This window comes from Thunnus maccoyii, chromosome 13 (genome assembly GCF_910596095.1).
Source record: "Thunnus maccoyii chromosome 13, fThuMac1.1, whole genome shotgun sequence".
Taxonomy (NCBI): Eukaryota; Metazoa; Chordata; class Actinopteri; order Scombriformes; family Scombridae; genus Thunnus; species Thunnus maccoyii.
Genome location: NC_056545.1, coordinates 23,343,684 through 23,487,862, shown reverse-complemented (window position 1 = coordinate 23,487,862; position 144,179 = coordinate 23,343,684). Strand labels below are relative to the sequence as shown.

Sequence of the window (144,179 nt, the reverse complement as noted above, 5' to 3'; positions counted from 1 at the left end):
CTCCAGAGGATGATGTGTAATAACTTTGATCATCTGACTTTTCATCTAGCATCATTTGGTCAAATTCTGATTGGTCCATTATTTTGGTTTGTGACCAAATACCAATTATACTCTGTGATTAGTGATGATTAGAAAATGTTTGCATGCTAACATGCTAAACCAACATAGTGACTATGGTAAACATTATACCTGCTTAACATCAACATACTAGCATTACCATTGTAAGCATGTTAGCACACTGATGTGAGCAGTTATCTGATTTTTTTTTTAAAAAAAAGACATTTTGCCATAGATGATCTCCCCAAAGCTCACACATCCAGTCCAAATCTACCTGGATACCATACATCCGTTAATTCTATATCTATATCTATATCTATATTTGATTTGATTTGATTTATTATCATTTATTGATAGGGACTGTGTGTTGTTTAAAACATTAAAGATGCACTGCACCGGAGCTAGCTCGAAGCTAATTTGCATCCGTAGTCCCCTGCAATCAAAACATACAACAGCACAATGACAAACAGTACAAAGCCAAAAACAAAACAAACAAACAAACAAAAAAAAAATGACCCAGAACACACCGTACAAAATACAAAGCTACACACAACAGCACATCACATACACCCACAATGTCAATTAGGAATTAATAATGTAAACTAGACTCAGTGGTCACACAGCTGATTGGCCTTTAGTAGATTTTTTAATTTTGGCCTTGATCTATCTATATTTATATCTTATCATTATCATCAGGGTATGTTTATTTGCTGAAGCATTACCATATTGCACTATTTCATGACAGGCTATCATGACATCATACCAATGTGTCTGTAGTGGGGAAACCCCTCTATACTGTAGCTGTGGGGAGTTAGTTCATTTGCTGCACTGATTTGATTACCAGTTAATAAATTGGGTTATAGTATCTAAACTATATCTATTACTTCACATTTCTGCAATTATGGCTCCCAGGCTACATGAGCAATTACTGTCTTTAGTTTTAACTGAACTGTACATCAATGGAGTGTGGGAGTAAACCCACAGAGGTTCAACTTGTTTAATTTGGCGCACTCTATTTAAATTGGATTACTTTGCAATAAAAATAAAAAATAAATTCCTCTAAATATTATTTACTTATACTTATTATATTATTTTCCTCAAGCAGATATATCAACTGTGTACACACATGATCATTAAAAACATCTGACATGCTAATAATTTTGAGTACATTTTCTAATTCAGTTTTCTAAGGTCTCATATCACTATTTCATCAAATCAAGCTTGCTCAGGATGGCTTCTTGATCCATTCATTACCTGCAAATGCATTCAGGGAAGTGCGTCCTTCCTGAGGGCACACAATGTATGTGGAAGGACACAGTTCTCTGCAAAATAAAGTTTAATGGAGGTATCAAGTTGCTGTACTTTGCACTCTCATATGCAGTCTGACATTTGCAAGAACGGCACACTCCTTTGGTGTTCTGATGATGCAATCCTTGTGTGATTAAATCTCTTTGAAGTCTAAATAAAATGTTTATATGTGTGGGTGTGATGTCTGCTCTTACCACCTGTTATTTTGTATAGCCTTCACTTTGTAGACCATAAACTCTTCAACCCATTGCCATAAATTCATATAACCATCTCAGATAAACAAAGTTAAATGTGTGTTGTAACTAAACTCATTAGGCACGTACTTAATGTGAAGCACCTGCCAAAAACTCAAAAAAAACGAGTGACAAGTGTGAGATGACCACAAGCTCCAGCCGCACGGAAACTGTGCTTTAATTATTCCAAACAAACGTGGAATTCCTTCTGGCATGGGTGATAATAGGAGGTGGAAGAGCAAACAACTGAGAATGCTGTGTGGATGACACTAATGAGCGACAGGCAAGGGGACACAGAGAGGTGTATGACAGGGCGTTGACAGTAGCAGGTTGAAATGGTGGTGGAGAGGAGGCAATACCTGGGGACTGTTCAACACAAAGCACAATGACCTACATTCTGAGATCTGTGCTAACACCTCCCCATAGAGACCTGACCTCCTGCAAGGAGATGGCTTACAATCTGGCCCTGTGTCATAAATAAAGCCTTTCTTTATTACATCTATTCAGGTGTGAAACAATTCACTGGCTCCACTGGTACAATCAAAATACTGGCTTGTGATTCAAATCAGACAGAACCTCGCAAAAAAACAGGCTGTTTGCACTGTTAATTGTGACAGCTATAGTAGACACCTGAACCCTTTAGACAGCAGGAAGTGCATTCCAATGAGCATAAGAAGAAGAAATGGTACAAAACCAAATCAAGTCCTCTTCTTCTGAATAATGGAGAGAGCTGGAGGCAGTAGAAACGTGGCCCTTTCTCTCCGGGGCAAGAGTCCTTCGCATGAAAGCAGAGAAAAGCCACACACACACACACACACACACACACACAACCCTTTAACCCTCTCATTAGTGTAATCCTGCATGAGAAGAGTAAATTGTCATGAATAAATCCACTTAGAAGCCAGTGAATGAAAGACTTTCACTGTGGTTGCATTACCATTTCAATAAGCGTGCCACGCTGCAAAACGTTGGCAGTGTTTGACAGAGTAATTGGGAACATTAACGAGTAGATAAAATATGGTTAGCGGAGGGAAGCCTGTATGTAAGTGTGTATGTGTGAGTGTGTCAATTAATTTTTTGCCCAGACAAAAAACATATTTCTAGATTTTTCCACTAATAAGGCCAATGAATCCCCCCTGAAGGAATGAAATTGGTGAGAAAGACTTTGTGGGCTTTGTTTGACAAAACAAAAGAATTGTGAAGCAGACAGCAGTCAGACCTTGAGACAAATATATTCAAGTGTACTGGCCCATAGAAACCTTTGTTTGAGCAGTATGACCTCGGTGATGGTGTTAGGAAAATGTCCCTGGGCTAGATTGAGTTCTAAATAAGCACCTTACTTGAACTGTACACAAAAAGCAAGAGAGGGGCGAACTTCAGAGCATGTGCAATTACACACTGCATACAGAGCATAAATCTGATGCTTAGTGGGCTGCTCTTTGTTTAAAGCAAGTCATATTAAATGAGTATCTACCCAAATTCCTACCTGGCCTTTGTTTGTGAAAGAAGACGAAGTGGGTAGAGATTGAAATAATAAAGAGCAAAACCCAGGAGAGATGCTCCAAGGGAGGAGTGCACCCGGGTCACAAAGAGAGGCGATGGAGAGGAGGAGGAGGATGAGGAAGAATAGGTGGTGGGGAGGGCGATGTATTGTAACAAAGAGAAAAGTGAGCGAGACAAAGACATACAAGCATGGGTAGGAATAGAGAAACAGACACAAAGACACTGCAGCGTACAGTGAATGCAGCATCGAATGAGACGGCAGTCACTGCAGTGTATTTGTTTTATGGCGAGGCGGGTGCCAAAATAGGCAAAGTTATGGCCTAACAAACAAACACATGCACGCACACAAATCACACACAGTACAGTACACACACTCACAGTTACAGCTATGTTTCGCATCATAATGTACCCTCAGGTGCCCCAGTCCTTTCCCTGTCATCAATCTGAGAGACAACTCAGGGCCCAAGAGAGAAAGAGGCTTTGGGCAGGTATGCATTGCTCTCCAGAGTGACAGAAAAAAAAAAGATAATATAAATCAGACAGATACCAGACAGAATCATGGGCTGTTTTCACACAAATATTTGAGACTGTGGCATTATATTCCAAGCTATATTACACTGATTGACAGGCATACATTGTGCAGTGAGATACAAACCATAACACAACAATACTTTTATTCAACGAGGGAAAATAACATTATCGTGACGGGGAAAGGTGCTGACAGTGCAGGTGCAGATAGCACAGTCACATGATTCCAAGGCGCTGCATTTGACATCATCCTATATATTATTTCGTCATAGCTGATGGATATGTGAAGAGATGCAGAATAGAGGTAGAAAAAAAAATCATGAATGAGTGCATTGTGTCAGATGTTTAATGCTGATAATGATGAGTGCAAACAAGGTGATGTAGTCAACAGAGCACCACATTACCACTATTCAGATCATATAAAACAACCAAGGTTTTCCAGCATCCTCTCTTTTTTTTCTATTTCCCATAATTTATTCCCCCCCAAGATGGCTTCTAGAAACAAATTTTGAGCTTGGTGCAAACATACATCATCACCATTGGAAACCGATCCACAAATGCAACATTTTAGTTGTTGTATGTTACAGTCTAAAAACAGTAGTCTTTGACACAACCTCTTCCAGTCATAAAGAGGCTAGAGACGGGTGATTTAGGGTAGGAACGGGAAGAGAAATCGAGTATAACGACAAGCTTGTTTGGTTTGGACCGAGCTGCACCGGGGAGGAATGAATGGGGAGAGAAATGAATAAGGGGTGAAAGATGAAACTTTAATGATCCCTCTGGGGAAATTGGGTCATTGCAGCAGCACAGGGAAGGGTACAGATAAGAACAGAACAAATGCAAGCTGTTGTAGATAATAGAAGTAATTAAAACAAGATAAACATACTAAAGATTACTCCACAGAGAGAGAGAGAGAGAGAGAGAGCCATTTTAACACATTTATATATTAAATGTATGTGCAGAATGCCAAATTAATGAAAATGTCAGCTGGGAGAACTTAGCGGATAAAAACCCATGTGCAAATGTCCGTTGTGAGATGCTTAAATTATCAAAATTTGCAGATGGAGCAAACATTGCAGTAGAAGGGAAGAAGAGAGTGAAGACAGATTGAGCAGAGGAGGAAGGGAGTTTGTGCTGAAGCAGTCCCCCAGCCCCTTTAATTGGTAGGAAACAAGAGGTCTCTGAATAAACACCCGCCACAAGAGAGAGCCTGGCTCATTTTTCCTCTCCTCCTCGTGCTATCCTTCTTTTCTCTTGAGTAGTTTAACTGAAGCTAACTCCAAGTCATACTCCCCTCAGAGCTCTTCCTCCTCCTCCCTCTCTGCACTTCCCCTTCACTCGTCACTGGCCCCAGCTGTCTGTCCTCCGTCCCCTCCTGTGTATCTGTCTGTTGCTGGGACGACAAACTAAACACCATCTCAAGATTTCCAAATATAACAACAAACTGCTCTCAGAAGCTATGATCCCCCAACTCTGCACTTACCACTCTCCATCTCTGTATCTCTCTGTTTTTTGTTTTTTTTCCTCTCTCTCTCTCTGTCTCTCTCTCACTGCTGGCCCGCCGTCTTCCCCTCATCTCTGCTTTTTGGTCTTCTCCCTAATTATCTCACGGAGGACGAGGTAGCCCCTACCATCCCCCACACCTCTCTACAGCCCCGCTACTGAGAGCCCCTGATGAACAATTTGACGTTTCTCTAGCCTTCTCTTTCTCTCGTCCTCAAATTGATTATTGTACAGAAAGCACAGCTAAAAGAGCAGCCCACTGGGTAATTTGTCTTTCTGACGAAAGGAGTCAATGAATAGGTATGGGGGGAGGGAATAGCAGAAGGCTCAAAATGATATGCAAAGGAAGAAAGAAAAACGTGATTATACGAAAAAATGGATGGTGGATGCTTCGGCCGTCTTATTTCTGATAGCTCATTCTGTTTGATGTTGTGGTCAGAGGCACAATTGAGGAGAGCGGACATTTGCATGTCAGCTTAATATGCATATAACATAAGATGCAGCTGGAAAAGTGAGCAAAGTGAGATAAGTACATCCCCAAGAAGCATCTGTAATTACATGAAGCACGGCGGAAAATAACGTTAATACAACGAGACACAGCCCTGTCATCCTCTCTCTCCATCCCCTCTGTGTTATTCTGTAAATCCCTATCACAAACACTGCTGCAGCCCTGTGGCTACAAACATTCATCTGTCAGTGTTTGATTTCACGTAAATATGACTGACTGATGTGCTGTTGGATGATGCCAGCCTCCAGGTGTTTTCAATCTCCTTGACAATGACACTCCCATTGGTTTGGCGTGCCAGACTCCAGTGATGACAGGGATGGAGGGTATCATTTGGGCACCACAGGAAAGATCACTAAGTATGTGTATAGACACCCTGCCTTATCATTAGTATGAGGAATGTCATGAATAAGCTCTGCTGAAATATAAGCAGTTATCCTGACTCAATCTTCTGCTACATTTGATGACTCACCTGGCTGGATGTGAGTAAATTAACAGACCAAGACGAGGTCAAATAGTGTGTGTCATCGACAATTTTGGTTGAGGCAAGTGCACACCTGAATAATTTTTTTGACAATTACTGTAATGAGATGTTGAAAGTTCTAGCTTTCTTATATATGTTCCATCATGCAGCTTTGATTCTCCACCAGTGCAAAGTAAGCTGAATCAGCCCCCCGCCAACTCTCTTCTCATCTCTGCCGTCTTTTCCTGCATATACTGTACGCCCTCATCACTCTTCATTCTCCCTTGTGCTTTCCTGTCTTCCAACTTCAATCTCTGCTTACTCTCATCTCCTTTGTTTCCTCCAAGCTATCTCACCATCTCTCAAGGCTTTGCTCCTCCCTATATTCTTTTCTTCTCTGCTGCTTCAAGCCCGCTCTAAAGTCTTTCAGCAACGCTAGATTTCTCTCACTGATTTTTAGGCCCAAGCTTCCCTCTTTTTTCTCTCCCAGTCCTGTTGTGCATTCTCTTCCCCAATCCGCCCCCCCCCCCTCCAAACCCTCCTAATGGATCCCATGTCAGCAGAATACCAGAGTAAACCACACAACTGCACTGCGGCTTCGTGTCTGTCTCTGCCTCGATGTCTCTCTCTTCTATGTATAAAAAAGTGTGTGAAAAAAAAAGAATAGAAAAACTGCTGGCTGAGCATTACAGTTCAGTTAAAAAGCTGAGTCTAACATTTAAAATACATGACACTACAGGTGCACTCTCTGTTGTATGGTGACCAACACACATTTGTCAATTAAAGTGATGACCTGTGAGATTTTACTTTTGTTAATTCTTTTATTTGATGAAATCTTTAACTCATATTTGATGACAAGGGGTCAGTGCGGCACCGTCTTTGTTGGGCTTAATATTGCTGAAGTTTGAGTTTTCTTTGTGTAGCCATGGAAGCTATCGCTAAACATGATAATTATCCAGTTCTTCTATGTTCCAAAGAAACTGCTGTTGCTTCTGGTAAACTCAGCACTTGCTGTGCATGAGAGGATTTTCCCTCATTTTGTGCCACAATTTGTATTCCCTGAGGAAATTATAGGGGGAATATGCTTAATAAACAACCCTGTCTCCTTGAAATTAAATTTATATACCACATATTTGCAAAAAAAAAGAAGTTTTTTTTAGAAATGTAGTGCTGCCCAGATTATTTTTAAATCAACATAATAAAGAAACTACTACTACTAATCAATGTAATCTGGTAAATCACAAAATCTTGGTACTGAATATATGGGCAAAGTATTCAGTGACATCTTTCATTCATTTTTCTACAGTATCCACTACTACAATACAATATCTGCTTGTTGTGACTAACTTTATGGTTATGTTTAGGCAACTCAAAGCATTCGGTTAAGGTTAGGGAAAGATTGTGGTCTGGGTCAAATACTGAAAAAGTCAGCGATGACTTGAAGCACTTGACGAGACATGTTTACTTTATTAACATTTAACCAAAACCACAATCCTTTCCTAACCTTAACCAAAGTGCTTTTGCTGCCTAAACCTAACCTCACGCAGGAATCTACTCAGGATTTTTAAATTAGACAGCAATGTCGGTGCCACTTCCTATGTACTTGTGTCCCTAATGTGACACAAAAATCTGCGACATTCTGAGCCACAAAAGGCTACAGCATTTTCAAAAATAAAGGATGCACTTAGATGACTGGCTTGTCTCACTTATGATTGATTAGGCATTTTAGTGTATGATTTTCAATGAGCTGCTTTTATCCTTTTAAAGGCTGAAATACATGTTGTGTATGAAAAACCATTACACCCTGCCAAACCATTTTTATTTTATCAACAATGTGCTCTCATCTTTGACTGCACTGGAAAAAAAAAATGCTAATTATGATTTACATCAATTACATCAAATGCAATTTCACAGTTTTTCTCTTTCATGATGGTTATCCTGGCAAGCGTCATGCGGCTTTTCATTACAGCAACAAACTCAACCGGCGATAAGTTTTTGCAAAAGGTGTGAACGTAAACAGCGAGAAGTTAAACGGAGGCACAGCTCTTTGCCTTGCTGCCTTTCCTTTGGTGGAGGAGTGAGCCAGTAGTAGTGTGTGCAGGAGGCTACAGGCTCACAGGGACAAGTGTGATAGACGATCCGATAAGGGACTGGCAGGGACAAACTGTCACGTCTCTGCTGGGCTCGGCACTCCACAGGTACACGGCATCACAGGCGAGCCCTGGCAGTGACAAATGGACCCAATTTCCATTTATTTATCTATCTGTTGTGTGGACCACAGAACACATGCAGGTCTGCCCCCCATAAATCTTTATCCTGTTAACACAACACCAATATACCAACACATTAGCCCTCCCAAGCAGCACAGACTAATCAAGCATGTTGTTACACAATGCGTAAAGAACATCAACATGTTGGCTGTGAAATTACTGGCAAACACACATCAAGCGGACAATTATAAAATCACTGCAGACAAGTGACCTCACTCATGCACATGTGAGCATAGAAATAATGTAAAATAACATTGCCCACTAAACAATTCTGGAGAGCAAAATGGAAGGAATGTACTCAGAAAATAAATCTGGGGCTAAAGCCACCTCACTTATAACACAATAATAAGTTTCTGCTCTAGAGATGGAAGGGGCTGGAGGAAAGCCAGAGGGAATGATGGGGTCAGGGGCGAGGGAAGGCACACATTTATACTGTTTAGATTTGATAAGGCAAGGAAATTGCTGAGAGAGGCACCCACTTCTAGAGAGACAAGCAGCCTGCCAGTCCGTCTCAGTGACTCCAGCAGGTTTGGCTCAGTGAGGAGGCCTCGCATGACACGCTGTCCCCTGCTGACGAAAGCTCGCCTCTTACAAAGACATCTGCATCAGCCAAATCAGTACTGTCCCATCTATAAACACTAGACTAGAATTAATAATTATCTCTCTGCAAGCCAGCTCACTTCCTCTCACTATTGTACACAAACAAGCTCCTTTTACAGCCTCAATCACACACCGCCTTCTCTCTCACTGACACATAAACACGCACGCACATAAACTCTCCCTGCTGGTTTTGTCATATTACCTGACAGAACACCAACAGATTTTTTGCTCAGTGCCAAGCAGCCAGTGGTGTGAATGGTTGAGCCGCTGGATTTAATTAGCGCTGCGCCCATATGGATTAGCAAACAGACAGGCAGGCACACGCACAACTAGAAAGTATGTCACATTCCCACCTGATCAGCTCTTAACATTGCCCTTGGTGGCATGCATACATGGATGCACACATGAATACACACACCAGAGGGAAAGGAGGGGTGGGGGTGTGGGGGGGGGGGCGGTGGAGGGGGGACTTCATAATCAGGTGATTCGTAATCAGGTGATTTCTTTGCCGTAAATTTAATTGGTTTTAGCAGCAGTGCAAAGAAAACGTTAAGGTTCGCTTGCTGCACCATGTGTACAAAGACAGCTGCTCTGACGGGAAGGAGGTGGGAGGGAGTAAACTGAACATATTGCTAAATAGATTATTTTAAAAAACAGAAAGGTTGATAAACAACATACTGTCATGCTGGCAACACTGAGATGTAGTCTTTTTGTGTCACCTATAATGATTCTGTCCCACCACCCTCTTTTATACTATTATACTACTATTTATACTATTACTAAGACACAACATAATACAAAATAAATGACATTAGCAAATATCTGTTGTGAGTTAGGATTCTATTTGAGCTATCAGATGACAGATGTTTTTTTATCTTGTTTTACTATGATTTGAGCTAAGATAATTCTTTGATATGCTTTTAGTATAACTACTAGCTTACATGCTCTCATGTAGCAACTATTTGGCTCATAGATTTAAAAAACACAAGAACACTTATGTCAGCGCAAAGAGAAAAAAAATCAATTGGACTACATTCAAATGTAACTGTACTAAAGCTACGCTTTGCAACTCATCTTGCGCTGCTGACCATTGATCTACTGAAATATTGACAATTTTTCAATGATTCAGTGCTTTTTTGTTCCAAGGGTATCTTACCGAAATTAATGAGGAGAAACATATCCATTGATCTTCACCAGACCGACGAGGCTCTGGTTTTTGTTCAAGTGATTTCCTCCACTAAGGTGTCTGTTTGTCATCTTAACACCGGCCCAGAAGTCAAATAACACACTCCTTCCACAATGAGTTTCACTGATTGATTGTACCATGTCATTTTCATCAATCCAACAATACCCTTAGTGCATCAGCCTGAGAAAATAGCTGTAATAGGGTAATATGGTGTGGTTATTCTTTACTCTTACCAGGGCCACTTAAACTAAAATATGGTATTTAGTTTCAGCTGTATAAATAGTGAATAATACATAGCAATATATGCTACGTAATGGTGGTTAAGGCATTTTGTGCAGCTAAGCTCTGTATGAATAATAGCGTAATCCGCTGCAATTATGGATAGATAGCTTATAATTAGCTCACTGTAATCCCTCCAGCTGTCTCTCTCTTAGTAGACTCAGCACTGTCTGGATCCAAATAGGAAGAAATGAGAAAGAGGGCAGTTAGGGATAGGGATAACCTTTTCTTAGAAGATATTTCTGGCATTGTGGAATCAAATGAAATGTTGTCCTTCACAGTGTGTGGACACAGAGTTTCTTTTATGTCTCTATAGGCTCCATAGAGAGAAAAAGGATGTGTAGAGAAGAGACTCAGGGCCGAGTTGAGGGCAGTGTTAATTATCATTTCTGCTTCAGCCTGTAGTGCTACCATCTCCACCTCCCACACAACAGACACTGAATTCCAGATCATATCAAGGTTTTCTGTCTAGCCATGGTTGACTTCCACTTTCTTAATTTTACGTCATTGTCTTATATCGCAGCATGTGTCCAAATTAATTGGTTTGTTGTGGGATGCACTGTTTTATTCCGCTCTGCTTGATATACATATGCAACTGCTTGGGGGTTTGAATGAATAGCAGGAGGTGAACATACCTTTGCAGTAGTCTTACGGTTATTTACAAGGCAAAGAACGGTAAGATTTACTAGTACTGAAACCCTTGATTAGACCCAGTAGGTGTCTATGCTGAAGCTAGCCCATGTTTAATAGCCTCCGTTGAAGCGTACTGACTAACATGCATGGGCTGTTAAAGTCCCGGTGTTTGTGAGCTTGTCGTTCTGTTCAGTAACCAAATGGGAGCGACAGGGAGGGCTATTAAACATGGCAGACTGTGTATACTGTAAACAACGTACAGCACATACCCCACTGTGTGTTCATGGGAGTGTGAAGCTTCCTGTACTTCTCTCTACCAGAAGCAATTTGGTTCATCTAGCTGTGCTGTTGCTCCTCAGAACACACAGCGAGGAGGCATTCATATCCACTATGGTTGGTTTTTCCCAAGACATGTAGAAGGTTTAAATTGTAGACGCAGTGGTGCAAGAGGAGAATATATCTGACTTCAGCAAGCACCTTTATCTGTTTTTTTCTCTTTATTTTGTTGTCATTAAAGAGTGAGTTCACCCAAATGAAACTACTTTATAGTAAAAGCACAGTTCCTTTGCAAACTGAACACTGTTTCTGGAAATAGATAAATTCTTTTCATTTAACTTTTCAATGATAAACATTCACCTCCATTACATTTGGGTTGAGGCAGAAGAATATATATTAAAAGCTGGTGTAATGAAACGAAAATGATCTGCATGAGTAGATACCTCTAGAAATAAGTGAAGAAATACATTGTTTGTAGTTTTCAGTGTATTAAACATTTAAGTACTATGATATCTCCTGGAGAAACAACATTCAATTAGCTCCAACTAGGAGGGTTTGAGAACAGTGCAGTCAAAGGGCTAATCAAACAGATAGGATTTCATTCGTATCTGCGAGTAAGCAGTGGATATTCTCATCCTCTGCCCTCTCCCCTATTTCTCCCTTTGCATCCCTTCCCACTATCCAACACTCCCTCCATCCCCCATGGCAATGCGAGGCGGGCAACAGTATCCGCTCTATTACAGAACCTCTAGAGATATCTGCCTTCTCAGCATGAAGTGGAGCTAGACGGTGAAACACATACGCACACGTATGTGCACACACACACACACAACCACACACACGCACACACACACACACACACGGAGGATACCGCAGGTCTGTGATAATCAATGCCAACAGAGCAGCAGCAGATAGAGAGGCAGACCCAAGGCCAAGTTCTACTCAAACAAGCAAAACTGAGAAAGAAAATACACTAAGGAGGGAAGAGGGAATATGAGTGGCCTGACCCAAAACATTAACAATTCTTTTGTCTGTGTACAGTACATTTCATATGAATTCTTTCGATTTTATAGTTTATTTATTTGCACAGAGGCTTATTAAAATGATAACGCATGCAGAAAGTGAAAAGGCACTCTGCATTTGAGATAAATAAAAATCAAAAAGGTGAGAAAAAAATAAGATGACAAAACTGCAGGTGAATATAATAAAATGTGCTTTAAAAACAAATGCATGAAAAGAATGTATGAAAAAAACGAAAACCTCTAATTAAATCTGATATGATGTCTCAGTTTCTGCCACTGACATGTTTTTGCCAGTTTTTTTCTTAAAGGTACACATACTGAAAAGAAAATGCATGCCAACAAAAACAACACATAGCTTCGTCATACTCTATTTATAAATGGTACTTTATGTGAGTGAGAGAGAATAGGTGAGAGCGAGAATCAGACTGACAGCGCTCCTACATCACACTCTCTGTCTCCGCACATGCTGTCAAATAACCTCAAGGAAAAACTGACAAGACGCGCAGGTGTCCGATGGCTATTAGTGTAAAAACTTCCTCATCTGTCAGTGACGGGAACCAGTTAGTGAACCAGCTGTCAATTAAACAACCACTCATCTTTAGAAGCTTCTCACACTTACAGTACAGAGTGGAGGAAAAAGATATGTGTGTGTGTGTGTGTGTGTCTGTCTGTGGTGGGTGGATGTGTTGTTTTATTGCCTGTCGACTTTTTGGTGCAAGGCCTTTATAGCGAGACATTTCTTGTGGCATATATGTCGTACACACATTTGGTAGAAGGCCATGAGAAAAGGGTTTGTACCAAAACGTCAGCAGGCAATAAAACAGGCAGCAGAGGTGAATGTTATGTGCAGGAATCTTCACTTGTTTTCCATGGGTGTCTTATTGGGAATTTAGAAGCTTTTTTTTGCAGCTTTGACAAATCCTGACCAACAATCACTGACATTAACACTCAGAAACATACATGCACCCTAAAAAGCATGCAAGCTTACTACTGCAAAAAGAAAATGACTTGTGTATATTTAAAATCATGTTGTGGGACCTTTGTGCAAGGATACAAAGATAACATTTGTTGAGGTTATTGCACTACTTAAAAAGCCCACGGTATCAAATTGGATGTGGGAGATTTGCAGGAATCCCAGTATACCCGATCAATCCAATTATCAATCCAGCTATGAATCCTGGCTCGCTTCACTATCTCCAGATGAATTCAGTAAACCTTTAATTAGCCAGTTCTGCTTGGAGGCCACTGGGATAACATATAGGAATGGAGCCTGGAAAAGTTCATCCTTTTTATCAGCCTGTGAATCTTTCATGAGAAGATGCAAAAGCAGCCAGGTCCAGTTAGCTTACAGTCAATAAACTAGTCAGATGAAAAGCAGACTCAAGTGTGCAGGATGAGATCTGAAAGAATATACTGTACATCTCAACGAAATACTAAAAATATCAATGATATTCAACATCAGCTCACCTTTTCTCCATTGGCACTTGGTCATAAAATACTACAGTAGATAGCACTATCGCTCTTCCTTCCAATTAACTATAAGGCTGTAAGGACATGCTGGAGGATGCAATGAAAAAAAGGAACTATTTGGTGCCACAAAGAAGACAACTTAATGGAATATCTAAATATACTTGTGTTGTTATGCTTAAAGGCAAACCACAGTGGCACCGTGCAGCAGAAGCAATTTGTAGGAAAGCATACCTGTCATTCATCTGCTACTATACATAATGTGGCTCTAGAAAAAGGTGGTGCCATCAAGTGAATAAAGCTGCTTTTCCTCTTGTAAGTTTTGAACAGATACTGATATTTTAGCTGTATGTCATTATTTTACCGTATGCTATTATAAAAACATGATTTCCTTACAAAATCTTCCTCATCTTTATAAGTCTGGTTGCACATCTCTTTAGTCTCCATGTGCATTTGTAAATGCTAAAAAAATTTGATCATGAATTTGATTCATGATCAATAGAAATCAATAGGTGGCATTCTGTAAGAGAGGCGTTTATACAGTCTTGTGACCAAAGAGACAATGAGAGGAAAGTGATTCTTGGTTATATGAGCCAATTTTGATTTTTGCTATGTGGAAATGCTAACAAAATAAATTTATTTTATACTCAAGCAAGCAGAAGAATGTAAGTGGTCAGGCAGGAAGTTCCATTCACATAGTAACAGGTGGCATTTGTCTCATTTTCCATACAATACTTGGACTGACACACATACATTCTGGTGGCAGCCCACTTGCTGGCAGGTTGTCAAACAACCATATCAGCTGTTCATCCCTCTGACCTCAGAGACATGGGGCAGAACTGCCATGATCACAATCCCAAGACACAATCGGAGTGCCATCAGCACAACGTCATCAGAGCAGGGAGGCAGTACTGAAAGTCACACATGGCATTTAATGTCCTCACAGAGGTAAATTAGATAACTAGAAAAAAGCGGCTCAATTACTATGCACAGTATGTGTCAGCTTAGTTCCCTGCCATTCTTAACAATGAATACATATCAGAACAACATTAGTCTGATATGAGAGCTGAAAAAAACAACTTTAATTGTTCATGTTGTAGATGCTGCACATTTTTCACTGTGACATTAAAACCTAAACCTTCTTGGATTGTTTTCCTAGAAACACAAGATATTACATTAAACCAAAAAATTAATCTCAGCAGCATAATGGCATATTTTTCATGCATGATTGTGATAAATTACCAGTAGATTGCTGTTATGAAAATGAGTTGAAGCCTGACGTGCTTTGCATAACCTGTATTAACGATATGGGCGGGCAAGAGACACAGATTTATGTCCTGAATGTAGCATGAAAAATATAAAGACAACACATCTTCGGGTATAGGTGCATTAACTGGTTTTTCATGTATGTGTGTGGAGGGGCACTAATATGTGTGTAAATGAATAAGAAGTCCCAGTGCTATGGGCTATATCGCTCTGAAGATCCTTTTAATTATCTCCAGTCCCTCTTCAGTGTCTCCTGGTTTTCCTCTACCTCTCAGCTTCATCCTCTCCTTCAACTCCTGGTGCCTCATCTCATGCTGTCTGTATTTGTGCTCCTTTGTTATGTCTCTCCAATAGCCTTGGGAAGTCTGGGAGAAAGAGTAAAGGGAGTTTTCCTTCGAGAATGATCATAAATTGAGATTGGGCAAACACAGAGGAGGGTTTTATTGGTAGAAGGAGTTTTGAATAATGAAATATTCTATCTTTTAATATTTTATGGCATTTTAAGATAAATATTCTTTAATATATTTGAAGGAAAGAATGGAATGGAAAGGATACCTGTAAACATCTATTGTTGCTTGCAGATACTTGTACTAGATTGCAGTAGTTGATTGAACAGGGCTCTCATTCATTTTGTTGTTTCTATCTCTCGTAATAAAACTGAGACCTTGAAAATTGGCCTTGATGACAGAGAAAAAAGGAATTTAGTTTGTGGGTGTGGAAGGAGGCTGCCAGCTAAGCAAACACAGAGATTGTGAGTACGAATTATCACTACATCCACACATAGCAACACAATTAATTGGAAAAATAATGAAATTGCCTATTTGAATTCTGCAATGTCAACATCACAAGAGGCTGTTGATGTTGAAGAGATAAAAGGTAGAAAAAGCACTGCCCCTTGAAGTGGCAGCGTAGTGCTACAATTTATTAAATCATTTTAAGTACTGCAAAAATGAATCTAACTTAAACTATTTTAGCATCTTCCACACATGTTACATTATTAACATTAAAATAAAAAGCAACACTACCTTTTAAAGGTAATATAGTGTCAAAAAAAAATCTGACAGACACACACATGTTTTACAGTCTGCCTCTAAATAGTATACACCTTACACAGATAGACACACACAAACATACATACACTTTGTATACTGTGTGTATGACAATGTTATAATGGGGAACACATCACTGGTCATCAAAGCTTTCAATAAGTAGCTTTGGCAAATCAGCCACAACAGAGGCTCCATCACAAACCTGTCTGCACATTCCAAAGTATTCCCAATGGAGAGAGATGAAGCGATGCTCCAGAAGGAGGAGGGGGAGGAGGAGGGGGGAAAATGGCAGAAAATAGGGGATGCAGAACTGACAGCCAGGCAGGCACAGGAATGGCTGTGGTGCTTTGGAACTGTTCATCTCATTATTCAGCTTTCCATTGAGGAACCACTCCTCTCTCTCTCTCACTCGTCGTCCCATATTTTGCTGCATGTTATAAATCACCACATCTGCAGCCCATTAGTGAAGATACCAGCATCTTTGGTTTTGGTGGGTAAGCAGTAGGAGCTATACTGCATAAACAGCCTATTACTCTGCTGCTACACTAGCAAGTGCTAGAATCTCTGATTTCAAGTGTCTGTCACTGCTTCTCTGCACTGTCATTTCTGTGAAGTATTAAGTGAAGTGCAGTATCTCTCAGATTGCCCGACAATGTCTCTAAACATTTTCTAAGTTGCCCCTTTTCAGCAGCAACTTTATTTAGTATGGTGAGCTCAAATGCTTAGGTTTATAATGCAATATTTTATAAATATTATGTTCTCATCATATCATTTTACATAATAGTATTTCATTTCATGGAGATGATATTTAGCCTGATGTCTTAGATAAACCAAATGAAGTTGCTCACAAAATTGTAACTAAGCAAACCCATAATGATAAAATACAGTGTATGTATTAACTTCCTGACAGTAAAAGTACCTGAATACAACTTTACGCTAGCTTGTTGTGCTACATATCACAACCTCCTGACTTTGTACTGAAGTTCTTTGAGAAATTTACGATGTAACACAAAGTCAAGAAGTTGTGATATGTAGCACGACAAGCTGGCGAAGCACTATAAATGGTGTGTTCCCTGCCTCCGCAGTGATGTCTGCATTACACAGAAATACTCTCTGGATACTGAAAACTTCACCTTAATCTTCATGGTGAGGGAACATGACACCCCGCAGCGGTGTGGCTCATTGATGTGCTTTTAATAGTTTTTGGACAACAACGGAGGTCTATGGCACAGAGGAATAAGATATATCAGGCTTTGGATACACACACGATACTAGTACGATCAGTTCATTATTAGTTTGGCTCTGCACATGAGATTCATTGACAATAAGAAAAATATAGAAAATCACTCCTTTAAATCATCATCTTAGTTCAATTGTGCAATCAGTTAATTTATGTTTTATTTATTGATTCTGAACTAGCATTTTTTGGTAATGGATTTTTTCAAAAGACAATTTGGGTTCAAATCTGTATATCAGTATAAAAGCTGCTCCGTGTCTGTGCAGTGGATACAGCAGTAAGAGCAAGCAAGGCCTTTAAGATTATTGGCATTATTTTTAAGCAAAGAGTAAATGGTAATGAAAAATATGTTTGTCTATATTGGTTTAAAACTTTGTAAAGCATTTAGTAAACACTGAGTTGAATTTCCCTGCAATTTGGCTGTCTGGCCTCCAGAATATTTGATTATGCTAAAAGCTAAGTGCTTGCCTGTACTTGATCACCAAAGAATTTTGATTAGCTTAATGATAGTCCAAAAAGTTTGAATTTTAATCATAGACACCAACAATCATCAAACCACAATTACGCAGTGCACATCTGAGAGAGTGTTCATTATTCACTGTCACTCCCTGAAGGGACTGTCAGAGTTGCACTGAGCTTAATTATTTTTAAATGAAATTACAGTTAACTTTTACCGGGTGATGTGATACCACACGAAGCAGAGACAGTAAAAAACTTTAGCGACTGAAAACTGACACAAGGTCAAAATGAAAAAGCAACACAACCTTTGACCCTCAGGGGAAGATAACATTAACTCTAAGCACAGATACGACCAGTGGATGCTGTTGACTGTGGTGGTATGGAGTGACAGATAGAGGATGGATAAGGCTAATATCTCAGCAAATGCACAACCATCCCTCTTCTCTCCATGACAGCAGGATTACTCAACCATGCTGTAAGCCTTTAATACTTCCACACTGACAAATTCAGAAGCAAAATAGTGGGTACACTTGACATGTGCTTACCATAGCACAGTTTATGTCAGTACCGGGTTTGCTGCAAGTTATGACTTGATGATTGGTTTTCACTGTTTATTAATTTCAGTTGTTAGAAACACCTCCGCGGCTAAACACATGATTGCCGGTAATTTGGCCCTCCAGGAAGCTTCTCTTGCCATGTTACAAATCAGCAACTGGAGTGAATAAAAGGCATATGACTTTAGAGTAACCTGACACAGCAAGCATCTAGTCTTATTGGAAATGGATAAAATCTAGTTGCATTACAGCTCTGAGGCTGCAGGGAAATGCAACCAGCTCTGAGCGGGAAAGGGGAGAAAAGATTTAGTGTCGGGAGAAATGGGCTGAGCCGAACAGAGTCTCCCCTGCAACAATCAGAGCTGAATATTTTAACCGCAACAAAATGATAGCCAACATGAATTGGATGTAGAAGAAATGGAGGGATATCCAAAGCATAATGCTTAATGTAGCTCACATATGAGCACACAGGAGCATACTATTCACAAAAGTCTATCCTCCACAGACGGATTTGTTGATTTAACTCTCCCAGGCTGCTATTTTCCTCCTGTGGCCCGTCTGTCTCTCCTCGTCAGCAACTTATTCTCCAAAGATAAGCACAAAAAGAGAAGAGGGGGGAAAAAACATGCACACATACATATGACAAGGCCAATAAAGAAGGCTTCACATGTGTGTAATGTAGAGGAACCATTAACAGCCCTGAAAATTCACGATGCCTCCCAGCTTATTAAAAACAAACAAAAAAAACATCTGCTGAATCTAGGTTTATGTCTGATAAACCTAGATTCAGCAGATGTTTTTTTTGTTTGTTTTTTTTTGTTTTCTTGTGTTTTGTGTGCTTGACGAGGCAACAGCACATCTCTATTGCAAAATGAAACCTCCTTTTGCCAGAGAAAGAAGAAAAAATATTAAGGGGGCTATTATTATTATGGTGTAATTCAATTATCTGACATATAATGCAGATTTGAAGGTCAGTCCTTTCTTTCTTGTGAAAGCAGCAACTGTAGTTTAATTTGACATACATATACAGGACAATGCCGACAGGACAATGTACACACAGACACACACAAAAGGAACGGCTTCACATTTTGATAATATTGCCACACACCCAGGAGCCATATGGTCTTTGTCAGAATCTCTTGAGTACTTCCCCTCTCCTCTCCCTTCACCACGCTGCTGCAAGCCAAACAAACTCTTTCCCTACGTCCTGACACTCTGGCGCAAATCTGGCTCTTGGAAAAGCTGAGCCAAGGGGAATATAGCGACTAAAATTGTTTAGACAATACTTGCAGTGCACTCGCCCCAGTCTCCAGACTGTAAACACAAACCAGCTGTCCCCGGAGTGTGATACTTATTCACTGACTGATCTAACCATGGGCCAACTGGGAGAGAGGGGAGCGGAAAACAGGATGAAGAACAAGAGGCTAGCACGGCGTTCACAGACTGTCACAGACAATTGGAAATAAACACTGATATCTGACTTTGTGGCTATGGGTGAAGAGCATTTACAATGTGTCAGTGTTTGTCTATCAAACAATATCACTCCTCGTCCATATGGAGAGAAAATGACAACTTTCCTGAAACATACCGCTCTACTACCACTTAGGATCTTTTCTGCGTTTATCCAGAGTGACTACAGACAGGATGTTGTCAGCAACAGTGACAGCTATTTGAAGTGAGGAGCCATTAGTTAATGGATAGGGGCAGGCAGAGAGGGAACCTGACCTCTGAGAATCTGCCTCTCTCTTCGCTGCCTCGTACGTCTCCTGCACCCGCTTTTTTCCAGCATAAGATTACAATCAAAGAGGAGCGGACAGGGAGACGGACCAGGGGTCCCACCTCAAGCTGTCAATCTCACAGTCTGACTGAGCTACACATATCCCATGATCCACTTCAGAGAGCATGGTGTTACTGTGAACATGTCTGTCATGTTAATGCAGTCATTTAATTACCACAAGCCATCATATGTCTTCCACTAGCTTTCCCTTTTCAAGATATGAAAAGAAAAGAAAACTGCATATATTTAGGCTGTTCAAATATAAACACTGTATTAGGAATGCAATGATTATAGATTCTGGTGGTACAATTGTAGTCTGAGGAAAAATCATGGTTTCACAATTATGATGAATTAATTTATTTCACAACACTATGGATGGATTAAATCACATGAGCATGTTTTGTTTTGAAGAGGGGGCATAAGACACAAACTTCACCAAGGATTCTGCAACAGTGGGTTGAACTGCAGCAGTACCAGAGGTAGTCTTAGGCTAAAAGTGAATAAGAAAAAATGAAAATAAATAATCCATACTAAAATAAACTTTGATTGAACATTGCAGTAATAACTTAAGTGATTTCTAATATTTAAAATATAGTGTTTTTAATCATTATTATTAATAAAGGTTAAGATTAAGTTAATTGATCCCCTAGGGGAAAATATTACAAATGTAGGTAATAAACTGGAGTGTTTTTTTTATCATCAACTGTCATCCATGCCTATTTTTTAAATTCATTCTTAATAATCTATTTAAATAATTAAACTAATTTTATTTTATGGTATTATGCTGGAAGTCTACAAGATCCTAATGTTACATTAGTCTTTTACACGTGGCATATCTACCTACCATACCTAGCGTTTACTGAACACATAAGGGAGGAAGCAACAGGATGTAAATAATCACATTGAAGCCCTTGAGGGGATTACATGCCGCTTTGGTGAGCATTCATTTATAAAAGATGCAATGCTCCATTTCCTGCTTTGTTGCCGTTGGTTTATGTTGCATTGAAAGCCCAACTCTTAACTCACCACTACTTCATCGGTTGTATATTCCCCACCAACTCAATGTTTCATTAAGTAACTTGCCACTAAAGTAATGTTTTTTTTAGTCATAACTTGGTGTACTACCTTCACTTGAGCGTGTATAGCTGGATGGTGATCTGGAAGATGCTGCATTGAGTTTGGCAAGTTTTACAAATTGGAGATCCGTCTTCTTGAACACCCCCCTGGGCCATCCTTTATGTAGCCAAAATACTCCCACACTGACGATTTAAGACGGTTTTTTTTTTCGGTGGATTCCAGACTTCAATGTTGAGTCCCTCAGCAATTGCCAGAACACTTCATGTCTCTTTTAGCTAATGTAGCCCCCCTCAAACATAAACAAGGTTGCTCTCGTGACAACATGTGTAACTTTGCGTACCTGAATTTGTTGCAGCACAGCATTTTAACCTCTTCCACTCTCGCCCCCCTACATTTTTGGCGGGGTTGGGGGATGTTTAGGGGGAGATAGCAGGTCAACAGTAAATGCCACATAGAACTGGTATACATCATCAGAAAGCTGGGAGCCTGAAGATTAATTTGAGATGCAGTTCAGTACTGTGTGTCAAGTTTTTCTGGTAATAAATCTGTAATGAACACTGTGTTTTGGTTAGGTGCCTATTCAAATTTTGAAAGTTTAGAGTGTATAAGGGCTTAGGACATTATGATGGAAGCATATGATGGCCATTCACATGCTCAGTTATGTCTCATTAGTTGTTCCAGCAATTTTTGGGTTAATACCATTTGTTACACAGATTTGGTGCAAAATTTAACCATTTTTGACTGCTCAAAATTTGATAAAAGTGGTCCAAAATCCCTCCAGAATACCATATTAAGACACCAAGACCTTGAGTAACACCATAGAAAAATTCATGCTGTGATTTGGTATGGAAAGCCATACATCCTCTGAATGCCCTCAGTCTCTAGTTTGTGGTTGTAAAGTTTCATGAAGCTGTGATTATCCTAGAAGCCCAATAGGTAATTTTATACAGTGAGGTCAAGTTTCAAAAACTGGTCTCACTACGATGAAATGGCTATTATGATGAGTAAACATCATCACACATGAATACAGCTGGGCCCATTAAATCCACAAGAGTCTCAGCTTTCCAGTTATACCCAATTTATGCAATTCCAAGACTGTTCAGGGACCCTAGTATGCAGAAATATTCAAATACACCATTTTTAGAATAGGTGAAAATAAAGGTGTGAAGGCGAGACTCGTGGGTAACCATAGAACTCATTTTCATTCAGACATCTTGAGGTGAGAGGTCAAGGGGCCCTTTTGAAAATGGCCATGCCAGGTTTTCCCTCGCCAAAATTTAGCCTAACTTTGGAGCGTTATTTCGCCCCCTTCCCAACAAGCTAGCACAGGCCCCCTACAGCCTCTGAAAGACAGTAACGTCACCCACAGACGCTGGCGTCCTCGGGGAGTGGAAAGGATTAAGCTGGTACACCAAGTTTGTTTTGAACTTCTGCCTGTAGTCAGCCAGTTGCACCTATGGACATTTTTTTTAACACAACTGTCTAGTTTTGTTTAAACACTCTGAGCTTTTACGGTTACAAAACTGTGACGTTTTAAAGAGCAGTTAATAGTGAAATCAGTTAATCGCTGCATCCCTACACTGTACGGAGAATTATGTTTTATATCATTTATTTTAGAAGCAGAGATATTTACTGTACGTGATGATGCACAAAGACCGAGTTGGCTGTTCACATAAGCATTTAAGTTAGCCAGCTGGTTGGAGGGAGGGTGTGTGAGATGAGCAAAAAAAGCCTTTTACCAAGATAGAGACTTTTTGTAAAAGCTTCATTCATTCTTCTTCTTCTTCTTCTTCTTCTGCTATTGAATTTGCCTGAAATTATGTAGACAAATACTTAATGTTATGAGTGATATGTTACTGGAAGATACCAGTATGTTGCTATATTTTGAATTGAATTGAAGTTTGACATCCAGCTGTGTCTTTTAATTCAATCTAGGATGGGCCAAATGAATTGTCATGATGTGGAAATAAAAAAATAACCAATGAATACATAGACAGAGGACTCAGACGGGACATTTCTGCCTATCTCTCCATACTTTCACATGCATGAGGAGTGGTGTGGCTGCATGGTTGTCTTTCCCTATGGCTCATTACTACACTGCAGTGTTGTGGCTTAACCTTCATCTCAGCCACAAGCCGAGTTTTCCTCTCGCAAATGGCAGTGTCCAATTAGTTTAAGAATACCATTTATTCCTCTCTCTTACTGAACCTAAAAACAGGTCTACTATCCAATAACCTTTAGAGTACACAGGCTGTGACTTTGCCTTCACCTCAATAAAGCGCTTCATGATTGAATCAAGTGGCTGAGGTCAATAGGACATATGTTCATTTCCCAGGGTCCTCTAGGGTCCCTGCAGGCAGAAAAAAAATATGCTGAGTGTCTTCTGTGACATTTATAGGATAGGAACTAAGTTATATGTCTTTTTTTTTCCTTTTTTTTCATTTAATCTCTTTCGCTTTCAGAAAGGGCTCCACTGGCATGTGTGCGTGTGTGCACGTGTATGTGTGCGTGTTGTGTGTGCTGACACAGTATTTCAACCCTGCGGTCACGCTTCAGGCACCAGCACATACTACATCTGTCACTGTCTCTACCACGTCACCTCAATTTTCTGCAAACAAGTTTCACTTCTGTGCCTTGAAGGACAGACACTTCTTCGTCTCTCTCTCCTCTGCTTATGCCTGCTCCGTCAGTCCTTTCCTGCTTCCATCACTTTACATCTGTCAGCCTCTAACACTGTCTTTTGTCAGCCGTCTGCCCACTTTTCATCATCTCTCCCTTACTTCACTTAAATCATAGCGGCGTTAGAAAAAAATTATAATACAGTAAATTCATTTAGAATTGAGTTGAGGCCTTTATAGGTAATTAATTTCCCACTGTAGCTTTCATATTTACTCTCTCTAAAATGGATCAAATGAGTGATGCTCTGCAGGATTCTTGTCAATATGCAGCAGTGTCTTCCCTAAGTCTTCCTAAGTAGTCAAGTCCATGAACTCATCATATTATACAAAGTGACAAGATATTCATGACAGCTAATCAATTAAATGAACTGTGACTACTTAATGTTTATTTATATGGACAGGTGAGGACAGGACTTCAGTTCATCCTCTGCACTACAATATAAAAAATAGTTTTGTTTTTGTGACTCGTTGTTTGTTGATCCATTTGTGTGGTTTCTGTTTTTTGTGAGTGGCATTGTGGGGCTACAGACAACAGTTGTGCAACCTTGTGTTGTAAAATGGTAACAAAAAAGATCTTGAATCTTGAATAGAATATTCATTGACTAGACCAAGGCAACATTTAGTGATGGTTTCTTAATAAACTCAACTAAATCCTTATTCTTCTATATTATTGCTGTTATTAATCATATAATAATTGGTGTATTTAGCATATTCATTTATAATGCATAGGATTTTGGATCATTATTGATTTAGCAATTCTTCTAAGAAATTCAGAGGACCGTGTATCTTTAATATATTGACTTTTCCAGATCTTGAGTAAAAACCTTGTTTTTGCATTTTTGGCAAAGGGTTCAATAGCCCAAGACAACCTCTTGTCAGTCTTTAGAGTAGCTTGTAATCCTTTAGTTTGAATATGAAAATATGAAACTCAAAACTGGACTAACATCAATGTATAACATTGATGTTGGGGATTCAATATGTAGCTGTGTCACTGATTTCTGAGCAGAAAAATGACTGAAGGATATATATATATATATATCATGGCCAATTTTAATGTAATGAATCACAAGATGCTGTGTTTGGTAGAAAAATGAATACAAACCTCATAATTTATGATGCATATGAGCTTAAGATAGCATGTTATGATACAGTTACATTGTAATAATAGTAATATGTTCATGGAATATAGCGCATGATGTTACCTTAATTGTATGGCAATTTAGTCTCAATTCAAACTTTTCATACTGGAAAAGATTGCCATCCATGACTCTGCTCTGTTACAACATTATTGCCGGAGTGATCTCTGAGTGACAAACATTCAATATGTGAATGATGATGTTAACGTGATGATACTATGTGTGTGTGTGTGTGTGTGTGTGTGTGAGTAGTGTGTGTGCATTCATGTGCACAGGCTGCATAGCAAAGCAAATTATTCAAAAACAGTAGCTGGTAACTCATGAGAGCTTCACAATTTTCACATTGTCTGTCTTAAAACAACAGTCAGGTGCCCATATGAACACTGAACGAGGTTTTCCTCGCTGTAATCATTCCTTGTTTATAGTCGCTATTAAAATATCCCCCACAAATGCACTTTCAATGTAAGGGATAGCGGCCAAAATCCACAGTCTGTTGCAAAGTACAGTAACAAAAAGAGGGACTTAAAAGACTAAAAAGACTGTAACGTTGAAAGATCTACTTAATTTGACTAATTTGCATGGCTGAAGGTTCATATTAGGTTCAGATAAGCTTTTAAATGCATTTTTGCACAGAGGGACTGTGGATTTTGGCCCCCATCACTACATTGTAAATGCTTTATGAAGGGATCTTCTAATGGTCAGTATGAACAGGAGGAATGATTATGGCAAGAAAAACCTATTTCAATGGTCATTTGGAAACCTGACTATTGTTTTAAGACAGACTTGAAAAACTTTGAACCCGTCCTTTAAAGTCCCCCTATTTAGCATTTGGTTGTATACTTCTTACAAATGCTAATTAGAGGGACTTTGAGTAAAGTTTGACCCAGTAGCTTACTGTATATCACAACACAGAGTGACAACAATTTGTGGTCTCAAAAACCAGTCACCCTTTTGAATTCTGTTTCCTTTACAACTTGTCAAAGCAATCTTCAAGCTATTTAAACACTGTACAAAATAGATGACAAATTATCGGACAAGTCTGTCTATTGACAGAGTAAGGTCAATCCTCCTTTTAACACTCCACAGCTTCGCAGCCCCCTCTAAAACTCCCTAACTCAGCAGCATTTGCCAAAGGGGGTTCTGTTTTACTATCCAGCCTCAGGGTGATCCATGAATCTGTGTGACCTCTGAGGGTTGAGGTAGGGAGACATAACTCATCCAGGCAGCTTCAACAAGTCCTCGCTGTGTTCCTGCTCGACCTTAAAAACCTGGCAGTAAATTTAGTGAACTCCAAGTAATAAACTCTGCCCCTAGAGGGCTTAGCTTCTCAGGGTAGGAGTGCTGATCTAGCATTACCATGATACCGTTTGACCATCTCTTTCATTATAATTCAAAAGGTGAAACAGATACTAGAGGGGTATTATTATTTTAAAACCTTTGCGAAATATCTGCCCAGGAGACCGAGCTTGGGCAGGGCTCTGCAAGCTGACACAGCTGAGCTGAAGAATCGAAACTAAAGGATGTGAAACTATGCAGTATGAGGGTATTGCTGCTTATCACCAACACTTTCTTCTTTCAGTGCATTATTCATTCTTGTTATTTTCCAGACTGACTCCAGCGTTTTTTGGACTTGCAGAACCTGTGCTCCATAGGGATTCACAGACCATCTGCACTTACCCTATTCTGATGGTCGTAAGCCCTGACCTTTTGCTCTCTGCCCTCTGCCTGCTTCTCCACAGGCTTCATTCCATCACTCTAGCTAATGTATACACACACACACACACACACACACACACACACACATTTGGCTGCTGCATGCAACCTGGCAGATTCCAGCCTGAGACATACTGCAGTGAAAGGCTGTTTAACTGGCAACACCACACACTTGACACTTGCAACTCTACGATTCAGCGAGTCGACAGTGTCACCTGTTAGGAACACACTCACCCTTTGTTTAAACCTGGGGACTAAAGCAGACACACAGCTGCTGTTTGTCTGACAGGTGTGTCACATAGTGAATTTCCATCTGTCCCTAAACCATAAAAATGACCTTTAAGCCATAATTGGAAGGAAAGTAACAAAATGAAACAGGCTTTTCAATTTAAATATTGTGTTTCATGTATAATTAGATCAATTGGAGTACAAAGCATCAAAACACTCTATGCAAAGGAAATATAACAAAGACTGTGATGCATTATAGTAAAAATGAAAGTATTTCCACCTTAGTAAAAGTAGTTTTTTATGCAGGAAATGATCTAAAGGTTAGCCTGCTATTTATTTTCTTTAAAGATAGATAATAAAACACCTGTTATCATCATACCTAACGCAAAATGAGAGATTAGGAAATAATTTATGATATTTAAAAGAGCTCAGATAATAAATACCCAGATATGTGGATAAAACGACTTGGTATAAGAGATAACTTATTTGTTGTTATTTGATAACTTATCGTTTGTTCTTGGTCAAAGGTTAACAGATCTGGCAGACTTCTGTCATTATGTTTGATTGTGGCCGCTTTTATGTTAGGTGCATTTCCTGATTAATATTAATCATAAACCTTGCTGGGGTAATGTGTGTTGCGTTATTTTTAACAGGATTTTCTGAACAGCTGTAACTTACTTGCTACTTCCAGGGATGCGTTGTGACTGATCGCCTGACCCAGATAGTTTCGGGCCACACACACATAGCTGCCGTCGTCGGGCTTGCTCCGTCGTCCATGGACGATGCGCAGAAAGAAAAGGGACCCGCTGGGCAGCAGCATACGGTGGGAACGGGGGTTGTCACGGTCCGTCTCAACACGCTCCCCATCTTTGTACCATTCCACTGTGGGGGTTGGACGGCCCTCTGCCTTACAGTTGAGAGTGGCTGGTTCCCCCTTGGACACAATGAGGTCAGAAGGGTGCTCCACAATGCGGGGAGGGAAGTCTTCCTGCCGCAGACGAGACCCTAGAGGGGAAAACGAATGAAAAGGTGATGAAAGGGGAAGAAATTAGTTCTATGTATACACTTTACTGCCAAATTAGCAATATAATACTTACTGTAAATGTCAGTGGAATTCAAAAAACACAAAGAGCCATAATGAAATTACCAAATAATCCTTCCTTGCAATAAAGAGTAGTACTAATCAAAACAGCATCTGTTCTGAGGGAATTAGACAAGGCACATTATTATTATTGTTCAAGTGCTGTGTATTAACAATAATCCATGACAATATAATTACTGTCATTTTAATTAAAATGTTTTGCTTTTTTGAGCAGTTGGAACCCCATGAGGCATTGTAAATTACTAAACAATGCTGACATGTGAATTCCTCAGGATGTAATATCTTTTGAAAAGATGTCTAGCCTTAAAACATGTATTTGCACAGAAATATATACAGCTTTTGAGAAAAGCTTTGAAGCTGGATTATGAAAGGATTATAGTGTTATCTGTGACTCCAGTAACACAACATTACACAACACAACTGTTCATTTCACTTATTTAAATATTCAATATTGGTCAATTTTATTGGAGAAATGTCTGCTTCTAGCAGTACAGGAAAATCAGCAGATTCCAAGTGTATTACAGTATGAATGTTTTGATATTCTCAGCAAAAGAGAAAGGATGCCCATCCTCAACATGAGCCATCACTCTCTCCCTCCACCCTACTGCAATAGCATGCCTGTATATCAAGTTGTGTGTGTGTGTGTCTCTGTGTGTACATCCACTTATGCTACATGTTCACCATTTGGAGCAAATTTCACCACAGCCTCTGAAATCGTTAAACCAGCCATAGAAATACAAATCAATACCTTCAACCATACCCACACTAACAACCACAAAATCACCTTGAGTTCCCGGTACACTGTTGAGATGTCAATCATACTGGTCTTCTCAAAGAAACTGTGTAACAGTGACTCCTTGTGAGGCAGAGGACACAGCAAACCTCCCTAATGAGATCCAGGTACACACCTCCAATGCCTCTGTACATCTTACATTCCCTCCAACTCTTTCCAACCCCCCAGCAAGCACACACACCAGCCCTACCTCCAACCCCGTCCACACACAGACCCACACATGTTCTCTTCTCCTCCTTCCAGTATTGTTTGAATCTGATGTGGACTCTGCAAAACAGCTACATGTGTTATTGTTTTAGTCTAGATGAGATTTTAAATCACCTTTTATTCAAGAGCAAAATGCATAAGCAGTTGTGTTAAAACTGCAAGACGTAATACAGAGGGAGAATGGAGATGGAGAAGATGAAGGAAATGTGGCTTTAATGTCAGTCATGCAACCACTGTTTACCTGTTTTATTGCTGTGGGAACACTTTCCTGTTCTTTCATGCTGGTACAAACACCAGCTTATACAGCCTTCAGCAGGTCACGCTTTAATGTACCAATGGCCCTGTAAAGCAGATAATCACTACCGTGCTAGAGAGTGATGAGCTCCTATACTCCCGCTGCAACCAATAAATCCCACACAGACAAGCGTTTACTCAGAAAGATAACACCTCACACATTGTGAAATGGGTGAGAATTTGATCCACTGGGTGATGTGGTAGATTATTTGTGTGTTTGCACAAATCTGAATTTACTGTATTTTCCAAAAGCTTCAAAATGAAAATGTGATATTATCTAAGAGGTAGAGTACAACCCCCTACATCACACAAGAAGTCAGGAACACTAGGCATTTGATAAGGGTGCAAGCTTATCATTAAAAACTTTAAGATATGCTGACATATGCAAGTTTTTGAACCATAAAACTTGGATGGCAGCAGTCTGACTAATCCGTCCTCAATGCGTCTTGGGTGCGTTTACTCCTGTATTTACAGCTGTCCACTTGTGATCGGATAACCCAAGACGGATGTTAATACCAGGTGTAAACAGGGCCTAAATGGAAGTGGACTGCTGAGATAAGGCTTCCCAATGCCAACTACTACAGTCTATTTTTTATTTTGCTTGTTTGTTTTTTGCCATTTGCCTCATTTCTCTTATTTTTACTCTTAAAAGCTGTCAAAAGGTCATGATGATGCAGTGCGAGAGCGTTGACTGTATACCTTGTGCCTAAAAGGCAGACTAATGGACATTGGGGTATTTTCACATCCAGAATAGATGACAATCTTAAAATGACCTTATTTCAAAAGCCCCTCACTGGAGGACAATGCCACAACAGGTGCAAAAGTGTCCCCACCTCTCCACAGCAATGCCAGCACAAATTTGAAAGGGATTTAATGGATGATAAGCTGTCAGGAGAGGCAAGGGACATCAACTTATATAGTGCTGAAACTACTCTCCTCCTCAAGGCACTCCCCTTAAATTTATTGCCCATATCTCCATTAAGCCCTTTGAAGTAAGAATCCTTAAGATGGCTCTTAATTGCAAATATGATTAAAAATTCAGCATCTCTCAAATCAAACAGAATTTTCAACTTGTTAATGGGTACTATATCCCCATCCTTCATAATCTGCCCCAATTGACTTATACCTTCACACTGCCGTGTAGTGTTTGTCGTACAAAAGGAAGGTAATTACACACCTAAAAATGCTCCTCAGTAACAGTTTGTCACCTCCAGAACCTTTTTTTTAACAAGAGCACCAGAGTGTACTTTCTTTTCACAGATACTATGCAATGTAGCTTGAATGACACTTGGTTGGGGGTGACCAAATTTCAATCAGTCAGGCAACAATTTTGGAAATGCACACATCATTATCAGGCCTTTTTGTAAAGTTAAAGATTGGTTCACTCAAATTACAAAAACACAGAGACTTCTGCTTCTACCCCAATGCAGCGGAGGTGAAAAGAATTTTAATCAAAACAAGATGAGGAGTCTACAGCCATGCTATCAGCCTCACTTTTGCACTAGAGGAAAAGTCAGGGGATCCCTAAAGTAAGTAGGATTCATCCTCTGAATCCTATTCAAAGGCTGTTGAGCTATTTTTCTTTTTTCCTTTTGTAATTTAGGTGATCTGATTTTTCAGCAGCACAGTCTGAGAGGGCAACAGCACAGAGACAGTTGGTCACCTGCAGCAAGACAAATTGTGCTCCCCTAACTTGCAAAAGAAAAAAATGTTACCTGAATGAACAGGGTATCACTTGTCATATTTGAAGCTGAAAGAGTTCTGAAATTAAATAAGTAATTAAATAAGAAATTAAACTAATCTTGTAATTTAAAAAAAACACCCCAAAAAAGATAGAAACACAGGTAAAACCATCCATATAGCTGTGGTCAAAAATTGTAAATATTTAATCTAAGTACGATTTTATGCATTGTCTAGACATTTAAACCTATAACAGAACAAAATAAAAAGGGTGTCCACTGTGGCCTTTGGTCCTTGTTTACAGCACACATGCTGCTTTCCTTGTTCTTAATTGTGTTGGGCTGATGCCTAAGGGTCCAAGCAGCTCCCTAAGCTCCCTGGCATTACGGAAAGGCAATATCAGCCCGCCACAAGTGGGCCCCCAGAAGACCAGGCTTTATCTGCAAAGGGCCAGCAGCCAGCACACAATCAGTATGCAAAAACATGCACAGGGATGCACAATGGAGTACATACATACACACCAAAGGTCATTTGTAGCACCTGTGCTCCTACAAATATGTTTTTTCTGTCAGTCATCCCTGAGGGAGCTCTGTTGTCTTGTGAAGATCTAGGGAGAAAAAGGGAATGAAGAGCAACAAATACAAGAGAGAAAGGAGCCTGTCTATGTAGTTTTGCCTCAGTCAGTGAGAAGTAGAAAGCCATAATAAGTTGGAATAATGAACTAGGTATTTTATATTTTATTCGAGTAGGTTTGGTGAATATGCAAGGCAGAAAAGAGGACATGAGAGGATAAATTATAGGAGGAAAGTAGGCTGAAAAGAAGAGATGATAAAGGGGGAAGGCAAGGGCTTTAAAACAACAAATCATGAGCACTGAGATCATAATAACACAATGTGACAAATATGAATGTAATTTACTGCAACATTGGTGGTCTTGGATCGACCCACCCCAGTGTAATTTGCAGTACAATACTGTATGTATTTAGACAGCATGAAAGGAGCCTACTATGACTGTTTGGATCCAAACCAAAGAAATATACAGAGAAAATATCAAATATCACAATCAAATTAGCTTGCTGCACTGAGGTCCCTCTAGCTGTCAGCTCAGTATGAAAAATTACCTTCAGACAGGCTGAATGACACATAGGCACACACACACACACTGACGCACCAACTCAGACTCAAACTTAAACTCAAAACCCTCCAAACTCACTTTAAAGAATGTGCAAAATTGTCGGTGCGGTTTTCCCAAACAAGCAATTACAAGAAAAGCAGCGGATGACATTTATTAATGCAGAACGCTGTAGACTTAGTGCCACCCTTTGGTGCTGCTGACAGATGTGAGACGCAGTCAGCTTGATCAGTGACTCTGACACCAAAGGTACCAGAGCCATAGTTGTGGAAATGGTAAATCTACACCTGGGGTACTGTGGGATTACCTGTGCTCAAGTGCCAGCGCCACTCTGGAAGAGTAGCAGTCAGGCACAGCTAATAAAGCCAGGCAGATTTTGTGGGAGACTTAAGAGTGTGCAGTAAATGGAACAGCTACTGTATGTCTTGTTAAGGCAATCACTTTGTCTCAGTCTGTAAAAGACATTTAGTTTCTTTTTTGTGAGCCATGGGCTAGACCGTGGATCAAAGTCCACACTTTTAATGGTGAGACAGAGATTTCCAGAGGCTTCCAAGTTCACAGCACCGCTCTTGTAAGTCAAATGACACCACATGTTTGAACAGACGACTATCCAAGGCCAGCTCAACAAGCTAGATAGAACAAAATGAAATGTTACAATAGAAAGATTTAGAGACTAAAAGAGCATTTGAGAGACAGACATGACAAAAGACCACCATGGGACCAAAGAGTACAGCAGGGCAACTTAACCAAACTAAATAAACACTGAGGTTGTTTTATTTTTAGTCAGTTCAGAAAAATGCCATTTTAAGTCAGACTGGTCAGCAAGTGTCAGAGTGGTGATTGATGTTACGACTTTTCTACATGACGTACAGTGAAAGTCTCAATTACACAAAAATAGTGGATTAAGTATGAATTGTAGCTGAATGAATCATGCCTCTGAATAAGAAATGAGTGCTGTCAGCATTTCCATCCTAAAATATACTTCACAGACCCAGACTAGACAGCCGTCTAACTCTCTGACACTTAACTCACAGAAGCAAAGTATAACTGTGATAAGTGGATGATATTATGCAAGTGTTTGCTGTGCATCACTGCACCACCTTTGGTATTTCAAGCACATCTGATTATACAGAAATGTCAGCAAAACATTCAACAAATCCTCTCTTCTAAGGCCAAGTTCTGACTAATGTGGATTCAGTGCTACATCAAAGGGGCTATAAGACAGGCCAGGGACCTGTTTTATAAAACTCTGCAGGCTCTACAGTAAAAGCTCACATGCACACAAAGAAGAAATTGTGAAAACTTTCCATATGTTCACCTAAAACTAATTTTCTCCTTATTGAAGCATAACGAGCAAGAAATTATGAGCATACATGAGCTCACATCTTTCCCTGTTAACTTTACCAATTATCCATAAATGATTATTATGAATGTCTGCTATAGACATTAATATCAATCGGCCTGCCGTTTAACAATGTGATAGGAAAAAGGAATATTTCAGACCAGCTCAAAAATAAAGTCTTTTGTTGCTATGAAGGTTAAAAATAGATGTGTTAGACTGTTTGGTGGTCATTATGGTTTTAACGGGGCTACTGAAACACATCTTCTAAATTCATGTATAGGAAATCTTCACCATGTCTTTCAAAATTCGGATATTTGACTGATATACCTCACAACAGATTATTTGTTTCTACATCAACTAAAATAATTAGACATTTATATGCCTATTTGCTTTCTTGCCAGAAAGTTAGCTTAGCTTAGCTGCCCCCATTCAAGTCAGAACCCCCTGTAAAAAAAAACACAGCTTTGTTTTGGGGATTAAATAACCAAGATAACCTGTTGGTTAGTTTGCTTTCGAGGTCCTGGTAGGAGTATTTTTTACCTTTGGACCAAACAAGGCTAGCTGTTCCAGTCTTCATGCTAAGCTACGCTAACTTCACATTTAACAGACAAACATGAGAGTGGTATCAATCTTCTTGTATTAAATGACAAGAGTTAATAACTCCTCACAAGAAAGCAAATAAATGTACTTCCCCAAAATGTCAAACTACTTGTGTTGCTCATCTCTTGGAGACGTACACACACACTCATTCATTTGTAAAGTAAAACACAGGGAACCAATAAATGCCAGACATTCTTTCTCAGGCTGTATAAACTACAATTAAGTGGAACAGTTGAACACTGTCATTCACTCAAGTATGTGGTGGAAGGAATGTGAGTGCGTTTCTATGCCTGTGTGTGGCCAGGACAAGGTGTCTGTAACCACACTCTCTTTTACATTAAGTGCTGATACATTTGATCTCCTTAATTGCATTTGTGAAGTTAATTAGATGGAAGTTATTAAAAACTTTGCTTATAATATTATAAATCAGTGTTTCTTCCATCTACCACCCTTCCAACAACACAATGTACAATGAAGCACCCCCCCAGAGAGGAGAGTCAAGGTCACGGACATGATAACACCTCCCAGCACCCAGATGTTCAGGGCATGATATGAGCTGAGTGGGGATGTAAGCATGAGGAATCTGCTTGCAAGATTAACACAACGCAGGCTTAAGAAATCATATTACAAGATGCAGACAATGATTTTTCATTATCTGTTAATCTGTCATTTATTTTTCTAATTAATCAATTAATCTTTTAGTCTTTAAAATGTCAGAAAATAGTGAAAAATCCCCTTTACAATTTCACAGAGCGTCTTCAAATAACTTGTTTTGTCCCAGCAAAAAGCAGAAAATCCTCACATTTTGAGAAACTGTAATAACATATTTTTCCTTAAAAAAAAGACACTTAATCAATAGACAATCAAAATTATTGGCAATCTTTTTCTTTCGATTAAATGATTAATAAATCAATAGAAAGAATATCAAACTGTCTCTGCATCTACATCTGAAAAGGTCCTTATGTTTACATCAAATTACTTTATGAAGCCCCTTATGATTTTCTACAGTGTCATAATACAATTTTATGAAAAAAATCTACTTTGGGGTACCATCTGTTAAATGCTTATGGTAACAAGCAATGAAGTCCTCAGGACAGAATCAAACCAGGACATTGCTGGTAAACAATAAACATCTGAGCCAACTAGGTCACCAGGACATTTTTAACTGGAGAATAAATCCATCAGGCTGTCTATGACACACAGGCAGTGGTTTGTTTTTTCAAGTCAAAACCACACATTGTGTAATGGAGGGCACAATACATATTGCTACTTTCAATTAATATTCCTGAAATTTGGAATAATCTGATAATAATTTTTTGGGCTCAGTTCAGACATTAAACTGAATTGCTGGTCAAGTACACACGGCATATTTTCAGGAATGCCAGTACTGTTTAATTATAATCCCTTATGTCAAATACTGTCAGCATTTATGTTTCACTTTTCATATACTGACAAGCTGAGGTGTGTGATAGTGAGGAGCTTACCTCGTGTATTCGTGGTGATAAACACCTTATGAGCACCGCTGCCTGGAAAGGCCAGCAGCCCATCTGAAAGGCTTATCCTCACTCCATTAAATGTTCAGTGGAAAGCAAAGTGGCTGTACAGACCATTGATTATCATTCAGGCAGAGCTTAAAAGTCAAACTTCCAGTGAATAGGGCAGTCACTGAAGTTGCACAGAGGTAGTTTATTATTATGAAAGAAAAAAATCCACTTTTGGTTAATCTTACATACTAGTTTGATATAGTCATTATTTGTGATGATGAAATATGTGATTTACTGTTTTACATGCCTAATCTTCTCATCGGTAAAAAGTTTCAATGTTGTCTTTAATATAATCAGTTAAATAGAATGCATGTTTGACCATCTGTAGCTTATTGTGTTTCTTTCATCTCCTCTGAGGATTGTAAGTCAAAAAAATGTTATTTAAATTGTACTTTGCTAAACTAACTGAATTAATACATTAATATTGCATTAGCTTCATGCTGTGTCATTGCATGTCAAAAGTGCATGTCTGCATGACCTACATTTGTTTTCGGTCTTAATTGCGCCCCTGGTAGTGGCAGCCCAGATGTGAACTGACTGTCATACTGTGAAGGGAGAGAGACTTTGCCCAGAGCACCAAACCCATCATAAAACTGAAGCCCTCTCACAGGACACTCTGGTGGCTGAGGACTCACTTCATAAATGAGTGCATGCAAACACAGAAACATACATGTACTGTAAATATGCAATGGACAATATCACAGTATAAACACACGCTCTCAACCACTCTTAAATACCATCTCTGTGATGAAGAGCCTGCATAAATGGACACAGCCCTGGATGTTTTTGAACTGTATTGAAACTGAAACCAAACATAGCTTTAACTTATAACTTATTATACGTCAAAGAGGACATTAATAGACATTAATAAGAGGGTATATTCAGCCTGAGGGGATTATAGGTCAGTACTGTGTAGATTCATCGACATTTTCATGGCTTTGTAAGAACCTGCAATAAGGCCAAGTGTAGGAGAGTATCGGCAAATACCCGCTTTCTACACCTGGTAGTGTATACCCATCTAGTTGGATTACATCTGACTTTAAAGGAATAGTTCCACATTTTGGGAAACACACTCTCCATTAAGTATAAAGCAAGAGCCAGAAGATGATTAGCTTAGCTTAGCTCTGTCCAACATTTTAAAACAATATCTAGCCAGCAGCTCACAAAATAACATGTAATATCTTGTTTATTTAATTTATTATTTATTTGTTTTTTTCACAAACAGAAACGTGAAAAAACAAGTTGTAATTTTACAGGGAGTTAAGTGTCATAATTATTTCTTGGTCCTGGAGTCTTGTCATCCACTGCCAGGGAACAGAAAGAAACTCCAGGAAGTCACTGCAATGCAACATAGTTAGGGCCAATAAAATGTTACCCAAACAAGATAACAACCGATATATAATGTGTTAATTAGTCAGCTTAAGGGTGCCGGTCGGTGATTTTTTTTCAACTTTGGAAAGAACATATTAACTTTTTCCCATGTGCTAATCTAAACTAATCTTGGTTTCTCTTTCAAAATTAGAGCATAGCATATCACACTTTCTTGTGATACGAATGTCCCGCTATCTGAGCTGCCTGCCACCTGTTTGACTTGAGTGCTTCTCGGTACAATGTGTGCACAAATACTTTATGCAGAATAAAGAACATTTTACTAAAGCTTAATACAAATACATCTCTGTCCACATCTGAGTTAGTCGCTACACCCTCTACTTCTGTTGGTGTCTAACTGTGTTACCTCGCAGTCAAGCCTATTGGATTCTGATGTGGCATGGCATGTTACTCTTGTTACTTCTTTTTTCACAAAGTAACAATGTGACTTGTTGTTTCTAAAAACAGTTTTAAATCTTGAGGCAGCGGTCTGACTGTTTCAAACACAGCAATGGGTATCTGACGCACTGGCAGCAGCCAAGCCAAGAAACCAAATGCAAATCTTATCAAAACACAGCTGCTGCTGCCCCATTGTTACGTTCATAAAAACACAGTTCTCATTTTAAACATTAGATCTTGCTGCAATTGCTATGAAAAATCTACATTTGATAGACATTTATCTGCATATGTATACATGCATACCATGCGTATGTATAGATCTTTTTTTATTATTATTATTATTCCAATGCAATCTGCTAGTTGAGTTGGACAGTGGCCAAAAGATTATGGAAAGAACCAAACAAACGGGAGTCTTCCCCATTCCAAAGGTTTGTGTCTTAAAATGATGATGGGAACATTTCAGTCACATGAATCACTAAATTAATACATAAAGCTCAGAGTTTCATTAACAATGGAGTGTAGACAAGGAAAAAGATTACCCTCCAAACCCCATTCTTATATTGTATTTTTCAGACATCAGTCTATTACCTGTAGGAAGAAGCAATACTACAAGCAGCAATAAATCACTACAGTGGGAAAAGCCAAGATGTCAGAGTTCAGTGAGGATGAGAACCAGCTTCTGGAACTCCATAATATCCTAACCTCTTTTTTCACTGCAAACCTGCTCGTGTCAATCACCTCCACTGGGCAAATCTTCTGTGTTCTTGACAAATTGCTTTTCATTTCCATGTTTGTCATGAAGGATTGAAGTCTTAATCGAAAGACTTCTTAAATCCTTTCTTTCTATGAAAAGTTTAAATCTCAAGCTTTGATAAGCTTTTGCAAGAGATTTTACAAAGGTGATTGAAACTGCTCATCTGGGTATTCATTTGAGAATTTATCTGTATGAACAGCTTTTTATTTGGCACTGTTTGTAGTCCTGCTGTTGATCACAAATGCTGGCACAGGGCTGCTTGTTGACTTAAGGTATATGGTTAAGGTCCAGCTTTCCAGCTTGGTTTGCTATATGGATTGAGCTTGAAGGTCAAAAAGAGCTGTGGCCATCATTTGCTTTTTTATTGTGACAAAAATGCTTCAAGTGGTGTTTCTGAGGTAAATTGTTGTTCTAATAAATTGTTGTAAGAGTGCAAACCTTTGCTTTCAATTTGAAAATCTCTGCAACAGCTGATGATCTGCTAATTAAGAGAGAGGTTCCATTTGTCTGTTAAATGTAACTGAAATGGTCAAAAAAAAAAAGAGAGAAAAAGCTGAGGGCAACCAATTCTCATAAATATCACTGCCAAATCAACACTGTTTTGGAATAAAACAGCTTTAAAACTCTGGCTACAGGACACACTTGATAACAATCTTGCAGCAATAAAGCAACTGTTTGAAGTGAGCAAAACAGTGCAGGTATTTTGGTTGATTGGAAGTAAAGCTTAAGTCTGCTCTTTTAGTTCTTATTGCAGTGGAAAATCACAGGCTACGGAAACAACATGTCTCAGAGATTAATGACTGTCTGAAGTTTCCTTTTATCTCTATGTGTTCACATAGACATTCTGAACATGAGTTAATTACTGTATTTCAAAACACAACCAAAGACTGTATCTGTAAAGACCACACGGCTCTGTGTTCCCCTCTTTCGAACACCTTGACATTATCCCTGTCCGCACTTTCTTTCCATCTTCCTCTCTCACTAACCTGAGGCATTTCATTGGCTCTCTTGCCACTCAGCAACCCCTAGTTATATGGACTTCCAAAAGAAGGCCTTCGGCTACACTGTAACCCTGCACGGCAGGAGAGAAAATGGATTGTAAGAAAGTACAGCTCGCATGCACCATCTTTTTTTGACCATATAAGTTTCAATCTTACTTACACAAACTCTGGAGCTGAATTAGCAGATATAACATTTGGAGACTGTTGATGAATGTGGGGAAAAAATAAGATCCATGCTTCCTTGAGAACTGTCAGTGAGAAATCAGAAGTAGCAGGAAGGAAAAGTAATAAAAGAACTGTGATACTGTAGATGAAATACTGTCAAGATGCTTGGAATATTGCAGTGGTGGCAATTACAGTTTCAAAGACAATGGTATAACCTAACCCAGTTACATACTGCATAACTTCTCAGCTCTTACAACATTTTATGTATTTGTCGGAGACTGTTCATCCCTGTATCAAATCAGCTTTGGAAGCCATGTATAAACCAAACAGATAAACACAGACTAAAGTTATGTGTTTTCTGACAACATATTTCATTCATATTGTGTGCAACATCATTCCTTCCTACATAGTACAAATATCTCCCACTGGATCACCCACCAGCTAATGAGACTGTATGTCAAAAGGCTCCAGATGCTTAGAGAGACTGCATTCCAACGTCAACCTCTGGTTACATTAGGTATGCCCTCTCTCCCTCATCATTCACTGAAGGCTCACTACTTCTTACTGGGATCTGATGAGCCAAGTTAAGGAATGGGTTTGATTTACATGTGTTCTGATCCGTTTTAATATTAGAACAAATGTCATAAAATCAAACCCCCAACTACTCAGTTTAATGCTTAAAAAATGATTCATAATCAATTATTTTGACAGCCAATTGAACTGAACACATTAGTAATTTCCCATGACATGGCCCCATTGGCTCTTGGAGTTGACCCCATGCATCTGTCATTATGCCAGTGTCAGGAAATACCCAGCCTGATGAGTAGTCCCGCTTAACTTCCACTTCTTCCAAGATATGTTTGGAGGATATTCACATTTTTTTCCATAAGAGGACACCATTTGGAATCTTTCAAGAAACTGAGTAAGGGAAATCTCTCCTCTCAATCTGTTTACAACACATTGTCCATACTGCCTTACATCCATTTACAATACACTACATCAAACTCACCATTTATATTTAGAAGCCTGCAAATTTACTCACAGCCCTAGTTCCATTTTTTTATTGAGGAGTATAACAAGCTGTCAAGTCTGTGACATATCCAAAACTATAACACAACCTTAAGCATTTAGCATTACACTAATTATGTAGTAGTCCCGTTAATTACTGATTTATCAATTAATTATCTAATACCGCAATACTGCACTCACATTCCTGCCTTATTACAGGTTCAGATAAAGGCATCACAGCTGGATGGTTGTAAATCCAACCATTACCAAAACTTTAGTGCCATCAGCCTCAGTGATTACTCCTGCTTATCTGGGAATCCCATTCTAAAGCAATACAAATGCCAGCTAAGAATAGATCTGCTAATTAAGGCAATTTATGCATGTTTTGGGCTCTTCAGTGAGAGATGCTCTAGTGGGAAAATAGTTCTTTATGCTACAGTCTTCACATAGAGGGCTTTGAACCCTGTCAGTGAGACATGAGACGAATGAAGGAGAGAGATGAGAAGGATTGAGGAAATGGCGGAGGGATAATGCGCACTACTGATGTGTTCCATCACAATACTGAGCCATTCTTTTTTTTTTTTTAGCTAATCTTAGGTTTAATAGTCAGCCTAATTGATGATATGTGTGTTTTTGTGTGAGAATACATCTCTGGCTGTATCTGAGCATGAAAGTGAAATACTGTGAAAGATAGAAAGCATATTTATCTATTGATTATTAGCTGCCTGACTGGAGAGGAGACAGTTCACACAGATGTAACCTCAAGAAGCATCTGAGGTGATACTATTACCATGACCTTTAAAGCTGTCCTTTCAAAATATGAATTCACCCAATTACTTTTAAACCAAAAATCCCTGAGGAATACCATACAGTATCATTCTGAAAGAAACCACTGTACCATTTCAGTCATTGATGGACAAGTTATAGGGTCACATGGGTACAACTCTTTGCTTTTGCACAGTTTTTGAGAAAGAAACAATCTGCCAGTGTCAGCCCATCTCAGTGAAAGGAGGAAACAAGCTGGATTCACAGATCAACCACACATTGCAGGTGTGGGTTGTCTTTACAATTACTTATAAAGCCTCAAGACTGTGAAAGAGTAGATTTATCTACAGAAGTAATTATCCAGAGTGCCTCAGCACACAGCCATAGCTGGACACTGACCTCAGGAAAGGAAGCTTAGAGCAAAAGAGTAAAAACAGCCCGGAGAAAACCACAAACCCAAGGGAATTTCTTGGCTTAGAAGCTAGTTTATCTAGATGATGGTGCTGGTGGTGGGGGGGCATTGAGGGCAGCACCTCAAAGTGACAGTAAAAAATTAAATAAATCAACTTAAGATGACAATAATTAGACACAACCACATTTTTATCTGTCTAATTACCACATTTGATTAGTACAAACTGTGCATGGTTGATTTAATACATTACTGATGCAGTGAGGATGCAGTAAAACTTGTTTGTGTGTTTAATATTTAAATTAAATGCTTGATACATGCTTTTATACTTGAACTGCTATATCACTGCTTGATACAGTCAAGTTGTTTTTTTTTTTTTTATTTCTATATTATTTTTTTCAGTTCATGCTTGAGTTGCCATTGCACCTAATGAAGACACTACTGTGTCTTAATATGAGATTGTCAGTCAACACAATTGAATAGCTGACTGACAGATGAACTATGCTATGATTCTTTTTCACAGAAATGCGTGATAGGAAAGGCTGAAGGTATAGTAGGAGTGTGGGAGGATCCCCCAGGCGAGGAACCTGCTACTTTTGTAGGGCAGGCAGATAGTAATCGATCCTCCTCAAAATGAGGAGTTATGTGGCTATGTATGTCTTGGAATGTGTCCATACGTATGTGCATGTCTGTGTGAAGGTGCAATGACCTATGAACTTCAGGCCCACAGGCACTTGTTAAAGCTCTTGCTAGCTTCAGTCCCACAGGCCTGGCAACTGTGCTCTGTCTCACAGCACCACAGGAAACAAGAGAGTAAACAAGGGAAGCAATCATGAATCACAGCTTTCAGCACACAATCCGAAACACACATTAAAGACAAGCTTACGCTAACACCATTACATATGTATTTATGCACATTCACTCAGAACCAAACAATTGCAGCAACATCTGTGGGGGTTTGAGAGACAACAGACAGTCTCAGTAATTCAGTCTCAACAGTTCCTGGTGGACAGAGTTCTCAAGAGTATTTTTCAGCTAATAACAACCTGAAAAACACCAGTGTCAAACAACGTGAATTTATCATGAGCTCATACATTCTATATGGGCTGACTCTGTGGATGCTCTATATGTCAATAGACAAATAATTCAAGGATAGAGGTGTTCATTCAGACTTCTTTTTTTTTTAAATACTGACACATAAAAACAGCATATGAAGTCCAGACATAAACCTCAAATCAGGTTTGATGGATTCCAATGATGGGTGAGAAAAATATTAATAGCTTAAAAACATTAAAGTCACTTAGAGCTGAAAAAGCAATTTGCTAACTGTGCCAACAAAGAATGAAAGAATAGATGTTAAATTAGCAAGCACCAGCACACCTTTCTTTGAAACCCGAGTAATTTCAGCAAATTCTCAGTCAGGTTGAATGAAGCAGACAGGAGCTGCATTGTGAATACATTTTTTCTTATTCTACTGCTACCCCACACATTTCCAACAAATAAACAACATTAGTGGAGATGCTCTCCAACCAAACTGGTCTCCAGTGAAGCTTGTTAGTCACATTATTTCTAAGGAACAACAGAGGGAATCTGAAAGTTCCATCCAACCAACAAAGGAAGCCTCGTTGGTATAAAAATATGTCCTATCAGCCCCATCATCCATAGCGAAGAAGTTCTCATTAGTTGTGAGCGTCAGCTCATCACTGTCACCATCACAAAGACTGCAGGGAGTCTTGTTAGCTTAGGGGACGACACGGCAAACCAGCTTCTCCCAATCAGGCCATCATTACTTACTGTAAGGTCCAGTATTCTGTGTCGTGTAGTATTTTGGATCACAACAGTCAACCACTTGCAGCCATGAGTGTCAGTCACCAAAGCAGCATGAGTAAGTACACCTGAACTCTGACCTGTATACAACTAACTCCAGCGGGCCAGCCAGATGTCTCAGTCAAACTGTTCCCTGTGGAGTTGCTGCACACACCAGTGATGGAATTAGGCTGTGTTCTGCTGGTCTCTAAGCCCCTCTTGTACTTACTTCTCTGCTGGCAACACATGGATGAGATGATCTCAAACTAAAATAAGCCTCAGAGGACCTCCGTTATTTATTGCTAAAGTTATTAACCTAGCTATTGGCTTAGTTGCAGTTATTACTAAAATATGAACAAAACGGAGTTTGACAGCACAGTTGTGAGACAACCATCATAAAAAAGAAATACAGGATGCAGGCTATTCTTTTATTTTCCCCCGGTTCCTTTTTTAGACAGTGTTTACAGACCATCAAACAAAACAGGTAGAATGGCGAGGCAAGTCACAGCATCACTCTGGGGATGCATAATTAAGATCTGTGTGATGAAAGGGACAAAGCCATCTCGACGTGAGCATATGCTTTTAATGGCAACCATTTAGATTATTATGTATCATGCTATTACTGTTGGCAGATTTATTATGCGGAGATTAAACTCTCAAATAGGCGGAGTTCCAGGTTCCCCCTCTCTGTACAATTAAGTCACTCAACAAACAATTTTAAGAGCTCAAGGCTTTAATGATGGACCATTGTATGCTTTTTATGCTACAGTACAGAATACCAGACAAGGGAGTGATTTGGTATATATCAAACACCTGTAATCATTTTGATTGCAATTTATTAAGCAAGGATCATTTTCAAGGACAGGCGTGTAAGCCTGGCAGCTCTCCCAGCTATGTCGTATACAGATTTCTAAAATCCCTGTAATCTATGGTGGGATATGGATGTGATAAACACACATGCACTCACAGGTTCACACAAGGGGCATTGCTATGTAAATTTACTGTACACCTTATCACATCCTCTGACTCACAAGGTCTGCGACACATTTTTTGGCAAAAACCTGCAGTGCGCTGGGCCAATCAGTGAGAATTTGTCAGAAGTCTGTCAGTGAGCATTTGTCAGAGGTCTGGTCCACTGCACTGGTCCTTTAGCCAAAAGAAGAGTCTCAAGAGAAATGTATCTACTCTACCAGTTTACCAAAGAACACTGTAGAGAGAAAAAGCTCCCAGTGTTGAAGAGCACTGAATACTTATTCCATACTGGAAACCCAGATACTTAGTTTCATGTCAGGGCTAGTGAATAAAGCCATAGCAATTAAGCAATAAAAATATTTTATTGGACTTTGAAGTATATGTTGCTAGCTTGCTATTTGCAGTTTCAGAAAAGTTGTGATGAAGGGGTGCTTCCGGTGCAAATTTGACTGCAAATGAACATATTCACATTATGTAGAAGGATCAGAGACCGTTCTTTAAAAGTACCATATGCAACAGGACAACACCTCTGACTGAAACACAAACCTCCTAGAGTACTCATAAAATGCTCTGGACTGGGTGGTTGATCTAAGTTTGTCAGTTTGGAAATTTATAGAAACGAACTGGAAAATTGGTGTCATACACATTTTTGTGCTCTTGATGTGGATAGTTAAGCCTTCGTATGTTTCCTCTTTTGAGTCACCACTGAAATTTAAGAAAAGAGTTGAAGGCTGTAAAACTGTACCACTGCTGCTATAGTCAGAGGAGCTAGACAGAACATTCAGTGCATTATCTTTGGTTTGGAAAGTGTGAGGAATGAGGTTGTGTTTAACCCACATGTACTCTGAAGTTGGCACATTACTTCAGCCATCATAGGAGCAAAAAGCTTGGAAAAATAAAGCCATCACTCAGTGTCAAAAAAGCTCTAGTGTTGAAAACATATTGTTACTGCTATGTTACTGACAGCTGTCTTTGTCTTACAGACAGAACAAGACGGGCGCCAGTAGGGAATTTGAAGGACTTTTGAAAAACATTTGTGATTTCTTGTGTATCTTTCCCTGTAGTTTCAAGAATATTTGTATGATTTTTTTTTTAAATTACAGATGAATATTATGACAAAAAATATAATTTTGTATGTTTTGTTTGTTTCCTACTTCAGGTTCAGGCTAAAATCTTCTCAGTAGTTTAACCCTAGTTTTGCTGAAATTAGTTTTACTTCTTCATAGTTCCCTATTTTTCTTAAATGCTTTATTTGCTTTTCTTCTGATCTTATTAAAACCCAATATGTAAGAAAGTATTGGTCTAATTCCCTGTTAAGAACAAACTGCTGCCTATATTACTGAAAACAAAAATTAAAAACAACATTATAAAACAGTATTACATTAGAGTTAAAATATATATATATATATATATATATATATGTATGTGTGTGTGTGTGTGTGTGTGTGTGTGTGTGTGTGTGTGTGTGTGTATATATATATATACACACATATACATATACATACATATATATACATATACATACATATATATATATATATATATATATATATATATATATATGAGAGAGATTTAGTCATTATTCTCTATTTGGTGTGCTGTTGTCCCTTGTATTTAGCCTCAGCCCTCAAACCTCTAACAATCATCACTGCAGACCAGCCCATTCTCAACAGCAGGTGCATATGTAAAAATATTGTTATTTAATAATATGTGGACTGAAACTTCGCAATCTGTACAACGTATTAATCTATGTGACTGTAGCTGTTGCCCTATTTTACCTATTTTATCATAGTGTACCTACACCTGTGAGGTCTGCTGCTTGACTGGAACAATATCAGCTGCGTATGTGATAAAGCCTAAAGGAAAGTGTTTGTGAGCCAATAAATCCTGGATAGAAAGTATGTTGTCAGCACTCCAACAAAAACTTTTCATGTGAACCTCAACCACCACCTGCAATATCAGTGTTATATCAATGTTATCCTGGAGTTCATTTTCCTGGAATGAACCTTGACCCTTCAGCAGAGAGATAGCACTTATATGGCTGGCACACTCCATTTCTAATCCAAAGGTTTTCTTTCTGGCTCAGTCTCAGATTTCACCCAGTAAACATGTTTTGGGACAGTAGCTCTGATTTCCACACAACATAATTGTCCTACTGGAGTGTATTCTGGACTTGGCACAATGAAAAATTAAGTTAAATATAAAGGAAACAAAAATAAATGCATCTGAATCTCTTAACTTCTCAAATAAATACATTAATTTATATAAATGTTTCTTCAATTTTAACCTTGAGACTAGATGTCTGGTGACAGAATTATCCAGTATTGAATCGACTATGCAGCAACTATGACATTGTCAGAGCAGAGAGCCTTATTTCCACCCAGTGGAAATAATACATCCTCACTGGTCTGACTGGTGCAAAGGGACTGTTCAAGTGGAGTCTCTCTGTTCCTCATTAACCTGCAGCTCATGTGATGTATGCACTCACTGAGGACTGAGGATGATAGTGGATGTCCTACTTTGACTCCTCACATGCATTTGGACATGCCCTTGATCCTATCCTATGCATAAAACAACATGATCTCACATAAACCTTATTATGGCAATTAACTTTCCACTGGTGTGATAAGAGCTGCTTAAGAAGCTGTGTTTCATTGGACTGTATCAGGGGGTACAGATAGATGGGTCACTTTCAGCAAGGAGGCAGCACACAGCATGGGTCAGGGGCCACATACTGATACTGCTGGCTACACAGAGAGAGGGTGACCAGAATACCCGCAGGGTACCGTGACAGATCAAACTTAGCATATTCATCATCTCCTCTCGTTTCTCTTTCTATTCTATATCTTTTTTTTTTAATTAATCTTTCTACATACACAGGCAACACATTTCCAAACATAAGAAAAACTGTATTGACAATAAACACGCCAGCCAACTCATACCTGAACAAATGTGTAGAAATGCCAGTAGACAGTATATTCCCGTGAAACAGGCAGGCATCATTCAAGAGCAGCTGGAAACGGTGTAAATCCACACTTAGAATGCGCTTTGTGTTGTCTATTTCATCTAAATCACAACTTCTGCTGCAAAGCCGCTAATGAGGATGGTGGATGAGTTGCTGAACTCCGCAATAATACAGATAATAATGTTCAGAGCAGCTCCTCAGAGGGTGGTTTTCTATTTAATCAAAGTTCAGATCAGTCGGAGGCATCGTTGCGGTCGAGAAGTAATACACTCAACACTATTTGGATTTTCTCCACTCCAGGCGAACTCCTCACTTCCAAATGCTGATAACTTCGCGGAATTCATCGGTGATCAGATTCACTATTAGATCCACTTAAAAAGAAGCTTTCCGCGGCTGAATAAAGCACAAGAATCCAAAAGAGCAGAAGCGTCCGGTTCCAGTCACTTTAATGGTTTAAATGCGTACTTTCCCCCTCTTTCACTCCGGTTTCGTGGGACTGGCGCTGGTTGGATGAGGCGCCGTGCGTCTCTGCGCTCAGCGCTGGTTTGGTTTTCCTACTCAGGCAGAGGCTTTTCTGTTGTACAGACGAGATTCCTGTGAGTCAGGCACCATTTAACCGCACAAGGATACATTCACAACACGAAGCTCCACTAACGTTTGCATTAAGCTCGCCTATTATGAAAAAGGTCCAGGCTACAGCAGCCAAGTAAATGTTAGAGAATATAAAACATACTGCAAACTATGAGATGTGGATGTTATAGTTGTAATATCCAACAGATTTAATATAGTAGACAATGTGCCACAATATTAAGTACCACAAATGTAAGTCGAGCTGTTTCTTATTAAATTGCAATAGAATATGAATCCAATTGGCTGCACAAATTAAACGCTTTGTTCAAAGTGTTCATCATTATCAAATAGGTTAAGATTGGCCTTTATGAACTGCTTAATTCCCAAACGAAAATGTATTTAACATTTAAAGTGTGTCTGCCGTTAAAAGTGAGCATAATGTGATCTTGATGTATGATTTATACTATTTTTATCTTCTTATCAAGATAGAGGGGCGTGCACTTTCACTGTATCTCTATAAAAGCCTAAAGGGAGCAGCCCAGGCTGCACATATAGGAAAAGGGTATTCTTAATGAGCCAGTATAATGTGCCTTCATCCAGACTGGGCAGCAGCAGCACTGTGCTTTATTCGATGACAACAATCGATCACGTTTTCACCCTCTGACCTCTCAATATACCACTGGGAAATTAGATGACATTTTAAGTGCATTAGAAATGTAATGCCTATTATGTCTTGATATCAAATATGTTGAAGTAATCACATAGCCTGAGTGATACTCTACTTAAATAAAATAAATTTTGAACTGCGAAGGATTAATGTACTTTAAACGTTATAGTTAAATTGTTGACCTAGTGAACGTCAGAAATATCCTTTTTAGGTCAGCACTCCATCTGCTGGCTGCAGAGCTGTAACACAGTCTGGTGTGAAGGCAATGGTCCTGAGTAAAGGAAAAGCTCATTGTGTAAAGCTTTATTTGTCATTTTGTATTGCCTACCTTACAGTACAGCACTGGATTTTTCCCAGCAACTTGTTCATGACACTGCCTGTTGTACATGATACATGTCTTCGTCTACGGCTGTTACAAATTATGGTTAAAATTCTGTTTTGCATCCTAATTCTGTCCACTTCCACACCGAGTACCTTGTCCTCAGTGAAACAAGCAGTCAGATGCTAATATGTCAAGTATATGCATAATTTTTAAAAGAAACTCAGCCCTCACGCCTCAAATCCTTTAATTGCCCATTGTGAATCATTGGTGGCTCTGCTGAATGGTGCCAGCCCTCGAAACCAAGCCATCACAATTGGCAAACAACCAATAAAATATGGGAATTATAGTCTCATTAGGAGCATGTTTCTGCTTTTATACAAAATCAGCTCTATTTTTTTAATTGAAAAACACCTTTGCCTTCTCGCATTTCCCATATGCAGTTCAATGTTTGCAGGAAAAGAAATGCACTGAAATATGTGTACAGTTGTCTTTTCCCAATTACTCAGTCATAATGCTTTGCTGTGCATTGCTATTGTGTTTCTTTTTCCCTGAGACAATCAACAAGGGTCCCTGTTCACACTATTATATCTCTTCCGAATAAATATTACCCCTACTATATGACTCTCTAACAGCCCAGTTGGCTGAGACTGAATGACTGCAACAGTAATAGAGGACAACATGGTCATATAATAACTGCATAATTAGTCTCATTTCATAACATTGATAGAATAAGCTAACTAGCACAAATAACGAGAGGATAGAGATTTACCAGTAGACCTATTGCTTTTTGCATGTGTGTTTTCAACAACAGGTGCAGTGCACACAGCTAAATGCAGGGTTTGTGAATTATATCAAACATTTCGCAATTGGTCACATTCCAAAGCATCTCCTACACCAATATTTCCAGGGAACAGATGGTGAAAAATGGACACAAAGACTTGCATGTTTTCATGGCAACACAGCACATAAATGGCAAGGATTTGAAGGAAACCTTGCCAAGTGCTGAGACCTATTTTTATTTATTTCTTTCACTTCAAAATAGCTGTGTGGTTGGGTCTGAGCCAGGGAAGAAAATAGCTCCAAAAAGCACAAACCTAAATCCAAAATATATTTATGAAGGAATAAATAATTTGGAATCTCCGAAGAGAAACAAACTTGGGCCATTGTCCCTGACTACCGGTGACTGTTCTGTCCAGCCGTACTGAAATGATGTGTCCGTACCTGATATGTGGAGTTAAATGCAGATTTTTATAACTTGGGCAAGTAGGTTGTATGGAATGTGTGGCCGTATCCATGATGGCTGTGTATGTAACACATCACTGCCATTAACTGCTTTCAATACATTATAGTTTTCCCCATTCTAGCTTCTATTTTTCATGTTGATTCTCCACCCTCCCCTTTTCCTATTATCTGTGACAGCTCTTTGGCTCTTTCATTTACCTCCACTCGTTTATATCTTTACCTATTTGTCAGCGCCACTCACTGCACATCACTACAGTTGCTCAGGGTCATACAAAGTGTTGAAGCAAAATGAAAGACAGCCTTTGCATTCAACATCCACATCCCAGTTGGAAAAGCTGATGCAATACCTCTTCTCTTTCTCAATCTCCCTCCAAATTGACAAACTCGCAGCAACCCGGATGGTCTTATCAGTCGTTAAGACTGTTAGACGACCTTTCAATTACTCACAATGTCACTGTTATATTTTTTTCCCACTGGGCCGCAAAGATTTTATGTATGAAAAAAAAAAAGCTTCTTATCTTGAGAGAGGACACAGACAGATCAAAAATCCCTCTTTCAACCATTAGCTCCACATAAACTACATCAAATAGAAGCCAGTAAAAGCTCCAATTTAGATTCCATAAAAGAAAAAAAAACATCCTCACAGTGCCCATTAGAGATAAAAGACAGAAAACATAATTATTTTGGCCTCTCATTTTCTTCTTCCTGTCACTTAAATTTGCTCCAGGTGTCAGAAGAACTTCAGCATATAAGTAGTATTTTGTCATCTACCAACACCATGGAGGCTACAGAGACAGAAGAACTCTTAAACGTTTTACTTTGTTCTATCCTAGTACATCCCATGTCAGAGACCTCACCATAAAATGTCAAAGCAAACGGAGAGGGGATTGAACTATGTTGGCTTTAGACACAGTACTTGAGGTCTGCAGCTGTTGAACTGGCATTAAGTGGTATTACAGTCTTTGTCAGCAAAAGGAAACATAGTCCTCTTCCTGGGAATTGGGTTCACCACTCTATCTTTCAAAGGACAAATACAGAATCAGCACAACCTGAAGCACCACTTTACTCACTGACGGCTTTGTCGAGGCTTATTTCAGACATTTCTTTAAAAGCATTTTATCAGATCGAATGGAAACCGAAACTAGGCTGCTTAGGAACAGAACAAATAACAGATCTGTTATTTTTGATGAATGACAAAACTAGAAGAAAAATAACAAGAGAAGAAATAGCATATTCTGCTGTAAGAAACATAAAGAGGGGGCAGGATAATACCTACTGCTGGATTAACACCAGCACAGACTGCAGTGGCAACAACATGGTGCATGACAAGAGACTGAAGAATGGCAGGGATATGTTGTGTAGACAGCTATAGGCAGTAAGCCCTAAACTTCATTAACACAGCATAGCTCTTCATTGGTTTGTTAAAGGACAGAATGATTACTGTTACTTATCGAGTGAATTTGCACAAATCGCATTTAGCACATGGACCGTACCTTTGTATCCAAGGCTGTTGTCTTGTTCTGTTGCAGGCTCAGATGCAGGTGTTTGAGTGATGACCTCACGGTTCCCTCTGTGTTTATCTGTGTCTGTTTGTATTGGAAACACAACAGTGTGTAGCACAATTAAAAGAGCATTACACATTTGGTTAACTTGTCCATATGCAACATAAACGCATTTCTTATGTGGCCTAAGTTTAAACATGAACAATAATCTAAATGAATAAATCTCACTGATGGATGAATGATGTGGAAAGTTTAAAGGAGTAGTCATGCTGAAGAAAGGGGGAACTGGGGTATTATTCAGTTTGATTTAAATGATGACTCATCAAGTTGGAGTTAGTTTGTGATTGTTTTATAAATACATGAAGGTTCAGAGATATTTCCCTTGCCACTAAGATGAATACAATTTGCTCTGGAAGCACATTTTTGTAATGCCAACACTGTGAGGTGTAAACAAATTTAATCAAGCAGTCACAGAAAGGTGAGGAGTATGATTGCTTTCATGTCTTAGTCACAGGAGGAACACGATCTCTGTGTAAGCAGAAAATGAATCTAACGCAACACACTTTTGAAAATACAGAAAGCTAATGGAAAATTAGCTGAGCAGCCAATAAACCTTTTGCACTTAAGATTACTGAGAATTAAAATTGTTAGTCATTAAATTATTAACACAATCTGAAATATGTGTACTATGCGCCATTACATTACATGCACCAACCATGATATTGTGTGCCAAAGAGTCAAAAGCACCCCTGGGTGCTAGGCTGTTATATGGCTTATATTCATGGATATTTTTCTTTTAAAAAAATACACCACTAGAGGGTGCCACCACTTCATCATGTCACTGGAGTTAAAGCCAAAGAAGTAGCTATTTAATAACCTATGACAAAAAGTTAATAATTTGACTTAAAATCAACCAAAACCTGAATGAACTAAACAAAACTGCATGAAATAAATAATAATATTGCGACATTATTATACATGGCATGATATTACTGACATGTTATAAAGCTGGCCATGGCACTGTATGTTGTTAATCATCTTATTAAGTGAAGCATTAAACCTCTCATGAACAACTACTGAATCTTTTTCTCCTCTCAAATAATTACATTCTGCCTGTGGCAATTACACCTGGTCTTTATGCATACTGTATCTCATCATCACAGATATGACTGAAACAATTAGATCTGTTTTATTTGAAATAAATGCAGGTAGAGGAAAAACAAGCACAAAAGAAGAGTTTGCACACAAAGACCAGTATGAAGGCAGAGCTGAAAACTTGACATGGAAACTCAAAGAATAGAAGTAAAAGAACATTCAGATTGATTGTAGTGTGAAAACCCTCCCTCAGCATTACTCTGGGTATTTCATGAACATTTTCAATCAAATCAAGATTTTTCAATCAAAGAAAGAAAACAATTATACTTTACATACTGAGTTCTGTGTCTTAATGTTTTCAGCCACAAGAGGTCAGTATAACTACACTCAGGAGGTGCTGAAGTTGTGCCATTAAGACAGTTTAGTATTGGTAAAGAGGTTTATTTTTTCATATTTCTCTCATCCACTCAGACCCAAAGCTTGCACCTTGAAAGATAAGTCTCATACCTTGTGTTCAGGTAAGCAGAGTTGGATGACCAACTCTCTCATATATACTCATATATTCCCATAAGTATAGTGCCCACCAGCATTTTGATTAACCTGCAGTGTGCAAACTGCTCTTATACGTGGACATCAAAATGGGCTTTGGGGGTTCATGGTTGTCGCTTCTAAAGTACATTTGCAAAACATGTTTCATAGTGAATAACCCCAATGAAATATTACAACTCATAGTCATGGAAACAGTCTTATCATAAGAGAACAATAAACTAATACTTTGACTTAGTTACAACACATGAAGTACAACAGAGAAGTTAAAGAATAAGCACTCGTGATGTTGCTATGTCATGTATGTCGGTTCATCGAAGAGTTTCTGACCTGATGAAATGTCCATGGTGTGGCCATGCTGCAGCTGGTTGACACAGAGCAGGCTAATGAGAAGAAATGTCATAGATGCCAGCATGGCTCCTGGTGGCCCAGCTTGCCTTTAAGAAGGCCCTAATAAACCTAGAACCAAAAGACAGGTCAAACTATATCAATTATTAGGACATTACATGTAGTTGAAAAATGCGAGCTGACTTTGAGACATGCTGCAAGAATAAAGAATAACAATACACTGTGCTCCAAAGTTAGTCAGACAGCAACACATTTTGCTTTTCATTTTCAGGCTTCATGCTTCAAAGTTGGTGCAAGATTTTGCACTTTACATATCAGTATATCTGCCATTAAGCCCTTGTTGTAAATAAGTAAGGAAGAAAAAACAACAGTAAGGAAGAAAAACAACAGTATTACATTACACTGTTATTACAATATTACCAGCATAATAAAGTCCTAGAATGATTAACCATTTTGTGTTTTGAGGAGTTTTAGGGCCTACAATTCCTCTCACATATTAAAATCAAACAAACTCCTTGTCCACCAACTACCCTGCTGGCGAGCACTATGCACAGCTATACTCCTGTGTGAAATTCCACCAAAGAGAGGAAAGACAGACAGATGGACTTTCCTCTGAAACCCTCCCAGCATGTAGCCAAACTCTGAGTCTCTCGGTTTCAGTCTGACCGAATCCACACATAGCAAGGGGAATGCAGATTACTATGCTTTAGTGTTGCTTTTCCACCCATATCCCAACTCACTGGTGAGCCCCTACAGTTCATCTCAAATATGTTCTGCTCTCTATATGCTTTGTACAAAACTATGTGTGTGTGTGTACATTTTATCTTCAACTGCATCAAAATGTGTTGTGTTCATACATAATCCAAGTCAAACATCCATACAAACATGCTCACATTTACCTGCTGAAAATTCCAAAATCAACAATCCCCCCAAATAAATACACACCTTCACACATGTCAAAAAAAACACACACCCTTACTCTCAAGTGGGAATGGTGATGAGACACAGTGACAGTGCCAGGCGAGAGAAATGGGATGTCAGTTCTACTGATCAGCCATCTGTGGTACAAACAGCTTTGCAACCCATCCTAGCTGTCTGATGGACAGCCAGATTCCTGGGATGTCTTGGCATCCAGTGGCCACTGACTCTATGCGCCACTTTAATTGTTCTGAAAAATGAACACCAACAGCCAACATTGTAAATATGCCAAAAACTTGAGCAAAAAGTGAATAGACTGTGCAACCAATGAAGAGAAGGGTAGGCACCATTGTTGTTTTGGGAATTTAGATTAAGCTTCAAACTAATATATTGTTAGTTTAGTGTAAATTAAAAGCATGAGATGGCTCAAATCCTGAAATATTCTGGTCTACAGATAATCAAAATCTGTTGTAGATATGAAGGTCTAAAATATATTTATATAAAGGTATGTGAATCTTTATTTTTAGCCATGCTAGCAGCATGGCTCTAGGGACAGGCCAGTCTAGGTCAGTCAGCTGTTCCACCTCTTTGGTCCAGACTGAAATATTTCTACAACTATTTGACGGATAACCATGAAATTTGGTACACATATTCATGTCACCCTCATAATTAACAGTTTTTAACCTTAATGTTCTAGTGCCACTGTCTGGTCAAAATGTAATTGTAATGGTTTATGACCAAATGTTTGCAAAACTAATGACATTACTCATCAGCCTAAAGTGTGCTAAGCTTAAGCTGATGCCTAGTCTAAGCTGTGTTTAGTGCTAATTAGATAATGTTTGCGTGCTAATACACTACACTAAGAAGGTGAAGAGGGTAAACATTGCACCTGCTAAACACCAGCATGTTAGTAATGTCACTGTGAGCATGTAAGCATGCTGACATTAGCATTTAGCTCAAAGCACCATTTTACATTCCCCCTGTAGACCTAATCTTATAAGACTTTATGTAGCATCATTTGGTTATATTATATGTGCTTCACTCTGGATCTGGTTTATATTTATTTGTGAAATATGTAAGCCGGTGCAGTTCTGGCATATCTGTGTGCTTGAAAAAACAATAAAAAACTTCAAAACAATCCTGTTGTCACTTTTGGTTAAAACATCATCTACCACAGATTTTACCTGTATTTGGTCGATCTAGTAAAGATACTGATGTTTTATAAGCTATGAAAGCCAGAACAAACAATACTCAACAGTAATATAATATTCAATATGAATAACATCCATAACTGAAATCTGTTACAGCTGTTACAAAAATCTTAGATATATTACATGGATATATTACTAACATAATGAGTGAGGAAAATTGCATTTTGTAGAGAGCTGAATATGAAATGTGGGTGGTAATAATAACACTGCACTGTTTGGTTTTATGAAACACTGTATCTTTGGGGGAATACAGAAAGTGGGTGTAGAGGGAAAAAACAATAAATACAGGATGTAATTGAATATGTAATATAATATGCACAATGTAATATGGCAATGGCAGGAAAAAGTGTGCGTAATCATTTCCAGTGACAAAATGTTACTTTAGGACGTCTAAAATCTGACATGAAAAGACTAGAGATGGTTCTAGAAAACCAAGTCAGGGTTGCACTATGTAAATAGCAGCAGTAGTTTATCTTGCAATTTTGTGTACAGTATATGATCAAATGTTAAGTGAAATGGGAGGAGAGAAGAGGAGAGGAGAGGAAAGAAGAGGAGAGGAAAGGAGGTGTAAGATGCAATATAATAATATAAGTTCAGTGAATGAAACTTTTCCATTGAGCTCTGTGTTGGTTCTGCTATCTCATTATTATAATCAAATTAACCTGTACCCCCTCCCCCCCCTTGTTAGTACATATAGGCCCTTCCCTCATGACTGACCATGCATGCACTTACACCCAACATACATTAAGCTGCCCTTACTGAAAGAAATGACGACAAAGCATCTGTTACACTCATCTGCACATGCTCTGAACTAATGGGGAGAGTCTGCAGATCAAAGGAGACAGGACTGCTGATTTCCCCTTCCTTATTCTGTCCACTGGGGGAATAATCACAGCTTACCATCTAACATATTGTCAATAAGACGGAGCAGGAGCTCCCCCTATACAACAGCAGACGGATACTGTAGAGAGCACTGGAGCGTGAACAGAATCAGCTTTCAGTATCTCCCCTCCATCTTTTCTCCCTTCTAAGTTCCATGTGCAATACTATATATTATACCAAGTATACCATGTCAAAAAGTGCAGGTGAAGATGCCATCATTTAACTGGAATATTTACCTTGGATGCAAATTAAGTGAAAGCAGACATACTGCATTTCAATGCACAATTAGCATTTGCAGGAATAAAAAAAACTTGCATTTCCCCACATATTAAAACTATTTTAGTCCATTTTTAAAGAGGATTAGGGCTTTAGGTATATAAATGTAATATTGTACTGGTTAGTTTTATTTACTGCTGTGTTTAAGGCTACACATAATTAAATCAGTGTGCATTTCTATGTGCATTGTAGACTCAGATGTAATGACTAATCAGCAGCTCTGTAGTACAACACCACTGGGGTGCTGAGTGAAAGCAGGGGGTACAACCAGGAAGTATGATTCACTGACTATTTTCTGCACAAGAACTGGAGTCTAAATCAGCACCACAGTGGGAGGTATGTGGAGGGAGAGGCTTGTGCTTTTGAGACAGACAGACTCCAATATTTGATGTAGACACAACACACAAACCACCTGCATATATTACTGTCAATCACGTAAAGTCATACATCACGTTTTAACATTATACAAGGCTTGCTGTCTCGCCACATAAGACTGAAGAGTTCTTATCAACACCTGGCACTTATCACTGACATATGGATGTGTCTTTTGGGGAAATGGATGGGGGGACAAATACAGGCTTTCATCACTGCCACTACAATGCATTAAGGGAGCTATCAGAGCAAGACAAAGGATATTAAAAGTATGAGAGGCAATGTCTGAAGCTCTGTCAGGGCTCATAGTAACAAGTCATAGTCGGCTGAGTAGGCATTGTGGAAGATAAAAACTAGACAGATGATCCCATGGACCAGCCACAAGGGGCAGTGACCTCTGCCCCAGAGGATAAAGGACGCTGATATGTCAGCATAAGACCTTACAAAACTAAACGCACTGTTAGCTGCATTTGGATTCTCTATCTGAAAATAATGAAGAAAAAATATGTTTGGTGTAGCGTATTAATAGCAGTATCTAAAAACCATAGAAAAAAATATTTAAGTAATGGAACTGTGAAGAAAGGACAAAATATTGATGACCACCCAAATGACCACAGAGCATAAAGCAAAATGTATTTACAGATAAAAGACTTTGATCAGGAATTAATCCACTGACTCCGCTCAACCTGAAAAGTGATTTTCAGTCACTGTACTCATTCTTAGTAGAGCACTATATGTTGTTCACCATGCCTTCTCTCTGCTTACCAATAGGAAAACTTCATACCTCTCCTTTATTCAGCCAGGCGAGTCAGTTAAGAGCAACTTCATATTTACAATTACAGTGGTTTCAGTCGGTAGTACAGCCAAACAAACTAAACCCACTAGATTAAGTGATCCTTTAAAATATGAGATTGGATTTGTTTGAATGTAATTCTAGCAACTGTTGCTTGTGCACATCCATAACTTAATCCCTTAAGAGTTTTCAAAACCACTGAAGGATTTTCAGAATAAGAAGCCAAAGAAATAGGATTAAAAACAAAGACCAAAGAGAGAGAATGCTACAGGCCTAGACTTTGTAGAAATGCAGACTATGAGGTATTTTACCAATTTTTCAAAAATTATTATGTGGTAGGTTTGTATAATACATTCTTTGCATATGGGTATTATATTAATTAAATATATGCATATTTCCCTCCATAACATTCAGATTAATCAGTAGATATAGCTAAATTAAATGTAAAGTTATGATTTGGCTATTATTTAACCTTTAACACAAAGTACAGTAAAGAATTCTATGATGATTCTATTAATTTAGACCTAACCTTTAAGGTCTATATGGAAGGACAAAGGAGATAATACTCTGCCATTATTTCTTGTATGGCAAAGTGCAATCATCAGAATAAAAACAACATTCATGACCATTTGTGGTATAACTTTCAGCGCTACAGCACGTGGACAGCATCCGCTCCTGTCTAAATGAGTGGGCAGGGAAAGGACTTAATTCCCTCTCAATCCACCTATGCCAAAATCATGTGCACTCACAATAGTGATATTACCAAAAATGCAAACCAAGCCTAACTAATATCAATGAGCACAACTTCAAAACTTACCCCTCCAGGTTATTCCTCCAGTATTATTGTTCCATTTTCTCTGGTAAAGCCAAATCTCTGCAAGTGTCTGTCTATGAGGCATCCAAGTACCCAACAATGAAAGCAGAGAGAGAAAGAGAGAAGAAGATACAATGTGGACCTGTAAAAAGAGGAGAAAAAAATCAAAAGAAGGAGCCTATGCCGAAGAAAAAGCCTAAATAATCCATCTGTGATCCAAGAGACGCTATCAGATGGAGTGCATACAAATCACAAACCTACCTCTGCAGCAACCTAGGTCCAATATCCTCAGGGTCCTAAGGCTGCACTCAGACAATGTACTCTTACAGATTAAGCCTGACAGCTCACACACTCAAGGACATTAGAAAACAGTGAACTTCAGAAACAACATTATCATTTTCATTTTATTTTCTCAGATTATTAAAAACAAGATTTTTTTCTCATTCTCCCTTTTGTCTTTTTTACACATTGGGAACAGCATGGACTTTACAATTAATATGTGACATGTTAAAGACTATCCTAAATGGAGAGTGTATTTGAGTATTTTGTGTGTCTGTATTAAATAAAGCATAACTACTGTCTATTTTTCATTATAAAATTGCAAATTGAGCAGTTATTACCCATGGTTTGACACTATTTGGAGTCCAGTGTTCATATATACAGTATATATACTGTCTATATTTGATGGTTTTGCAAATGAAGCATCACAACTCAAGGTACCTGCAGCAATGGGTAGAGAATCACAGATTGTTTTGCTGCAATATGGGGCAACATCCCTGCATTGTGGTTCACAATCTGGAGAAATGCATCCCACAGGGTCTACATTTACCTGCAGCAAAACCAGCTTGCCACAGTCTCTTTAACTGAGTGGAATTGAAATGGTTTTCATCCATTTATTTTTGCTACCTACTTATTCCTATTCAGGTATATACAGTGTGGGTGCTGGAAACTAGCATGCATAGGCCAGAAGGCAGGAAAACACAATTCATCATAGAGATAGCAAAAACACATTTACACAAACAGAAATTTTGGATTTTTCAACTCATCTGACTTGCATGTCTGTGGAATATAAAATGTGAGAAAGGGGAGAGAACTCTACTTCTCTAGTGTCTTCAACTAGCCACTCCTCTGTGTATTTTCCATGATCATCAGTTCACCTGTGCCCACGTTCAATGAATTATTTATTAATTGATTTGGGTTTTTTTCCATTTCATTTATTGAAAACAATGTGCACAATGACTGATGAATCTTCTGCAGTGTAATGATGTGTGTAACAAAAGGAGAATTGATCTGCAACATTGCTCAGCAGCTATTTATTCAATTCAATCTACCCTATGCAGCACTGTGATGGGCTCAGTGGATTACACAAACCAGGAGAATACATATGTCCTTGTCTATGTACTGATTCCTCTTGTATTTAGTTTATGGAAAGGTTGATCTTTGTGCAGGTATATTTACCTCCAGAGGCAAATGTTTGTTTGTAACTGACAGTAATTCAGTGGACCTCAGAGCTGTGCAGTACACAGTACACCGTACACCAAAAGACACATTACAGAGGTTAACTGCATTAATAAATTCATACATTTAAAAGGTGAACACCTAATCTTAAGTATAATTCCACTATGGCAAAATGATGTGGAAATGTATAGAGCCTGATGCTGCAATAGAGGAGCATCAGGGCATGTGACTCAAAACAATTTTCTTTTCAACTGCACTCTTATCAACAGAGCTCTTATCGAGATCCTTCATCAAACTCTGCAGTGCGGTTTTGAATTAACCTTAAGTCAATATCATGGTGATCTATCATGCTGACAGAAGCAGACCTGAGAGTCTGACATTGGAAAGATAATCATCTCAAGAGTAAATGTAGTCTTCTCTTGCAAGAATGTTGCTTAACTGGTCTGTATGACCAAGTCACTTGTGGTTTGAACCTGGGGTGAGATACACAAATATGAACACTATGTGACATATGTTGTGACAAAACATTGTTTTGAATTTGGACTTTGGTTGTGATATAAATGACAGTTACTTCCCTTTCTATGTACTTCCCTTTCACCCAAATTTGTTTCCTCAGTGTTCAAAGTCCCTCTCCACTACAAATTGCTTTTTGCTTGTTACTTGGATGTTTAATCTTCACTGTGAGGGATGATGTATGTGCAGAGAGAAGGCTGTTCATCTGCTGAACGGAAGAAAGTTTGTCTGTGCTCACTTTAAATCTCAGTTCAATCTAAATACATACGAGCATCATTTGTAACATCACAACTCATTTCGCAGCCTATTGTGGCCAGATATGCAACTTGCACAAGTGTGAACAGGAAGCTTGAAACCTCCAGGGCTACATAAACTGAGAATAGACTTTAAAGTGAAGTAGGTGACGTCTTGTATCTGATAGTTAAAATATTTGCATATTCATATAGATTCTAGATTTTTCAATTAAGGAGAAGGAATATGTGTATTTTAAGAATTTTTGAAGGAGGAGGTAATTGAACTACTAGACACAATCTATCATCCAAATCATATTTTAAATGTCTTAAAACCTGTATGGAGGGGATCTTTAAACATTGAAACATTAGGTTAATAAGTAATTCAGCAGAAACATTACCTTTTTATTTCATTGATCTTTTGATACGCATATTTTCATAAATGAATATATCCCCGGTTACTACAATAACCATATGCCATTTATGATATGTTACAGAATAAGACTTCATGCACATGAATGATAGCTTTACATTTACATCAAACTCTGGATGAGGACAAACATTGTGTTATCAATATTATTCAGTGACTGTATTTTGACTGTATCTGTATTTCCCAAGTGTAACTGCGGAGCATTTTAGTTCAGTTTTGGTGAAACAACTTTGCACTTCTTCATCTACAAAATCAATCCTTCAGCATTTTACTTTCATCAACCATGACCTTCTCAGAACATAAACAGCATGATATATCAGAGGCAATGTAGTAGATATATGCAGAGATCACTTCCACATATTACTTACATATTTATACTGAGATCAAATTTTCATGGTTAACGCAGATCATGCTTGGTTAATTCGATCAATTGTTCCCAGCTCATTAATATGTGTTGAAATGTGTCAGTGTTAAGTAATTCACCTATAGAATTAGAAATGTCTTTCATTTCTCACAATCAAGTTATTTCAGCAGCAACCGGGACATTTATACTGTACTAACCTCTGTGACAGTGTTGGCATTTGGCATTTTCCTGATGTGTCTTCTCTCTGTTAGAAAAAGAAAAGAGAAAGTAGTTTGGGGCTGAGGTCTGAGAGACCTGTCGACCCTTGGCCCTGGCCTCTCTTTGCTTTGTTGCATTATTGGTCTTAATATTTGTTTCTTTAGCTGTATGATGAACTTGTCACATAGACTAATGGCCAGCCCTGAGGTCTACCAAACCCCAAATATAATTTATTTATCCTGGACACTTTGTCCCCTAACCAATTAATCATTGCAACTTGACTACACATTGATGAGGGTAAAAGGTCCTTCAATAAGATGCTGTGTGAATCCTTCTCTCTCTCTTACATACACGTACAGAATTTCACTGTGATTTGCCCACATCAAAAATGACCAGTGGTTATATTACCATACATTTATATGGTAATATTTGAATCCCTCCCTTTTTCTTTTTCTCTGCTTTGACTGGGCTGACTGACACTTCAGCATTTACACAGGAAGCCAAACAAAGCTATTTTTATGGATGGACCATTATACAAGAGCTGCATGGGGAATCTGTAAGAATGCAATCCAGGTGTCATTGCCTCTTGGTAATCTCTCTCGTCTTCAGGAATTCATTTTCTCAGCATCTTCACTTGAAAATGACATTCTGACACCATTTACATGGAAATCACTTTGCCTCTTCATCTGTAATAGTGCCCTGTGTGCAGACAGGACCTCTCAGAGGGTTAGACTATTAATGGACATAAACAAGAAAGGCAAAAAGAGAAAGAAAGACAGAAAGACAGACAGACAGAAAGAAAGAAAGAAAGAAAGAAAGAAAGAAAGAAAGAACGAAAGAAAGAACGAAAGAAAGAAAGAAAGAAAGAAAGAAAGAAAGAAAGAAAGAAAGAAAGAAAGAAAGAAAGAAAGAAAGAAAATGAGGAGGGCAGTTACTAAAACAGGAAGGTTTCAGCATTAAAGCCAAGGTCAGAGCCTTGGGTATTAAGGGATGAAGAAGGGATGAAGAAGGGATGGAGACTGACGGAAAGCATAATGTGGGAAATTCCTATTTCTCCACTTAAACATGGGTATCCTCTCTCTCTCTCACTCTCTCTCACACATGCACACACACACACAAACACACACACACACACAAGAGAGATAAAGAGATGTAAAGACTTTCCTTGAAAGAGGAAGAGAAATCAAAAAGCAAAGCACACAGCTGAGTAGGTGCTGAGAGGAATGCATATAAGTTTCGGGATTTTGTAAGGTTGAAACGAGAAATATTTGAATACAAGAATGTGTTCTCTATTGGAAAAACACGAGATCACCATAGATTCATTTATCTTGAGTAATAACTTATTGTTAGTGGTAATCATTTCTCTGCTGTGCTCATTATAAAGATTTGAAAAGGATTGTTAACTTCCACAGAGACCTGTGGTTGACACACACACACATACAGTGCACAGACAACAACCTATACCACAGCAGGGATTACCTTGTCAAATTTTGAATCAATGTGTTTGGTATGATAATAAATGTGAAAGTAGTTTCCCCATATGAAAACCATACATCACAATGATCTAATTCTCACCAAATGAGATATAAGAACATATGAGATCGCTTGTATATTTTTTTTCTTGATAAAATAGAGATATGTGTGCTGGCATAATGCTGTTTGTAAAAATGTCTGTTTAAAATATTGAATTTATGTGAAAACTGGAGGAGAATGTTAGGAATAGTTAATTTGACTACATTAATACTGCCTCCATATGGCATTACTGTAGCACTACTTGATAAAGAGCTCCCACAACCACACCAACTGTACTGTAATGGATGATGGATAATGCCTGCTATGACATTTTCCACCTCCTTTTCTTTTAAAAGTACAAATATGGATTTAGCATAAATTCATGCACTCTGCAAAGCTGAGCTACATGGCATTGAATGCAAGCAAAATTTAAATTCAGTCTATAAGGCAACAAGTATGTTAAGGGAATCCTTTGTATTACAGCGTCAAAATAATTACTGTAATTTTAAATTAATCTTAACATTAAAAGTGCTGAAATACTATTATACATTTCTTGATTTTGCAAATGAAAAGCACAGGTGTTACTAATAACGTTAACAATGACAGTGTACCAGCATGCCCTATAGGACCCTGAAACTGAAGCAGCTAAATGGAATTCAACCATAATTCATTTTTAACATTTACACCTGTGCTTTTCCAACTGTGACATGTTAAAGTGTCTCCTCTGAACCGACTTACATCAAGACAATTCCAGATCATTTAATTGAGTCGGTCAGAGCAAGTTTGAAATCAAGTATTTTTAGTCGTTTGGGGCAAGTCCAAGTCAAGTCTTCATAAATAAATTGAAAATGAAGATACAAGTCTTTCAAGTGTCTTAATGTTGACCATTAAAATTAAACAGCTTTTGAACATTTTCATTTTAAAGACAGATAAAATTAACTAAGCTCTATTTATTTACAATTGTAATTAGGCTAGTTAGCCTAAGGGCCACTTTCCCAATAGCCTATTTAATGCATGCTAGCTGTAATATTGCCTCTCAAAATATGAAGACATTTATGAATGATGGAGCCAACAGAAAGTTTTTCATTGTTTGCTTACTTCTGGCTGCTGTTCTGCCACACTGGTGGGAATTCTGTGCAAAACGTGCTAGGTTAAGGACTTCTCGTCTTTTGGGTCTGCAAAGTGACCCCTACTTGTATTTCAAATGTTTTTCGAGCGCCAGTAACGCAAGTAAGGCGTGCCACGCGTAGTTGTTGATAGGTGGGAAATCAGGACGTCATTACGTACAGCGGGACGTTTCGGTGAAGATAAACAAAAAGGAAGGAAGCCTTCGGCCATACAGTCGCGGCAAAATTGGTTCAAAATTTTTAGCTTGCGAGCTACAGTTAGCAACTACATGTGTCCTTTTGTTGCTTAGAAAGATAGTATTACGCGTTCACAATCATGGACGACGCAATAACATTTCGTATGAGTGCATTTTCCGAGCAAGGAGGGAGGAAATACATGGAGGATGTTGTCGAGATAAGAATCGAGTACGAGCCGACGCCGTCGCAAGCCGAAGATTATCCAAAGTCGCAGAGACATGGAGGACAGGAAAAAGCGGAGAGTGAACCTGGTAAACAGACTGAAAATGAGACACATGGGCATAACGTTGCTGCTGAGTCTGCCCCAGTTTCTGCAATGTGGGTAGAGAGTCTATCAAACGAGGACAGTGGCAACAACAGTGCACCGGCATCAGACAGAGAAGTCGCAGAGCATGTAGTCGACACTCGGAAGTCTGTGGCGTTTTTCGCAGTTTTCGATGGTCACGGGGGTCGGGAAGCAGCACACTTCGCCAGAGAGAATCTGTGGGATTTGTTGAAAAGGCAGCGGGGCTTTTGGTCGAAGGATCACAGTGAAGTGTGTGCTGCTCTTCGTAAAGGGTTCATCGCCTGTCACCATGCAATGTGGAAAGAGCTACGTAAGTCATCAAAGTTAACCTCACTTGCAGCCCCCGCCTCATATGTATAGCTGTTTGTATATATTGCTGCATAATTCTCGCTGTCACGCTCTCTGCAGCGTTGTAAAGTGTGTCATGTGAGGCAGTATCCCACTCAGCTGGTAGGATGATGCTCATCCCATCACAAATAAACAGACTGAGCCGTCATCTGACTACTGCACAGCTTTTAACGTTGACATGACACCCACAGTATAACTCTGAATGTGTGCGTCATAGCAGTTGATGTTAGTGGATTAAGGCTTACAAATAAAAATGCAAACATAATGACAACATAAATCATTAAAGGGTTATTCTGTGTCAAATCAGACAGAATCCAGAAAAGTGGTTGCTGCACCGTCTCAGATTTTGTTCAGAGTTTGTCTATATAATGTCTGGGTCCCAAAACTAAGGCCTGTAAGATATTTTTGTACAATTCTAATGTTTTTTTTTAAATATTTTTTTTTGATATATTTTATTTTTTTTACACTCTCTAAAACACATCATCTGGGAAGCCATATTTGGACATGAATAACAATAATAATTATTCCTATCCTCACCAAACTTTGTAGGATGGAAGACAAACATGTTCTCAGTATGACTGAACCATTAAAAGTTTGTCCTGCATGCCTATTCATTTTCTATAAGGACCTAGATTTGGTTAAGAGTGCAAAATTCCTAAACAAGAGTGATCTTGCGGGCATTATACACCCATTTATTTTGCATCCATACGGTGTCAATCATTATTTTTTCTTCAAATACAATCTTTTATTAATTTTGTGCCAATATTTGAGGTCTCTACCACTCATGGACATGAAGATGTTATGAATAAAACAAGGTGTGGTAGCATTTTTCGGTCATTTTCATACATCCAAAAATGTTATGTGGGGTAGTTAGTAGAAACATGAAAATGTATGTAGAAATAGCTTAATGTATGGTCATTTAGTGTACAAAGTGCAAATGTCCTTCCATGTTCCCTTCATAGTTCCCACACATAGTTATAATTAGCATTGCTTTAACTCTAGGTGGAAAAACATTTCCATAATGAAGAAGCAGTGTCTTCACTTATCATCTGTATGTGTGTTCCAGCCTCTGAAATATTGATTAGAGAAAGAAATACATGTTTTCTGTAGGCTCATTTTACTATAGGTCATTAATGCTTAAAGCTTTCTAACATGCACACTGTAAAATTATATGTATAAACACAACCAACCTTTTATGTGGACACACATTTAGGCTAGATACTCCCACTGTAGCTTGAGAGGGCCATGTAGGATACCACTTATTGCTCCTTATACCAGAGATTTTATCAAAATATTTCACTTATTTTAAATATCCAGGACCTTACTGGAGATACAATTCCCATCTCAAATGCCCTCTATTCCAATGAACATACTGAAAACATGTTTATCCTTTATTTCTTACAATTCCTATGACACAGGATTCAATAATCATGGAGATACTGAGGCAAAAAAAATATAATCCTGAAATGGATGTTTTTCTGCCAGAGGTAAAATATCTCTCAAATCTGTGTCTATTTTTGTATGAAGGAAAAATGGATGGACATTGGCTCTTTGTACCCTTAATAACCATACACAAGCAATTTCCATCTATATTTCATGTTCCGACTACCTGCCCCAAATACCATTTTGGTCCTATGAAAATGACCAACATGCTACCATGCCTTGTTTTATTCATAATATATTAATGTCCATTGCTGGTAGAGACCTCAAATATTGGCAAAAGATTGTATTTGCAGAAAAGAATAATGATTGATATCATATTGGTGCAAAAATGTTGGTTTGTAGTACCCTCAATATCACTCTTGTTTAGGAATTTTGCATTTTTTTCCAAATCTACAGCCTTATAAAAATAAAATGGCATGCAGTATGGGCTTTTAATGGTTTTCGCATACAGAACACATTTGTCTTCCATCGTACAAAGTTTGGTGAGATTAAGAACAATACCTCTCAAGATATTAATGCCCAAACATGGCTTCCCAGATAAGGTGTTTTTGAGACTATAAAAATGAAATAATACCAAGGGCTGAAAAAATATGAAAGCATAGGATTTGAACAGAAATATTTAACAGTCCTTGGTTTTGGGACCCATTCATGATATAGACAAGGTTTGAACAAAATCTGAGACAGTTCTGCTACAACTATCTGATTTGACAGGGAATAAACCTTCAATTAATTGATTTGTAGTCTTAGTCTGTGTACAACAAGGTAATCCTGTCAGATCCTGCCAATCAGACTGGGGTTTAAATCAGGTTCAACGTGTTTAGTGGTGATCTTACCTTTTGTTTACATTCTGCATCGCAGGTTGTGCCTTTGACAGTGTATGGTGGTGGCCAATCAGTTTCAACATCACTCTCATAGAAAGCATGTGTATTTAATTAATCTATCTGTTAATTCCACAAAAATAATAATGTCCTGTATGTGTAGTGTATAATGTCAAAGAAGCCCTGAATCAGGATTTGGTCCCATAAAGGAGGTTAAGAATAGCAGGACTTATTGTGAAAGGCCTGACTTTGGAAAGTCTAACAAACTGAACCAGAGTGAAACTGTTTCATATAGTCAACTCAGTGCTACATGAATTGAGACATGAAGCTTGGATCACATCAATCCAACTTTTTTCTCTCCCAATACAAAATCTTATACCTCAGCTCAAGGTATCTGTTGAAACCCAGTGTCAATCCAACACAAGTGCTCTCCTATATCCCAATTGTAAAATCTGTTCATCTCAATGACTGGAACTCACTGGGATCATTTTTATGTAAGGTGACATGAGGCCAAGGATTGCCGCTTCTCTGAAAAAGTTCTGTGATTTCATGAATGTGATCTCAGAAACACTGAATGTAGTTATGACATTGATGAAGACACACATTTGGCTGATACCCAACCTACTTAACAAGGTCAGTATCAGTCCAGACACCGATCTGGTGGATCTGATTGTGCACCTCTAATCAATTCACTATGACAAAAACAAAGAGGTAAAGAAAAAATCAGGACATTCACAACCACAGAACAGCACGTAGTAAACATGTGATATGAAGAATTAAATATTTAAGTCAAGATGGACAAAACCACAAAGCCAAAGAGAACCTTTGGCAGCATGTTGTAGGTCACTAGGGAACACTTATTCTTAGTAGTATAGATGTACAGTATTAAGAGGATTGCTGGGGAGGAGTTGGTTGAAAATACTTTCAGTCTGATTGGTAGAGTTTAAATCTGATTAAAGGTACTCTTTTGAGTTTCTGGCCTCTAGGAGTGGGTCCCTGCTTTATTTGTCTCGTACTGCACCAACAAGGTCGGGGAAGAAGACAACAGCAAGCTAGTAAACATGGAAGTAAACAGTGCAGAATTAAAATAATTAAATGTTTTATCAGGAAGGAAAAACATTCAACACTTTTGTCAGACCTCAAGAATACACACAATGTATTTTGATGAGTAACGCTCAGTGTAAACAAAACTTTTGTTTGTTTACAAGAAAACAGTAACTTTTAATCCTGAGGTGAAGTCTAAAAACCAGCCTGAGCACAATGAGGCTACTCTGTGGGAATATATGTTTCTATGGTAACATGATTCAGACCTATTTAACCCTGCTTTATTAAACAAAATATCTCACAAATAAGCCTGATTCAGTCAAGTAAGCCTGGCTTATATGGCCACCATGCTTTATGAAATAATAGTATAAAATAATACCCATATAGTTTGAAGGGGTGTTTTTTTTCATCAAATGAGAGACATTGTTTTCATTTGGCTAGTTTTTCTGCAGTATAAAAAAGATTGCTATAAGAAACCTCGGTATAATTCAGTAGGATTAGAGAATACAGAACCAAACTATTCCCTGTGGTTGCTTTTAAGGCCACAGGCTGTACAGCTGCTGCCAAAATTACGTTAAGCAGGTTCAAAGGTGCACATTTGCCTCTGACTGACATGCAGGCTGAACTAATGTTGATTTGTTTGTTTACATGTGTGTGATAACATATCTTGTGGTAGTCTTAAAAATTAGGAAAGGCTTCCTAAGCTGGGTAGACAATATTAAGACCTTTGTGACGGATGCAAAGGCTTCTTAACTGTCTTCTTTCTGCTATTTATAATCTTCTTATGCCTCCATCGGTGTGTTGTGTAAATCAGACACAAGTCCAGTGAGGTATTTCTACCTCCAGTGTACATTCTTCACAGGGTGTTGCCAGTGATGCTCTTGATAAAAGTGCTACTTTTGTCTTAAACCATATTGTTTGTTACTAAAATCTAAAGTCCCCTACTCAAGTTGCTTTTAGTAGCCTATATGTTGCAGTTTGAGTATTCTAAAGTGGTAAATAGACTAGTTAAACAACATTTTGTTGTGTTATTGTAATTACTGATACTACCAGCAGGGTTCCACTTGAAAACTTAGAGCATCTTTGACCAGTGAGTAACATTAACAACTGTGAATCATTTTAATTTACTTTCTTTATCTTACAGCGGAGTGGCCAAAGACTATTACTGGCCTGCCCAGCACATCAGGCACTACAGCCAGCGTAATTGTGATCCGTGGAGTTCACATGTATGTCGCCCATGTAGGAGATTCAGCAGTAGTAGTTGGAGTGAAAGAAAATGACTCTGATATCACGCTCCAGGCACTTGAAATCACACAAGACCATAAACCTGAACTTCCTAAAGAAAAAGAAAGGATTGAACGACTTGGTGGCAGGTGAGTTGCACTTACACTACAAGTGCCAAAATGAAGCTTGATGTTTCTGAAAAGCAAGTATGATTATATAACTAAAATAATCTATGTTGGTATATACAGTACCAGTCAAACGTTTGGACACACTTTCCCATTCCCTTGAATGCGAAAGCTTGTTCAAACCTTTGACTGGTACTGTATATTGGGGGATAACATTTGCGTGGCAAAGCGTTTTTTCACAGTTATCCTCTTAACACTACACTATCACTATGTAGTGCACTCCTGTGAAGTATGTGCAGGTGGATTTTACTCAGCAGACACAATTACTTTGAGGAAAGCTGTGAACAGCTAAAGGAAGAAGACACACTAACCCACAGTCACCTCTCTCAGAGAATATAGTCACATTTAGGCTGTCTAAGCAGAGAGATGAATCAAGACTATGGAATCAAAACAATGAGATAATACAAGACAATATGCAGGAATATTCCAATTATAAATATAAGACATAAATCTATGAATTCTGTGATTCATCACTGTTGTTTTTGTAAACAAAGAGACATGTTGCTGTATTTTCTGTCTGGATCAAAAGCCTGCCTCTGTATCGAAGTTTATTGTTGTGTTATTCTTGTAACTGTAGTGTAATGAAAAAATCCGGGGTGAACCGTGTTGTGTGGAAGAGGCCCAGACTGACTCATAATGGCCCTGTGAGGAGGAGTACAGTCATTGACCAGATCCCCTTCCTGGCTGTGGCTCGATCTCTCGGTAAAGATAGCACCCTTTTTCTGGAGATTATGTGTCCATAAGATTCCGCGTCATGTTGATAATGTATATTCTCTGTTTAATTGTTCCTCCAAAAGTGATATTATTTTCTTATCTGTTGAAAGGTGATCTCTGGAGCTACGATTTCTACAGTGGGGAGTTTGTGGTTTCTCCGGAGCCTGATACCACTGTGATGACCCTTGACCCCAAACGGCATCGCTACATTATCCTGGGCAGTGATGGACTGTGGAATATGATGCCACCCAAGAATGCTGTCAATATGTGTTATAGCCATGATAAAATGGTGGTGTGTAACTGTACAACTAATACATAGTAATAAGTTTTAGAGCAGCGTTACACAATCAGTGTGACTTTGGATTTACAATGGTTTCAATTTTTATGAGAAAAGGATTATTTTGCCTTGATTTTTATGCTTGTTTGAGCCCAGAATAAATTTTATTATTGTAAACATAATTTTATTTCTCCCTCCACTGTTGATTTTTTTTTGCTTCCTAGGGACCAAAGGGAATGTCTTGCGCCCGCCGGCTGGGATGCACAGCCCTACTGTTTTGGAAAGAACGCATGCTTCGAGCAGACAACACAACAGTGATTGTCCTGGCACTGCAAGAGCATGGAACACCTATTCCTATGCATCGAGATGAGATTGTTGTTGATATGGCTACAGGAATTGACCATGTTCCCTACCCAGGAACTACCTATAACACATGTGAGGTTCCAAAGGTCAGTGCCATTTCTTTGCTTCATCCTGATTTTTTTTTTTAACTTTTCATTAGGATGAACCATAGAAACCATAAAGCACAATAACATATATTTTCCAAATGCAGAGCTGGTCACTGCTGGAGAAAGTACCTCATGACCACTCTGGCAATGGAATAATATACTGAATATATTTTTTGTTTGTTTGTTGTTTCCTATTCACTGTATTGTCCTTTATATATTCAAGTCCAGTTTTTTTTAATTTTGTCATTTGCTTTCAACTTCCACCAGTTAGAATATGAAGGTTCATAGACACCAATAGGTGCTGACATAAGGTCATACCAGCGGTTTCCATCAGTGCCCCATTGGTTCACCATATCACTCTTTGTTTTCGGGGCCAACAGGCGGAGCATGAGGATGGCATGTTTTATGAAGAAGATGAGATATATGGAGAAGAACATGAGGGATGGCCATGCCTGGAGTGGTAGTGAGGTGACTGCTCATAAAAATGTATCAAAGTGTCAGCAACTGAACTAATTGAATAGCCAGGTTCCTCTCGCTGAACCTGTTGGCAAAACATCTGCTATTTGGATATAAACATATCAAAATTCCCTTACAGCTGGTTAGTCTTCTCTGCTTGTGAACAATGGTTAGCTACAGTGATATTGATGTTATGCTGCTGTAGATCCCGTACGTCTTCAAATGTGTTGCCCAACATTTACCAGTTACTCATTAAAGTGACATAACCAATTCAAAAATACAATCTTTTTTAATTTAAGACATTATCATCACGTTATAAGTAAAAGGCTAAATGCAAGATCATATCATGTGTGCCGGTAGAGGGGTACAGTGAAATTCCTGGCTTTTTTTTTTTTTTAAAATGGCCAGACCATATCTACTAATGCCCAACAGAAAGCTACGTTATGTAGCTAAAATAAGAAATTATGTCACAGGTTTCCTACCAAAAGTTTGTGCCATTTCTGTAGCATAAATCTCCAGTGCTGAGTCGTTTTCTTCCCATCTGGTCCTTTTGGTAACACACCCTTTACAGTGTCTTGTATTCAGTCATAGTATGTACCAAGTAAGAAGACAGAGGCTCTGTTCATGATTGGTTTTCATAAAGGACTGTGGTGTTGAATGAACAAATGGCACAAACACTATTTTTGCGTACTTATTTACTGATTTATTAAGCAAATATGAATTCTGCCCCCTCATCAAACTTTGATGAAAGCCAGTAGTAGAAGACTTGATACGCACTTTCCATAAACCTTTTAGGAGGATTTTCTTTGAAAGAAGAACATGACTGTTTGATCTTTCTTATTTTCTCTCTTTAATACCTTTGAACAGACCATTAATTAAAAAAAAGTGAATGATGCTAGACAGAGAGCATTGAGACTCCTACCTCCCGAATTATTAAAGTGAAGGTCATATATTTGTATTTACATCCTATCTATTATGCACATTATGTGCTGTGTGTATGCAGCACACCTAAAACTCAATGTATAATCATTTAAACACATTTTAATCCAGTTATTGTTTATGTCCATGATTTTAGTGTTCGTCCATTTGTAACAGCTATCATCTGTGTTCCATTGTTAATCTTAGATCAATGAATGGCAAGTTGTGTCTCAAATATTTTCTATTTTCTTGATGAAATTAACAGACTAATTTTTAATTAATTACAGTTTACAAATAAGCATGTATTATTTTTTATTAGTAAGTAAATATAATAAGGAAAGAGTAATTTTTAATCTATTTTTTTATTTGCTTAATTTCTTTATTTCAGCGGAGTGATGCAGAGAATGCTCCCTACCCATTTAAAGACAGTTCCAACGCTCTGGAGCAGGCATTTGGGCTGTATGAAGCAGCCTTCTGTGCCACCGCACAGCTCTTACCTGATGTTGACTGTGTGAGGGCCACACAGCCCCCCTCAGATGGTTCGGTGAATGTTTTCGAAAAGCAAGACTCAACAACCCAAATGGACCCTGCTACTTCTGCTCCTCCATTAAAAAGGTCTCGCCGCTCTCCACACATTGCTCCCAAACTTCAAGCTCCTCACCGTCGGTTTGGCAGGTCCCCCAACAAAAGTTCTCCCCACAAGACGCCTCATAGCAAAGTACAAAGTGAACAGTCCCATCAAACTCATGCTCAAAAGAGAGAAAGAAGCTCCTCTGAGGAAGTCCTACCACAGCAACACAACGCTGCCTTGTGTGTGTGCTGAATCCTGTCTCATAGAAACAATGTTTTTGCCCTGAGACATGTCCCTGTTGTGCCACAGGCCTATTCTTAGATGTATACTTTTATACAAAGTCTTTGTTTTTGTAAATATGTGAGAAATTTGAGATTGTATATGTGTTTCTGTTTTGACCTTTTCTTCTTGCTCTTCTTCTTGCCCCCTCTTAAAATTTTAGTGTTTGTGGAAATTTTAGATTTGTTCAATCAATCAATCTATTTTCATACTTAAACGTATGTACAGTATATCCAAAAGACGTATTTTGAAGGACAAAAATCTGAGATGACATCAATTCACCAGTTAATGTAGAATTGTGACACGTGAAATCTTCCAGTTTAGATTTTTATAAATGAATAACTGTTATAAATTGTTTTGTCTTGTTGGATCTTTTTAACATGCCTGCCTTTCCTTGATTGGGGTAAATACATCAGACCTGTTGTTTATGATTTTTCCTCTCAGATGAGTTGTGCTACAAAGCCATTGCAAAGGGTTTCTCTGTCAGACTGTATTTCTAAAATAATAGGGAAAAAGGTGGCTTTGGTGGGTCATATTCATCTCATGTTGTGGATTCTGAGTTTCAAGCTCTGAGGATATACAATAGAGGCCCTTTGTAGTAGTAAACAGCTGAAAATCATGGAAAACTTCAAACACGCAATGGTCTGAGGTAGGAGCGTCATGTTAATTATGCGGGTATTGATTTTAAGTCTTTTTTTTTCTTTTTCTTTTTTTTATTTTGTGTCTTTTCTGGTGGCCAATTGTGTACTGTCATGATCATAATTGCTACTCAACTAATCTAAAATATTTGATACACATCTGAGGATGTGTTAAAGGGTCAAGTTACTCAAACCAGAGAAAAAAAAACATTCTCCCACTTACCATAGTGGCATCTATCCATATACATAGATATGTGTGATTTGAGTGAACTGACCCTTCAATGGTACTAGCTGGGCACTCATATTGATCCATTCCAAGCATCTCCCATTTATTATCAGGTCAATTAAATTACTGTTATTTTAATTAAAACTATCTCATGTATTTCAGTGGTAGAAGCAGAAGTACAGGTTGTTGGCTATATTGAATGCCGGTGTAAAAGCCAAGATTAAATACCTGTGCCTGACTGGATTAAGTTCATTTAAAGTGTTCACTAGGCACTAACACAATTCTAATATGTCTTCCTCTTTCTTCTCATATGTGGTATCTTTGTTTATGGTTTGCATTCATAACTTATATGGTAAATAAATGTATGGTACTAATGTCAAATAAATGCCATGTTCATGGTAGATAGTAAATTACAAGGTAATCAAAGTTCTAACTTGTGTTGGTGTGGCAGCTCAGTTACTGTTTTAGCTGATTTTGTTGCCTTCTTTTTACATAAGACTGTCATGGTTGCCTTAGCACAAATGAGTCAGGAGTGCTTTTCACATGTTTTTCATATTTGGGACTTCTCTAAGATGCATCAACCTCAACCATTAATCATGCACCTTCAGTTTTACACCAATGTCATATTACTGTTGACACTGCTGTGTATTTAACCCTGCTCCATGTGGTTAATGTTTCCCTGTTATATTACAGAGCAGTTTGTTGATTTTGTACAGTACATTAATATGCAATAGAAGTTTGTACAGTACATTAATATTATGCAAAGTAATTGGGTTTTTCAGGAGTCTGGCATGCTCAGATCTACTCTGTATGTTGTGAAGTGTCCAGAGGTAATGGATGTTATTGGGCATGTGGTGTGTTTTGATGATTACAATACTTGGGTCTGGTTTCATATCCACTGCAGCCAGTTCTCAGGACTAACTGTATAAGTTACATGCTTTGAAAATGACTGGATATACAGTGTCTGTGTGTTGTAATAAAGTTTTCATTTTCCAATTGGTGCTGACATGTCTGTTGTGGTGTCTGTGTTTATACAACTATATCTAGCCCACTGTGGAACTGGTTTCATGATTAATGACATAATATGTTTCTGTTTAATAAATTAACTTGTAAATCAACTTTAGAATGTGTTTGTATTGCCTTTACCTACTGTGTTGTTTGAAACTTTTACTCACAGTTGTGAGGGGTGCACTGGCAATTGCATCATGTTCCAGTAGATGGCAGTAATGTAAATGGGTTAAATTGTGTCTTTACAGTAACCATCTTCTGCAATATTAAAATTGTTTTGTTTGTTTGTTTTTGTTTAAGGAGGCATTGCGTTAAATACATTTCCATTGCAGTCACAAAAATCTTTGTTTTTTAACAAACAAGACAGTGAACCCTGAGTGGCTGTTTCCAAGGTCAAGAGTAAGCTGTCAAACTCATCTTTTAAGCCAATATGGGAGAGAAGCCCTAAATGTTATCCGTATAATGGACAGTTATATAATCTACAAGCAAACTCCATCCGCTGCTGTGAAAGTGGACCTTGAGTTGAGACTGTTTTGAAAATGTTTGCCATTTATTTTATTTCCATTACCTTAAGAAGATTTAATACAGCCAAAGATTAACAAGGTGCTGGCTGGTGAAAAGCATAAATCAGTTTAAATCTGACTGCACATTTAAATGATTCCTATTAATGGGTCATAAGACTATTCAAATATAATCACTCAAGTAGGAGAAATTGTTTGACATTTGTATTTGATTGACAGTGACAGTTATGGCAACATTAACTGATCCATGTTAATTTTCCTTCCTACACGTGAGCATTCCAATATTTGTGATACGCTGTTTCAAAATATGTCATTGGATATTATACTGTAGTTTGCAGTGCTAATGAGATTGTACTTCAGCCTTGTCATCCCTGTTGTAAGTTGGTCTTGAAAACGTGACTCACATAGACTTAAATGAAAAATGATCATTTTTTCTTGTTGTGTACTATATGATACTTTGTGATACTGTACTTAAAGAATGCATTTCTTGTCTTTACTCATAGTCTGTTTCTGTGACATTACAGACATCAGATCCATGATAGTAGTGTCTTGACTTGAATATTTCATTGACTGTCAGCCCAGCATCTGCTGACCTGCCTAACATGCAACATTCCCCTCTTACGGCAGACAGTCTGTCACTGTGCATCAGCCAGTGGAGCGTCACAGTGTCCACCACTTCTCCCTCTACTCCCCTCCTTGTATTTCCTGCAAATAAGCATCTTCACAGCGAACTAGGAAATATTTAGAAAGCAAACTTAACATAGCAAATACAATTCTGATTTACCATTCCTTACATGCAAACTACGCTAACCTCATTCTCTTCACATGTCTGTAACAGTATTCAGTGGAAAGATAGATGAATGTGATGGACCCCTGTCTAGATGAAGGTCAAATATTTTCAAGAACGGTTTTTGACCCATTTCAGCAGCTTTAGTGAAGGCAGTCAGCATATTTTTTGTGAATTGTAGGAGATAAAAATCTGGGTCTCTTGGTTAAAACTGGGCTGAATGTTAATCTATCTTTAATTTTGTCATCCTGTTTTTCCATGTTGTAATTTTGCTATCTAGTCTATTCTGTACACACAACATCTTTTGCACATTCATCCATCCTACAATAGGGATCTCCCTTCTATTGCTCTTCCTGAGGTTTCTTCCATTTTTTTCCCTGCAGGGGTTTTTTGGGGTTTTTTTTTTTTTAGATGTCTAAATATAATTATTGTTTAAACAGTGTTTTAATGACTACAGTATATTTCAACATCTAGCATATTTATTATGGGATCTGCTACATGTTAAAGAAACAATGTATAATCTAGATGTCTTTCATCCTCAAATCCCTGAAACCATGCTTACTGGGAAGGTCAAGCAGATAGACTAGTGACAAATTAAAGGAAACCTGTATAAGTAGTGGAGATAGTTCCAAACAGGGGTAATTCATTGGTTTGATGAGTATGAAAATCATGTGAATCATGAAAATTCTAGAAACTTGAAACCAAAGCTGTTCTAATTTTGATGATCCAATGCCTTACTACGATACTTTATGTCCCCCACCTGTATCTGACTCCTACTCTCACTCTCTGTCTTTACAACCTACAGTATACAATAAACATTTACATTCCAACTTTGCATCTCCCACAAGAGTTTCCCATGAAATGTTGCTGATTAAATAAAACTGATGTTATTCTGGCACCTTCACGCTCTTAGTAGCATTGAGAGCTGTGAGTGTGAGAGTGTCACAGTCTTCGGTGGAACCTGTCTAACCCACTTCTCCCCACATCTCTGTCTCTTTCTGACAGTATCTGTAGTGTTTCAACAGGCCTTAAATGGCTTGCCCACTGCCACTCTTGGGAGGCTCAAGAGTAAGTGCTATGAGGAGGAAGACTTCTCCAGATGATGGGATATGACGTGCCCTCCTTTTCTCTCCTTTCTCCAACTCAAAGAAGGGGGCAGGAGGATATGTGGTTGAACTGGTATGCTGGATTGGACCCTAATCAAATACTATTTTTATCATAAATACATGATTCACAGCAATTCCCAGACTTTTTTTCTGTGACAAATGCCCTGTTGTAATTACACTCTTTTTGGTCCTGCTTTGTGGCACTGGTCTCTTTTAGAGGCAACTTGTGATGACTCAGAGTGTTTCTATTGATCTTGGTGATAGCTACTGAATAGGGGGACTTGTTGGAAAACAATGGGTTGACTTGGCAGTAGGTCATGAGGTCTGGCTCCACACTGATGCCTCCAAACTGGATGGTCTGCGCCCTTGGCTAAGATCACATGGATCTCCACAGTAAAGGCACTTTCACAATGTCAATTTTTGAGTCACTCATTTAGACTGAAGATATCATCAACCCTAATAAGGTCATTGTGACCTCATTGCTTGTTCACAAAGGCCAGAAAGGAAGGTTACAATATTGTAACCCTAGTTCTGTAAGCACCAGTGGAACCCTCCACTGGACTCTCCTCCAATCACATGCACACAATCACCCACTGAAATTTGCATGTGTGTAGCCGGCCAATCAAGACACACCTACTGATTATGTGCGTCTCACACAGTATATAAGGCAGCAACTCGCTGCCACTCTCATCCAGAAACCACTTCAGTGGACGGCAAAGGAGTGGCAGGGTCCAGAGGTAGAGGGCTCCGCCTGTGCTTATACAACTAGGGTTACAATATCATAACCTTCACTCTATCTCACACAGGCTCCACCCTCTAATGGACTCTATAGGTACAGTGGGTGGAGCCCGATGAATGTTCGCCCTACCACGACATCTCATCAGACTGCCTTACTGAGAACGACCGGCTAGAGGTTAGTCGCCATGGCCCACCTACTACTTTATAATCCAAGCCACTTCAGTGGAGCAGTAGGGGGCCCAGCCCAGATAGCATGAACATGAAACTGGGTATAACCATGGCCTAACCTGGCAGGGGTCAAAAATCATGGGGTGGTGGGGGACAGGTGTACCAGAGCTGACACTCACACAACTCTTTTCACAAGTCCTGAGTCACCTCTGCGAGCACAGACCATGACAAGGAGCCCGTCATGTCCAAGAGATAGAAGCTTATGAACAGACAAGGCATAGACCAAGATGCTGCTGTTCATATGTCCTCGACACTCACACCACTGAATAAGGCCGTTGATGCTGCTACACCACGCAATGCGCTTAGACCACAGTGGGGGGTCCTTACTCACCCGCGTGTAGGCTTGGGAGATGCACTCACAAAGCCAACTAGCTAAGCGCTTCTTGGCTAGGGCATTACCAGCCACTCCCTCTCCATTGCACAGGAACAGCTGTTAAGTGCACCGAAAGGGGGCCGTGCATGTAACATAACATGCCAACGCACGTACTGGGTACAATAGATGTAGTTCTGCGTCCCTGACTTCCCTATGGGATGGAGGACAAAATGCCTCTAGCTGAATAGTTCTTGACCTAAATTAACTCCTTGTGTTCTTGGGAACAAAGTAGGGGTTCGGTCTGAGAGAGGCACCACAGTGGTCACCATGAAGCAACAAATAGCTGGGGTGAGCCAAAAGGGCACACAGCTCAGATCACCTGTGAGTGACCTAGATTGATGATTGGTGTAACAGTTAATTGCACTGGTGCTCTGGAGGTGATTATTCCAACTAAGCCACTCCACTGGCTGTGAATCAATCTTGTAAAAAATGCCGATAAGCCCTGTTATACACGGTAGTGTTAAAATGTAACACCTTTAAAATAAATTGTGCATATACCTTTCTACAGCTCAGTGTTTTTTTTCCCCTTTGTGCAGTACGTTACTCAATTTATTAAAAGTCCAGTAAGCACTTTTCATAAATGAATGTGAATCTGAAATATATATATGTATTTTTTGGTTGTTTGGTGAGTATTAATTCTACTGTTGAGCTGTTGTTCAAGGTATCAGAGAAAGTTAATGAAGCTCAACACTGACTGAAATGTGATGCATTTTAACAGCTTCCACAATATTAGGTAAAGTTCACAGCTGCCTTTTAATCGAGGTTCAGAATGTCTGTATCAATTACTACATATCTGAAAACCTATTTGAATTATGTAGTGTCCACTATCCACTGGATTACTCCAGTGGATAGTGGTTACTGAGAGCACTTTATGGCAAATCATCATCTTGCAGCTGATGTCAAAGGTGATGGTTTGTTGTACGTAAGTGAGACACCCAAAAAGCAAGGTACAGTTGGCTTCAGGTGGTTTATTCGCTATCCTCAGGCTCTTTAAGTACATTTGCTTTTCCATGAACAAGTGAACTGTTTGAGGAAAGAAGATTTGACTGCTGATTGCTAAATCTATTTAATTATGAGCCAGGTGTCAACATGCTCACGTGTGATAGTACCACAATTAATGCCTCCATTACGTTATGGTCAGATGGGCTTTGGCTGATCTTGAACAAATTGATTACTCCAGTGGATAGTGGTTACTGAGAGCACTTTATGGCAAATCATCATCTTGCAGCTGATGTCAAAGGTGATGGTTTGTTGTACGTAAGTGAGACACCCAAAAAGCAAGGTACAGTTGGCTTCAGGTGATTTATTCATTATCCTCAGGCTCTTTAAGTACATTTGCTTTTCCAGGAACAAGTGAACTGTATGAAGAAAGAAAGTTTGAGGGCTGATCTCTTAATCCATTTAATTCTGAGCCAGGTGTGAACATGCTCAGGTGCCACATTTCCACAATTAATGCCTCCATCACATTATGGTCAGATGGGCTTTGGCTGGTCTCAAAGAAATGGATTACTCCAGTGGATAGTGGCTAGAGAGAGCACTTTTTGGCAAACTATCATCTGCGAAATGGTAAATTTTAAATAAATAGAATAAAGTCAATTTACTACATTTCACAACTTTACTTGTAATGCCCCTTTTTCACAGTGGACACTTTGACTCCTGAAACACAGGTGTAAACAATAACATCAACAACGGCTGCATTCCATTTCCGCTGCAGTGGCAAGTCAAAATGCCAACTGTTCTCTGAGCCTGTTTGTGTTTGATGAGTTTAAACCATTGTTGTTGTTTTTGACAACGAGTGGCTGAGCAATGTCACCTAAGATTGTATGCTCTCATTTTAGAGCTGGATTTAAAGGTTTGTTGAGGTTAAGATTCTTAAATGTCTTTAAGACCACCGTTCACCTCACACACATGAGGACAGCAAGTGTAAGGCAGACTGACATGTCCGGGTGTAACGGGGGCTTTAGTAATCTACCGGTGTCTAGGAGATCATTAAATTGTACAAATATTGTATGTTTTGTATTAGTCAGTTGAGGTAAGAACCAGTTATTCTTATCAAAGGATATGACAAAAGCATACAAAAAGCTTAAAAACAATAAGTATTACTTGTTTATTAGAACAAAAGCCAAGTTGCATGCAGGACTTGGAGAAACTGCATCAAAATGCTTCAAAAATCTGACCTTAGCTAAGCCTTTAACTGTCAAACCTAAGGAGATTATGAGGAAGAACTGGTGACCTCTTGAGAAGTGTATGGTGTGTGAGGGGAGTACTTCTTTTTGTTAAGGCAGTTTTGTCACCATATGTAACCATGGCAGAAGACCAGGTGTAATCCTCCACTAATGTGTCCTTGTTGGCCATCATTGCTCTCAGGCATCCATCTGACCTCCCATAGCTTATAAGGCTCTTACTCTGATCAAACTTCTGAAGCCCGGATTTTAACGCCATAGAGGGTCATTACTGAGAACCAGAGGTGAGAAGAGGTGTCATCCTGCCTCACACCCAGTGTGAGCACTGTGTTTTGTAATAAGATCTAGTAGTAATCCCACTGACCTGATTAAACAGTGTGCAGACGTTAATCTCAGAAAACACTGTTAATTTATTTGACTTTGGTTGAAAATGTGTATCAAGAATAAATGGTAAACTGCCAGAAATTATGAATCAAAGAAAGGGGAAAATTCTGTTGCCCTTTCATTTTCAGTAATATCCTTATGCTGAATTGAGTTCGACTTAGACCCTTCATGCACTATTCACATGCACTAACATGTGAAATGTGGACACACTTGCTTTCTCTGTTGTTGTTGTTGTTGTTGTCATCATAGTCAGTCGGTCTTTATACCTCACAATAAAGCCATTATATGGTTAGTGATCAAGGTGTCTAGGCTGACCATCGAACCAATTAAAATTTTCTGGTTTAACCACGGCTATCCAGTTATACTCATTGAGTCACAGCAGTATTTAAGAAGTCCCGCTGAGTCTTAATGCTACTATGGCTCCTTCTGTATCATGTCCAAAATGAGGTTTATATGTAGTGGTATTGTGCTTTTTCACTGATAAAGTGACTCAAGCACTAGTAAAATGAAACAGAGTTATAATGAAATCCATATTTTGATTTTGAAGATGTACAGAGAGGGTTAAATGTCTATATTGTATTTGATTAAATTACACATAACATTACACAAATTAAGTTAGCAACTCTTGGTCGAACTTAAAAAAAAGGGAATACACAAAATTCTTAACATTGTTTAAGAAATCAGAGGAGTCATCCTCAAACGATTACTTTTAAAAAGCTGTCCTAACACTAGACTAGTAGCCAAATTTAAAGTGTGGCCATATATATATATATGTATGTATGTATGTATGTATGTGTGTGTGTGTGTGTGTGTGTGTGTGTGTGTGTGTGTATATATATATGTGTATATATATATATATACATATATATATATATATATATATATATATATATATATATATATATGAGCAAATAACAGAAGCTAAGTCGAAGTGAAATCATTACTTTAAATCTGGCAAGACACAGACAAATGTTCATATTATTTAATTCTTAAAGGCTCTCTTTTAGTAAATGTTTGTAAAACATTTACAAAGGAACTAATTCGATAAGATAGGAGTGTGTGATCGTCCTTGTTGCTGCTGTTTGTCTTTTTCTGTTTTCGTCATTGTGTACATGCCAAGTTTGGATACGTGCACAAACACACAGACGCTCGTAGATGTAAAAACACAGAGGGCAAAAGTAAAAAGAAACAGTTGACTCATCTCATTCCTAATTCCCCGCTGGCGATGGAGGCAGCTCTCAAGTCACTGAATTTGTATCGCTAGAATGTGTTGTCTTTTCACTTTTGATTAAGGTGAGAGTGAAGGCAGGAGGACATGCTGTAGCCTGGGAGCTGTCCAACGCCTCCTCTGTCACTGCTACTGTGCCTGCTGCTTTTTACACTTTCACATGCTCAACACAATCTCCTGTAAAGGAAGGCAGACTCCGGCTACACAGAGCCAAACATCCGTACACACTCAGCTCCAGCTAATCTGCAAAGACTAATAAGCTACTGACATTGGCACAGCCTTTTGCAGAGTAGTTCAAGAGTTGGTGGCAGGGTGCGACTGAATGGTAACTACAGTCAGGTGCCACCATGCCTTCCACCACAATCTTGGTACACTTGCAGATGGCAAAGACAGGATAGTGTATGTGTGCGTTTCAAATGTTTTCCTATGACAATTAGGTTTCCCTCTCTTGCATACATTAGGGGTGTGCCAAAATACAAATACATTATTCAGCAAAGCACAAATAGTGTTTTTTTGTTTGTTTCTTTGTTTGTTTTTTTACAAATATTTGTTTCATACAAATATTTTAAAAATTATTTGTTTTTGGGAAGAAACATGTCAAATACCAATGCGCAGGTTGGTTACATTACTATCTCAGTCTCTCTTCTGCTCTGCTGTTACGTCTATCAGTAGGTCTAAACTAGGGGAGTCACATCCACCTGCTACATGACGCACACTGACACACATGAAGTGCTCCCAAGGAACTTGCCATAACCTGTTGTTCCCCTTCTCCTTTCCACAAAATTAGGTTGTAAAATATAGGCAATAAATGAAAAGTGCGAAGCAATAATCGCCTTTGAAGTTCTTCCCTACACGTTACACGGTTTGCTGTCTCTGTGTTATGAATGTATAAATAGGTAAAGGTCTGTTTGCAATGAGGCGATGAGTAAAGTTTTAGCTCAGTAGTCAGCGCAGTCGTCTATGATCTGGTAGCCTCCAGTTTGACACCCAGTGTGGGGACCTTCTGCACAAGGTAGTTTATTCATGAACACTTATTGTAACACTTTAATTAAGCATAATAAAAACAAAAACAAGATTTTTAAGCCTCTTTCCACTTTTATTCGAATACAAATACAAATATTAATACAAATAAGTTTGCTGCCTCAACAAATACAGATACAAATACTGGGCCCTCTGCCCTTCCCTAGCATACATACAACAGTGATACATCTGTAACTGCTTGTGTGTTGGGACCTGCTGAAATGACAAGAATGTCTCTGTCTATGCACAAGTTTATTAATAGGTATAATCTTTAACATGTTCACCAAAACAGGCATTCTCATCTAGTTATTTTATCAATAAACAGTTTCTCAGTTGACTTCAAGAAAATGTACTTTATCACACTATATGGTATATCGCGATATAAAATTACATATAAGTACAGTGATAGAGGATTTTATCCATATTGTCCACTCCTTGACCCCATCATGAAATTATTATCACCACAGGAAAGGCATGTGTGTCATGAATGCAGAGACAGATTAAACGTCTGACTCGAGACTTGTACATGTGAAGAAGAGCCAGGGCTCCTGAGAAGCTCATTGGACTGGACCTGAGCCCAATCACATGCTGGGAACACTGGAAGTAAAGATGGAAAGGTGTGTTGCATCAAGAGAGCGCTGAAATGATGGCTGACAGCAGCCTAGAAAGAACTAAATTTAGCTGGGTAGAAATTTCTTTTGCACTCAAACGATAATCTTGTAGAGGGGGATTCAGGGTCACCGCTGGTCAATCCCTAGAGCACAGATGCAGCCTGAAATGTGGAACCAAGTTAAGAAGGATCATAACAGGACAGAAATTAGACCTGACAGGACAAAAAAGAATCTGTTCCTTTAAGACAAGTAAAAAAAAAAAGCTTTTCACAATCTACAATGACTCTTGTGGACAACAACAACAACTCAACTCTGACCCCTGAATAGTAGAAGCACAAAAATCAAGGAAAATGACCAAATCAACGAAAGTTGAGCAAGTTAACAAAACCAAATTGATTTACCATGTTAGTAAACTAACATGGTAAATCAAGGCATTTGTTTGGCTCAGCGCTCTATATCCCATTAAGGTCTGATACGTCTCGATCTCTGCAACTCTAATATCGGGACTGATCATGATTAGCCTTGATTAACCTCTGACTTAGTTTGGCAATGCTTTGGGATATATATTTTGGCATAGCTAGTCCCTATGTCTGGTTAAAAAATGCTTCCATATGTTATTATTTTTGATGAACATTTCTCCATTCAATCATTGACACTTAATGCTATAAAAATGTTATATGAATATATAAAATAAAATGTTTTGGGAATATTTAGAATTTAAACAAATTTACCTCAGCAAGGTTGGATCAGTCTGGAACAAACAATTAACACCTAGATAATGGGAACTGGTAAACCAGTTATAGAAGTCATTAGCAATAACAAATGAATTACTGAATTTACTTTGCTTAACTACACACTGTAAACAGGATTATTTGTGAGTTGACACTTGACGAACACCAGTGAGAGGCTGTACATAGTTATATCTTTAGAATTTGTTCCGTTGAGTGATTAAATGTACATAGGATCATGTAGGGAACATGTGTTTTTTCAGCTAAACCCATTCAGACTATATTTCTGCAGTCCTTCAGCTTGTCAATGAGGTGCTCCCACTGGCAAAGGATTAAGTCAGCGTAAACCAACCTCTCGGGAACCTTTGCACTGCTGACATCATTACCCTGTGAACCGCTAAAAAAATAAACCCACTTGTTACAAGTAAGGATCCTGACATAAGATTAGTACATGGTATAGCACCTGGTATAGATTACTTTAGCAATAGGCCACACTGCTCTCAATAGCTTAATAGCCTTTACTGTGGACATAAAATCTAAAAGGCAGATTAGCTGGAAATTGAAGGAAAGACCATATCTACATAGTTTGTTTGTGTGGTCACAGGCTGCCTGTGGGTCACGTGACTTTCAGGTAGGTGGGTAAGGGAAAAGAGATCTTATCTTTGTCTTCCTGATCTTTGGACCCCAAAGGTGGCCACCCCAAATCTGTGTTTCTTGTGCTTACTTTTGCCCAAGGTTCAAGGTTAATTTCAAGGTTCAAAGTTAAATTATTGTCATTTGCATGCTTACATATGAAATGAAATTTGTACTCAGGTCCAGCAGCATACAATGCAATAAGTCTAAAAAATCTATAATAATTAGTCCTATACTAAGAATAAATAACAATAATAAGAATATCTAATAGCAATAATAAGCATATCTTCACGAGTTGTAGTTCCGAAAAACTGTACTTTACCGTGTATCCTATGTTATTAAGTGTGACCGCCGGTAGCTGAGAAGCCGCTGCACTACCATATGGCAGGTTAACGTAATTGACCCCCACGCCCTGACCGGAGTTTGCAGTCTTCAACTTTCAACCCCAGGGCTCAGCTAGTGTTACTATATTCAGACCACGCTGGAGCATGAAAAGTCTAATTCAGCAGTCTTCGTTTCATTATACAGTGACAATACATCATAAGCCTTTACGGAAATGCACAATACAGGATTAGCCTTTACATCATTGCTGCAATACAATAATACCTTTTAAACAATTTTACAAAAATACAATCATCTTGTATTTTTGGAGAGAAAGCATGTTGTTCAGCTGGCCCTTTCCCTAAAGCCAGCCCTTTCTCTAAAGATTGTGAACCCAAACTAGACAGATTTATACCTCTCCAGAAGCAAAGCTAAAAACAGTCTGGTCCCTAAATGGACACTTCCACAAACCGTTATACCTTACAAACAAGTATGGTCGTACAATCCAACAGAGACCTCATGGTCACACGGACATCCTTCAGCTTGAGCTTGTCTAGGTACCTCATGATCCACACAGTCTCTAAAACAGTGGGCTTAAGACAGAGATATCTGTAGCTAACCCCAGAGATCAGCAAGCAGCCTTCAGATAGAAAACAGGTTCAACAGTTCAGCTAGTGTAGGAGTAGGACTTCTTCACCAACACGTGTCCCCAAAATGACAATGACATTACATCACATTCAGTTGATAACAAACATTGACTCTTTAGTTTAAAAACATTTGTAGATTTATAAAATGATAACCTACTATTCAATTTTCTTTCACGGTTATTAGTCCTTTTAAATTCATCACAAGTCATTTAACCCACTGTTAATATTACAGTTAAAGGTTTAGGTTTTATCCATGTCTGTAGCAGCCAACATAAAAAAGAGACTTGATAAATTAAACCAGCACTAATGATGCGAGTGACACAACTTCACAGCTGCTGTCTCCACTAATTTATTCACTATCATTTCTAAAATTGCAATTGTTCAAATAATGCTAATTGTGGCAGTCATTTTATGTGTTGAGCAGCCTATACATTACTATTTTTGCATGTCAGCAGTTGTTCACTACTTCCATGACATCCCAGTTTATTACTCGGCAACCATAATAACTCTATTACTTAGTAATTTATATATTGTGTTATTGTATGTACAATCACAAAAAATCATGTAAGTCACCCGAAAGGTTTGAAAGAATGCACAATAGTTACTTGTATTAATGTTGCAAACATGCACAGTATAATCAGAGACTGTAACATTGAAGCTTTTCTCTGTATAGTGAGCTCAAGTGCCAAGCAGTTACACTCAGTGTCATGTAATATTGAGTACTGTGGAGCCCTCTTGTCCTCTCACGTCCCATCCACTACTGTCAGATGCCCTTGGGCATGGAGGCGGGCTTATTTGGCTATGAAAGGTCCCTTCTGCTCTCAGAAAAGAAGCACACAGAAAGTGTTGAAAGTGTTATGCATAGTAGACACTTAGGACCCTAATAGTGCCACTAACAGATGTCTTTTACTGTTGTTTGCTCAAAAGTGTTGGGTAAGTTGGATAGAGTAGAGATAAGCTGAAAATCAGCTCCACGAAAGCCTTCTGCTGGTTGTCTCTGATGGGATTTCTGACACTTCTGAAACCCAGAAACTCCACAGGAGTGAGAGGCTTAGAAAGCCAAGGAGTAAATGATTTAACAGCAAATCTAATGCAGCAAAGCAGCCAGAGAGCTGCAGCGCCCTACAGGATAAAGGTTTAAAACTCTGTAACTTATAATGTCCTCAGTCAGACATGACCTGGTTTATTTTTAGTCAAAATTATCAACAACTTTTTGTCCCACTGAGTATCCTAAGTTGTGTCTCCTGGCTCTATTTTAAACAGTATGTTCTCATATATAGTACAAAAAGGTTTGAGTTCAAGGTTTTATCATGATAAGATTAACATTCTATGATAATTACAGTATTTTACATCGAGGCAGGCAAATTACATCTGGTCTCACCTCTAGTGACAAGGCTTTCTTAATTATTTTATGTTTTTTTTATTATTTATTTATTTTTAAGTTCAAAACTAAATTAGGATGTACTGTACTACATTTGCAATTTAAATCGCAAGTGTAGTACAGTACATCCCACAAACAGTACATCAAACACAAAAGTGAGAAAGCCATGTCATCTTCAATGCTACTATGTTAAAAACATTTGTGCTTCAAGTTTAGAGCCACACACATAGTCATCAGATGCTGGTCAGACTGTCATCTTTCTAAAGGTGCTGCTAAATGAATTTGTAGGAAAACACATCTTCCTGTAAAGCCAATGAATCTAAACAAACAAATTCTGTAGTGGTGTGACAGTGTCTCAACAAGGACTCAAGTCTATAAAACATTAGGCCTTTAAACAATTTATTTCCTACATAAGAAGTCTGTCTCCCATGCCAATGAGTCAAATATTTAACTTCTTAGTTCCATTAAGCGAACAAAAGAGGCTTTTTGGAAGGCCATTGGAGGTTTGTTGCCAGTGCCACTTTGCACTATGTGTTCACGAGGCTTTAAGATGGTTAGAATTGACTGGCGTCTCTTACTGTGTGTATTAGGCCTTTATTAAATTTGGGGCTATATATTTATAGTCCTTGCAGCAAGAACAATGACTTGGCCCTCTCTTTAAAATTAGCTGTGTCTCTGCCTCTGTGTCATTAGATTAGGTTGGAATCCCAGACGCTCAGAGTCCATGCTTGAAACACTGCTACAAATGGGTTAATGCAACCTAAAATTGATTACTACAACATTAGGTTTATCTCGTAGACAAAACGTCTCTCTCTCAGAGGTCAGTGGCTACACAAACAAGCCATTCACACCAAATAACACATAAATTCAAATGCTGTAAGAGCCATCCAGCTCTCGCCGTCTTCCTCTGTCTCAACTTTAAGGTTCCAAGCAATATTTTCCTTTTACATCAAAATGATGGAATGTCTGATACTGAAAATACAATTTAACTTTTATCTTTCATGTTGACTTTTTCACATAAACAAATTTGAAGCCAATAAACTAATTTGACCTATGATGGTGCTAGATATAAAGTCAAGGGATTGCCAAAGTTGTTCCAATCTATCCTGAGGGGGACATGAAGGTCTGAACAAATTGCATGGCAATCTATCCAGTAGTTGTTGAAACATTTGACTACAAACCAAAAAATTCAACCTCATGGTGATGCTAGAAGAGAAATTGAAAGATTACCAAAGTCAGTAGGATTGATCCTCTGGGGACCATGAATATCTGTACAAAATTCCATGGAAATCCAATCAATGGGACCAAAGTAGTGGACCAACAGACATTAAGAAAATGAAGAGAGAGCAGAGAAATGGCTGCATTTATTTATGTTAGAGAAGCTTCTAACATGAACATAGGTGCTGATCTTGTGTATTGTGTTGTGTGTATTGTGCTGTTAAAATTGAATGAGTGTAAAAACCCAGCTATGAGTTTTCTTCCCTGAAAGCACAAACGTATTCTCTCCTGGGTCCCTCTCCCTTTCTTTCTAGGAACTTCAATATAATGCACCAATAGAGTGTAAGAACAGACAGAAAACTTCTCTGTAATGCAGCAACACACCGCTATTTCTATACATCCTCCTCTTTCATTCTACCATTGGGATAAATAAGTATGGCAAAAGTGAAGCTTGTAATGATTCAGGTTGAGCAAGAGTAATAACCTCCAACCAGTCTGCTTCTGAGTAAATTACTTCAGACATGGCTGATAATAGTATGCTTCAAGCAGGCTGGTGGCCTTTAGTGCAGAAAAAGGTCATGTATGTACACATATGTATGTATATCTAAACATTGCCCTTCAATATGAATATCAGGCTTTTCAAAAAGACAGCCGTGTTGGGCATTGTTGAAGCCTACATGTTAGTAGGGCCATCAATGCCCTCTTAAGTAAAATTACTTCTATTGAAAAATAATGGATCAGTTACAGTGTGAATGGATAGCTTAACACTATCCTGAAGCACCAATTTTTTACGTCTTGCAGAGGACTTGCAGTGCCATTGACTTGAAGTTTGACTTACAGTTCCATCAAATCTCACAGACCGAGTGTACAGGTGCATTATATTACATGACAGTAAAAGCCACCACCATAATGTTTTTCCCCCTACTGGCCTGGAGAACAAATGCTGAATAACACAGCCATCACCAAAAAATGGTTAGGGTTAGGGATTAGGGTTAGGATTAGGGTTAGCAGCAGCCATTTAATATTAACTATCAAGACTTTGTTAAGTCTATATTATCTATTATCTTGTCCAATTCCATTCTGTCATCTTTGATTGGGGAATTATGTAAAAGGGCAACAAGTGCTACTAATATGATGTGGATGTAAACACTCAGGCTTAAAAATCAGCACTTTAACTTCACTGGACTTGTGTTATTCCAAATCCAAAGTGGTGTGATATGTTTTTAATGTCTCTTATATTGGCTGCAAGTCTAATTTACAGAATTGCTCGTTTGTAACAACACATGCATGTGTTATAATGTAGTTATAATGTACATGAACATTTTTTATATTGTAATGACAAATAAAAGGTGAATTACAGAAAAGATACTCATAATTGAAGAAATAAAAGTATTTTTTGTGGTAGTCTCAGTACACTAATCTCAGCATCTAGGTCTTACAGTCAGATCCATGTGTTGTGTCTGTTATGTTATCAGTATGATGTCATGATTAAAACAAGACACTACAGACCGGAGACAACAGTTGAGGTGACCAGTCTTAAAACACTTAAGTTTTCTTCCTCATCCTCCCGTTTGTCATTTAAGACTATTCTCCAACCTTCAGATGTGATATGTACTTTCCTGGCTTGCCCTTTGGATGACTTGCCAGGAACCCTCAGTGGCCTAACATTCTTCTGAATTGATCCCAGGTGTGGACTGTGACCAGAGAGGTGAAATTCATGCACCATCACTCAGATTGATTGCCTCCTTCCTGTTCTGGCGCTTCTCTCATGTGAATGGCTGGGCCTCACCAGAGAAAACTGGTGGCGTATCATAGACCATCCCTCACAGTAGCAGTGAGTGAGGAAAAGCAGACCCAGCCACCGCCACTCCCCTCTTCAACCCCAAACTTATTGTGGTGTTGTTATTACAGGCAACCTCATGCACGCCATTTCTGTGAATATTTACAGAGAGGAATGAAAAAATATTACTTCCCTCCTGTCTTCCTTCAATCATGCTTCTCTGAACTTCTCTTATGGCTTTGATTACAAGTTATTACCTTTCACTATCTAGGGAGCTATTCATCATTTGTGGGACCTGTGAGATCACTTCCTATCCAGAGCTTTTCCTGCCTTGTAACTGTCAAGTAGCACTCCATTTCACCCTGAACTGCTCAGCCCATGGTATGGCACAAAGGAAAAGAACAGACCCCTCTATGACTACATTATTAATAAGTGGGTTGTTATATTCTACTTTTTATGCACTATTGTACAAATATATTTTTGGAAATTTAAATAAAAGCAAAACATTTTAGAATTGGTGAATTGGTCCAAGCAAAGTAAGCTATTTGTATTTATATATGCTAATTCAGTCAGTGTATGCACTGACTTTAAAATCCATAGTTTTCCACTTAAAAGTTTATGAATCAGTCAATTGACCTGAAAGTTGTCACAAGAGGAAATATATCATGGTCAAACAAGATATAAAAATTACAAATATTTAAATGATAGTCTTTAATTTGGTGGCTTAACTTTCCTCATCATCTTGTTATGGGATTAACTATTAAGAGACACATGAAGCACCAGGAGTGATTAGCCCTGTTTATTAGTTTGTTTTGCTGATACTGTTACATAATAATAGTGGTTCTCAAAGTGGGGTCCAGGATCCCCAGGGGTCCTTGAGGGGATTCCGGGGGTCCCCAGCAAAAAGGGGGGTGATTTATTTTCACTATTATTACATCCATAAATAAGACAATGACAGAATGTATGAATATTTTGGTCATGGATTTTATACACTTTCTGTAATAAAACATCTAAGAGCAAAACTCTTATCAGATGGGGTCCGTGGTCTAATTTGTGTCAGTTTAGGGGTCCCTGACGTGAAAAAAGTTTGAGAAACACTGGCATAGTATGAGGGGCTAAAGGCATCTGGGGAAGTCGTGAGGCCTTTCATACACAAACAAGTCTTTAGGAAATCTGGTTTTCCGTGGCCTATAAAATGAGAATAGACACAAAGACATTGCCCAAGCCTCTGCTAATGAAAATCATGATGACCATTTGAAAGGAATATGAAAGGAAAATAAGTTTCATTAAGCTTGTTTCATTATAGCCTATATTGCACGCAAGCCATGAGGACATTTCAACTTTTCAAAAATAGATGGCTAAAAAATGAAGAGATAAAAATACTAATTAAATTAAATATAAAAAACAAACAAAACAACAACAACAACAAAACATTCTCATCCAAACAAATCGTCGCATCAGGAGTCCCTTCTTAAAAGGAAGGTCCTTTGATGTTACCAGTGAACCTGTTGAATCTCCATAATAGACAATATACATTTTTCACCTGTAGTATATACCCATTTTGTGCAGTAATAAATAACAAATAATATCAATGAAATGAAAGATATGGAGGTTTTAATTTAGGTTATTTCATAAAACATTTTCCAAAACGGTTCGCTTATTGGGACTTTATGTGACATTTAGTCCTATATTAAATTAAATCAATTAATTAATTAATAAAAGCAGAACACAATAAGACTTGGACTTCAGGTGAAGACTTTGGCTTTTTTTTTTTGTTTTTTGTTTTTTTACGAAACTCTGTAGATTTTACTATTCTAACTGGTGGATGGATTACTGAACACTCCAATGCTTAATCTCAAAGTGGTCTACAGGAACAAGGGAGTTCAACAAACTAAAACTACTTCAGTAAAATGGAGAAACGACATGTGCTGCTTTCATTTTGATCCTTGAATTTAAGTCGTGTTCATTCTTAATTCAGGTTTTTCCCCCTGGTTCACAAAGGCTAAGCACGTGTAGCCTGTAAACGGAAAACTGGAGCAGGGAACTTGAGGATTTGGAGAATTGCCTAAATGTGAAGTGACAGGAGAGAGCTCTTGGCTCTTTGTGGGACGCCAGCATACCGGCGCCAAGTCCGCCTTAATGAACAGATCCATGCAGTTTCACTTAATCAAAAACCTCAGGTGTTTTCCAAAGCTTGCATTGGAATCAATCAGGTCTATGTGTCACGACAGCAGTTGTCCTGAGGACGTTCAGACACATTTCGACGGTATATTTGAATACGTTATGACTGACAGGAGGAATATTACCTTCTTAGCCCATACACAGACTGAACCTGTGTGTAAAACAAATATATATACACATATATATTATTGTTACTATTATTGTAATTAGTGTTGTTGTTGTGGAGGTTATTATTATTATCATTACTTAACTAATTAACTGAGCTTTTTCTTTTTCTTTCTTTCTTTCTTTTTTTTTTTTTTTTAATGAAACCTTACTCAAGTTGTTTATCCATGCTGACCCCATCTAACCCTAACATCCAGCTATGTCCCCAGAATGAGCAGTTGAAACCACGCCCAGCGCTCTGCCATTGGTAGGACAGTGAGGCGCTGTCAAAGAACTTCGGCTCATTAGTGTACCATGTGCTAGGCAGCACAGACCTTTGACAATTTTCATTAAAACAGGATTTCTTCGCTCCTCTCTGCCCTCACTCCTTAGTGTCACAGCAGTTTCTTAGCGAGATCCGAAGAAAGCTTGCCGTATGGTGCCAAAGTGCGCTGTCCTTTCCTTAGTGGATAGGCTACATCCTTGTCTTCGTCCCCATATCTGGAGACCACCGGACATTTGCATTCCCTCTTAGGATCTCTCGGTGTTTTTTTTTTTTTGTTTGTTTTTTTTCAAATTTTCCAAAACTGACAAACTCTGGCTGTTTGGATGTGGATATCCGTGCGCCTGCAGCAGGTGTGCTAAGACTTTTTAGTATCGACCTGTTGGGTTCGGATGCCCTGATGAGAGATCCAGTTCACAGAGTAGCTTCCATGGCTTACCATCCTTTTCAAAATAACCGACCAGGTGCCTTGCCCTTGACAGCCTTCCTTGCCTCTGCTCAGCCCTCGTTTTTCCCTGCAGTGGCTTTCCCAGACGTCGCCTCTCTCTCCGAGTCTCTGTCGGAGCAGGTTGCCCCTGACGCGCGGTTGCACGCAGTTCTGGGGCGCCAACACCAGCCCGTCCACCAGCTCTCCTTGAAGGGCATGCAGCCAGAAGAAGGCCCGGAGGATGACCCGAAAGTTACCCTAGAATCAAAGAATTTGTGGAAAGAATTTCACAAAATGGGGACTGAGATGGTCATCACAAAATCAGGAAGGTAAGTAAATAGGTTGCCAATTCTATCCATCAGTCGTCAGTCAGTCGAGGTGTTTGAAATGACATTACTTTATTTCCCAACATGATAACAATATTTTATATTGTGGTATCAGGCTTCGAGTTCTCTAGATAAAAACAACTTTCTGTCACTGTCACTGTCTCTATCACCAAGGACTACTCTAATTTTCGGGTATTTACAGCACCAACAAACACTAATCTTTATGTTCATTGGTTCTAACATTTCAGAGAAGGAAAAGTCTATATCATCTTAATTTGTTTGTGATCTTTATGAAGTCAATAAAGCATCCTCATATAGGTCGGATTACAGGGGCCCTTTATATTAGTTCCAGTGATCAGTTGCTTCAAAAAGTTACAATGAAAATGTTATCCATAATAAACTAAAAAGTAGGTAGGATCCTTGAAAAAAGTTACTTAAACTCTCTAATACGCATACATCAACTTTTCAGTAATTGTCCTCTTACAGGAGGATGTTTCCGCCTTTCAAAGTGCGGGTAGAGGGGCTGGACGAAACAGCAAAATATATCCTGCTGATGGACATAGTCGCTGTTGATGACAGTCGCTACAAGTTCCACAACTCCCGCTGGATGGTGGCTGGAAAAGCTGACCCGGAGATGCCAAAGCGCATGTACATCCACCCGGACAGCCCGTCCAAGGGAGAGCACTGGATGAGCAAGCCCGTTGCTTTTCATAAACTCAAACTCACCAATAATATATCAGACAAGCATGGATTTGTACGTATTAATAATTTTAATTTTAATTTAATTGTTGCAATCATATGATTTTTATTTTTTATTTTTATTTATTTTTTGTTTTGTTTTGTTTACAGCCCATTTCTAAATTGGCTGAAAAATTATTGTCAGTGTTGAGTTTACAGCAACTTTGTTTCATATTTTTACTCATGTAACTATGTAATTTTAATTATGTCATTAATTACGTTAATTCAAATGAAAACATCAATTTTCGACTTTCTTTGTCTTTAATTTTCCAGACAATTCTGAATTCAATGCATAAATACCAACCCAGATTTCATATCGTGAGAGCCAACGACATAATGAAACTTCCATACAGCACCTTCCGAACGTATGTTTTCCCCGAGACGGAGTTCATCGCTGTCACAGCATATCAGAATGAAAAGGTAGCCCCTCCATCATCACTCACTCATCTTTCCCCATCCTTTCCCCTTCCCCCATCTATACCCACGAATATACAGGGTAGATCTAATCTAGTTGCGTGAGTGCATGGTGCATGGAATACACCTGACAACAATTTTGCAGTGATGCAGATTTTATTAGATGGAGGAAAACTGAGAAAACGAGTCTGTTGTCTGTTGGGATGGTCTGGGAAATTGAGATTTAAATTTTAGGGTTATAATAATTTTTTTGTTTTTAACTGACCCCTCATCCCACTCATGAGCTTTGTGGATACTGATGTTGCACTTTATACTTGTCACTGTACCTGTATTTTTTCAGTGACTAACTTGCAAACTTTTTCTTCATCTTTATAAGATCACACAGCTAAAAATCGACAACAATCCCTTTGCCAAAGGGTTCAGAGACACAGGAAATGGGAGACGAGAAAAGAGGTAGGCCTATTTTATTTTCCACCAGAATAGATCTGAGGGATGGGCATATATATAGACCTGATCTCAATTCGTGATCCACAGGACTAAGCAGTTACCCATTTCCTCCTCGCATGAGAACCAGAGCAAAGCGGATCGGGAATGTGCGGATTCTGACGACTCATATGAACAGCCCGGCACCAGTGATCCGTTTCATTCCCCTCAGGAGCCAATGAGCAGCCCCCTGATGTCTACGCCAACCTGCCAAGGTGGGTTAACATACAGTAGCCTATATCATGTCATTAAGCAGCCTTCATGGCAGTTTTTCTATTTAACACTGCTCTATTGTTGATCTTAATTATTAAACATTACTGCCAGTGCTCATTTATATTTTTATAAACAACTCAGTAACCCTTTAGCAGCAAATTAATCATGATTTTCAGCAGGCAAGTTGAAGTGTTATATAAGGCCTATGTGTTGAAAATGATTCATGAATATCTAATAATATAAACTAAGGGATCCTTATGTGTGATGTATTCATTGACGATGGAGGAAATTCACTGACGTTAGCCTAATATGGTTATTATATGTGGTTTAAGTGACTATTGTGTTTTCTTTTTTCAACCTTAACTGTTGTATTCAAGAACTCAAAAGTTATCTATAACATAGGTCTACAGGATATTATCCATCCGGCCATCCATTTTCTAAAACCATGCAAACTCTACGCAGTATATCATTATCACATCAGATTGCAGAAGTTAACAAAACTGACCTTCTTGTCCTTAGGTAAGACATAGGTGTTACTAGTAACATCAGCGATGGCTCTCTTCTATTTAAGTGTCCCAATAAGCCAACGTGCACAACAAAAGGACCCTGAAACTGAAGCAGTTAAATGGAATTCAGCCTCAATCATTATCTTTATTATTTCCACGTGATTTTACTGTCTGTCACCTGTCAAAATGTCTTTTGTGAAAAAGTCCTATGATGTACCTACTTATATAGTATATGAGATGAGTGTTTCAAATATGTTGAAGCAAAATGAAATTTGACCAACAACAACAAAAAAATCTTAACTCAATATCCACTATAGCTATTTCATGAGCTTTCGACCACATCTCATGGTCTTCATCAAGTAGTATGCAAACCTTGAGTTACATTTTTTTTTCAAGATCAAGAATAAACTTTCACACTCTACTAATGAGATGGTCATTAGTATCCCCTATCCCCTTAATCATTTTTGCCTTTATGGACCCTTTTCATGGGAAAAGCACAGGTGTAAATAAAAACATTAGTGATTGCTCCATTCCATTAATTGTCACAGTTGTGTCAGTGTGTGAGCATGCACAATACCAAAGTCCTGAAACTGGTTCACCTGTATGGAATTCAGCCATCATTAATGTTATTAATTCCACCTGTGCTTTTCCTGCTTTGACAAGTCAAAATGTCTGCTATGAAAAGAGTCTATTGGAAAATTGACTGGCAGGAAACACAGGGAGAAAGAGAGGGGTATGGCATGAAACAAAGGTCTCCGGCAGGAAGTGAACCAGGGACTTTGCAGTTACATGGTATGAATGATTGAGTCATTCTAACCAGCAATATCAACCACACAGACATGGAGAGGTTGTTCAGAAGTAGATCTCAACCACAATTCACTGTCTGACTCAATTTGACAAATAGTTTGCTTTAATGAACCAACTGTAAGTTTCCGGCACCTTCGGATTAGCCACACTGTCATTCTTTGCTCAAGATGTTTGCACTACATCATCTCTCTGTCTATCACCTCTATCCCCACTCTATACTAGTAGTATACTAACAAGGCCTATATATGCTTTTTACTTTTCACTACAAATACATTTAATGAAAATAATGACTTTTTTTTCCCACAGATGAGAACACTGGAAGTGATTCAGATATTGACTTACAAGACGAGGACATTACTGAGACCAGCTGCTCAAGGACTGAATATTCATCTACATTGAGTCTGAAGAGCGAGGACATACTGTGGAACAGGTCTGCCGTCAATCAGAGCAACGACAATCAGGACACCGCAAAAGACAAAGCAATATTTAGAACATCAGGTGATAAGTATTCTACGGAGGTGGATTCTTCAAAAAACCACACGAGTGAAGTCAAAGATGGGGTCCTTCCTATGATGATGCAAACAGGGAGCACGTCATCCCTCAGCGTTGGTCACCTTCAGAACTTGGCTCTCTCGAACAGTCAACAATTTCTTAAGCTTGGATCACCTTGGGTTTTTCATCCTGGACATTTGTCAGTGAAGCCAGACACTTTTCCCACTACAGGGATAGGACATCCGTTTTCCTCTTTGTCAGGAGTAAATGACCTAGAAAATGGGGGCCTTTCATCTCAAAGCATCACCTCCCCATCTCCCTTCATGTTTCACCTGTCACAGAACATGTTGGCATCTCAGGTATGCTTCAGAAGGAGCACTGTACTCCCATATTACACATATTTTAATACTCTAAGGGAATCGATTTTCGTGAGTTGATATTCAAGCCTGTTTGCTCCTTAAAGGGTTAGTTTTCCCAAATTATAAAAAGCACTAAGCACATATTTTCTCACTTGCCACCTTGAGCCACACAGTTACACTTTCCCTCCAGTGAAAACTGTTCACCGTGAAGTCTGTGGATTATCCAGAGTAAAAGTTTTTAATGTTTTGAGCGCCATAAATGGAATTCCATGTATTGGGGTGGTAGCAGATAAAACTGAAATTATATACATGGCTAGCTCCTCTAGGGTAAGTAGAATATGTCTTTTTGTAATTTGGGAAAAATTACAGTTCCCTTTAGATTGTACATTATATTTTCTTCTTCTCTGTGAAGTAATGATAACAGCGTCCAGACAGAGCCATAAGATCATGCTCTTAATGGGTGCAGTGACTGGGCTTTTAGTGCTCATCAATTTGGTATTCCTCCATGTTTTAGCATTAACTGAGTAGAGAAGTGAAATCATTTAGCAGGGAGATGCGAAAAAATTGCATAAGAAGTTACTTTTTAGACCAAAAATGCATGACTCTGCTGCTTGGACTGGGGAACCATAGATGGGGAAGATTCATACTGTGTGTTACTGTAACTCATTGGTTCAAAAAAGGGAGAGTCAGTTGGCCAGTAGTAGCAGGACAGAGAGCACAGTCTGGATTTTGGGGAAAGAAGTTTGGGGAAAGACATGCTGTTGAAGGTTGGGGTTTGGAAGGTGTATTCTCAAGGCTTGGGAATACACTTGGGCATAAAAGCTCAGATAAGGAGCTGGGCTGAACTCCTGGTGAAAAACTAAACTAAACTAAATTTTCCCCAAAGAGTAAAAATTGGTCACTATCTTACAACAGTAAGAATAAATAGAATAAATATATATAACATGAATTCTGCAAGCTTAAAATAAGCCTACATAAAATTGTTATGTACAAGATCTTTAAAGTAGGCAGGTCAGTGTCAATTTAGAGTAAAGCATAAGTGTTAAATACTACTCTTGTTCTGTGATAGGATTAGATGAATTACCCTTATTGACGTAATTTGCTAACACCTTGGGTTTCCACTATAAAATCTGTTTAAACTAAATCAAATCACAGAAGCATGCATGGCATTCTAACTTTTATTATTGTTGTTTCATACAGGGAATCTCATTATCACCCTTGGGAGGACTGTTCTCATATCCATACCACTACATGGCAGCACCAACTGCAATTGCTCCAGCTCTCCCCACGTGTTCTGCCACCTCTACGCTCGCCAGAAACCACTGTTTTCGCAGCTCGCGGCCTTGGTCACGATTCAGCCCTTATCAGATGCCCACCCCTGTCACCTCAAGCCAAAACTTACTCACAACCAGATTGCCTGCCAGTTCAAATTCACAGTCTGAGCTGTATAAATCAGCCAGCAGAGAGTCAAGTCCGGTGTCCGACAATCATGGTTACAAAACCAAGACCAAGCAGAAGACAACTCCACCCAAACCTGATGTTAAGAGTTCCACTGATGAACTGCAACACATGCATAGTTTTGTAAACGGACCTGATAAACCACTTCCCCCACAATTATAGACTCACTAATTGTGAGTTTATAATTAAAGACACATGGGAAACTTTATAAAGTTGCACTGTAACAAATACTGCTAGTATATTGCTGCTATTTCTCATTGATTTGGTGATTTGCAGGTAAAAAAACACCTACGTCTGTGTTAAAAATATGGCTTAATTACAATTTTCTGCAGTTAAGCACACACAAAATAGATCAAATGATCAGCTTGTCATCAAGCTTTGCAGAAGCCTGATAATGACCAATTCATTTGAATCAGGTGTGTTGGAACAGGGAAACATCTAAAACATGTAGGGCAGGGGTGCCCTAGGACCAGGATTGAAAAACACTCTGACCTAAACTTTTAAAAATTATTCACTTCCATCTAATTTTAACCAAATGTATCCTGGTTCTAACCTCATAAAATACATCACCAAATCAATGCTTACTTGGAAGTCTTATGAAAGTATTATGAAAACAGATGAAGTAAGGACAAAATGAAGGATGCTCACTGGAATTTCTTTGTTGAAAATGAGATATGCAACACTCAAAGCCCAGTGTGAAATGCTCTATAGATGGACAATAATGTGCTTTAAATATGAATAATACACAGATTTTTGTTGATTCTTTCTGTACAATTGTGTAAATATGTTGTCTTTGTCATTCCACATACTGTATAAAACATGAATAATCAAAGCCTTTTGAGACTGAACACGTTTCAGATATCTGACCCTGCCAATGAGATATGAGGAAATTGTATACTACCTGCACACAGTTTCACATTTCATTTGTTGATGTACCAAAGCAACACAGAGGACTCAGGTTTCTTTTTTTTCACCAGCACTTAAAAAAAATGTCTTCAGTACAGGTAATCTGGCAGTTTGACTGCCAAATTATTCAGGTATTTTTTGTGTGTGTGTTCACATTTCATCTGGTTGTCTTAATATGTTGACAATAAATGGATATATTATTGTTAGCATTTAATTGCTCATTAAATGTCCAGGTATACCTGTGCATTTCACTCTAAAAAAAAGCCTAAAATCTTGCTTACCTATCTGCCATATTCAACACTGTTCTGCAATTGGTAATTGCTTGCTGTTATGTACAGCCTAGACCAAAATAACATTTACAGATTATCAGAGTCTATGCACAGACACATCTTAAGAGTTGAACTTGACTCAAGAGCTAGATTCAATAGAACTAGATTCCGGTACGGATCAGGTGCGGATCAGGATCTGTGAGGACGCTGGGCCTAATCCTTTAAGTTAATATAACTAAAATAACCCTGGTGTTATCTTATGGGTCAGAAATGACCCACCACTATGTGCAGAGAAACCCCCCTAAATGGTCTTTTTTCAATTTGAAATTGGATGACTTTTCATAGATTGACCCCAACATTAGAAAAAGTGAAACATTGCCTTTGTTTGGTAATTTTTGACCCAGCTGTTATAAAAATAATTTACACAGCACAAAAACCACAAACACACACACACAATAAGAAATTGAGATTATGTGTGCTACTGATTGAACTCAGACAAAGCTAAAACTTTCTTGTGCATGTGCAGCATCTCCCCTCCATGACCCCACATGACTCAAGTCCACAGACAAAATAAACATTTCTTGAAAGCGTTGTTTACTAGTGGGGAATGCAGTCAGACGCTATAAAGGTGCTGCAGATGAGAGTACCCCCAGTGCTTGCTGAAGCCATGAGTGCACGTTTCAGTGCCCAACAGGTTGTAGATCTGATTTTTTCAGATGTTCAAGAGGAACAAGCGAACAATGATTTAGAAAAGGAGGAGGAATCTGAAGAATAAGATGGGGAAGAAAACAACCCAGAACATAATGCTTCATCTTCAGATGAATAAGGAATCCTCCAAGGTTTTATCAAAAAACAGCAAAATAATATCCTTGTCACTATATGACAGTTAGGGCAGGATGACTCCAGGGCCCACAAGACCTGCAGTTGCCCATGCCAAGGACAAGGCCTCAACATTCTACATGTTCATCACACCAGCCATTGAAAAAAATCATCCTGGAGATGACAAATGAGGGTTTCTGTAAAATAGACAACTGGAAAAAGATGGATGAGATTGACCTACATAGGGCTGCTAATCTTAGAGGGTGTGTAGAGGTCCTGAGTCGAGGCTATATCTAGTCTCTTGGATGCAGAGGATGGGAGACAAACTGGCGGCCCTAAGAGAGGTCTGGGAAAGTGGGTGTAGCGTCTACCATACCTCTACAACCCTGAGCAGCTGGGAAAGGCGCTTGTAATCCCACACTCTCAAAGAAGGGAGCACCTCTCTTCAGGGGACTGAATCTTGTCCTGATCCACCTGAGACTGCAGCTGGGGCAGGCAAGAGGAGGAGATGCCAATTCTGCCTCCCAAAGGACTGTAAAACAAATACTATGTACTGTACATGTGAGAAGTACATCTGCAAAGTCCATGCACACACACTTGCATACTGTCCTCCTTGATTTATGTTCTTCACGTTTTTGTTTTATTTCTATTATTTTATTCTTATTTATTGTTGTTATTTACTCATCTTGTGGGTGGGGGCAATGATTCAAAAAGAAGACTAGTATTTTGTGGTTGAATTCCTCATTGTAAAGTATATAAGAATATATCAGTATGTTGCCAAAAAAGTTTGACTGTTACTGTTTCCCTTCAATAAAATGCATTCAAAACTACTTTCTGCACATTTCTGCTACTTTCTTGGGCTATACAAGTGCTATCTCGTGCTAAAAAAAATAATGTTTATGCCTATGCAGTACCTTTGGTATATTTTAGGCTTTTTATTTAATTTGTGTACTTCCAAATACTGTTCTGGCAAGATTAACCTTGCGGCTACCTTTTGGCCTGTCCTTGATTTCTCTGTCGTTACCATTAAAGGAGTACCGTGTGACCTTGGCTGTTCTTCTTAACACATCAATCACTCTTGGCATGCTACTCCAAAGGCATTGACTTTCAAGTGCATTGTAAGGCAAAGGCAGCTTTACTAATGATCCTAATGAAGTAATAGTTTCGGACAGCAATCTTAGAATATATTTTGTCACTGTTGCCTTTTCTCTCCAGAAACCCAATGATGACCGTATTCATTATTTTAAATAGGCAAATTAATTAAAGTGACACTACAGCATTTGTTATGTTACATTCTTTAGTTGGCACGAACAGTGATCTGGATTCATTTTATGTTTTCTAGACGTGTGTTGAAGCTTTACCACAGTAAGTGAGTAGTGGTGGTGTGCAACAGCTGCTGCTGCCATGCCCCTGGCCATGGCGATGGCGGCTGAGCAATAAAGGTGAATGAGCAAGTCTGCAGTCCTGTGCACTTCATTCCATATGCATGAGTGCAGCTCACTGCCTGCTAGGGCATTGTCCAATTCCCAAAACATCTCTCCTTGTGACAGCAAAGCTACACTTGAGTTGCTAATTCTTCTGCCCAGTACATCTGAAAATGTTTTTTTTGGAAAAGGCTACAAATGGCATATTGATTCACATAGTCAAGGCAGTTCACACATATAAGAGCTGACAGGATATCATTCTTGATTAAGGACAGGGAGTAAAATGAAACACTTATAGCTTCAGCAGGGAAAGCAGCTTCACAGGTGAATGGTGGTATGTTGTGACAAAAGGTTATGTCACTTTTGGACTTTTCCACTCACTAACACATGTACAGTATATGCAAAAGATATGGTTCACACATCTACTCTTAAACAGAAGCCAAAGTTCACCATGGCATATTATCTCAATGTATAGCGCAGGCTAAATTCTCTGTGGCCAAAGAAACCATTCCAGCTATCACATACCATCAAGTCATAAAAGGCACCTGGTTTTCCTGATGTTTCCTGATCTGTGTCTGACACCAGCAGGGATGTGGCACCCAGTGTGGAGTCAAAGGGAAAGGCCAGTGTGTGGATGTATCAAAAGGCACACAAGGTCATATATTAATTTTCAACTCATTAAGATTTTGCCATTATTTAAAAAAAAAAAAAAAGAACCTAAAAAAGCTACAGAGATGTGTTACAGAAAAAGTGGGTATTCAGGAGGAGAAAGAACTTTTTTGACTTATGTGAGCAAATGGCTTTAGAGAAAAAGTGTGGCCTACCACCAAAATCCACCTCTCCAATCCCAATTCAGGTCATTCAATGTAATCTGATGTGCATGTGTTAAAAATCTTTGCCATTGGAAAGTTGCTTAAAAATAAAAACACAAACTGCTTTCACTGTTTTGTATTGTGCAAAACAGTGCAATGCCCTGATGAATCTTAAATGTGTGCAATTGTAACAATAGCAATATGCAACACTGATTCTCATTGTCACTTGTAAATCTCTTTTACACTGACACATGGCACTACCTTATAAAATAAAATAAAAAAGCTCATATGAATATGTGCAGTTTAACTTCATATTATGGAGACATAGATGCTGAGCTACAGATATTCAGTGCAGTCAATGCAAACAAACTGAATTTTTTAAAAGTTTAATCTACATGAAATATTTTAAATTCAGTTAATCTTTTAAATGGCAAATGGGCTGCATTTAAGTGCTTTTCTATCTTAGCAGACAAAAATCTTTGAAATTTGCCTTTCATATTTGAAATCTTTTTGAGTTTTTCAGTTACGACAAAATAACCATACTCAAAACTTCATTTTTCACTGTAGCTGTGGGCACTAAGAAGTTAGGTGGTCTCCTAAGAGGAAGATTGATCTGAAAACTCTCCCCTGCATGTGCTGAGCTCCTCTCAAACCTCTGTTGTGTGCCTTTCTCCTTGGCTGAGCATAGCCTCATACTGAGTGGACATGTCCACTGGCTCAGAAATGTGGCAAGGAGGTCAACTGCCAAGTTTAGCAGTCAGCAGGAAACTTCTTACAGTGCTGCAGAGATCTGGGGGTGGCCCTCAGCACCAAGAGGAAAGGAGAGTTCTTCTCCAGGCAACAAAATCCTTCCTCACCCATCCAGGTATTTCTTCTACAGGCATAATTAATGGAAAAGCAATAACACAGAGGTGGACTGAAAGCAGTTATCTCACACTCCAAAGTTCGCAGAATACTCTGATAAGTTCAAAATCTGACCACGTTGCTGTCCTTGTATAATTAACCTAGAATGTTTTAACAGAGGCATAAACTTTATCAAATGTGTTATATTAGGGTAAACCCCTTGAGATGTACTGAGGGGTCCAAACTTTCTCAAGATTGTAAAGCTGCTGATGCTCTCATAACAACAAAGTGCATCTAAATTTCCTCTGAAAGAAAGTGTTGAGATAAAAATGTCAACACAGATGGCTTAAAGAGACTAGACAACTGTAATATACAATATAAATAATTCACTTTACAGGGATATCATCCTGTGTTAGCTTGTGTTATCATGAATAAAGCACTACTTTTATCTGGTGGGGCTTTGTTAAAGTGCATATACAGGGAGGCATGTAGATGCTGCTGTCAAGGTCTCCTATGAATCCATTAGTCAAACCTTAAAAAACTCTATGAGAGGGACAGATAGATGATTTTGTGTAAAATATGACATGAACGCACAAAAGGGGAAAATAACTTGTTTCACTTTTACTGGTGACTATATTGAGCGTGTGAATATCCTGTCAATTCATACTTTCTCATCAGTAAATCGCTTTCCAGTTCATTCTTGTAAAGGGAAGGTGAACACAAATGGTTGCTTGCCTCAGCAAGAACATCTTACCTTCTGTTATTGCTAATTAATTTTGATAGGAGATTTCTAACACCCTATAACTATTTATTAGGCTCTCAGTACCAAGGACAGCAGCCAGTCTTCTAGTGCAACTAAACCTGCAGAGGATACTGGCAGATACTGTGCAGTATGTCCCTATGACTCGATTTCCATGAGAATCTTGACATGGTTGTACTGCTTTCTTTACTTTCACTGAGGTCTTTAAATAGAGGGAACTGTAGAAATCACAGTGTGTCTTGGTTTGTATAGCAACAGAGACACACACTGCTGATGCTGAACAAAAAGTAGTGTCAGGCCGCAAATGCCATTTAAGTAGAGCTGGTATGGGAAGATGTTATTGTAAGTTGCTGTACATTTGTTAAGAGGATAAGGACATTTCACAAGTTGCTGAAAGAAACAGTGCATACAAAATAAAACAGGTTTCAACAAAAAGAGAAAAAAAAAGATTTTAATCTCTACCACTTTCTGTCCATTGACCCAAAGAGATGGCAAACTAATGGCCTCTGAGGCCATCTAGTGGATCAGAATTGCATTGCATTTAGGGCCTATCAGTTTTCATAAACAGTAGTAGTTTAAGTGGAGTACTCCAAATGTTGTGATTGGATATTCCAATATTGGGAGGTTATTTCACTAAATATAACTCTTCACTCTTTATGACATGGATCTGGTTTAATGGTTTATTGATGTCTTACTTCTGCGACTGAAAATGAACCACAAACCTGAAGTATCCTCTGAATTACATGTTTAGTCAGGAAAATGAGCTGGGGTAAATGTGAAATTCAGTATTGATTACATATATTACTTTAACATAACAGGCTGGTAACTTCAAGCAATCTAATATTATTTTTTAAAAATTAAAGTGTACCATTTCCCTAATTTTTAAATGTTTTTTTCTCTCTTTTGGAATTTAGTTTTTGGATCTTTAACCAGATGAAGAGAAGCTCTGAAATGAAACAGACAGAGACAGCAGCAAAAATAAATAAATAAATAAATACAATGCCTCAAAGGGCTTTAATATGACACCTACAATATAATGTTTTCAGCAACATAGCGTGCAGTAATAATAAAGTAATTATTAGTAACTATTATTTCACATATTTTTGAAACGCTCATAAACTTGATTTACAGGGGGGAAAAGTCGCCCTGTTGCTGTGTTGCAGAAATAATTGCATGATAAAAAAGTGATTTTGCAAAGGCAGTCTAACCGTTATATATTGTGTAAGCTAAGTTTGTTCACAATTTCAGCATGACTGATCCACTTGGATAACAAAGACTTTAACCTGTATAGTTTTCTCTCACTGGACTCGGCTGTGATCCAGACGTCTGCACCGCCGTGTCGCAAAAAAAGCACATGCTGTACAGTACATGAAGAGGGACCGCCTCTTCCGGGACCCGCCCCCTACAATTCTACCAAACCCGCCCACAAAAATCCCCTGGAATCTGATTGGTTCTCTGCGAGTGAGACCTTCCTAGATCTATATAAAATAGATAAACTGTTCAAACGAAAATAAATTGAACCAAACTAAAACTAGGACCACACTGAATATATAAAATGACAGTGTCTAGTAATATACTGTATCTTAGCAGTGCAAGTCTAGTATATTGTTATTGGTGTGGAAAAGTGCTTAATTTGAACTGCATTGATTAAACTACATTATCATCATTACCACTTACTATTTCTTTTTTCTTATTTTCTTTTCTAAACTCTATTTCATTTTCAGTGTGTTTTAATGTTTTTCAGTTAGTTATTCAAGTTCTACTTCTTCACAATAATAACGCAACAATTAAGTAATAACACTAATAAAGTCTTGTTTCATAGTTTAATTTAGAAACAGGTAAGAGGAAATGTTTTCATAAGCGTATTGGAATCTTTACGATTTAGATTGGTTAAATAATTTATATTAATACCACAATTTCAGGAAACATTAAATCGTCTGTGAGCATTTTAATTTAGCTGAAGGGGAAGCTGTAGTTATTTTCATCTCCACTTTCTGTACTGAAATTCTTACACTTTTATTTTGTTTTACTTACTCCCTATATACTCTTCGCTGCAGCCAGGATCTCTTGATTTCAGGCGTAAATTACCATCCATGGTACCATCTCGGGTGTGAAGTATTTTCTATCTAATCTGTTTCTATAGCGGAAGCTGAGGTCAGAGGTCAATGTCCAGGAGTAACCTGCTCGCGCATCATCGCATCACCCCACTCTCTGCTGTTAAAGCGTCTGTTGTATGGTTGGAGCTATAGTGACCTCATCATGATGTGATTTTTTTCATCATCTCTGGAAACAGGGATGTCTGATAGACTCAATTAACTTATCGATCTTTTGGACTCAACTTTTCAGGATTACGTGTCGGTTTATCTCCACCGGTGAGTCGCTATCTTTTATGATTATGACCATTCTGTTTATCGTTAGTTGCGTTCAGAAAGGTGTGGACCACGCTGCAGTACAGTACACCGGCCGGCAGTGCAGCCAGCTACTGTATTAGTGATATTACTGTGGCATTAAAATTGTATAAGCTAGCTACTGCCAGTAAAGTAGCTAACTCCCAGCTTATCTGTTGGTGCCGGTGAGTTAGGAAGCTAGCGTTAGCTTTGATTTGACAGGTAACGTTAACATAGCAGACAAAACCAGAAAAATGGTTGAAATGTCCACTCAGCCGTCTACTGCTATTAAATTAATATGGTTTTAGTCAGAAGTTTCGGGCTGTTTCCAGGCTACATTCTCGGTATCATTTTGTGATGTTCCCCTGGCTCACGTTTGCAGCGTGTCTGGCAGGAGTGCTCGGCTTGTTTTTCTGGTCTCGCAAGCAGCTTTCGATAGGTAAGGTGTGCCTTACTTACCTTGGATTCTACTCTTTACTCTTGCACAAGCAGGTGGAAAAAATTTAGTTGTAGCAACGAAGCTAAAGGAAGAAAGGCAGGTTTGACAGCATCGTGGCAGTTAACTAGATGACATGTTATTGTTTCCACAGCGTGCATAGGACATTGTCCTTGGTAACCTAGCTTTCCTATTGAAATAAGCAGTGAGGGGAGAAGTCTATTACTAGAGTAAGTGATGTGAGTCCTTTCAGTAAACTGTGTTCTAAAATCAATGTGTGCAACCTGCAATTCAATTGTAGCCATGCACTTATCTCACATGACAGCAGGACTTCTAATTGTTGATAAATGTAAAAGGGAGCCACTGTTTGCTTCTGGCTGTATGGTTACTGGTAACAACATCACTGCAGATGTCAGCATTTTATCTTTCTTGGATTCTGATGTACAACTGATATGTTTGATGATGGCACATCTTCAGAACCTGCACATGATGTTCTGATGCTCCCCATGTGGGTCCAGGTGTTGCAACATCTGTTGTATTATCAAGATACTTAAGTTTATGTAACCCACTTTTGCAATATGACAAACAGCATCACGTGCTAGCCAATGCAATACAGTGTCACACTGTACCCTGATGTTTGGACTCTATGTCATTTATAACTGTTGCTGCCTCTGCTCTCTTCCTTGTCAGTATTTGCAGCCTGTTCGTGTCGGCCAGCCATGGCACAGCAGGATGGTGCTGCCAAGAAGAACCCCGCTGTTGCGGCGCTGCACTCTCACTTCATTGTGGGATCAGTGTCGGAGGAGAACTCAGAGGATGAAATCCAAGGCAAGGCAGACCTGCAGCTGGAGGAGAAGGAGGGACGCTCCTTGTCACCGTCATCCGGTAGCTCAGACAGCACCTATGAAATGGGCTTCGACCACATCGATGGACCCATGCACAATCTAAGGTTAGACGAATCCAGACCTGCTCTGTCTGCATCACCATCTAGTCTGTCAGCGTTCATTTACAATTTGTCTGCACAGTACTGCTAAAATAGTACATTGCATTTCCTGCAGTATACTGTGATTATGATATTAGTTATCTTATATACGGATACAGATTTTTCTGTGATTATTTGTTTAGATATTCTAAAACAGTTTATTTTTTAGGGAACTTTAGGGAAAACGTGGGTACTCACACTCAGTTTTAGTCAAGTGTCATCTTTTTTTCTCAGACATGCAGACTAGTTTGTATTGAGAATGTACCATGTCTAGAAATCTGCTTCAAACATTTCCCTAACTTGGAAAATATTAGTGCTTTGTTAGGGTTTTACATTATTGTTTCCCATAGGGATGCATTACATCAACAAATTATGCCTTACATTTCTACACTATGAGCACATCACATTTACAGCTTAGAATTACAGTATTTCCATATAAAGGATGCAAATGTGAGATACATATAGTAACCTGCAACTTAAAGAAAAACTGTCTTTATAAGACTAGTCAATCAGGGCAGGCCTGTGGTCCAAAATGACCTATAGTACACTCCGTTCAGACTCATCTGTCGCTGGGTAGCCCCTTTTTACAGCACATGTGAAAAATATGGTTTCGCTAGCTGTACGCTACTGAAGGCTTTCTCTGTGTTGTGAGTCAGTGAGGTTGGCCTGGAAAGTGGGCATAGACTTCAGAATGTTGGCTTGGGAAAACAGAAATTCCTAATCCAACAGCCGAAAGGAGCTATTCAGTACTAACAGAAGTTTGTATAAAGCGTGCAGTCTTGATGATGTAGGTAACTGCCGAGGGAATATCATACTCTTAATCCCATGCTTCTCCCTTCCCCTCAAAAAAAATTATCTGCAAATTTGATTTAAACATGATTATAGTATGCAGCCAAACTTGTTGCCATTGTTGTTTATTCCCCTGCTGACTTTGTTTACTTGTCAGGAAAGCTAGATTTTCTTTGCAACTGAGTTTCAGAACCCCATTATCATTATAAGACACTGGGAACTCCTAGATCTCACTGATTCCTTTGTACAGTCTGGTTTTGTATAATCAGTTTCATAAGGACAGAGGATGAGGGAAGTTGGGGGTTAACTGAAAGAAGTTGGGACAGCGGTTTTAAAACTTGAAGTACCGGATAGGGGTGCCTGCCTACCCCCGCCCCCGTAATTTTCTCTCTCACAGGACAGAACAAAGTGTTGCAGCTCCACAGCTGGATTCAAATTAGAGCCTCCATTCAGTGGGAGCTCATTTGCCTCGTGCCAGTAACGTCTACAGTGTTGCAATAATGCAGTATCAGGCCACAGACGCCAGCCAGCCAAACGAGCTCAGGCACTGCCACACCCTCCAGCTGATAGTAATATCCCTCCCCCTGCACTACCCTCTCCCCTGAATGGTTCCCTTTGGGGTGGAGCTTGAGTGAAAGAGCTCTGCAAATCCTGTTGTTAAGATACTTGCCCAAGCTTGTATGTGAGGACGGGAAAGTGTCCTGTCCTATTGTTCACAATATGCTCTACTCTGTCAGTGGATATACTATAAGCAGACTGTTTTCCTCTCAAGGATATTATTGATGACCCTTCACTTTTGCTGTTCAAGATAAGAGACAGTAGCCAAATCCTGTGTTTCTAAGACCAGTAGGTCTCTTATCAATATGAGGTGATATCAGTGTCTTTTTATCTTCTGGGCTGAAAAAAATGAACTGTTTTTAAAGCACGGTCGCTGTTGAAAGACTCACATCTTTCTAAATTCTTGACTTTGTAAGATGCAGATTATTAAATGTTTTGCACTGTCAAAATGAGAGCTAATACATTTTCTGCTTGTTATCAGCATGGCTACCATTTTAAGGTCATTTTATGCATTCTTCATATTTCTTAAAACAGGCCGAGCATGTCAGGGCTGCACCTGGTGAAGCAGGGCAGAGATCGCCGGCGTATTGATCTGCAGAGGGACTTCACTGTGGCTTCTCCTGCTGAGTTTGTCACCCGCTTTGGTGGCAACAAGGTCATCGAGAAGGTAACTGTTTTTTATCTACCATGTTCCTGAAAGCATGTTAAAAGTGCTAATTATAAACCAATCATGCTATATTCAGAAATGAATCATTTACAGCGTATTTCATGATGAAAACAAACCAGTGAAGAATTCTGAAAGAAAGGGAACTGTGTTTTTTTGTGGTTTTGCATTACACAGTGATGTATTAAGTCTTTATGCATATAGACACAGCAAATTCTGTCTATTTTTTTAGGAGAACTAGAGAAAATGTCCTACTTTGGGATTTGCCAAATCCCGTTTCACTGACTTTCCATGTCTCACAGTTGTAGTAAAATTATTAGAAAGTTATTAGAATTTGTGCCACAGCTTCTGCTACTACGGAAATCAAAAGATATTTTTTGCAGGAAATATTTTAAATTATTCCCTTTTTGAAGAAGTCAGTAATGTATCCATACAATTCTCAACAAAATTTATAAGACTATGTGCATGATATTATTTTTTCATGTAGTCTTTTATTTGCTTGTGCCACTCAGCAACTGAAGACAGTTGATGCTAAATTCATGTTCAATGACCTTTCACGCTGTAACATGATTAGCCACTTATTGATGCTTTTTATTAATGTGAATGTGAACAAATCAACATTGACAACTCAACTACTTTGTTTCTCCAGGTGCTTATTGCCAACAATGGCATTGCAGCGGTCAAATGCATGCGGTCCATCCGCCGCTGGGCTTATGAGATGTTTCGCAATGAAAGGGCAATCCGCTTTGTTGTAATGGTGACCCCAGAGGACCTGAAGGCCAACGCAGGTAAACTTTGCCATGACATCTCTGAACAAGTATAACATCTGAATAAATGCACCAACTGTGCAACTGTGGTGTCAGCGACATGACAAAACACCAGATTCAGCTAAGGCCTGCAAGACTGACACTGAATTACTGAACGGTTTATGTGCTTCAGCTGTTGCAGTGCATCCAAACCCTTCAAGTAATTAAGAAGACAATACAACGGAATCCATGAGGAATGTTGTAGATGTGACTGCAGCAAGATGATTTAGGATAAAAATGAAGTTTTCCATGGTTCTGTCTTTCACAGAGTACATCAAAATGGCAGATCATTACGTGCCTGTGCCAGGAGGGACTAATAACAACAACTATGCCAATGTCGAGCTCATTTTGGACATTGCTAAACGCATACCTGTTCAGGTACCACCACACACCTATCCATAGTTATCCCACCGTACCTAATAACTTTAATCATTTATTGAGTGCTCATTGTGATACTATTGTTCCTTACAGGCTGTATGGGCTGGGTGGGGTCATGCCTCAGAGAACCCCAAACTCCCAGAGCTGCTTCAAAAGAATGGCATTGCTTTCATGGGTAAGATAAGTTTCTTGTTTTACTTATCACTTAGTTGGCCCTTTAGTTTACCTACGTAATATCAGTTTACTGAGCAATTTTTTTTTTATCACTTACTCCTTACTCAGGTCCTCCAAGTCAGGCTATGTGGGCTCTGGGAGATAAGATTGCCTCCTCTATTGTGGCTCAGACTGCTGGCATTCCAACCTTGCCCTGGAGTGGAACAGGTAGGTCACAGTTTGTGTGGAGTCCCCATATATGTTGTTTAGGATCAGCTTCTGTTTTGTGTCCAAGCTTTGAAAAAAATAAAGGGTGTTTCTGGATTCCAATAAAAAAACAGTCAATGCTCTGGTGTCTGCTTTCTGAGATACAAAAAAATATTAATACTGTATTACACAATGTCATGGAAAAATATAAATGCTGAAATGTTAGCTGTTTGTCTTTCTCAGCCCTGACAGTAGAGTGGACAGAGAGCAACCAAAAGAAGAGAATCATCAATGTTCCGTCTGACGTGTACGAGCTTGGCTGTATACAGGATGTAGAGGATGGCCTGAAAGTAAGCACCTAAGGAAAACTTTATTACACCTAATTAATGTCACATGTGCTTTAGTATCCTGTGCCCATCTGCGTGTATGCTAGAAAGTTGTATGTTTCCATTGCCAGGCTTCTGAGAAGGTCGGCTACCCTGTAATGGTGAAGGCCTCCGAGGGAGGTGGAGGAAAAGGCATCCGTAAGGTCAATTGTGCTGATGATTTCCCGAACCTCTTCAGACAGGTGAGGAGAAACTAAATCTAGTATTTGATTTAAACCATTATGCAGGACTTGATGCAATGAGGAATTGAATTTTTTTTTCTCTCTGGTTCTCCAGGTCCAGGCAGAGGTTCCAGGATCCCCTATTTTCGTCATGCAGCTAGCTAAGCATGCCCGCCACTTGGAGGTCCAGATCTTGGCTGATCAATATGGCAATGCCATTTCCCTGTTTGGGAGAGACTGTTCTGTGCAGCGGAGGCACCAGAAAATTATAGAGGAGGCTCCTGCTACCATTGCCACTTCTGATGTGTTTGAGGATATGGAAAGGGTACAGTTCATCTAGCATTGTTTGTACTTATATATAGCTCATAAATGGAGATTTAAGACCGGCTAAGTAAATTGAGATTAACTGAAGCTTGAACACATTTGAATCTTGATATGAATACAACTGTTTTCTCTTCTCAGTGTGCAGTGAAGCTGGCAAAGATGGTAGGGTATGTCAGTGCAGGTACAGTGGAGTACCTCTACAGCCAAGACGGCAGCTTCTACTTCCTGGAGCTCAACCCTCGTCTGCAGGTGGAACACCCCTGTACTGAGATGGTGGCTGACGTCAACTTGCCTGCTGCCCAACTGCAGGTCAGTCTCACACACGCCTGTGTTGGTAGAATAAGCACACTCCATGTTACATCACGTACGATGCGTTTGAGTCTGTGACTGTCCAGCAGCCTACAAAGTTAGCATGCTTCACCGACTTCACCGCTCTGCATTAGACGGGCCCCCTTGTCTCCATGGCAACCAACTGCAAAAGAAAGGGGCGATAAGCAGTAACGTTGTAGTAGATCTGTTGGTTGTAGCTGCAATTGGTCACGTGGTCTGTTCTGCAGTGTTTAGGATTGTGTGTATGTAGGTCAGTGGCAGTCAAGCTGAAGGGCAGTGTTGCTGGGAAAGCTGTGTATTCAAAGCTGATTGGGTGTTATTGTGGGACTGACGCTCTCTCTGGCAAAGAGGAAGTCAACCACCCACAGTCTTATTCCTGGCAACTCAGTCTCTGTCAGCAAGATATCGTTAATCAGTTGTATATAAAACTGAAAATGTCATGTTGACAACAGTCAGACAAGCAAGGTGGAGAGAACATATGTTTCATTCAAAGCATTTGTAATCCATATATGTGCTTTAATGTGTTCTTAGCCACGTTTGTTCAGGGCGTGTGAGCCGGTTCCATGTCAGTTCAAATACATAAACTTGTGTTGTGCTTATTCCATTATCCGCTGTTAGATTGCTATGGGTATTCCTCTTCACCGGATCAAAGACATCAGGATGCTTTATGGGGTTCAGCCTTGGGGAGACTCTCCGATTGACTTTGAGGGTCTGTCGACAGCTCCCTCCCCACGGGGACATGTCATTGCAGCACGTATCACCAGTGAAAACCCTGATGAGGTAAGTTTCACTCTCTCCTGGTCCACAAAATGTTTGCAGCGAAAGTTTACACAAAGTCTATGATTTCTGTTGTGGTTCAGTTACTTTTGTTTTGTCAATTTTCACTTTGTAATTCTGTTGTGCCATAAATAAAGGCCATTATTATTTTGTTTTATGAAAAAATAAAATATGGTCTGATTGCAGGGTTTCAAGCCAAGCTCCGGGACGGTGCAAGAGCTGAATTTCCGCAGCAATAAGAACGTGTGGGGCTACTTCAGTGTTGCAGCAGCTGGTGGACTGCACGAGTTTGCTGACTCCCAGTTTGGACATTGTTTCTCTTGGGGAGAAAATCGTGAAGAAGCCATCTCGTGAGCACACTCTTTTTAAAGCATTGCTGTATTAGAAAGATTAAGTGAAAGAAACATTTATTTATTGCTAATGGTAATACATATTTACAATGTTCAATGTTTATCATACAGTTTTTTTTCTTTTTATAGCTGATACATGTGGTTATGTCTTAATCTTTTCTAGCAACATGGTGGTGGCTTTGAAGGAGTTGTCTATCAGAGGAGACTTCAGGACCACAGTGGAATACCTCATTAAGCTGCTGGAGACTGAAAGCTTTCAGCACAACAGCATCGACACAGGCTGGTTGGACAGGCTTATCTCAGAGAAGATGCAGGTATGCAGAGATATTCTCGCTGTGGTAGCTCCATGCTCTTCTATAAGCTATAATAAGAGAAGATATGTTTGACATGCTGACCCACATTATAATGCCGGTACTGTAAGCTACAATATATTTTGAGATAATAGTGGCTCGTCCTTCTGGCACCATGCAGTTCGAATCTAAACTTGACTCGAGAGTAGACAGCAATTTAATTCCAGGTTTCTGTATTTCTGGCTAAAAAGTAATGAGTATGTTGCATGCAGGCTGAGCGTCCTGATACCATGCTGGGAATTGTGAGTGGGGCTCTTCATGTGGCAGATGTCAATCTAAGGAATAGTGTCTCCAACTTCCTACATTCTTTGGAAAGGTAAAAATGCGCCCTGTCGTTCATTTCAAATGAATTCATTTCAAATAGTAGCTAGAGGAAACAAAAAAACAGTGTTTGAATGTAAAACATGAGACGATCTCTGCTGTCTGACTAGGGGCCAGGTACTGCCAGCACACACACTACTCAACACTGTGGATGTGGAGCTGATCTATGAAGGTACTAAGTACGTCCTGACGGTGACACGCCAGTCTCCTAACTCCTATGTGGTTATCATGAACAACTCCTCAGCTGAAGTGGACGTCCATCGGCTCAGTGATGGAGGTCTGTTGCTGTCCTATGATGGCAGCAGCTACACTACCTACATGAAGGAGGAAGTTGACAGGTAAAAGAAAACTAAGATTAAGAATGAATATCATTAGAGATCCAAATGGAAAAATGTGGCTGCACTGAAGAATAGAATAAGGATTCACTGGAAAGAGAGAAAGAGAATTTAAGAAAAGTATTAATTTTGCTAACTCATTGTCTAGAAAAAGCATTGTCCTTTTTTGATGGACATAATTACAGTCTTCTGATTCTGGCTCTGATGTTTTACATAGACTAAGTCATTTTTTTTCTCTACAGGTATCGCATCACAATTGGAAACAAGACTTGTGTTTTTGAAAAGGAGAACGATCCCTCGCTGCTGCGTTCTCCTTCAGCAGGAAAAATCATCCAGTACACAGTGGAGGATGGTGGGCATGTGTTTTCTGGCCAATGCTACGCTGAGATAGAGGTACAGAATGTTAATCAGTGATCAGTATAAATGTACTTCACTTTTGTTGAATGGATTGTGTAGATGTAAACTCAATGCTTTTAAATTCCAGGTGATGAAGATGGTAATGACCCTCACAGCTGCAGAGTCTGGTTGTATTCACTATGTGAAGAGGGCTGGAGCAGCACTGGAGCCTGGCTGTGTCATTGCCAAACTGCAACTGGATGACCCAAGCAGAGTGCAACAGGTACTGTGTGTTTGACTAATGCTATCTACACAGGTAGATGCTGTATGCCAAGTAGGATTTTCCATATGCTACCAAATGACCTATGACATGTAATTTCTCATTTAAATCCACAATATAAATTTAAATCCCAAGTTAAGACCTACAATCCCTCTATTCAAAGTAACAAAAGCAACAGGCAGACTTTAATACATGAGAGCAGCACTTGCTCAACAAGCCTTTTAACGGATCTGTGTTGATGACAAGGAAACTGAGCCTGCCAACAAAGATAAAGGCTCAATTATCCGAGGGGAACTGGTGTGTGTGAGTCAGCATCCGTCTGACCCAATGTAATGTCAGAAAGTCAGGGGAGGCAAAAGGACCAGCTGAGCATTGTGATGGAGAGGGAGCCCGCTTCTGGTAAATTTGTCAGGACTGGTTAGATAACCATGTCCAAAGTGAAGAAGAAAGTGTAGCCTACAAATTTTAGGCTACTTTCTTGAACAGACATTATTCTGGGTGACGACAAATTTCTTCAGCTACATGGTTATGAAATATGCTTAAGAAATATTTGTGTTTGTCTTGTAGGCAGAGCTGCACACAGGGGCCTTGCCTTCTATCCAGGCAGTAGCCCTGAGAGGGGAGAAGCTACACAGAGTCTTCCACAACACACTGGATCACCTTGTTCACATCATGAATGGCTACTGTCTTCCTGAGCCGTTCTTCAGCGCAAAGGCAAGAAATCATACACACCTGGGTACACACAACATCAGCTCTTCCAACCGTAAGCAGGTCCTTTTAAAGATATACTCCTTGTGTCTTTCTCAGTTGAAAGAGTGGGTGGAAAGGCTGATGAAAACCATGCGTGATCCCTCTTTGCCACTGCTGGAGCTTCAAGACATCATGACTAGTGTGTCGGGTCGTATCCCCCCTGCTGTGGAGAAGGCCATTAAGAAGGAGATGGCTCAGTATGCCAGCAACATCACTTCTGTGCTCTGCCAGTTCCCAAGCCAGCAGGTGCCCAGCAACACATGCACACACCTCGCTAACTACACCCTCATTCCTCTTAAATGTACCCTGTCGATTACAGTGAAACTCTTGTCAAGCACCTCACTGTTACTGTTTTTTTATTTGACATTCTTGTGGCTGCAAAATATGTGAGGATTCATGTTTTTAGGGACATCAGGCAGTGAAAAGGCTGCTGTTTCTAAAGGATATAATATTAAAATCATGCAGTGATTTTCCTCCATAGAGAATTTTAAGGCCTTGGTCAGATTTAGATGTAGTTTGCACAAATGATGAGCATGTCAGCAATAATAAAATTGTCAGAGAGTGATGAATGTAGCACATTTTTTACCCAGTCACATTAGATAACCTACGAAACAACATTAAAATCCGTTAAAATAGTAATAACAGGTTGTATTGTTTTCCAGTGATTACAGTATTTTAAAGGTTTTCTCAGTTTGGCAATGGGATTTCTCAACTGTAGTGTCCAGTTGCGCTCCACTTCCCCATTGGCTCGAAAAATACTGTGTCTACCCCCTCTTGACTTTTTTTTTTTTTTTTTTACAGTTTCTTGTGCAAACAGATTATTTCAAAATATATATCCAAATGACTACATCTTTGTCCAAGAAAAAGTAGGCAGAAAGTTAGTACTGTCTGTCTGTGTATCTGTCTGAGTTTTGTGTGTGTGTGCTTCTGTGTGATTATTCAGATTGTCAGTCTACATTGAGAAAAGATGTGTGTCCAACAAGACTTTGCTGGATTATTTAAACAACACACTGGGTTTGATATGCTTTGATATTTATGCATATTTTAGGAATATGGTATTTATGCATAGTTTATGAAGAGCAGAGCAAGAGTATTATCATACACCTTAAATGATATTTAGCTCTAGATGTAATTACAAATGTCACGCCCAGTTAGGATCTCACATTCTCTTGCTGGTTCCTGTACACAGTTTAATTATATAACAAGTTAACGGAGGGGTCCTCAGTGCCACTGGGATTAAATGCTTATGAGTTTCCACTGCTGTTGGGATTAAATACTTATATTGTTGATCTCCTTTGTTTCCAGATTGCAAACATCCTGGACAGCCATGCTGCTACTCTTAACAAGAAGTCAGAGAGAGAAGTCTTCTTTATGAACACACAAAGCATTGTTCAGCTGGTGCAGAAGTGAGTACTATAGTCTATATCTAAGTATAATGAAAAACTCCACACAATGAGTCATAGAACATGCTATGACTGGAATGCATAGACGAGCTGCTTGAACATCATAGATCTGCAACAACTTTTTGTAATCCTGATTTGCTGTATATTTTTTGTTTTCCTAGTCACTAGATCCTTCGGTCCACAGAGTGATGGATCTTCTATTTGTCCATGTGCCTACTTACAATACAATAGCTGCATTCTTCTTTGTGTCAGACAAGACTGTTTTTGTCTCCAACAGGTATCGCAGTGGCATCCGAGGTCACATGAAGGCGGTGGTGATGGACTTGCTCAGGCAGTACCTGAAAGTAGAGATTCAGTTTCAGAATGGTGAGGAACAGCAGCTACACACTGTTTTAGTGGTTTCATGGGTTCATTGTTGCGACATATCACAATATGCAAGAGCAACGTGGTTTGAGCTTTCCTCTTGTCCTCCATGTTTTTCAGGAGAGATGCAGTTACTCATCTTCTCCATTGGGTGGAGCTCTTTCATAATAAACGTTCCTCTGAGCAGCATTAACTAAAGCTCTTTTGTGTTGGCTTGTTAACAGGACACTATGACAAGTGTGTGTTTGCACTGCGTGAGGAAAACAAAGGCGACATGGCCAATGTGCTCAACTATATCTTCTCCCATGCCCAAGTCACCAAGAAGAACCTGCTGGTTACAATGCTGATTGTAAGTGTGCCTCCTCACTGTGTGATAAAGACAGATTTCCCTTTCAAGACCTCTGCTTTTGTATGAGATATTGACTCGTTCATCATATCTATATTCATATTTCAGTCAATTAACAGAAAGGTCTAATTTAGGGTACACTGGCATTTCATTGAGGCACTGCTCATGTTTATTGACACATGGATATGTAATTACATGTAGGTTTGTGTGTACTAGCAATGTGTGTGACATTATGTTATGTTATCCTATATGTTGTGTTAATGTTTTCTTATCCTGTCTCTAGGACCAGTTGTGCGGCCGTGATCCCACACTGACAGATGAACTGATGGCCATCTTGACTGAACTCACCCAACTTAGCAAGACAACCAATGCCAAAGTGGCACTGCGTGCTCGGCAGGTCAGATGTTCGTTCCTTATTCTGGATGACAAATGTATTTTATGTTCCATTGACTCCATGTTCAACATTAAGTAACAACTAAGAAGTATGCTACATGGCAAAAGTGTATTGTCAACAAAAAGGATATGGACTTATGCTTGCTTAAACTGGAGGGTTGAAAAAAATCTGCTGAAGTGGATAGCTGCTTTGCTTTATGTAGGATTTTCTGTAGGATGTAAAAATACCATCACAAGCTTATATAATAAAGTGAGATTAGAGAGTCAGAAGTAGGGTTAGAGTTATAACCATGTTCGGGTAAGGTCAAATCTAGAATTTAAAATGTGGATTAGCCCAGGCTAAATGTTACCATACTGTGCAAAGATGCATCAGATAGGGAAGTTATTGACCATCTATTTCTCAACATTGGACTTAAGTTCTTTTTCCATTATCCATGGTGACAATTTCACCACCAGATGTCACTATCCACTCTGACAGAAAGTAGATTGTGATATTCATTTGTATGGGTTAAAACAAAACAATAGAAAAATGTACCTAAACATTTTAAAATGTCTGTAACTGAAACTGTAAAAAGATAGACACTGTTAGAAAATGTGAAGGAAAAAAAGAAGCATTGTATGCTAACTCATACCTAATGATTAAATAATAAATCAATCCTCTTTACCCAGGTATTGATAGCTTCCCACCTCCCCTCTTATGAGCTCCGACACAACCAGGTGGAGTCCATCTTCCTCTCTGCCATTGATATGTATGGACACCAATTCTGCATCGAGAACCTCCAGGTAGGCCCGAAAGTAAGGACTAGCAGTTGTGACTTTATTAAAGAGAACAAGTGTTAAAGACGGCTCCTTTTTTTCTTCTAGAAACTGATCCTTTCAGAAACATCCATCTTTGATGTTCTGCCCAACTTCTTCTACCACAGTAATCAGGTAGTACGGATGGCTGCCCTTGAGGTGAGAGGAATAACAATCTCAGTCCACAAATCACTTTACTTTTACTTCATTTTAATGGATGTTAAAATGCAGGAAATTCGCATATCTAACTAATATAATTTTCTGTGGCTTTATCTTGAATACCCGCAGGTGTACGTTCGCAGAGCATACATTGCCTATGAACTCAACAGCGTTCAGCATCGGCAGCTGAGGGACAACACATGTATAGTAGAGTTCCAGTTCATGCTTCCCACCTCACACCCCAACAGGTATCACACACGCAAAATCCCCGCAATGCTCACATGCTGTGCATCACCTTTCCTGCTGCCCCCCCTCCCCCTTCTAATGGCACCTGTGGACAGGAATCAGTATTTATAATAGACATGCATATCAAATTTTCCACTGGTGGCAGTGATGCTGGCAAGTTGGCAGCACCACCATATATATGGTCACAGTTTTATGTCAACCTATACCTTCAAGGATTTTCTGTTGTTCCTACTCACTGCCTTACTTTTTGTGACCTGTCCACATATCTGTAATCAGATGAATATCGAGTAGTGATGTTACATAAGTACATTTTAAAATAAGTGCAGCAATGAAAAGCTGGAGCTGGAAGTTCTGTGCTTCACAATTATACATCATCCATGGTGCCCTGAGTCCTTTAAACCCCCTCCCACCTTCCCATGCTATGTGTCATTGTTCATTGTTTTTCTCCATGTAAATGCTCCTCATGTGCAAAAGAAGGTATTTTGCAAGACTGAAAATACTTTTCTTTGGTTTGTCAAAAGCGTGTGAGAGCCATGAGCAGCAAAGCCCCCCAGCCTCAAGAGTCTCATGTCAGTTACTCTTCCTTGTGAGTCCTGGAAAAACATAGGTGGTGCTCTTATGCCCTATAAATCTGGAGCATCAGAGAGAAACCAGAGACAAACTTGGGATTTGTATTGTACATGCTCAGCATTTGAAAAAGCTTGTAACAGACACAGTTCTGTGGCATTTCTGTTGCACTTGTGTTCCGCATCCTACCTGCGTGATTGTGTTCAGTTTGTCTGTGTTCGAATGTGTGTATGTGTATTTGCTTGCTCGCTTTGCATCGCTAATAAGTGTCTTAGCTGTTTTGGTTTCAACTTGTTTACACAGTTAGTCATAGAAATCTTTTATATGCCATCACATACTCATTTTATTGCATGCTTGTGATTTCATGTATCTGGATTAACCCTCACGTGTGGCTCATCACTGTGAACTAAAGACAGCATGAGAGTGTGAAATGATCCTGTCTTTGTTGGGAATATGCCTCAACAAAAGGAGGCCTCAGGATCTCCTGATGCATGTTGTAAAGGGAGCAGTCAGGAAGTGAAATGTGTGTCGGAATGACTAGAAAGATATTTTCACAATTTATCTTCCATCTTTAGATTAAGTGCATTCATTTAGATATCAATCAAGACATAATAAATTCATTACTGTTAAACATTGCACACAAACACACACACATTACTACACCTTGACTGTCTTCCTCTCCTGATATATGCCACTAACCACTTAGTAATCAATGTTGTTTGATTGCAGAGGGAACATCCCCACTCTAAACAGGTATTGTAAACATTCTCTTCATTGCGTAGACTACTAGTGACCGTAGACTAGCTAGCTGCATGGTCAAAATAGTAATTCACCCTCTGGTAATTAAGTGTTTGTTTAATTGTTGCTTTTGATGCTTTTGAATCTCCAAAAAAATGAAACTGATTTAGCAGCTCGGGTATAGTCTGGTTGATGAGCACAATGTTTCTGAATTTTACTGACAACAGCATGGCCCTTGACATTCAGCCTCGGTGTCAAACATTTTAACATTTTTTTTATAAATTTGTGTGTATGTATGTGTGTGTGTGTGTCTATGTGAAAGAGTGTTACATTCCTGACTATTGTGTGTATGTCCTTCAATATAGTGGAGATATGGAATAACTTGGGATGCAACGTGGTGTAAGATAATTAAAAATACATTTGAGGAAATGTTTTACACTAGTGCAGATCCCCTGAACTGAAACTTAGCTGTGACTGTCCTACCAGGAAAATGTCTGCTCCAATCCCGGACATTGTAAAAGCCACGGACACTAAATTAAAGGAAACTAAACCCCAGGACCTTAAAGCACCAGATAGTAAATCAAAGGATGATAATGCTGAGAAGACAAATGCCTCAGATTTGGATGATAATGCTGAGAAGACAAATGCCTCAGATTTGGAATCTATCGACAGGTTTGACACATAAAACCTCTAGAGTACTTTCAGTGGGTGTAACCTCTGGGACAGCTTCTGTCAATCAAAGGACTAACACCCAACATGAATACTTAAAGGGGTCTTTCTGGTGGTTTTATGTTCCCTTTTTCTTGTGAAGTAAATATTTTCTTTGTTGAAATTTGACTAACGTGGTCTGTCAAAAATCCCTCACATACTGTACAGCTGCTTTCACTCTGTTCAGTTATTATAAAAGTGGAATTTTGTTACTACTTACTTTTTATAATTTGAATCTCATTCATTTTTACATTCTCTATACTAAATAATCTCCTACAATTGCATTTCATTCATATGAATGGGACACCAGAATGCTTAATAATCCAATATTGGATTATGCTGATGTTGTATATCAGGCTGCATCCAAAACTAATCTCCTTCCCCTCAATATAGTTTATAATAGACTATACAGATTTGTTCCTGGCTGTCCTTTCATAACTCAACATTGTACAATGTATGAAACTCTTAATTGGCCCTCTCCCATCATAAGAAGACAGAGACATTGGCTACAATTTATTTTTAAATGTATACATTTCAATTAACCTCACTATGTATAAAAGTTTATGTTACCTTTGTCCTCTAATTATCAATTGAGTATCAATTCTATACAGCTCTTTTTTTCTGTTCCTGCAGTCAATAGTTAAGAAAGCTTTTATGTTTAAAGCTCCCTCTGATTGGAATAAGTGTAAATATTCAATCCATATCATCCTTTCACTTGTTCAAAAATGCCCTGTCTTCTTATTATAGGATCAGTTGTACATTTTGTTTTTGTTAAATGTTTTGTCTAATTGTGCTTATTATGTATTATTGTCATTGAGGCCCCCCCCCCTTGAAAACGAGATGGTACATCTCAAGGGGTTATACCCAATATAGAATTTCCAATTTCCAAGCAACTCAAACTTGATACTGCTGAAAATCTGAGGGATCAAAACTTTTTTGAGGTTCTTAAAGGTGAATGGGGGACGTCTTCACAGAGCCAGTCTAGTGGTATGGCAGATTCTCATTGTAAACGCTCTCTGTCAACACCCTAGGATGTCATTCTCATCCAACCTAAACCACTATGGCATGGTGCACGTGGCCAGTGTGAGTGATGTTTTGCTTGACACATCTTTTACACCACCTTGTCAGCGCATGGGAGCCATGGTCGCTTTCCGCTCCTTCCAGGAGTTCACCAGGTCAGTCCTTGAATGGAATAATTCTAAACTTCGATGTTTTTCATCAGTAGGTGAAGATGATTTTGCAGGTGTGATTAATGCCATGTATGATTTTTCTCATCTACAGGAACATAGCGGACGTGTTGAGCTGCTTCTCTGACTCTCCTCCTCCAAGTCCAACCTTCCCAGAGGGAGGTAATCCTGTCCTGTACGGTGAAGAGGACAACAAGGTGACAAAAACAGACTTGTATTCTGATACAGGCTGGTCATTGACCTGTATGGATGTGTATATTTGAATGAAATGTGAATTTGTTTTGTAATCCAGAGTGTTCAGGAGGAACCCATCCATATCCTGAATGTGGCTATAAAGACTGACAGCGACATTGATGACGATGGCCTGGCAGCCATGTTCAGGGAGTTCACTCAGTCAAAGGTCTACAACAAAGCCTTTGTTTGTTTTATTTGAAATTCCAGCAGAGAAAGTTAAATTTTGGAAATAGCTCAGAAGGATCTTTTTATCCTGACATTTTCCCTTTTTGTCAATCTCAGAAATCTCTGCTGTTTGAACATGGCATCCGTAGGCTGACTTTCCTTGTGGCTCAGAAGGTGAGAGTCTTTAGTCATGTTTACCAAGTCAATCTGTTTTGTCACAATCTGCCGCCTTGCATGTCACCAATTCAATTGTTTTTGAGTAGCATGCATCAAAAATAATATAATATACTAATATTTTATTAATGACCTATATGTGAATGAAATGAATGTTTTAATTGTAATAATTTGAGGTAATTTGCATTTGAAATTTAGCTTAATACCTCTTTGTCTGTATCTCCTTCTGCATGCCTTGCTTTTGCTGCATTTATGATGACAGGATTTCAGGAAGCAAGTCAACTGTGAGGTGGACCAAAGGTTTCATGTAAGTAGAGGAAGACAAAGGAATTGAGGACAGGTGCCTCCTTGATTTTAATTATTGGACAAGTCTTGTTGCATCTGGTAAAAACAAGTCAGTAATAGAATAATAGACTCCTGGGACTTATTCACGTCTCTGTCCCAGGTGATCTCACAATTACAAAAGGCCCTACCAGGAAGGTGCACATTAAATATTGAGACAGCTAGCTGCAACATATTATTAGGTGTGCTGACACCAGCACACCTGAAACCTTTTCCAGATTGTTTCATAGTTGACAACCCACTAGAAGTAGATAAATGAGTGAAGATAGTATACTGATTCTTCATAGGTTTCATCAAGCAGCGACTGGTTCATCGTTTCGTTAGAAGCTGTGGAAAGAGGACGCTTATTCAACTCTGTTGTGCCAGCATGAATAAATGAAACATAACCCACCGTTGTGTTAAATCAATAAAGGCTTGGGTTAACAACTGTTTGTTTTTTGAGCAACAGCTTCAAGACTTCATTAAAGCCCCTGTACCAATTCATTGCTTAGATTTTGTCACCTTGAAATCACAATTGTTAGTGCCCTGCAGTAATGTGTGCACACATTTTTAGCATGATAAGCCAAGTAGGAATTGAACCTACAATCATGGCAATTTTGTGACAATCCCTGCCGATTGTACTGTAGTACACTGGACCACATTTATCTTTCCAGATTTGACCCATTATCAACACCTTAGTAGCATTCAGATGATGGCGATAATGACAGGGATTTGGGAAAGGATTACATTTTGAGAAATGCCCTGATCTTTTGCCTCTGGTGTTATTTGGACAATGGGCTTTGATTTTTCTTTTGATGGGACCACAGTCTCTGATGAGAACTTATTATGCTAGCTAGTGTGACTGTCATTATGTGGCCCTTGTTACATGGAGGGTTTTGTTTTAGTAGTTTGCACCATTCTGCAAGCTCACCCTAAAATGTTTTTCTCATTTCACTACATTGTAGAGGTGGTGAATATGATGTGTAATCACAGTGTCAAATCATGGCTGTGGAGGTTTTCAGTGTGTTGCTCTGTCGTTATTATGAAGGCTGTGAGCTGATGAGAGCATCTCCAATCGGTTTGGCATTGTTTTGGCAAGTGGGACACTTTATCTAATAACGTCCAACAGGGCTAGCAGGCATTATTCAGAGAATCAAATGTCTCTGAAAAAAGGAAATGTTTTATTCATTAGTGTAGTGAGTGGTGCTATATATGTAGCCTATTACCATGACTGTGTGAGCTTGTCGTCAGAGTGAATACACAGTGTTTCCCTGATAGATAAATTACCGTAGTAAAGGTGCACGGGGCCCACAGCATATACAACAAGGAACTGATGATCACTGCATAATACTCCATATATACTGGTGTAGCAATTTAAGACATGCCCAGAATAGCTTATCTTCACCTGTGATTAGATTTATAGTTGGTGCATGTCTAACTAATTTGGTATTTGTTGTTTTGGTTTACAACCAAGGTTTTTGTTATGAAGACATGTTGATGTTTTTTTCCATCTCTATCTCACTATCTTCCACACAGAGAGAATTTCCCAAATTTTTCACATTCCGTGCCAGAGACAAGGTAAGCGTCAAATCATCACTCCTACTGTAAAAATTTTTGATGGCCAAATTGGTGTTGGCCCATGTGGAAAAGACCAAGTCTATTAAAAAATATGTGTTTATTAAGTCTATTAACAAAACATTTGCCAGATTATTATGGCATTGAAAATTTCAATGTGGACACATTTTTCATTTAGCCAGGAGACCATTCAAAACTATGTTGTGGTTATAAGAAACAACTTTTCAACCCTTTGGCTGTGTTGAATTTCACTCTATCACAGTTAGTGATGGCTCTTCCTCTCCGTTACCCCTGATAGTTTCACTACAATGACACCACCAAAACTCATTAAAGTAATGAACTCTTTAATTATGTCTCCCATTTAAGAGAAATGACACCCATTAGCAGCTTTCTGAGATTGAGATTGCCCCTGATTTCATTTACTTAATACAGTGTGTGGCTCACAGGCATCTTTCTGTTGTATGAAGTCAGTGTTCCTGAAATTGTCAATTTGAGCTATTTTTGTTAATTGAAGAGATGATGGCAGGGAAAACTAATTGTAAAGAAAAAGTTCCTTTGGAAAGTCTTGTGTAGTGTATTGCTGTTGGTGATTGTGTCCTGCCTGTGTCTCCATAGTTCGAAGAGGACAGGATCTATCGTCACTTGGAGCCGGCACTAGCTTTCCAATTGGAGCTCAACCGCATGCGTAATTTCGCCCTGACTGCCATTCCATGTGCCAACCATAAGATGCACCTGTACCTGGGTGCAGCCCGTGTGGAGGTGGGGACAGAGGTTACAGACTACCGTTTCTTCGTGCGAGCCATTATCCGCCACTCTGATCTAGTCACAAAGGTGAGACCACAGAAGAACAAAAAGGAACTTTTGTATTAGTTTTGTATTCTTGATGATTTTTTATCATATTCAAATATAAAATACAAATTAATCACACCTGCTCCTTACTGACTGTTTTGTTTCTATCTGTTCGTTCACTAGGAGGCCTCCTTTGAGTACCTTCACAATGAAGCAGAGCGTCTGCTGCTGGAGGCCATGGATGAGCTGGAGGTGGCTTTCAACAACACAACTGTACGAACAGACTGCAACCATATCTTCCTCAATTTTGTCCCCACAGTCATCATGGACCCATCAAAGGTTTGTGAAACAGTCAAACACACACATGCACATCTCTGATTCACTGTTGGACCACAGCTCACGTTGTTAGTAATGAGTTGAACATCTGCTTCTCACTAATCTTTCTCTACAAACTTATGTTCAGATCGAGGAGTCTGTGCGCTCCATGGTGATGCGTTACGGTAGCCGCCTGTGGAAGCTGCGTGTCCTGCAGGCCGAACTGAAAATTAACATCCGCCTGACTCCAACAGGAAAGCAAATTCCCATCCGCCTCTTCCTCACCAACGAATCAGGCTACTACCTGGACATCAGCCTGTACAAGGAGGTCACTGATTCCCGAACGGGACAGGTGGGGCCCAAAGACCGACAGGTGGGGCACTCATACATTTTCCATCTCATCTGCTCACTATCCAGTCACTGGCAAAGGGCTTCTGCTCCATCCTGGAACCCTCAGCTCCCAGAATGCAATTTACTAGCCTCTCTTGTAAAGTTAAAGATGACGTTTGTCATTTTTATGCAGTAGAATATAGAATTTCTGATTTTTTTAAAACTGAGTTGGATTAGAGATCCAGTATGGTGTCTTGCCCTTAGCCTGGTGGACTTTCTTTTAGTAATATGTTTCTCCTCGCAGCTGATCTGGTAAGTTACACTTCATCCATCCAGCCATCCCTCCATCCATCCATCATCACATCCATCATCACATCCATCATTACATCCATCCACGCAGTTGTAAGTCAGTGTTGAATAACTGTAATAGGCTTTGGTAAATTCTACATGAGGCAAAAGACAAAAAATCCCATTACCTTGGTACATATTTCACCTGTTGTTTTTCTGTCTGTCTTTGTTAATTTTGCTGGGTGGTCACTTTAGTTTCATAATAGTGAATGTGAGAGAATTAAGTTTCCATTTAAAGATTCAAGACATGGTTGGGAATGAACTGGTAGCATTTCTTGCATTGAATTTGAAGAAAATGAGTAATGTTGGGAGTTTAGAATAAGCCAAAGTCTAGTTGCAAGATAATGTGGATGTTTTTAGTGTGAAGTGCAATGCTGTTGGGACAAAACAACATACTGTTGAACGAGGTGTTGTGGGCCTATAACAGTCAGTGATTGGAAGAGCCTGCTTATAAGAGGTGGCAAGTGAATGGTTCTGTCTGTCTGATAGCCCTGAAAATGTATGATGCTGTGGCTTGATGTCCTCTTAAGGCTGTCACCACTCCCTGTGTACATTGTTAACATCTGAGTTGTGCTTCTGTGTGAACATGTGCACTAGTGTATAGTACAAGCGATTGCTACATAGGCCACTTTGTACTGGTTAATCTTGTAGCAGTGGGTATAATAGATGTGCTTTATCATCAACATCATCATTGTCACAATCATGATTTTTTTTTTTTTGTTACCTTAATGCCAAGGTTGTTAAAGAAGTCAGTACATCTGTAAAGTGACTCCCTGCCTCCTTTCTTGTCCAGATCATGTTCCAAGCATATGGAGACAAGCAGGGTCCTTTGCATGGCATGCTCATCAACACACCCTATGTCACCAAGGACCTGCTGCAGTCTAAGCGCTTCCAGGCGCAGTCTCTGGGCACCACCTATGTCTACGACTTTCCAGAAATGTTCAGACAGGTAAAGTAGAAAAAACTATTAACTTAGATCTTGACTATTGTGCTTGGAGTTTGATAGAATAAATTGACTCTGACTATTGCATCTCTTTATCCAGGCTCTGAAAAAGCTGTGGCACTCTAGCCAAGCCTATGCCAACTTGCCCAAATGCCCTCTTCCCTCTGAGCTGCTCACCTTCACAGAGCTGGTTCTGGATGCCCAGGGTCAGCTGGTGCAGATGAATCGACTGCCAGGAGGCAACGAGGTTTGTTTTTTAAGTTTGATACATGAACAATAAAAATAAGAAGACGTTTATTTTGACATGACCTTTTTTCTTCATCTGTCCACCTCCTATGTCGTGTGCAATTTCCCTTTTACTGTCGGTGTGACTCCATTTCTTCGGCTCTGTTGTTGCGTGATTAATACCGTTATCACATGGTAAAACTTCATGCATCATTGAAAGTTTATTGAGAAATAAAACCTAATTCTGCATATACTATATAAAATAAAATAGAATGCTTGGGTCTGAATTCCAGCTCGAAAACCATGTAGAATTTCAGACTTAATCTCCATCCAAATTACACAACATAATTAATGTCTAACCTATAAACTAATGATTTATAGATTGATCAGTAATGTGTCTCTAGTAAGTAAGATTTTCTGTTCTGTCTGTCCAGATTGGTATGGTGGCATGGCGGATGACCCTGCGCACGCCAGAATATCCAGCTGGACGTGAGATCATCGTCATAAGTAATGACATCACACACAAGATAGGGTCATTTGGGCCCCAGGAGGACATGTTATTCCTGCGAGCCTCAGAGATGGCACGAGAGAGCGGCATCCCTCGAATCTACATCGCAGCCAACAGCGGTGCCCGCATTGGCCTGGCAGAGGAGATCAGACACATGTTCCATGTGGCCTGGCAAGATCCAGCTGACCCCTATAAGGTCAGCCAGCAAAGTCTCAGTCACGTACCATTGCATTTGTGGGCTTCCTTTACTGAATTTGATATAACCATTTTAGATTTTGTTATCCAAAATTCCCCAACTTAGTCTTTTCTTTTCTTGCCTTTAAAAATATTTATCGGCCTTTTTTCTTTTGCATCCACATCACTGTCTATTATAACTAAGCTGATTGTTATATTCCCCCGCAGGGTTTCAAGTATCTCTACCTTACACCTCAGGATTATAAGAAGGTTTCAGCCCTGAACTCCGTGCATTGCGAGCATGTGGAGGATGAGGGAGAATCCAGGTACATCTGTCTTATTACATATCAGGACACTTAATTTTGTGAGGACATGATTGTGCAAACTGGCGTTGTATCAGTGTGCATGACTGGATGATTTGAAGCCCACGAGATTACAACCAAGGTGACAGCGGGAGGGAAAGCTATTAGACGGTCACGTCTAGCTGTGAGTGAATATATGTGTTGTCATGCAGGTACAAGATCACTGACATCATAGGAAAGGATGAGGGGCTGGGTGTGGAGAATCTGAAAGGGTCTGGGATGATTGCTGGAGAATCCTCTCTGGCTTATGAGGAGATCATCACCATGAACCTGGTAAGACTGAAGTAGGCACACTTGTGTACAAAAAACACATACATGCATACATGTAGTCTCCTCCTTAGCCTTGAGCTGTAAGCTTGTGTGATATCAATGACTGACGTGTTCCATACAAAGAGTTCATTTGCTTGCGAGCTTGCATCCAGTATCTTTACACTTATTAAAAGCCTTAACGTGATTGTCTTGCCCTAAAGGTCACATGCCGAGCCATAGGGATCGGGGCCTATCTGGTGAGGCTTGGACAGCGAACCATTCAAGTGGACAACTCTCACATCATCCTCACTGGAGCTGGAGCACTCAACAAGGTAAAATTTCCAATATAAATGTGGATTTCAGTCCATTATAGAGAGTGTAGTATTATAGAGTGTTTTTAATTGAAAATACGATGCTGGTGTGTGTGTCTGCACTGTGTTTCTCCTGTGACACCGAATGAGCACCAAATGAGTTATCTCTAAATTCAGACAATTAATCGACTGCATTTTAATGAGGAATTCACTATAAATATTCATTAGTTGGCTATTAAAATTTTCTGCTATATGAGAGGAAGGAAAGGAGCTGTGTGCGCATGTGTAAACAATTTTTTGCGACTGATGGTCTGTTTTTATTTTTTACAATAAATATATGGAGAAGAAACAGGAATTCCAGATTGTGAACCAGGACATGACGGGGTCGAATGAAGAAATTGGAAAAGTGTACTATGATTTTGATGCTTGTTCCAACTCGGCGATCAGGCCTCCTTCTGCCTCGTTATGTTCTACTAGGATTCCCTTTCAATCCCAACCACAGGCCTGCCTGCCACTCATAGTGGAATAATTGAAAACGAAGCATGAAGTTGTATTTGCATAGAAATAGACTGACATGCCTGAGGCTGCAGCGCAGGACACCCATATCATTTGTTTTTAATCAAAATGAAAAGTTTTGCTGAGGCAGATTGTTTCCTGCATGCAGTTGATCGGTGTGTGTGTGTGTGCGCGTGTGCATGCCTACATGCTTCACTACCTCCTCTTGTCTTGCTTTCCATTCTCTGTCCTTGTCAGTGCATTAAGATGACTCCATTTCAAATTAGATGACAGATAGCAACATGACAAATCATGCAAATGGCCCAATGATGGCATACCTATTTGCTGAAAGCTGAATTGTTTTTAGATGTCCCCACTGTTTAGCTTCATTTGTGAAAATACACAATGTGGAATGTATTGCAATATATTCTTTGTTTACAACTGATTGTCTTAATTCTAAAATGGTGATTTTATTGGCAACACAAAGGATTTTTTTTTTGTTTTTGTTTTTTTCTCATTCATCATCATGTAGTTTCCTGGCTATTAACTGAAACTTAATGGAGAGCAGGAGGCTGCCACCCAGAGATCATCATTTCATTAGCTGCTGGAAAGCTCTCATATTTTCATGGGGACTGGATAGTAACTACTAGCACAAATACCCCAGTGAGCTGTTACATCCAGTTGGCCTCTCTTTTCTTCCCCCCAGTCATCTCCCTCTGTCCCTGCTCCTATATCCCCTTCTCTTCTCTCTGCTGTGAAATCTTAATGAAGCCAGCGATGGCCGGAGGCACAGGGGCTTTGTGTATGTCAAGGTGACTGCAATGTTTCTTGGGGCCGCAGGCTTTCCTGACAGCTTTAGGAGAGTGCCCTAGATTTGTAGGCAGATACATAACCATTAATGGTAATAAAGAAAGTAAATGATGGCTGAAAAGGTGAGAGCGGAGGGTAGGGATTGAGCTCCTCTCTGATTTTTATGGAGCCATGTCAGGGCCCTGCCACCTGTTCTTGCCTGCTTATGAAAATAGGGTGGGCTGGGAGTGAGATTTTATGGCTTCAGGTTGGCACAGGGGCACTTTCGAGGGCAAAAGTAGTTTGGTGGCTTCTATCTCACCATGATACAATAGACTCATATCATCACAGAATTCTGAATAAAGACAGCAACCAAAAAGGAATGTGAGCCACTTGCAAGCATGTGAATGAATGAAGTCCTTTGGAGAAAGGGCACGTGTTAATTCACACCGTCTGTTAGAAAATCCCCTAGAAAGAGTGGCAGGTGCTGCCACCCACCTGTAACTGCTGTGATAGAGATTTCTGGCTGCTGATCACCTGTACTGACGAGGCAGTGGGGCAATGTAATGCAGGGTCCCTGCTGTTACCTGGCATGTCTGTGTGCGATCACATTGATCCACAGTTCCCCAGACCAGAAGCCTGGTGACACCTTCCATTCTGAGCCAAGGTTGCACAACATGAGCAGTGGATTAACTCTGTTTCCTCCATTGGAGGGCAGAAAGAGGAGACTTTTAAAGGGTAAATTCACACTAAATTAAACTGGGCAGAAAACTGCTGCTCCGATTTTCAAGTATTTCTTACTAGAAGAGCTGCAGCAATTTTCTGCTGCATATGACTCAGTGTGATTTACCCTCAAAAGCCTTAGTTTTTAGGCATATACCCTGTCAATGGTGTATGCCTAAAAAGCCAGAGTCAAATGTCTGAAAGTCTGAGATTTCAAGAAAGAAAAATATTATCATTAAATATGAAATCCACACCTTTGTATTTCCCCTATGCTAGGTGCTGGGCAGAGAAGTGTACACATCGAATAACCAGCTTGGTGGAATTCAAATCATGCACAACAATGGTGTGACCCACAGTACTGTTTGTGATGACTTTGAGGGAGTCTTCACTCTCCTGCAGTGGCTGTCCTACATGCCCAAGGTAATATTTAGCTGTGGTGTTGAATAAGATGCTTTCAGTGTGATAAATGTACAGTTCATTTATTCCCATGTTTAGAGCTGTGTGGTTTTTATTGTAAAATATGGACATTTCTTTTCTTCAGTGTAAATCTAGTCCGGTGCCCATCCTCAACTCCAAGGATCCCATCGATCGGCCAGTGGAGTTTGTCCCTACAAAGGCTCCCTATGACCCTCGCTGGATGTTAGCAGGACGTCCCAGCCAGAGTGAGTGCCTTGTCTGAGTGTCCAGAGAAAAATCTAATGGAAACTTATTTTTGGGAACGTGTTGTGATTATATCATAATGTATTACTATTGATTACGTAAATATTAGTAAGTAGGAATTATTCTTTAAACTATTTTTGGGGGGTTTCTTGGATCCCATTTAACAAAACATTACCCATCTGATGTCATCAGGTGTCAAATTCAGTTAATTAAATCATTTAACTCATTTATCAATTTATCATTTATGGAGCAAAATGTCAAACATTTGCAATCAATGATCAAGCTCTCAGGTGTGAGGATTTCCTGCTTTTCTTTGTTTTTAAATAATTGGAAATTAAATATTTTTAAGTTTTGGATTATTACTAGTATGTTAGACAAAGCATGCAATTTTGAGATGTCAACTGAACATGTGATGGTTACATTTTATATGTATTTTATAGACCAAATGTTCAATGTTAATGACCAAATACTCAAACAACTGTTAGTTGCAGCCCTACATTCAGGACATCCTCTGCTCCAGTTGTGCTAAAGCTTGTATTGCCTTATATAGCATCCTGGCTAAAGCTATGATGACAATGACTCATACACTTTCACTTTTGCTCATTTCCTCTACTGTTCTCTCCATCCAAAATGCTTTATCAGCAGTTGTAAGCCTGGATTTTTCTCTTTTTTTGTTGTTGTTTAAAGTAAATATAAAGATTTATCATTTCAGCCTGATATTTCCTGGTTTAAAGGTTGAAAGAATTCATTACTAGAGAGAAGCTGTTAAGAAACTAAGAGAGAAACGGTGAAGCTTAATATCATGCTGCTAAAGGCAAGATCAAGATAGCACCAAAATGGATGCAGTGTGTTTTACACTGCAGGTCAGGACTGAGCAGGTTCCATATCAGTGTAATTACAGCAAGGAACAGCAAAGAGATTGGAGGGGGGAACTGTGTGGGAAGCCAGTCAACGTCTCTGGTAGTGATGAGTGGCGAGGCTTAATTGAATGGTAACCTCATAGACTGGGCATGTTTCTCAGGGTATGCAGGCAGAAAAATAGCTGAGCAAACCTCCTTATACAGTCATCCATCATGGTTGCTGACAAGATTACACATTCTGAGTTTAAATAAAATACACAACTTTGGACTCTATGAGAAAGAAAGCTATGGATTATACAAATAGAAGAAAAAAAGTTTTGCAATAATTAACTCTGCTTTCTTTCCTGTTTCACCCTTTTTTTACCATTATGCAATCTCTGTCCTCTCTGTATACAAAGGTCCAAAGGGTTCCTGGCAGAGCGGTTTCTTTGACCATGGCTCCTTCATAGAGATGATGCAGCCATGGGCTCAGAGTGTGGTGGTAGGCAGAGCCAGGTAAGTGCCCAAACAAAACTCTAAACCCACATGACATATTGCCAAAAAATGAATCAGTTTACACCATAGAGAAACATATTAGCTTTCAAAAATGTAGACATCAGCGCTGAGTGGCCTCTCTTCACAGACTGGGTGGTATACCTACTGGAGTGGTTGCTGTTGAAACCAGGTCAGTGGAGCTGTCAATCCCAGCCGATCCAGCCAATTTGGACTCAGAGGCTAAGGTAAGGGGGGGTCACCCAGTGCATATACTCAAGAGTGAACAGACACCAAACTATTTAGACATTTAAATATGCCCAGGTAGTGATGCTGACTTTGTGATTTGTATATTTAGATCATCCAGCAGGCAGGACAGGTGTGGTTCCCAGATTCTGCTTTCAAAACCGCTCAAGCCATTAAGGACCTGAACCGAGAGGGCCTTCCACTTATAGTATTTGCCAACTGGAGGGGCTTTTCCGGAGGAATGAAAGGTACTTCTGCTTTCATGGTAATCGGTCAATGTGGGATTAAACCTGTTCAGTATCTCATATGAAATTCTCCTTCTTAGATATGTACGACCAGGTGTTGAAGTTTGGGGCCTACATTGTGGACGGGCTGAGAGAGTACAAGCAGCCAGTTCTGGTTTATATTCCACCCCAGGCTGAGCTGAGGGGAGGCTCCTGGGTGGTTATAGATCCCACCATCAACCCTCGTCACATGGAGATGTACGCTGACAAGGACAGCCGGTGAGTTCGACGGAAAAGAGGGTTAAGGTTAAGTTGTAATTTTTATCAAACCACCTTTGTCCACTCAAACCATTCTTGTCTCCAGAGGTGGAGTGTTGGAGCCTGAAGGAACAGTGGAGATCAAGTTTAGGAGAAAGGACCTGGTGAAGACCATGAGAAGAGTTGATCCGGTCTACACTGGCTTGGCTGAAAGACTGGGTGAGTCCCTCGGTTCAATTCTAATTATAGCTCTTTACCAGCGTCTTTGTCCACTATAGCCTTGTCCTCATTTGTAGTGTCGTTCTCCCCTACTGTTTTAGTAAGAAGTAATATATCAGGTGGGAGCATGTGTGTGTTCACTGTTGTTCTTTATTTGGTGTTGATTGTATCATCTTCTCTGCACTCCCTTGGGAGATGTGTCAATCACAGCCTGCTTGGATCAATCACCAGCTCTGCTGTGCAACTTATTGATTTTCATTGGGGCTCAGAGAAACTGTGGTCCAATGCTGTGTGGGTTTAGCGCTTTGGGCGAACTAGTGAAATAGAGGGTTTGAGAGCTTACAGATTGGAATTGACAGAAATCAATCTTTGGTGACAGCAGCAAGGGGTTTGGGGGAGCGCTAAAACAAAATGCTGTTAGCAAGAGTTACTTCACAGCTGCATACTCATGTAGAACCTGATTTGATGGTAATGGGACTATAAGTGAAGGTCAAACATGTGAAGATAGAATTTTTGGCTTTAGCACCTAAACCCAATCCCTGTCATACCAATTAGCATTAACTGCAAATTCTTATCCATATACTCATCCATATAGCGTTTAGTAGTATTATTTTAAAACTCCTTGTACTTTGCTGTTCACTGTCTCCAACAGGAACCCCAGAGCTGAGCCCTCCTGATCGTAAAGAGCTGGAGACCAAGTTGAAGGAACGCGAGGAGTTTCTGCTGCCCATCTACCACCAGGTGGCTGTGCAGTTTGCAGACCTCCATGACACCCCGGGTCGTATGCAAGAGAAGGGCGTAATCACGGTGAGCACTTTTCTTTTTTATGCTGTCTTGTGTGCATGTATTGCTACAGTATGAATGTGCAGTATGTGAATAACTTGAAAAGCCCACAGGGGGAGTATCAGTCTAACTGCTGCTGCTGCACCTGCCCAGTGAATAATGTTTCATCTCACCAGGCTGTGAGGCTCGTCTTCATAATTATCTTCTGATGACCCTGGTCAATCACCTTAGAAAGCACAGAGCAGCCTCAGGCACCATCTCAGTCTGTGCCTTTCCAGTCCCATTGTTCACATACAAACACACACACACACACACACTTTGCTCACATGACCAGAGGTGTGTTACGGGTGGATGGTAGTCAGGGTATTTCCACACTATGGACTGTAAATACTCAATAACTGTACTGGTCTGCATCTTCTAATGAAGTATATCAGTTTTATAAGTACTGTATTTAAATCACTAAATCCACATCAATAGTGAAATTAATATTATAACCAGACTTCTCATAGACCTGAATTTAACTTTAAGTTGTTTGTAGTTTGAGTTAAATCAGACAGTTTGTTTTATGAATCCACACATATTAATATAGCCTACGGTTGTGTAATCAGTGGATTTGTTGACAGTATCTGTCAGGAATTTTCACATCAAATGTACCTTTTTATGTGGTCCAGCAGTGTTAAGCTAGAAAAAGTATCCATATCTATGTTTAAATTGTCATAAGGAATGAAACGCATTTTCTCATGTGATGATATTAAATGAGATGTTAAATGTGGGTGATAATAGCAGCTCTTTTGTCTTGTGCCTCTCACAGGATATCCTGGAATGGCAAACCTGCCGTCAGTTCTTCTACTGGCGTCTGCGGCGTCTGCTCCTGGAGGACACAGTAAAGAGGAAGATCCAAGCTGCCAACAGCGAGCTGACAGACGGCCAGATCCAGGCAATGCTGCGCCGCTGGTTTGTGGAGGCCGAGGGGGCTGTCAAGGTAACACTCACCCAACACTTTTAGGCTTTATTGGGCTTAATATTCAGTGACTTTGAGCTGGAAAATGTAGAAATTTTAAGGACTTTAAGGACTAAAAATTTAACTAAGAGTTACATTTAAAATGTTTCAAAGCAGCATTATTGAGTATGTTATTATATTGTTGTTATGTTTCACATCAGAACAGTAGATTGTGCACGTCACTAGTCCTTTATCGCAAACTTGTCATGTTTGCTCATGTATTTATAGATTTCATAGTTTGTTATCTACTCATAATAAAAGTCATTCAGTCTCCTGTGATGAATGATTGAGTGAGTCACTGACAGATAACTGTGTTTTCGGCATATAATGCCAGTATTAAATAGGTGATAGTGAACTCTAAATTAGTTTATTTCTTTTCAGGGAAGTTTGTAGATGCACTCAAGTAAACACCTTCCTAGCTGTTGGGAATAATTACAGAAGGTGTTATTTTTATCCTGAAATTCCATTCCCTTGTTTACAAGGTGTGCCAGATAAAGAAGTAGTTGGCATTCCTATTAAATCTTCGTGATTAAATACAGATGGAGTGATAACTGGTAATATATGAAAATAAACATCCCTCAGAGAAGCAGAAATGCTGTTCCTTCCAACCCAGTCTCAGGGCTCAGAGGACCAGCCAGGGGGGTGACAAGAGCCGGCCCAGCATTAGAGATCTCCTAAGAAGTGGCCTTCTTGTTAGCTAATATATTATCCCAATCAGGACTGGCTGTCTTAAGCCACAATTAATCACGGCCCTGGCACGTGCAGATAGGAGAGCAACACGCTGTTTCTTAATTAAAAGCAAACAGATTAAAAATGATTAATAAGGGCATTAAATGTTCTTGTGGACCTCAAGCAGGACTGTTCATAAAAAGGCAAGAGCCCATTAAACTCCTCCACCCTTAAATCTTTGCTAAGCCCTCCAGCCTGGCTTTGTTTGGGATCAGAGATGCCAGCACTCATGAATACTAATTACCTTATCAGGTCCAGTCAACAAGACATCAGACCCCCACTTTGTGCCTGTCCATCTCTTTTGTTGCTGTTGATATTTATTTTATGTGTGATATTCAATATATTTTATCATATATTATCTATAAGTCTCAAGATTGTTTACTTGCTGAACTTTTTTTGTTCACACTCAATCCATGAGAGTAAATGTGATTTCTAGGCTGTATTAATCCATAAATACTTTGAATCTCGCTCATAACAGGCCTATCTGTGGGATAACAATGAAGAGGTGGTGGGATGGCTGGAGAGACAACTAGCTGAAGAAGAGGGCGCAAGGTCTGTCATCGACGAGAACATCAAGTACATCCGCCGAGATCACATCCTCAAGCAGATTCGCAGGTGATGCTTCTAAGCAATGCTTCTTCAAAGCGGTGAAGAGTTATACAGCGCAACTCATTTTCACCTGTCATTACCCCCATCCGCCAACTTGACAAACATGTGAAATCCAGCTTTCCTTGCATGATTATGACGTTGTTTTCTTTTGTTTCCCCCCTTCTTATTTTCAGCCTCGTTCAAGCCAATCCCGAGGTTGCCATGGATTCTATTGTGCACATGACCCAGCACATCTCACCCACACAGAGAGCTGAGGTGGTCCGTATCCTGTCCACTATGGAGACGTCAGCCTCCTCCTAGTGTGAGCCCAGCCTCTCCTCCCTTCCTCCCTCCCTGCCTGGCTGGCTGGCTGAAGCACAGCTCAGGCCACAACCACAGCTAAAGGAGCCTGGCTCCTGACGGGGACCTGGACTGGAAACTGAGGCTGGATGAGCCAACGTGATGGCCCTTGGCAGTTGCCAGGTTACTGATGAATCGTTGGCAATGATTCTCACTAAGCTCGCTAAGAGTGCAGACGACTGACATCAATTATAACATTTTGTAAATGTCTTACACGTATGCTAGTGAGTAGATCAGTTTGTGTATTTTGTAATTAAGTGCAATTGAAAAATGACTAAAGAAATATCTAGTTACTAATATGTAATAATATGTTTGGAGTTTACACATTTGACCCAAGTGGATGTTTTCTGCTTCCATGATAATCAGTGGCCTCCATTCTTTTGAACTGGAGTGTACACAACAGTCCATTTAGACTGTTGTTGTCATATGAAAATGCACCTTGGTTTTTGACATATGCTTGTTCAGATTTGCAAGTGTTTTGATGACCAACAATGACAACACATTGCTGGAGGCATTAGCAAGAAAAGGGGTTTTACACCTTTAAGTAGGGAGCACTTAGTTACTTAACAGAGATGGGGGGACACTACAACAGATTTGGACAGGAGAGCCCAGCAGGGAGCAGAGACAAGGTCCCTTTTAGACCCTGGCTGTTTCACAGTTACCCTGCAGTGAGCAATGGGCAGCTCGGCTCACAACAATATAACAGCTGTCCCTTCTGTTCTCACTCTCACACATGCTGCTTCAGATGCACTTTACTGCTTACTGTTCTCTCACATTGCATCCAGAACCAAACCTGCACAGTTTCCACTGTTCTGGTATACATCTAGTGTACAAACATACACCCACATACACGCACAAAGTGATGCAAACAATAATACACTCAGAGGTGGTCATAATTTAAATGAGAATTGATAACACACAGAGTGGATAATAGCATGCTTGTTTAGAAAAATACTCTGTTCTCCCTTGGGTTATTATCATTATTTTTTCTTTTTTTGGACAACTATTGTGTTACTCCCAAAAACCAATCATTGGATGTTGAAGGGTTTTTATTTGTTTGTTTTTTTTTAAACTAAAGAACTATTTTTGAATTTACAATTAGATGGCTAAATCATTAAATGTGTGTTTGTGAAAGAACAAAGGCCACTGTTCACTGGACTTACATGTTACATGTCACATATGACATCTAATTTTAACTGTAATCCACATTAACTGTTTATTTAAAGTTTGTACTTTATGTATATGAAATGTCACTTATTTTTAATATTTTTTGAAAAATAATGCTTAAATCACATATTACTTCTCTACTTGAGTTTGTTACCAATAGCCAGACAACTGTATCATAAAAGGAAGAGTACATAATATGAAAACAGCAACATAATGTTGAATCCAGTTATGTAGTTCACTGTGTCATATGCTCTGCTTTAAAAGCAACATTAGCAATGTGAAATGGCTTCATGGTCAGTGCTGTGCCTTTTATGTGCCTGTATTGACACGTAGTCCAGTTGCTTTATAAGTGACTGTTTTTTTCCTATTCAAGAATGGAGAATGAATTAACAGTGATGATCTCTATATGTGTTTGCAAATTTAATAAAGCTTACCCAACTTAGTTTGAAGTGTGTTTGTGCAAAGTATTTAAAAGCCATATTTTTGTTACATTAAAAAAAAGGAAGAATGTGGTTTTAAAAAAAACAACTCAAGTTTCCAAGAATTTGCACTAATTTAATTTGTCAATTATTTGAATATATTGATGATCCTCAGGACAGATAATCACATCACTGGAAGCCTCATTAATTTTAGCAGTTGGAACAAAGTCTATTACTCTGGAGAGACATTTTCTGATTACTCGAAAATGATAGTCTTCCCATTCCTCAACCCACAGATGATTAAAGTGGCATTTTTTTCCCCTGGCTTTTAAACTTCAACAGTCTTAAGGAGGATGAAGCAGATCAAACAAATATTGAGGGATCTATCTCATCCTTTTTTTTTTATTATTGTGTCTCGTTCTTTCATATTATCCCCTTGGCTCTGTCAACTCTATTACCATCCTACCAACAAATATGTAAGACAAATTGAGTTGCATGCACCCAATACCCACCACAATTATAGGAGGCCCAATAAGAAAATGAGTCATTTGGCGGCATAATTGGAAATGTGCCTTGCTTGGTCTCTCTGGTCTCCCAGAGGGTTTTGCTCATTTGTGGTGGCATGCTAGGCTGGCTAATTCTTCTTTTAATCACTGACAAACTGCAGAATCAGTTTCCTTCCTAAACCACTGGAGTGGAGGGAGGAGGACTGTTTAGTGAAACTTAATGTTGTCCTTTCTCTGGTTTACAATTTTGGCCAGAAGTGTTGATTTACAATCAGATACATTTAGTTACATCAGTCTTGAAAGGCGGTGTTGGCCTTCCGTTATTCGATTAAAATAGCTACTTTTAAGTTAAAATAATAGAACCAAGCTGAGACATGTTTAAGCATCAAATCTCTGATGTCCCTACAGAAGGTTTGGTAAGCTAAATGGTAAATGATAAATCCATGTGCCTGAGCACACAACAATCTTGAAATGCATCAAAATGGTTGGCCATAGCAGTCAAGCTCAGGTCACAACTCAACCCAAGGCCTATTATAAACTTATCTATTATCCATTTATTTTTACAGGACTTATATTTTTTACTCTCTGATTACCAAGCCCCAAAGGCTGCTTGTTCCAGGCAGAACTGTGACAAAAAGGGAGGAGGAAACAGCAAGAAATATTCATGTAAAAAAAAAGGAGAAAATCAGTGTCTGTGATGAGATTGAAATGGAGGCATTAAGATAGCGCAGAGGGGAGACTCAATCATGCATCCGAGGGAACCATAATTCCACATTCACGCGTCTCAATGACTTGACAGCACTTGAGAGACAATGCCTATGACCCAGTTGCAGGATTCCAATTAGCGGGGTGTATGCAACAGTTGAGATGAAAAGCGTACAGGGTCTTTACAGAGCCCTAGGGTTGTCTGATTACTGCCTGAAAACAAAAGTCTTCTGCCCGTGACAAAGAGTAGACCGACACAGAGGGAGTGCGAGGCTCCAGCTGTTCTAGTTCTCTTCAGGCTTAGGATTCTGAAGAGCTCATCTCATCTCCGCCTGCCTGCCTGCCTTTTTACATTTCAACCATATTGCAAAGTGTACAGCAGCCCAGTCACACTAAGACGCTTTTCAGATGTCTTATGAGTTGAGTAACTGTTGGCAGATTTTTCCAGCCAGTCTAGGATAGAAACAGATGACCTCTGAGTCATAAGCCTGCATATCCTACCAACAACCTCATTACTTTGCAGAACACCTGTTTTTTTTTACACAAGCACATTTGTGCCCCTATAATTTCCTCCATATTATTTTCAATCTCTAACTGAACAAAACTGACAAATTG

General features: G+C 39.2%; 4 protein-coding genes across 14 annotated transcripts in view; 3 read left to right on the top strand and 1 right to left on the bottom strand.

Annotated features, from left to right (window-relative positions):
• LOC121909664 (roundabout homolog 1-like) overlaps positions 1-64,774 on the bottom strand; it is a 108,075-nt gene extending 43,301 nt beyond the window's left edge. For 2 of the 4 annotated variants that reach the window (XM_042430216.1, XM_042430218.1), the window contains exons 1-6: positions 64,674-64,774; positions 62,063-62,109; positions 58,874-59,012; positions 53,587-53,715; positions 51,607-51,699; positions 27,686-28,012 (exon numbers count right to left, since the gene is read on the bottom strand). In XM_042430216.1, coding sequence (XP_042286150.1) covers positions 27,686-28,012; positions 51,607-51,699; positions 53,587-53,671 — 505 coding nt within the window. In that variant the 5' untranslated portion in view covers positions 53,672-53,715; positions 58,874-59,012; positions 62,063-62,109; positions 64,674-64,774. Of the gene's footprint in view, positions 1-27,685; positions 28,013-47,289; positions 47,869-51,606; positions 51,700-53,586; positions 53,716-54,583; positions 54,773-58,873; positions 59,013-62,062; positions 62,110-64,673 lie in introns of those variants that run through there. The other 2 variants (XM_042430217.1, XM_042430219.1) reach the window with 2 other exon arrangements.
• A 124-nt stretch (positions 64,775-64,898) lies between these two features.
• LOC121909665 (protein phosphatase 1D-like) lies at positions 64,899-75,821 on the top strand. The gene is made up of 7 exons (XM_042430220.1): positions 64,899-65,535; positions 70,023-70,251; positions 70,865-70,989; positions 71,112-71,293; positions 71,503-71,727; positions 72,108-72,195; positions 73,490-75,821. Exons 1-6 carry the CDS (start codon positions 65,019-65,021, stop codon positions 72,189-72,191), a joined length of 1,362 nt encoding a protein of 453 aa, XP_042286154.1. The 5' UTR covers positions 64,899-65,018; the 3' UTR covers positions 72,192-72,195; positions 73,490-75,821.
• An 18,396-nt stretch (positions 75,822-94,217) lies between these two features.
• LOC121910174 (T-box transcription factor TBX2b-like) lies at positions 94,218-101,653 on the top strand. Its single transcript, XM_042431245.1, has 7 exons — positions 94,218-95,074; positions 95,558-95,825; positions 96,083-96,229; positions 96,600-96,676; positions 96,758-96,921; positions 98,539-99,083; positions 100,284-101,653. The coding sequence occupies exons 1-7, from the start codon at positions 94,719-94,721 to the stop codon at positions 100,701-100,703; spliced, it is 1,977 nt and encodes a 658-aa protein (XP_042287179.1). The 5' UTR covers positions 94,218-94,718; the 3' UTR covers positions 100,704-101,653.
• Positions 101,654-108,544: 6,891 nt separating this feature from the next.
• acaca (acetyl-CoA carboxylase alpha) lies at positions 108,545-142,376 on the top strand. Of its 8 annotated transcripts, XM_042430243.1 has the most exons (57): positions 108,545-108,746; positions 109,144-109,200; positions 109,352-109,427; positions 109,888-110,146; positions 112,061-112,193; positions 112,840-112,978; positions 113,265-113,374; positions 113,468-113,549; positions 113,657-113,755; positions 113,978-114,084; positions 114,192-114,302; positions 114,397-114,606; positions 114,744-114,914; positions 115,554-115,715; positions 115,899-116,062; positions 116,226-116,376; positions 116,625-116,728; positions 116,844-117,071; positions 117,311-117,461; positions 117,553-117,687; positions 118,252-118,398; positions 118,492-118,680; positions 119,740-119,840; positions 120,115-120,203; positions 120,425-120,549; positions 120,830-120,943; positions 121,609-121,722; positions 121,804-121,893; positions 122,023-122,141; positions 123,436-123,459; positions 123,931-124,116; positions 125,184-125,327; positions 125,434-125,536; positions 125,632-125,739; positions 125,856-125,912; positions 126,175-126,219; positions 127,770-127,811; positions 128,424-128,639; positions 128,781-128,936; positions 129,061-129,285; positions 130,384-130,539; positions 130,634-130,780; positions 131,193-131,462; positions 131,669-131,766; positions 131,955-132,075; positions 132,273-132,383; positions 134,646-134,789; positions 134,911-135,031; positions 136,288-136,384; positions 136,512-136,608; positions 136,719-136,854; positions 136,932-137,109; positions 137,195-137,307; positions 137,960-138,114; positions 138,902-139,072; positions 140,298-140,434; positions 140,602-142,376. In XM_042430243.1, exons 4-57 carry the CDS (start codon positions 109,917-109,919, stop codon positions 140,726-140,728), a joined length of 7,260 nt encoding a protein of 2,419 aa, XP_042286177.1. In that variant the 5' UTR covers positions 108,545-108,746; positions 109,144-109,200; positions 109,352-109,427; positions 109,888-109,916; the 3' UTR covers positions 140,729-142,376. The 8 variants fall into 8 exon arrangements, with proteins under 8 accessions (XP_042286177.1, XP_042286178.1, XP_042286176.1 ...); XM_042430244.1 differs by lacking the exon at positions 109,144-109,200; XM_042430242.1 differs by lacking the exons at positions 109,144-109,200; positions 109,352-109,427.
• The last annotated feature ends 1,803 nt before the right edge of the window (positions 142,377-144,179 follow it).

What these genes read in the sequence shown, in the direction of transcription:
- LOC121909665 (XM_042430220.1), top strand. Translation starts at nt 65,019, where the DNA reads ATGGACGACGCAATAACATTTCGTATGAGTGCATTTTCCGAGCAAGGA. An exon ending in ATTGAACGACTTGGTGGCAG is followed by an intron (nt 70,252 to 70,864) that starts GTGAGTTGCACT and finishes TTGTAACTGTAG; the next exon opens with TGTAATGAAAAAATCCGGGG. An exon ending in ATAGCCATGATAAAATGGTG is followed by an intron (nt 71,294 to 71,502) that starts GTGTGTAACTGT and finishes TTTGCTTCCTAG; the next exon opens with GGACCAAAGGGAATGTCTTG.
- LOC121910174 (XM_042431245.1), top strand. Translation starts at nt 94,719, where the DNA reads ATGAGAGATCCAGTTCACAGAGTAGCTTCCATGGCTTACCATCCTTTT. An exon ending in CAGCATATCAGAATGAAAAG is followed by an intron (nt 96,230 to 96,599) that starts GTAGCCCCTCCA and finishes CATCTTTATAAG; the next exon opens with ATCACACAGCTAAAAATCGA. An exon ending in AGAACATGTTGGCATCTCAG is followed by an intron (nt 99,084 to 100,283) that starts GTATGCTTCAGA and finishes TGTTTCATACAG; the next exon opens with GGAATCTCATTATCACCCTT.
- acaca (XM_042430242.1), top strand. Translation starts at nt 109,917, where the DNA reads ATGGCACAGCAGGATGGTGCTGCCAAGAAGAACCCCGCTGTTGCGGCG. An exon ending in ACCCAAGCAGAGTGCAACAG is followed by an intron (nt 117,688 to 118,251) that starts GTACTGTGTGTT and finishes TTTGTCTTGTAG; the next exon opens with GCAGAGCTGCACACAGGGGC. An exon ending in GGCTGTCCTACATGCCCAAG is followed by an intron (nt 134,790 to 134,910) that starts GTAATATTTAGC and finishes TCTTTTCTTCAG; the next exon opens with TGTAAATCTAGTCCGGTGCC.